The sequence below is a fragment of the Dermacentor andersoni genome, chromosome 1, assembly GCF_023375885.2.
Source record: "Dermacentor andersoni chromosome 1, qqDerAnde1_hic_scaffold, whole genome shotgun sequence".
In the NCBI taxonomy this organism is placed as follows: Eukaryota; Metazoa; Arthropoda; class Arachnida; order Ixodida; family Ixodidae; genus Dermacentor; species Dermacentor andersoni.
The window spans coordinates 72,442,311-72,564,340 of NC_092814.1; the positions used below are offsets into that span (position 1 = coordinate 72,442,311).

The window sequence follows — 122,030 nt, forward strand, 5'->3', positions numbered from 1 at the left end:
CCGTGTTGCCTGAAGACAGCGTGGCAACGGGCTTCGTCTATGTAACTCCACTTAAAGTGCGCACTGCAATACCATTCCTTTCGCCAAAAGTGACTATATAACTCTTAACAAATAACTTTTGATGGCAGAAGGAGCTTAAGCACTTACCAAGGATAACTCAAATGCATTGCCGAAAATAGAAGCAATCGTTCTGCTCCTAGGTCCGGTTTAATGGAATTGAACTTCGTCTGCGTCTCAGGCATACTACTTTTAAAGAGACGTGTCGGTGAAAATAGCAATATACGCATATGCGCCCGTGATGAGTCTTTCGAAATTATCAGCGACCTATGCAGGTTACGCATGGGTGCATAATCAAACAATCTCTGCAATAATTAATTTAACTTTTGATCAATCAATCAGTCATTTATTATAGTGCCCAGGAACAGCTACGGCGCCTTCGTACTGGTGCACTTAAAAAAGTAAGACAAAATGTACAGAGAAGAAAAATGTGGTAGACAAACCATTTGAAATAGGGAAACAGAAACAAATTATAGTCAATCAATCAATCAATCAATCAATCAATCAATCAAGCGACCGACCGACCGACCGACCGACCAACCGACCGACCGACCGACCGACCGACCGACCGACCGACCGACCGACCGACCGACCAAACAACCAAACAATGCATCAATTGTTTACCGTGCCCGAGAACCACCATGAGGTCTGAGTGCTGGCGCATGCATATATTAAAGAAAGAAAGAAAAGACAGCAGGGGAATATGAGTTAAAGAAGAAACCATGAATAAAAAGAGCAATCTTGAAGAGTGTACATACAGCAAGACGCAAGGCGAATACAAAAGAATAAGGATGGAGGAGAAGGGTAGTTGAACAATATGCGAAACTATGATACAACAACGCAAAGCTCAGAAAACAACAATGACGCGAGTTATTAAAAATATCGAGATCGTGAAAATAAGCGTTATACGCAGAAAGGTCTATGTTCTCTGGTGATCTTGCGTGAAATACGAAACATGTTACAGGTGAATAGTTTGGGGCAGGTGAGGATACCATGAAGGAGTTTGAAAAGAAACAGAAGGTCGGCGCGAATACGTCGGCATCGAAGTAAGGGCCATGACAATAATGCAGCAGTGCTAGAAGGTCCAGTATGCGTGTTTGCAAAAGCGACGATGATATATGCTTAGAGACTTTTTCTGGGCCCGATCTATAATGTCACTGTTATAGATTGGGTAGAGAAAATAATAATAATAATAATAATAATAATAATAATAATAATAATAACTGGGCCGCTTTTTGAGCCTATAAAATGCCAGCATTTCAGTTGTGTTTTTATTGTTCGTGACTTTACAACACCACACAGTTTCTAGATATCTACCCTGCACCTCTGGACGCGCCCAACTGCTATTAATCTTACCGTATTCTCATAATTTGGGATATTCTTAATTAAATGATTGTGTTTTCCGTAGGACAACCTCGTGAACGTGCAGCTTCAGCGTGACAAAATGCTGTTCATTGACACCACCGCATTTTCTCAAATCATACTAAGATATTGCGAAAGTAGTACAGGGGCTAAGTATACCAGCTTGCATGAAAGGTAGTCCGGCATGATATGTACAGAAGAGAAAGTCGCCTCGTTGCGCACCAAGTGCACGTACTCATTTAAGATTAGTAACATGCACGTGGACCAGACGGATCTTTTCTTGTAATTTTCAGACTCTTCGTGAATATTAAGTTCGCGCGAGTAATCATATGCGTACACATGCCAAGCAACCTTGCTAGCCACGTACGTTTTCCTGGTAAACGCAGAGCGTGAATACAGCGACGGGAGCTGGACGTTATGAAATAGGCGCTGACTGCCGACTGTAGTCTCCCACGTATAGTTGAGCACAAACTTACCTTATCCGTTCCGCAGAGTGAAAGAACCTCCCAACTTTCATCGGGCAGAGACCCAGCTATGTCGCAGCAAGAAAGCCTTCTTCTGCACTTCACCCACCATCTTCATGCCTGCAAACTCTCCCGAATTTTTCGCAATGTTTACGAATTTAGGCTACTTTAACGATTTTACAGATGTTGCGTGAAGTCTTACGAAAAACAAATTGTGTTCACGAAAAGGTTTCACTTGTCGGTCACCGAGCTTTTTATTACAAATATGATGATGCAACGACGCGAGGGTGTGCTTGCTTCGAGCAAGTTAATACGCACAAGTTCCTAAAGCATGCGAAATCGGCAACAGGAAATTGGGATGAAAAAAAAAACAACACTGCGATCTACAAACAGTGGGTTTCTTATCAAGTTCGATGCTGCTTAAGTGCCGCCTCTAAATATGAGTGATCGCTAAGGAAGTGCGTGTGTACCCCTGGGAAAGCGCGTGTTCAGCGCAAGCTTTAAAGAACAAACAAAAAAATCGTGCAACTACCCCCCTTCTCGATGTTCTGTCCGCGGGATTTTACGTATCTGAAAGTTGGTAGCTTGGCGGGTGTGCATCTTGCCCGGCTTTCTTAAACCACCACTGGAGGCATAAAAATGAATCCTGACACAGGATGGAAACACGACCAGTTTCTGTTGATTCGCGCAATATCTTTACGCACGCATTCGAAAAAGAAAAGCATCCTTCGAAATAATGAAATGTCTAATTTCCTTTCAAAATATTTCGTACACTATTCCTTTTTAATTTGTGCATTCATATCGGCGAAAAATGACGTTTTCTTCGTTTGATTTTGGGCGTATTTGAGCGTTACTATATTTTTTTAGCTTATTCTTCCGGCTTAACATGGCTAAAGCATATTTATCAAAGTACTATGCACATTTTATTGGACGCACTATTTTCTTTTTCAAAGAAAGAAAATATTCGCCGACACCCGGCGTGCTTGCTTAGTGGCTTTGGCGTTTCCCTGCTAAGTACGAGGTCGCGGGATCGACTCCCGGCCGCGGCGGCCGCATTTCGGTGGGCACGAAATGCACAGTCACCCGTGTACCGTGCAGTGGGTGCACGTCAAAGAACCCCAGGTAGTCAAAACTAATCCGGAGTCCCCCACTACTGCGTGCCTCAGAACCAGATCGTGGTTTTGACGCGTAAAAGCCCAGAATTTAATTAGTTTATTATTATTTTGAATGCATTAAGCTCAGCGGCCATTGTTCACATATTTTGTTTTTCTCGGATGGGCAAAAGGCCTTACGAATTATGTGATTAATGAGCTTAACTTTGTAGCCGGTATATCGAATGACCTCATAGTTTGGTTGTTCTACCCAAATCTGCACCAGAATTGGTGAAATGGAATCGAAACTTATCTCTCTCTGTGTAGATCTGTTTTTCTGTTCACTCAGGCCGAACACATTCCAGGAACCCTGCAAGGTGCTAGGCATGCAATGCTTTCAATCTTTCGAGCATACTTCAATTTTAGACCATATCATTTCTTTCTTTCTCTCTCTCTCTCTCTCTCTCTCTCTCTCTCTCTCTCTATATATATATATATATATATATATATATATATATATATATATATATATATATTAAGCACAGGGAACTGTGTTTAAAGAGGATCGGCGCAAGTTAAGGTTGACAACCAGGACCACGCCAGTTCTGCTACTCCTCATTGCAGGTGAAAAAAAAAAAAGAAAGGAAGGAAACTGGCAGTTAACGCACTTTCTCGTGTATTTTTACCTTCATCGCGCAGTCCTAGGCGATTGCTTAGGTTGGTTGATCGACTTACGGTACCCCAGAAGCGCTCTTGTGGCGTTCTAGCTTACGCCATATATATATATATATATATATATATATATATATATATATATATATATATATATATATATATATATATATATATACATATGTGTAGATGACGTCTGTGGTCTTGCGAGCCAAAATCCCAATCTATGCGCCGTGGTCGCGTAGTGGCTTCAACGCTGCTAAGCTCGAGTTCGCGGGACCGAATCCCGGCCGCCGCGGCCGCATTTCGACGGGGGCGAAATGCAGAAACACCCGTGCGCCGTGCATTTGGCGCACGTTAAAAGAACCCCAGATGGTCAAAATTAACTCGCAGTCCCACACTATGGCGTGCCTCGTAATAATATCGTGGTTTTGCCACGTAAAACCTAACAATCTTAACTTTTTTTTAAATTTCAAATCACGATCCGCTTATGAGGCGGGGAACTCCGGGTTAATTTTAAGCACCTGGTATTCTTTAATGCGCACTAAATATAGGAGCGTTTCTGCATTTCGCCGACATCAGAAATGCGGCCATCGCAGCCGGGATTCGATCCCGCGACCTCGAGCTCAGCAGTGCGAGACCAGAGCCGCCGGGCTACTGCTGCAGGGAAGCTCTTGTCACTCCCGTGTGTATACACACAGCCAGCGCTTCCTTAAAAACCAAGGAAGAAAATTACCGTGCAGTCTGGCGCAATTTATGTGCTTCCATCGGAGCCCCACTTCTATTTCTTTAAATATTAAGCTAAAAAATTCTGTCTACTGCCATTGCGCTTAGAAAATAGAAAACTTTTGTCTTTTCTTTTCAGCCGGTTTGCTTGTTTCTGTTAATTTGTTTCTGGGTCTACCATCAATTTTCTTCCAAAATCTGCAAGCTAACTTAGGTCAAAACAGCTGTATACATTTGATTCGCTGTGCACCTTTGTATTGGCGCACTGGAATTATACCACCAGGTGTTATTAAGATGCATATCAAGGGCGTAACTTCCGTGTTCACCAAGTTTAGTCTGTAGGAAGCATACATCCATATTTGTTCTTCTTCTTAGTTAAAAAGTTGTGCAAAACGGTTAACGCCGTTCGTGTCCGCCAAATAAAACTACGAAAGAGTGCTGGCCGTAGGGAATAACTTAATTTTGCGTATACACTCTGAAAAGGCGTAGATGCACGGATACCACTGGCACGTGGCAAAAGGGACTGACGCGCGACTATGGATACGGCCGAATGCGACTTTCTTCGAGGTAATTGCTGCATTGATCCACGTCATCCGTTAAAGGACATTTTCGCGAATTATACGGACGGGGGATGGAACTATCGAATAATCAATGCTTCCCCCCATTTGACAGAAAAGGAACAAAACTCAAGTTCACATTTTTATTTTTATTCAACGGCCCACACTCGAGAAGGCCAAAACATTTAAACAGTACCAAACGTGGGATACCTAGACTGAGCACCGCACCACTAGTCCATCCCGTAGCACAAAAGGAAATGAAAGGTACAGTACAGGTGAGAAAGGGGAAGAGCCCAGGATGGCAGATATCATTATAAGCGGTTAAAACAACCCGCCGAAACCGAATACCAGCTGTATTCACCCACCGCGAGTACACTACATTGTTTTATCAAGATGCACCAGTCAAGACCGATTAAAACATTCGCACGGATGGCCTTTACTCTTAAGCATGCATACGCCCAGCATATGTAGCTCTTAAATTGAAGCTCGGGGTGCAACGCCCCTAAACTTCACAGTGGGCTCTGAGGCATGCCGCAGTGGAGGGGTCGTTCAACGTGCACCCAAAGTACGATGTACGATTATTCCTGTTTTTTTTTTTTTTTTCGTCTTTTTTTCCCTCTTCGAAATGCGCTCCGCCAGCAATTGAAGCAGTGACCCCGTGCTCGGCATCAGAACAAGATAGCCACTGAGACACCGTGCCAAGTCATTTGTAGCTTTTTACAGCAGAAAAAAAAAGAAAAAAAGTCACAGTACCAAAAAGGAATAACTGCAGAAATAATAGTAATAATAGTAAACGCTAATAACTTTGAAGACCAAATACTGCCAATGAAAATAAGCGGTTCGCTAGAACTCTAAAAGCACGAAATATAGCGATTCGCACGGGTAATTGAAGCTTTTAATTTAAGTAAGTTAATTTAAGTGAGAAATCAAAATAATTTTAATGCAGTTATCGTTGACATTAAAATCGCAACGTTCTAAGCATCAAACTCATGATGTAATTCTTATAGACGTCAAACAACACGATGAAATCAAAGATGAACAACTTGCAGATTGTTTTGCAAAGGAAGCATCAAGAAGGGCGCACGTAGAATTGATTTACCAACATCGAGAAATTTCGTAGAGCGAGATTTATTGAAATAATTCACACACAAAAAAAAATGAATGATTACTGGGACATCCAAGGTAAGAAAAGTCATGGAGCCCTCACGCATCATACCTGAAAAAATGGTTGACAGGCATTTGCCACCTGTTTAAGTTTCTCACTGCCAAGAATTGGGGAATGTCGACAAGTGCTTCCAATGGCTTCCAAGTCATTGCGGGATTATCGGGAATGAACGGGCCGATCAAGCTGCCCACTCAGCCCATACTGAGGACCACCACGTACCAATAGAACTTTCTAGAACTGACGCAGCACGGAAGCTCCGCCTGTTTGCTCGCCACTGCACCACGTCGCAAAGGAATGAGCCACGTTTCAGGAATTCCCGACTATACTCCCTTGATCCCACATCAAGCCTTCGAGTCCCATCAAAGCTTCGCCGTGGAGACGCCATGCTTTTGTATCGATTGTGGATGGGCGTTGCTTTTACCGAAGCCTACGCGTTCGGCGTAGGGGTGGCCGACACCGCAACCTGTGACCACTGCGGCCATGAAGACTCGATTTGTTCTATTTTGTGGGACTGCCCGCACTGCAGTCCACAGAGGGAATCCCTTCGCCACGAATGCAGCCAGCTGGGCCACCGACCACTACCGGAAGAAGGAATCCTACACCATCGACAGGACCTAACGGCACAGAAGAAGGCCGTGCAAGCGCTACTGCGCGTCTTGCGATCTACCGGCCTTTGTGAACGTCTCTAACTGGAACGCCCTTCGTGTGTGTGTCTCTGTGTGTGCATTAAAAAAAATTAACCCTTCCTCTCTGTTCTCTTTCTAACCCCTACCTCACAACCCCGGTATATAGGGTAGCAAACCGAAGACTAATATCTGGTTAACCTCCTTGCCTTTCCACTTCATCTCTCTCTCTCTCTCTCTCTCAAGGAAAGAAGACGTACTTCTAACAGGAAAAGACCTCCAACCGCGAGGCTTGAACACCTACTAGAATCGTACCATCAGCGCAAAAGAGGTTGTTCGGCGACTCCACAAAGACCGTGAAGACGTCACACTTTTACACACACCAGAGAGATTTGAATAAAGGCATGCTTTCTTGGCTGTGTGGCGCGCGACGGTGTATGGTATCCTTCATTCAAATCTACACAAAACTTCTGATCACATTTCCGCAACATGTCGCATTTAACAACTTATTTTATACACCTTTTTACTATTTTCCGTCCTACGTACTTTCCAGATTCCTTTTTTCCCCTCTTCCAGATGTGCATTTGTGGCACGGCATGGGATGCCTTCACTCATTACCCCAACATGTCATGTGTCCCTTCATAGAAGCATAGAGCTTTTCACTTGCGCTGAAATTTATTTATTTATTTATTTATTTATTTATTTATTTATTTATTTATTTATTTATTTATTTATTTATTTATTTATTTATTTATTAACACATACCACTCGGTCGTTCAGCGGTAAGGAGGTATGAGAGAGTTTATCTAACAGATCAATGCAATATAATAATATATTTTACTGCCTCTAGCGAATTTGTGGGCTTGCTCGGCCTCGTGGTGCCTTTGTGTGTAATAATAACAAATACCAACACTGCCTGCGGTAGCGGCCCATCAAAGACTGTTGTGTGTTGTCAATTGTGCACATCTATCAAGGAAAAAGAAAGGAGTAACCGGCGTCGCCTGCTGGTGCCAACGTCTCTCTAAATGTAGCCAGATAATAAAGCAAGCACCCGAAGCAGCACGCGCATTTGTACAAGACAATAAATATAGTACGCTAGTGTTGCACAGGTGGGCTAATGCAAAGATTTTTTTTTTCTCGCTCGTACACGAACAGTAATACACAGCCTAATAAACAAGATGTAACAACGCAATAGTCCGGCTGTCGCCAGTTTATTCATTCGGTGGGGTCGAAGACTTCGCACGGTGTCAATAAACAAACAAACAAGCAAGCAAGCAAACAAAAAAAAAACAAAAAGAACGCTTCCTGACGCTCTCCCCCTTCCCACCCTTCCCTTTTCGACTGACTCATAAATCCGCCCTTGGTACACTCTTACCAGTTGTAAACGTGCCCGTTGAAGTATACAGTAGTGCCAATACACGTCAAACGTTGCTACATTGTCTGCACAGTGCCGTCACTTGTTGATAACTTTAGTATTCTTCATTGAATAGCCTCCGCGGTAGCCCAGTGGCTACAGCATTGCTCTTCTCAGTTCGAGGTCGCGGGTCCGATCCTGGACGCGGCGGCCACATTCCGATGGGGCGGAATACAATAACGCTCGTGTACCGTGCATTGGGCGCATGTTGAAGAACACCAGGTGGCCAAATTACTACGGAGTCCGTGATTACGGCGTGCTTCATAATCAGATCGTTCTTTTCAGACGTTCAAATCCAGGATCGGCCTGCGTGAAGAAGGGACCAGATTATATCGGGGAGCATCACAATACGCGGAACTGGGAGCGGGTGACTGATAAATCGAAGTGGGGGAAACACGACGAAAACGGCGACTCCGTGTAAAAAAAAAAAAAAAAAAGGAATATGCGACACAACTGATAGGAGAAAAGTGGGTCTTTGTTAATGCGCGATTCGCTCGATGCCAAAATGAGGGCAGTGTAATATTCCGCCAGCAAGATACAAGCCTTCATGTTTATAAAGCAGAAATGCATGGCGGTGATGCCCCATGTAATACTTCCGGAAGGCTACTTCTTTTTTATTCATTACTGTCTTCAATATGTATTTTCTCAACACTGCAACAGATGGTATATTCAAATGAAAACATAATTAATAATTCATCATTGTTCAGCTCTGCATGAGCGAAAGCATGGACGATGCTGGCTTGAAATTTCACGGCGCTTCTCAATCGGGCTGCATCTGTCAGCTACAGCGAATATTGAAGCGACGCGATAACGAATAGAGCTTCGTGTCACGGCGATGTAATTTTCACGTGTTCCGATTCCAAACACAGCTACATATTAAAGACATGCTGGTTTGCAGCTACTGCGAGCCGAATAGTCTGAAAAAGTTGATGCGTACTTTCCAAGTTGCATTGAAGAGTCTTGAGTTGGTTTTAATCTAATGTCATCTGTATACGAGAGCGTACGAGTTCTCATGTGCACATGTTAGGCGCAGTAGTGGAACGCGGAGGAGAAACAGCCCATGCACTCGTTTGAAATATGAGGCAGCAGTTTAATTAGTTTATATTATTCATGAACGTGTTTTAATACCTTCCTAGACCATGCCTTTCACTTTTCTTTCCTGATGAATTAAAATAGGAGTCATTGACTCTGCGGTTTTAGCTCGTTCAGTAAAAGCCAGCAATTTTTTTAGTATTGTTTATTTGTACATACTGCAGTCTATACAGACCAAGCAAATGAGCAGGTTCTTTTTTTTTTTTTGCTAATGGAGATGCGCCGTTGCCAAGGTAACACGTTGAAAAAAAAATACGAAAGAAAAGATAGAAAAAGAGAAAGAAAGTGACCTGCAAGAATGGCTGACTACCAGATTTCCATGACCTGTCTGCCTACATCATCACAGATGTTAAGTAGTCAAATTCCTACTGCTACTTCATTCATAAATCAAGTACATCCGGTACTGAGTACACGTTTTTTTCCCTGACCGTTGGTGTGCGACAGCAGAGCCCGTACTGCACTTTTATACAAACGTGGACGAAGAAAATTATGTATATTATAACTATGTAAACTGCAGCTACCAGTGACCGTGTTGCAAGAAAAAGCGGAGCTAGTGGTCGGTGCATTAGTAGGCCCATGAAGGTCTGTAGATATTCGAAAAGTCAGTCGGCATGACAAAAAAAAAAGATAGATAGATAGATAGATAGATAGATAGATAGATAGATAGATAGATAGATAGATAGATAGATAGATAGATAGATAGATAGATAGATAGATAGATAGATAGATAGATAGATAGATAGATAGATAGATAGATAGATAGATAGATAGATAGATAGATAGATAGATAGATAGATAGATAGATAGATAGATAGATAGATAGATAGATAGATAGATAGAACTAATAGTTATCTACGCAATTCGACTAAACGAGGTGCTCTTTGGGTGAAAGTTCTCGTTGATCATGGGCACAACAGCCTATTCGTCTATGCACTTCAAGACAGGCTTGGCTTGGATTATGGTGCAACTTTCGAGCAGGTTTGGCATGCAAGGGGCGCATAATGTACTGATAAATAATTCGAATAAAATAATCACATCAGTTATTCTGAACAGCAAGGCACGGCAGGGAGCGTTTCCTTTAGAACACGACATCGTTAAAGACATTCCAGTTCATATAAAATTATACGCTGATGATTCTGTGCTCTACTCAGAAATTAAAACCATAGCAGATCAAACAACACTGAACGAGGCCTTCCAAAAGATTAATGAATGGTGTGATGCTTGGCAGATGCCGATAAATTTTCAAAAAACCGTTTAGATGAGAAAAACCCGCAAGAAAAATCCCCTCATATTCCAATATTCTTTTGCTAACAATATCCTTTCCGAAGTTGCACAATACAAATATCTAGGATTATGGATTACGAACGACCTTGACTGGACTAAACACATTCATCAGGTTATAAGCAATGCTGACCGTAAACTTTTTTTTTTTTCTTAGGCGAGCGCTAAAATTCTCCACACCCAGAGTCCGGCTCTTAGCTTACAAATCGGTTGTCCTTCCAATGTTAGATTATGCGGCGATAATTTGTGATCCATTTACTAAAACGAACATTAATAAAATTGAAAAAGTACAAAAGAAAGCAGTTCGTTTTGTTTACAATAACTATGGACGCACATCAGTAAGTGATCTGTTAAATAGGGCTGGTTTGATACCTGTATCCGAAAGAAATCGCGTTTCCAGACTTAAGTTCTTATATCAATTAATCAAAGGTCATTTTAAGATTAATACTGACGGACTAATATCCTTCTCTTCAGGTTACACTACAAGACAACGTCATAATCTCACAATCACTCCTTTTCGTCAGCGTAATAACTGCTTTAAATATTCATTTTTTTCCAAGAACAGTAACGGAATGGAATCGACTTACTAACGATCAAGTAATACAGCAATCTCTGACGTCATTCATTAGAAGCCTCAGTGTCCATTAACATCTATCTTCTGTTGTATTCATTCCCTGCTGTCCATATAGTTACCAATTTCTTATTGTTATCAACTTTATGCCCCTTACATTTTGTATTACTGTATTAATCAATATTTCATATGTTCCTGAATAATTACGATATGCCATAAACCTCACAGTGCTGCTTTGTCTACTCCTATGTTACACTGTCATCATTGAACTTTGTTATCTCAACTGCTGATTCTTTTTGTTTGTTCGCTAATCATTTGCGGCCTTTCTTTCGGGCTTCCTTTGTAAATGTTTGACCAGTGCTTGTATCTATACGCCCATCCTGCGAAAATCCCTTCCTGGGATTGCAGTATCACTAAATAAATAAATAAATAAATAAACACAGGAACAGCGCCGGCCATTCAGAAAATTATATTGCCTGTGCACCAGTATTACATCGTGGGTATTCCTGGGCGCATAACCGAAGGGCTGGATTGATTAATTAATTTTTATTGATTCTCACGACTTCTTCGTGTTTTTCTCCGTTTTTCTTTTGTGAATTCAACTTGGATTTTGTTGGTTGTAAACTGTTCCTTATTATAAATGTCGTTTTTTTATTTCATGTCCTATACATCTTTCCTGCATTTGTATTTGTATATAAATGTTTTTTTTTACTAGGGCGCCAGCATTCAGACCTTAGGTTGTTCCTGGGCACGTTAACTAAACAATTTATTATTATTATTATTATTATTATTATTATTATTATTATTATTATTGTTATGATCATCATCATCATCATCATCATTACTTCCTCATATGCTTCCCCTTATTTGAATGTACCTCGGTGGTGTGGAATGGCACAACCGATTCAAATAGCATACTAAGTGAGCGCGTACAGAAAAAGTTCATGATTATATGTAAACACAGATTTCTCACCTTGCGCACCAACAGCTTGGCTCGAACAATATTCCTGCACTTCCGTCCCTTAGCTGCAGGCATAGTCGTGCCAACGTCCTCTTTTTATAGAAACTCATTCATGGAAATATTGCATATTCGGATCTGCTGGTTTCTGTTTCCCAGCGGGTTCTGCAGAAGGCTACCAGGGAGCATAGACCCTCCTGCGTTCCTGCCTCCTTCTGCAGACACTCGTTTTTCCACAGAATTCAGAGTTTATGCAACTGTCATTTTCTCCATGTTGATGGCTTTCGAAACGTGTTTTCTTCTTTCTGTTCCGACCTTCGCTCTTTCTCATGAGCCTTTTTTCGAGCTTCACTCCTGTCCTGTCTCCTCATAGTTTCTCTCTCCTTCCGTACATGTTCTCCGTATCCCACTTGTGTTGTAGCTGTATAGTTGCTCATTGTGTAGCTGCATGTTTAACCAGTTCTTTTTCGTTCTTATTTTTCGTCACATTTTTTTTATGACATGACTTGAAGTTATTTTACATTTCTACTCTTTTTTTTCTCTCTCTATGCACCAGCACCCAGATCTCAGTGTTCTTCCTTGGCGCGAAATGTGATTGATTGATTGATTGATTGATTGATTGATTGATTGATTGATTGATTGATTGATTGATTGATTGATTGATTGATTGATTGATTGATTGATTGATTGTATCCCGTTAAGCAGCAGAAAGGCTCAACCACTGAGCCATAGCGGCGGGCCTGTTGCACACTCATCTTGTCTTTCCTCACCCGCCGTGGTTGCTCAGTGGCTATGGTGTTGGGCTGCTGAGCACAAGGTCGCGGGATCGAATCCCGGCCACGGCGGCCGCATTTCGATGGGGCGAAATCGGAAAACACCCGTGAACTTAGATTTAGGTGCACGTTAAAGAACCCCAGGTAGTCGAAATTTCTGGAGTCCTCCACTACGGCGTGCCTCATAATCAGAAAGTGGTTTTGGCACTAAAACCCATAATTTAATTTTTTTTTCTTTCCTTCTTGAGGCAGCCAGCAACTTATGTTTGCAGCGAGGTTAAGCCGATTTTCGTCGGAGAGAATAAATAAATAAATGTAGGCCTTCAACGCCGCCATTGTCCCTATGAGCGTCCAGGAAAAAAGAGAGAGAGGGAGAAGGAAAAAGGAAAAGAAAGATCACTTGTGGTAGGGAATGCTTACAGAAACCTTACGTATTCTTTATACAAAGTGGGGGGGGGGGCGGGGGGGGCGGGGGGGGAGTACAGCAGGATGTGGGGTTCGTCCCTTGTTGCATGAAGTTTTGATGGAATAAAATCTGATCGAACATCAGACGTCGGAAGAAACAGCGTTTCTTAAGGTAACGAGGGAGTCGCCGCTTTTCCTCCACTGTTGACAAAAGAAGCTTCGAGCCCGTCGCTAAGCACGCGTCGCACGAACCTTCAGCGCCGCAGTGTACAACGTCCAGGACATAATAACTTCGGTAGCTGCCAACTTGGGCGAGGTAACAAGGGAGTCCGTTGCACATTGCTCCTCTGCTTATTCTTTTATTCTGCGTGCAAGATTTCTGCGGAGAAAACCAGAGGTGGCATGACGAAACCACTTTTTCCCGGGATAGGTATGTTTTAATTCTTCCGAACACGTACTGCTAGCAGAGACAGTGTATCGCACAGGTAGAGCTGCGCGGGTTTTCCTTCAGGCACCTAACTCATAACGGCTATTGCACGATTGCATCATAGAAGGCTCTCTGCTGTGAGTTCTGTAGGGGGGCAAAATGACGAGAGCTCTATTATTAAAGTGAAGCTTTCTTCGTGAATCCTCCCTGCCCTTGCTGGCCGCGGCTGCTACTGTCTTTCCGAGTAGCTTAAACACGCAAAATAAACGTGTCCAGTTGGCGGGATCCAACGTCAGCCCCTCCGCACGACAGCCCGATGCTCCAGCCATTAGACCACATTCGCACTTTTTTTTTCCTTAACGCACGGGAAACCGTACGAACAAGCACTTAATATTCAGACAGACAAACACATGTGTCTCATAAAATCATCCACTCCGGCCGGCTGCTCTTACGCCCACATGTATACACCCTACGCGCAGACGATGCGGTTTCACGGGAAAATGACCTCGTAGACCTAGGAGTCTCCGCCATGTCGGTCTCACATCCTATACTTCGCCAAATGCGGTGTAGTTCCAACAAGAATTACGAATCGCCCGCACATTTCTCTCGTGTCAACGCCAACCAGCTCTTTGATACGACTGGCACGGGCCTCTCGTCGGCGAAAACCGTACGCTAGTTTCCGTAAGGTCCAAGAAGCAGGAGTGAAAACGGGCGGACAATATGGCGCTGCCTTTCGCTTCGCACTTCTGACTGCGTACACTTCTCCTCTCACTGTTCTTCCCTCGACAAGCATCGCATTCGTCCTCGTGACATCAGAGCGTCAACATCCATAGCAGTTTGCATTCGCACGGACCGCTGTAAGCATTTTGTGTATAGATCGGCAATCGTTGCCGATAAAGATTGCATGGTATTATAGATTATCTATAGGCTGACAAGAAAGACACTTGTACGCATCGCATTTAGTTTCATTGCAGTTAATTACTCGCTTCACACAGACTCTAACACGTGCGTTTTTGGAGAACGAGATCGGAAGCTTACATGCACCTTAAGTGCGAGAGCTGTGAATTAACCATTGGCCTCTAGAAACGTGTTTGTCAGTCAATCAATGCCACTTCAGGCATTCGTTTAAGTACTGCAGTTAACAGCTCGAAATTGGCATAGCTGTACCCATCTGTCCTTTCCCTGACGTGATCGTCGTGAGGCCAAGTCCTCATCTACAGAAACGCTCATTAAATGACGAAGGACATGAAGACATTGCCCCCGGCCGCTGGGAATCGAACTGGCACACCTCGAACCAATTTGCAGCTGGGAGCTGCACTTGCTAACCACTAAGCTATCGTGTGACGTTCGAGCTCAGCAATGTGTGCGGGATTTAGGTGGCCACGTTCAGACTCTGAGAGTGGTGGCATCTGTGCGTGCGTTGCGGAGACCACATCAGGCAATAATGTAGCAGAAAAAGAACCTCCCCCCCCCCCCCCCCCCGCCCGTTATGCGCACTGCAACTCAGCTGTTCTTGAGAAGATGGTGACGTCAGCGTTGAGAGCCTGCTGCTGTCACGGTTCATCTTTTTTCTTGCAACACTCTTTAACGTCTATTTAATTACTGATTACTGCAAACTAAAATAAAAACTTCATCCCCTATTTATGCTATAATAAGCGAAATATTATGCATCAATCGTAGTACAGTGCAGCCGTAAATGTCATGAGCTAGAAAGGGCCAATTCTTTTCGCCCGTTCGTCACGCTTTGGTTAAGGCCCCATGGCACAATGCTACATAAAAAAAAGAAGATCGAGCTACCATAAGAAAAAATGACATGCCAACCAATAATCGCGTGTTTTGAAGCCGTGCATTCAACCACCGTTCTAAGTATTTCAATTTCTGCGGTTTTACGTGCTAAAACCACGATTTCATTATGAGGCACGCCGTAGTGAGGGACTTCGGATGAATTTTGGCCACCAGAGACTCTTTAATGCGGCCCCAATGCACGGGACACGGACGTTTTCGCGTTTCGCCCCAATTCGCCGCCGTTTTCCCATCCACTTTCTTGGGTATTTATGTTTTACTGCTTTCTACCACTTTCATTTCCATTAAATCATCATTTCTTTAATTCATGTAGTAAGCGCAAGCAAATTCCCCTATGTTGTCTTTGGTGTCCTTTTTGTTGGCTTCTTATTACATGATAAATAAAAATAAATTATATATATTGTGAGACGAGGTTTAGGCAGCCAGTCTCTTCTTTATTCTCTCGAGTGAGAGCCCCACCACCAGGCCCCAAAACGGTGATGTTGAGTATGTACAGGTGAGAATATGAAGCGTATGAATAATGCTCACAATATATATATATATATATATATATATATATATATATATATATATATATATATATATATATATTGCACGGAAACATGCACGTGCACTGATGCGCATTGTTCCGTCACTCCGCACACCATCGTTTTGCGCTGCAGTGGTGCCTATACGAGAATCCCCAGTTCTCCAAGCAACGGCGTAAAAACACAAAACAAGAAAATGTGCCAGGAGTAAAGGCGAATTGAGAAATGACCCCATCGCGGGGGGCTCGCTATCTGGGTCGTGCATTCGATGCCCTTCTAGCTCACCCCGTGGAATGCAGAAAGCGCTCGTCGCGTCTACTGCTGCATGCACTCTACATGCGGCTTCAAATTGCTCAACTATGCTCCAAGCGGCCACAAACTGAAACAAGCGCCTTTTCAATAAATGTGTGTTTTTTTTTTTTTTTTCTCAGATAAAAGTCGCCGCACCGAGAATGTACCAGGAAATAGGTTTTGGGCGCCTAACTGCGTACGATGCTCGAGGGTACCGTATTTAGGTGACGGAAAACCGGTTCTGGGAGCTGATGTAGACCGTTTAAATATTGAGTGTTGCGCAGAGAAAAACGATTCGCAGGGAAACAGGGGTGTCGACTGTCATGTTTGAGGGGTTCGCGGATTTCAGACTCCACTTTCATTTCCTTACAAGAGCGTATCTCGAAACGAACAAGTATTCTTTTTTTCTTTTTTTCATAAGTCACAAAATTAAACGGAAATCTAATATAAGCCTAATATGCGAGCAGACTCCTACGTTTGGGCCCAGGCTGAATGGTTTCGACAAGAGGGTATTCAAATAGACGTGTGTTTGCTATAGTTCGATCACCGCGCGGCACAGCGCTTTTTCTTTGGGACTCAGCTCAGTTCATCGATCCCACAGAAACAGTGATCGACGTCACTTGCGTCATCGTGGGAATTTTGAGTATCGAAGGTGACGGCGCGCCGCGCGGTAGTAGGGCGGCCACTCCACCCAACTCCTGCCCTTAATTCACGAGTGTGCCTGTTCTTGGAAAGCTTCCTTTATATCAGTCAATGATTTAGAACAAATGTGCGTGCGCCCGTCCTACGAAGTAAGATGAGGCAGGCGCCCAACCGAGGCACCGGCAAAAAAGGCGCAACCCGTGCAACGAGGTCAAGCAGCGGGATAGGGGAAGAAGCCCCGACGGTCCCCTGAACTCCGGAGACGCCGGTTGCAGGAGCTCGCGCCGGCCACAGTCGAAGCCCCAAAGTCGGCGCTGACGGACTGCGCGCCGAGGGGATGCCCTGCTGCTGCCAGGTGAGAGCGGCGCGCCGCCGAAGGGGGGCCACGTGAGCGGCGAGCGCCCATTGGCTGCCGCCGAGCGTGACGTCGTGCGACGTCGCGGTACGGCGGCGGACTGTTCGCCGGCCGACTCGGCCGCGCGCCGTCAGTTTGACGCGAGAGCCAGAGGTGGAGGTGATACAGGCACCGGCGTCGTCGGCTTCGCGAACTTCCCAAAACTGCCCGTCCGATGTGAGTGTCAGTGGGCGCACAGCGGGCTCCTCGATTCGGCGCTGGGGAGTAGCACGCACAGCATGCGCGGCCAGCCGGATTGTGACACCCTGTCCACTGATCTGCTGCCGACCACGCATCTGCTGGGATGTTTTGCCGCTAACGCCACATGCTTATACACAAGTGAGTAGCCGCTATCTTGCATCCTCTCTCCATGTGTGTTCCACTTCCCTGGTGTCTTTCTTTCTTTAATTTTCTTTTATTTTTTATTTTGCAGTCTTGCGCGCGTTTTCAATGTTTCCACCCTTCTCTGACTAACCGAGACAAAGGGACAAGAAAAATGTGTGCCTTTGCTTCGGAAAGTCTTACGTGCAGACGACACGCCTTTCCTCGGCTCGCGATCGTTTGAAATTGAAAGCGTTACTCTGCGGAGGAGAGGGAAAGGACTACGGAAAATAAGATATCTGTTTACCGTCAAGTGATTGCACCTGTCCCTGACGCATTTTGTTGCGATTGAAACCGCTCGGTGACACGGACGGGACAGTGAACTTTTCTCGCCTTCCCCGGTGTACGGCTGTCGCGGGTCGGCAGAATGATTTGTGCTCGTTTTCGTCTGTCGCTCCCTCCTCCCTCACACCCCCTTCTTTTTTTTTTTTTTTTCTTTTGCACTATACGGATGTCGCCGTGGTGCGCTGTATGCATGTCTGAATTTAATTCTGGGTTTTTATGTGCCAAAACCACGATTTGATTATGAGGGACACCGTAGTGGGGAACTCCGGTCAAAATTTGACCGCCAGGGAATCTTTAACGTACCCCCAATGTACGGGACACGCGCGTTTTCGCATTTCGCCCCCATCGAAATGCGGCTGCCACAGCCGGGATTTGATCCCGCCACCGCGGCGGGCGTATGTATGTCTGTGTGGTGCACAATGCATAAAAATAAAAGCAGACTTTAGTGCTCGCCTTTAGTGCATATTAATGAAAAGTTTGGGAATGGGCCCCTTCTCGATTTACTTATTTTCTTATTTTTCTTACTTTTTTTTTGCGCGATTCTGGCGGTGCCCCGAAATACTGTTTTTGAAAGCTAATTTATATTTATGTGAAGCACAGCAGCGCGACGCCGTCTGTAATCAATGGCCGCTAAAAGCTTGCTCCTTAAAATTTTATTTTCATACCCGTAGCGCCATGAGCAAATACAATTTCTGTAAAAATGGTCCTTCCTGCATTCTCACCCGCTTAAGTGTACTGGTACTAGTTTACTCTCGCACTATTTCTTCACACACACACACACACTATGTGGCACGTGCGTTATGTTCACGCCAACCTTATTGGTTCGTGCTAATATTGACAAGAGCGTCTACTGTGCGCAAAGGCGCCTCTTCCCAGTGTGTGTGTTCAGGAACGTTCCTCTCCATATACGGAACATTGGAGCCCAATGCCGTACGCTGTCACGGCTCGTCGCACAAATCAAACTTGTCTCTCGCCTCGCATGCGTATACGCCGGCTGCGAGTGCCTTCCGTGCGACGGTCGGGCTTGCTGCCAGATTTCAATTGGAAGATTACGTGGAGGCCTCTTCCGCAGCTGCCGGCTCGAATGGGACGGCAGCCTGCAGCCGTTGCTCTCTTGTGTGGCGATGCATTCCTCGACGGCTGCGTGCTTGCGCCACTTCTTTTTTTTTCTCGCGCGAACAGACTGGTAACCAGGCAAGACGTCAAGCTAAGGAATGCGAAGTTTCCATCGCGAACGCTTTGCAAGGCCGCACGTGAAAGGGTGTTGCCCACCAGGGACCGCGCAGTGAGACTTAATTTCCGCATGGGCGACATACCTACATGCGCTATGTTTGTTAGCTGCGAAAAGACACGCGCACTCTTCTCGAACGGAAAGAGGCACGTTGAGGGCGTGGAGCTCCGGGGAGAGGGGAGCGCAAGGCGCGTGTCCAACGTGCAAACAGTGGGCACCATTGTTTTGCTGTTCCCCTGAGCGTTCGGAGAAAAACTCGTTGGGTCCAAGGAAAAGCCGCTTCCCTACAACGATGCTGCTTGCGGGGCAAAGCCACTTCGGTGGCTCGCACCTGTACGGAGCCGCGCTTTGGGCTATCCTCGGGAGCTGTTGCCCTCTTGCTTTTCCTCTTCTTGCGGCCGTTATTGTTGTTATCGTTGCGCAGTGTGACGGCGGTCGCAGTGGGCCGCAATTCGGCGTCTATTTACATCAGCGTGCAGGTATTTACGGTTTCCGGGCGCTATTCTCGCATTCCACGCTAATCTTGCGCGTGCACGATAAGGCACCTCGGGTGAGGGGGGGGGGGAGGTGGTGGAGGACGTGCTCGCGGCTCACACGTTGGGCGTTCCAATCAACACGGTTTCGCAGAACACGCGGGAACAAATCACGACCGCTGGCAGTGCGGGCGAGAAATAACTGGGGCCCCCGCGCTGGTAGACTGTGCGGGCCGTGATGCCATCATTAGCTGCGACGAGAGTTGAGCATAAAAACGAGGTGCGGCGCCTGGCAGCCGCGGGATGCTGAGCCGAGAAGGCTCAGAGAGCTGAGTTATGGACGGGGCCAACACAGCAGCTGCTACAGCGGGCCGGGGGAAAAAATCCCGACGCATGTATTAGGATGGATGTGACATGCTTGCAGATTGTCTAGCGGGCTGCGCGGCCCAAATGCTGCTTGTCACGCCGGATCGGCCGCTTAAACTAATGGGCCGCCCTTCCTGAAACAAATGGGACGCGCTTTTCTTTTTTTTTTTATTTGTTTATTTTGCGTCTTTCCGGCCGCGAACCGTAAGGCCACGCGTGGAGCTCCCATTGATGCGCCCACCGGCGCGGATCCCTCGTAAAACGTCGAGTCGGCCCGGAGCCCCCTTTGAAGTCGCGACCATCGACGGCTTCTCTCCGGGCTTTACTGCGGCGACCAACAAGCAAGCGCGTCGCGAAGTGAGTCCTGCGTGCGCTCCTAACGGATACATTTCAATCACTGATCCCCTACTCTGGCACTGCGCTCATTGTGCCGACGTCGCACCGATGCTGATAAGCATCGGGCTCGTTCCAACACTATGTCACCCAGTTCGTCCTTATCGCGAGGGGCGCAAGGAGGCCCGCTCTGCAGCCTGTCTCGGTCTGGTGCGCTTCTTCCCTCCCGCTGACAGGTTGGCTTTAAACGCGTTGCGGCCGCTTATCGCGCTGCGCATTCAAATAAAGTCAGCTTTATTTCTTTCAATACTACCGAAATACATACTTGGACCGATATTCTACATGCTCGTGGCCGCCCCGACACGAACTGCATACACAGGTCAGGTTGAGGGTAGAATGCTGAACCAAACGGAGGAGTGCGCGTATTCCCTGCTAGTACAAACCTTGGCAATGGAGAGAGAACATTACACATAACCACTGGCACCAACTCATGCACTGTTTGTGTTATTTAGATAAAATACCTTGAAGTACTTGCGCTTTTGCTTAGTTGTTGTAAGACGTGCTTGAACGCAGTCGACGCCGGCAGGGGGCAAGCGCTTATGGCTTACTATCCTCCCTGCCTTTACTCCGTTTCACGTGCTCCACATCGGCACCTTCTCGACTTCCGGGCCCCACATAGGTTCGAAGGCTTTCTGTGTACATGACTGCGAATCTGCTCTATTCTGGTCTTCGGCGCTATCGGAAACAGTATCCCACAATTCGCTCGCGGCAGCTTCTGACGTGTTATCGAACCCGTGTGCCCTGCGTGAGTTAAGCGTCCCCTTCCTCGACCAAGCTTAGTTCCTTCGGCATAGCGTCGCAGCACACTTATTGCAGAAATAGAGAAAACATGCTAAATACTCAAGATGCTCAATAGTAAGCCTGGCAAATAAATTCCCAACACGTGTACGTTTCTTAATGGGCTGCGGTGGTCTCTTCTGCAGAGTCGTAAAAAGTATTGTGCACTACAAGGCTAAATTTGCGTAGATAAAAGGCCGAGCTGCATCGATAACAGCGAATAGTGAGAGTTCGGAGCAGCGAACTGGTTTGATTACATTTTGTCTGACCGATTTCTTTAGGGGGGGGAAAGAAAGGGGAGGGGGGCAGCGCAAACATTTCAAGATAATGCGCGAAATGTTGCAGTCGACAGCGCTAGCTTTATTCTTCCCATCCGGTGAAACAGCAATAAGATTGAAATTTTAGGGCGCCGTTGATGGGTTATTGTTATATATCTCGTGCACAAGGAACGAAATTGCAGTGATTATCGTTAAAAAGAAATTGGTGCGTCGCCGTAAGGCTTAACTAAAAGCTTGCGCAAGACAGTCAGTTAACAACAAGAAATGAAACGGAGGGTTTGACGAAAATCCGTCTGTACGAGGATGATCATGGTAAAGAAAGCAGACGCTAACATGGTGAAGAAGGCTCACGTGTGGTAGCCGATACGTCTCGTTCGTTTTCTTTGAAAGTTCTATTTTGTTGTTAGTATCCGCTTTTCCTTACCAGCACCAGCTAATAGAAAAGCGAATTCTTTAGATTTAGCATGAGTCATCCGGGAAAATTCTGCATGAGGCGAATTTTAAGATAATTTCTACGCTCTGTACCGGTCCACAGTGAAGCAAGTGCTACGTTCGGACCTACTCTACATGTAGATTGATCCTGCGCACTGATATCTACGATACGCTTGCTAAAGTAGGGATCAGTGTTCCTGCGCCACTACAAGTTCCTGCCAGGCAGGAATTTCCTGCCCGTCATTGTGGATAATAACGGCAGATGGCGATCACAAACTTCAGCCTCTGAAATAACCTCGCAGTTCACTTAATTTGCATAACGGTGACTTCTTGCGCGATCATCTTGCGCTAAGGTTGTAGAACCCCGCGTGCACGGAAGCTGCACGCCACAAGGTCTTCGGGCACCTGGGCCGCGCTGCTCCTGGGAACCCCTTTTATATTGTGGAGCGTTAAACTGTTGGCCAAGGGCGTCGCCTGAGCTCGGCGCCACGGCCACCAAGCTCGTGCACATCGCCATGAGCGCGTATAGCCTTCCCCGTATGCAACCTCTGGGAAGCGCTCTCACGGGAGCTGCTGCCGAAGCACAGGTTTAGTTCGAAGGTTCCTTTAGCTTGGGCAAACAGCCGTGCGCGTCCCGACTTTGCGGGGAACTCGGCTCGACCCCGGCGACCCTGTGGGAGACCCAGCGGTTCGCGCCCCCCGGTTCCCCGGCCGTCGTCACTGGGTCACGCTTGGGTGCCGCACCCGCGTGCGGCCGTCGTGGGCCGGGGCTTCTCGTATGACGTACTGCTCGATTTTTTTTTTGTCTCACCCGTCCGAAGAACAAACCGCTTTCTTAGCCGAACCATCCGGCTGTGCGCAGTATACATTTCCAAAGCCTACGATGTCAGCCGAACGATGTGGCTGATCACCTGTCTGCAGCTAATTTTGGTCTTTGGTTGATGAGCTATACCATCTCAAAAGTCGATGACCTATACCATCCCGGCCATTTGACGTGGCCATTTTCCTACTGCTGCACACGTCGACGAGAAAGTTTTGAGGCGTCTCAATAGCTCCTCACACGCATGTACAAGCGTTTCGCTGCTTGGAGTTTTTCTTCTCCAGACCATTGTCGGCAGTTTAGAAGCTGGGCGAGTTGGTGCATGACTATGTTATGAAACGTTGCACGAACAATAAGACCAACACAGGAAAAAAGCGAAGCAGACGGAAAGATCGCTCTTTCCGTCTACTTCGTTCTTTTTCTTGTGTTGGTATTTTTGTTTGTGGAACTCTTCCTAACATAGACATTATCGGCACGGTGCCGATTTTAAAAAGTCACTGCAAAATAATTCGGCCCGCCGCAAATCTATGCACTCCTGCTTTTGTTTCTTGAATAAGGCTAATCGTAATCGCTGTTTAAGTGCTCGCCACGCCTTGCGGGTGATCCTCTCGATTGCACAGTCTTGGTGCGCCAAAGTTTCGTGATCGGAGTTCAATACGCAAGACGCAAGTGGTTGGAAATTGGTTGGTTGGTTGGAAATAGGCACCGCAATAAAGAATATATATATATATATATATATATATATATATATATATATATGTATGTATATATATATATATGTATATAATGCCCTGAAAAACTCTTGGTTGCTAGCACCGGCAAGCAAATTGTCTGGCTCATACTGCTCGAAGGGAAGGCTGAAAACGTGGTCACATGCCACGACACCTCGGGACATTTGTGACATAGCAAGGCGCAGGTCGGAAAGGAAGAGGGAAAGACAGGGAAGTTAGCCATGGAGGAAACAATGTCACACGATAGTGTCAGCGCACATTCAATCGCTCTATGTGTCAATGGCCATCAACTTTGCGAGCGTCCTATACTCTCGAGCCAACTGCGATTCCGCGGAAACCCGAGCTTTTCACGGCATGAGCGCCAAGAAACATATGAAATCAAATGGGACCCAGCGGGCACCTCCCGCGCCCTTGCGTATATGTGAGGCGAACGGCTGTTTAGGAGCAGTCGTATGTATACCGTATTTGATACATAACCTTTTTTTCTCGCGTGCTGGCTTGGCGGACGTTGTGTAAATATCCGCTGTGTACGCGTTACAGCGTTATACGCGGTCGTAACTGCTGTCCGGAAGAGCTCACCTCCTCTGCGGGTTCGGCCGACGCTGTAGGCCTCGCGCTGTTTGCACAATATTCAAAAAAAGAGCCTAGGCAAGGAAGAACAGAAAAGCCGTTGCGTGACAGGAGGCGCTTTGGCGCGCGACCCCTCGCGCGTGCGCAAACGTGGCGTGCATCGGTCGCGTTGACTCCAAGCGCGAGACCACTTTCACCGCATTTCCTCAGGCGCAAGTGCAACACCGATGCCACCATTGGGTGACCCAGTTATGAAAGCCCGTGCCGATGCCGTCTTTTGTTGCCGTTGTTGTTCTTGTTGTCTTTGCCTTTTCGTCACGCGTACATTGCACCGTGCATGGTGTCAGGCGCCGCCTTCGCGGCTAAATTTGTGCAGGACCACTCTCGCAGATCCGTGTTTGCTCGTTTAAGAGAATTGGCCTGCAGGGCGAGTACGGGTTGGTGCGGCCTGTTGCACGCGTTCGCCACGCGGCTCCCCCCCCCCCCCCCCCCCCCCCCCCGCAGAAGGTCCTTGGAAGTCGCTCTCGCGAAGCGGCGCCGCTGCTCCGACGTCTGCTGAGAAATTACTATTTCGAGACTCAGTAGCGTGCTGTAAACAAAGACAGCAGAACAGGCGAGTTGGTAGGACAGTTTTATGTCGTACCAACTCACCCGACACGGTTCTCATATACCGTATTTACTCGATTCTAAGCACCCCCTTTTTTTCACGATCGCGATGCCCAAAGTGAGGGGGGGTGCTTAGATTCGAAAAATCTACAGTTACCCTCCCCTCCCTCTTTTTGCTGCGACATCACGACGAGACGGGTGCGAGAAATAAGATTTTATTTTGCAAACATTTAAAAGAAAAATTGGTGCAGAGTGTGAACCCACCGCTTGTGTCGGATGCTCAGTCACTATCACTGCCACTCGAGTTCGTCGCACCGCTCGAACCGCCGCTCTCGGTATCCCACAGGAGGTCGTCTTCCGTTCCGTCGAAGTGGTTTGTGATCGAGCACTTCTTAAATGATTTGACCACAACGTCAACTTGGACCCGCTTCCAAGCGTCCGAAATCCACTTTGCGATGGTTGATGGGTACGCTTTCTGCAGCTTTCGCCGTACAGCCGTACAGTCCGGCTGTACGGCGTACTCGCGCCGCGGCCGCCGTGCCACCTCGGGACTCCGACGGCTCCGGCTCGATGACAGACTGAGCAAGCGCGCTTGGCGCCCTTGGCTACGCGCTCTTCCTAACAAATAGGGGGGTGCTTAGATTCGCATGCAAACTTTTTTCCCAATTTTCTCGTGAAAATAGAGGGGTGGAGGGGGGGGGGGGGGTGCTTAGAATCGCGAAACTACGGTATATGTGTACATCTGTTGCGTGCGTGCGTGTGTGTTCAGACCTGTGTTAAATTCTATTTTCTTCGATTGGGAGGGGGATAAAAAAAAAGGGGGGGGCTTATGATTACTGGCGAAAGTGAAGGCCGAAAGCTCCATTTCTCAGACTTCCATTCTCAAATTTCCATTTTTCAAATTACGAAGAAAACGTGAGCGCCGGTACGTCAGTGTACCGTCACGGATTTCAATGCATTTTCTTGCATGTTGGCCGTTTTGGCACAGTGCTCGTAGCCTGATTTTTTAAGCATTTTGTTTCTTTTGAACGCAATCTAGTCCTTTACCTATAAACATTGCACCAAGAAACACATCACATGGTACCTATACACAACTTAGTAGAACCGCGTAGACACTGTCAAAATCCATGACATCACGGCATGCTTCCGCTGGAAGCTCATGTGGGGTGACGTCGCCGCCCATCTTTAGTTTTGGCATATTTGCGAACCGTACTTCACTTGTAAGGTTGGCAAGACATACGCTGCTATCGCGCTAAGAGTGACTATTTGCTAGTGCAGAAGCGTAGTTTACTATTACAGCTTAATTATCATTCATTTTTGAGCGTTCTTTTTTTTAAACGCGGACAAAAATAGCTTTTCGTGTCATCCAAAATTAAAACGGGTATAAAAAATAGCCTATTTTCTTCTCCGCAAGACGTGCGAGAACGCTCGTGAACTGCTGTGTACCCGCCGCGGTAGCTGAACTAGTGGCTATGGCGTTGCGCTGTGGAGTACCAAGGTCGTGGGCTCGATCCCGGCCGCGGCGGCCGCATTTCGATGGGAACGGAATGCAAAAACGCTCGTGTACCGTGCATTGGGCGAAATTTGAAGAACTCCGGCTGGTCAGAAGGTAAACCGGAGTCCCCCACCACGGCGTGTCTTATAAGTAGATCGTTGATTTGGCTCGTAATACCCTAGAACTTAGCTAATTTAACCGCTGTACACTAACTCGAGCAGCGTGGGGCCCTGAAGTGCCGTCTTTCAAATGGATCGGGAGAGTGGGCTGAAAATAATGTTGTTGTTTATTCTCAGAATGGTAATAGCTATCAAAACACCATTTCTCAGATGGTGTGTGCTGTTGTCTTACGTCAATGTATCTGCCGGGGAAAACTGAATGCTCTTGAACACACCCAAACGAGAGTGACAATGGACCATTTTTAAATAAAATAAACAACGTGCATTTCGATCGGGAGAACTGCATGTACAGATGCAGTCGCCGTTGTGTTCGTCTCGCTGACGTATGTCCATACAGGGCACGCACAGCTCGAAGTTCAGTTTCCTGTATCGGCTACGCAGCACGACGAAGTGCATTCAACGCGCCGAAGGTGTAAGCGTGAAACTCTTGCCGACGATTTTGTACCGGCGATGTCATTTCACGGGACATCTGAGGTTCAATGGCGAAGGGGAGCGAACGACTTCGCGTTGCTTCGGTGAGCTTGGCAGTACCCCGCTGTAAGAACTTAATCTTGAGGCCTCGGCCCAGCCGGCTCTCCAGCTGTTCTGGGACGTAAACTACCCCAATCTGAAAAAAAAAAAGGAAATAAGGGAAGTGAAGAGTGTAGGCTCAAACAGAAAAGACATGCAAGAGTGGAGAAAGTTCTTTCGAAGGAGAACAACGGAAACATTTGCTTTATAAACAGACTAGTGCGTGTATCATAAGAAGGAAAATGTCAAGGCGTTTATGTATAAGACCACGTGATAACCGTTGTCCCGCGCGCGACACACAGACTCGCAAATTCTCTATGTGTGTCTATTTCGTCGTTGGTAGACGCTCGCTCGTGTCGCGAATGCAACGGTCAACTCGGTAGCACGAGCCAGGCATGCAGCGCTATCGTATAACTAACCTAATTTGTCCTCGCTTCTCATCCCTTCACCCTCTCTCGGTGCACTAACAGGCAAATGCCTGGTAAGTGGGTTTTATGAAAACTGACTCTTGTCGTTCTGTTCAGACCAGCGGAAATGCTAATCTTTTACCTTCGCAGTCACATTTCCTTTAAACATTTCCGTTCTGTCTCTCCTACAGATCTGTAATCTATACAGATTATCTACTTTAGGTGTGTGTGTGTTTTCGTAAATCTTGATAAATCCTGTGGTGTCTATTATAGGAGTCAATTGATAAATGCTATAGCACAAGTTTCTTTCTCTCTTTGTGATGTTTATATATGTTTACATAATTAATAATAAATCTTGCTTTTTGAGGAAGCGAGCGCGACTAGTTTTGCTGTTGTTGACGACGACTTGCGCCCTCGCCGACAACCGTACTTCACTTGTAAGGTTGGCAAGACATACGCTGCTGTCGCACATTCTTTGCTGACAGAACCGTCCGTGTAAGCATGAACAAAGCAGTAATAATTGTGAGAGGGTTGACAGAAGGCCAATTGATTCGGTTGATATAAGAGTTGAAAGGAGGCTATCAGAGGACGATGTCGAAATATCGCTTTTCCTTTGAAGACCTCCGATAGATATTTCTATTTTCGATACCGGTAGAAGACGCGAACAGTAACAGAGGTCTGACTGCCAAAAAGCCTATCTTGTGAGCCATGATCTGTTGTACTCTTGTAGCATGGTGTGTATCTGTGCACCCGGACGGTTCTCATTCAGAGAAAGAAGTGGGTGGTCAAAATGAAGAGATGTCGGCACGTTTCCAGACTGCGAAGTATGACAAAATGTGGCTCCCGTGATTGTGCCAAATTTTTCCAAGTTCTGACGTCTATTCTTATCTTGTAACATTGTTTTTAAAAGTTGCTCTTATGTGAAAAGGAGTAGCCGTCAACATCATAAAGTGATCGAATCTCTTTATTTTCATTGCGATTAAGAAAGGCGACAAGGACCTATTTTTAATCCCCTGAGAGCCTTTTTGTTTTGTGTGCATCGTTTGATAACCGAAAAGGTGCTAAAAATAATTTCAGTTGGTTATTTACACTGAGAATGAGTTGACTGTACAAACAGGCGCCGATGCCGCATCGCGGAGCAGGATGTAATACAGCCCACGCTTTCGCATCATCCTTTCCCGCCGATTTTTTTTGCTCACGTTGGTCCATCGAAAGGTTCAGCACCTCCTTGGCTCGGCGCCCGCCTGTAGGAATGACGACGAGCTGCTCGTCTCGGCGGCCGTAGCCCCTGACCCCGGGTGGCGCCCGCGAGCCCAGCTGGCAGCCGGCGGCCGCCGTTCACGTGCCGGCATGCGTTCGGCACATTGACGCGCGCCGGCCTTGGCGAGCCGCCGCCGCGCGCTCTGGAGTGTCCCGTTCTGCGAAAAACGCCTGTAAACACTCCAGCGTGGCGCTGGTGCGGCCCACTCTGCCACCGGCGACCCTGTCCTCCCTCACGCGGCCAGGGGCCGTGCGAGTGCGGCGCCGCGCTCGGGGGAAAGTGCGTTTCTTCGACTATTTTAATATCTCCCGCTGTGCGCTACCTGGAACCCCCTCCGCACCTTGGCAGCCGAGTGTGAACCAGGAAAGCCCGAGGCTGCCCTCCGACCGACGGAGCCGTAGGGGCAGCGAGGCGGGCTTCCTCCTGTAACGGAAGGCAGCGGAGGCGAGATGCCGCCGCTCTTTATCATTAAGCTAGGCTCGCGGTGGCAAGCAAGGTGTGGCCTCCCGAATTGGAAAAGTGCGCTGAATGTGCGGGGGTACCATTTGCGCTCACGTATGACGCCCCTCGGCAAACATTACGCTTTTTACTCCCATTCATCCTATCGAGAAGCTAGCGAAAGACGCTCGTGTAACAGCGCGATGAGAGTGCGTAGTACGAGTCCAATTATACACGTCTGCGCGAGCAATTCTTTTATTGCTCCCTGTTCGTGTGCGATCTGAATGCCGGGGTGGTTTTTTGGCGCGGTTTCCTGTTTGTTATTTGACGGCAGCGCAATATTGGCGCGTCATCGCAGCTGCCAGAAAACTCTTCTTGCCGAGCTGCTATGGCTTCGGGGGTTAAAACGTCGTCCGATTGGCTTGCCCACGCGCGAGAAGCCTTGTTGCTGTTCATTCATGACGGTTATCGGCACACACGTACATCTGATTGAGCCCAAGGTAGAGCGGAAATCCTTTTGTTGTTCAATCTATTCATTCTGTGTACGCTACGACCTTCGAATCCTTTTCTGATACGCTGATGATTTCCAATCATTGTGCGCGCCCTTTCGACAGAATACATACTATTGACGATGACCGTTGCAACTACGCACCTTTGAGATAAGCCTGTCAGAGACAAACTGTTCCGCCATGCGCGGCGTCCACCGTGTATGACCAGCGATAGCGTACAGGCATCGCAGATAACCCGCGGTCATGGCTCCGGATGCGCCCTGTCACTTTTTGACGGCTCGCAGTCCTCGACCTCGGGAAGTCGTCCGAGGTCTCACCTCATCTGCTGGCATGCGAGCACTCGGCGTTTGGTGGTGGGTTATTTTGCCAAATATTCGAAAATTGCAGTTCTTATGCGATGCAGAAAGCCATTCTGCAGATACGTTCCAGTTCTATACGCGAGCCCATTATTGGGCAGCAGCAGAATGTGGCCCCGTTCAAAACACATCTTGTTCTCCTTTCTATATATCCCTTCCTTTCATTTGCCGCGAAAGCGTTTTGTGGCCACGCCTCCGAGCGCTGCCCAAGAGATGTCTGTAGGGGAACTGACGTCACCAGTCGCACTCATGTCAATGACATGACAATTCAAACTTCCATGCGGATTACTTAGAGGCGTCGCGAATGGCCGCGAGCCGCTCCTGTGTTTACCTAGTTTGGTTCAAAAGCCAAATAGTCCTGCCTTTCTTTGCCCTTTCATTTATTTGCACCAGTCGTGGCAGCATCCCCTCTCCCGGTGGAGTGTGTGCGCACGCCATTCACAAATAAGCGCCGCCCCCGGAGACAGTGGGCGCGACCATCTGCTGGCGTGTTGTTGTCATTCACAATTGCAGTTCGAGCGCCTATCTGCGTTGCGCGTGCCTGCCGGTTTCCTCCTGGCAAAGCCGCATGTGCGAGACGCAGCGTCATGTGCAACGGGTTGGCTGTCACGATAAGGGTCCGGCCCGGTGCGCGGCCTCGGTACGAAGCGACGGGGGTCTGGCCACTGTCTGGCCAGGTCGCGCCGCAGCTTGGCAGCCCATCTGGGCCGGTTGCTGCGCCCCTTTTAGCCGCCGAAGGTGGGAACAAGCGGCGCGGCGAGAGATCCGCTTTCGCCGTAACGAGATCTCCCGAGTCTCTCCCGACGAACCTTTGGTGCCGAGGGCGAACGCGAAAAAGAGATGCTTGATGAGGCGCCGTGCCGATTGCGCCACAGAACGATGGGGGGAGGCGTGCTCTCCGGGGCCCGAATGGAATGTAGCGGAAGAAGGAGGCCGCCGTGTTCCTCTACGTTGGCGTCCCGTGATGGGGCTTCGCTTTTCCCGGCCACCGGCGCATGCGTCCAGCGCCGCCAAAAGGGCAACGCTCCTCGCAGCAACTGCCGCGGCTCGCGTTCCCTGCATCGGCCCGCGGCGCTGTCACACTCGCCGCTGCTTTCGCGTTGGTAAACCCCCTGGCTGCGCTGCCGCTATCGTGCCTGTCGACGTGTCACCATCCGTGCTCGCTCACGGACTCGTGTTATTCGAGATGATCACCGACGTTCCTACTCTCGTCTCACGGCGGCTAAAACAAAGGCTGCTCATTCGGCGTGTTACGGTGGTGCGTTGCTTCGGTGTGCGGTCGTTTCCTCCGCAGTGGGTCATCCTGCGTCTAGATTTAATTTATGAATCTCTTTTATCAACTCCAGTGCCTATGTTCAACTCTTATATGGCAACCAAATGCAGAAACACTTCCATCTTATTATAAATAACATTTTCTGTTCATCAGCCAGCGGATTCACGTAAAGAATTTCGCTTGCGTCATTTACGTGGGTTGTCATGTCTTCGTGTTCTTGCTTGCATTGTGTTGCGTTAAATTTCGTAGCCTCATTATTTGTTTATTGCTAATCCCTTGCTTGTGATTTTTTTTCTATCACTCTCTGGTCAAAGATATCGTTTGAAACCTAACTTACTTTCATCACCTTTATAGGTATTTCTTTCTTTCTTCGCTCTCGTCAGTACGCCTTCTTTCATTTAGCCTCCGCGAGACAAGCGAACGAGCAAGCAAGCAGACGTGACAAGCAGACGTGGCAGCGGATGCAGCCTCTTGTCGTCGCGCTGGTGTCTTGGGGAAACGGGAGTGACGTTATTTTTTCGGTGATGGCGTCTCGGATGAAGCCCTTGCGAATCGCGCTCGTTGTGGACGTTCGTGGCTGCTCGCCGTTCCCGGTCGAATCCCTTTTACGGGCACGTGGCAGGTACTTTTCAATCCGGAGGGACGGCTGGTGCGCCCGAGCACCGATGACTGTAATTAGGCGCAACCGGCGTGGCGTACTAAGGCGCGTGGCGCGCCGACCACGTGTTGCGGGAAAGGAAAAAAAGGGCGCGCTCGCGGCACGAGCGGGGGATGGACGCCGGCGCGCGCGCGGGAAGGCGTGGCCGCCGGCCGAGGGCGCCTCGCTCGGACGCGCGCCTGCCTGCGAGTAATGGGTGCCCAATGCGACGTCACGTCTTGGGGGACGCCTACAGGCGCATGATTCAAAGAGAGCCATCCAGGAATTCCCGTTCTCGTTCATTTATTTGCTGTTACGCCTACTTCCCCCGGCGCCCTGGCTGTGCGCTTTGTTTTTCAGGCACGCAGCTAAGTTCACGCTAAAGTAGAATATTGTCTTTCTTTTTTTTTTCACTCTCTCTCCCTCTCTCACCGAGCCTCTCTGCAAGTCTTGGGCCTCCCTGAAATGTTCGTTGCACGCCGGCCATGCTGTGCTTGCACACCGGCAGTTTATTAGAGGGCCGGGGAAAACGCTGTCGGGCGTGAACCTCTTCGGTGCGTTTCAGCGTTGGCCGTGGAGTAGCTTGCAGCTCCCGTGTGTCTAGCCGCGCTCAGCACGCGGCTCGCCCATTCAATGTCTTGACTTCTCCCAATTTCCGCCACTAGGAAATGCCGATGCGCCGTCGGAGGTGGCTTGCGCGTCGCCCGCCTCGCGTCTCTCCGCTTTTGCTGATCTCTTTGCTTTCCATTAGCGAGGTTGAATTGCCTTCGTTGAAGGCGGCGTTCAGCTACGAGAAACCCGCACACGGCGGCGTGTCCTCCCGACGGGCGGCAGACGTCGTGTGCCACGCGGATGGGCTCTCCCCTGGAGCCGCACAAGCCGTGTTTGAGGGGAGGGTCACTGCACTCTGGCGTACACCTTGCGCCTCTCGGGGTTCCCTGAAGCGTGCATGCGAAGAGTCGTTAATAAGGCACAAGCCAGAGCCCTAATCCCGACTCAAATGGCCGCCTCCCCTCCCCCCGCGGGGGACGAGGATGGTGGGGGGGAGGGGGGCAAGGTGAACCCCTCCGCGATCCGCTTATTCACCGCGAGCGGGGGCCCTTTATGGCCCTAAATGCACTTCCGAGCGCCTTTGAGCCCATGGTCTGGGCCGGCGAAGAAATAGAATCATTAGTGGACATGTCTCCCGCTGCGCCTGCTCCCCGCACGGCCGTCCTTTTTCTCCTCCCGCGGTGAGGTGGTCCCCCGGGCGGGTCCGACAAAAACCCACTCTACACGCCGGAGGCTGCTACAAAGTGCGCCCGTCTTGCGGTGATCCTTTAATTTTGTTCGGCCTGACCGCTTGCCTTTCGCCCCGCCATGAAAGAGTTCTCCCGACCAGGGGACCTTGTCTGGTGGGGGTAGAGGGGACAGGGAACATGCGCACAGGGAATTTCCCATAGCGCATGCCTTCGCTCTAATCCGCGCTTTCCCAGGCACGGCCTCCTCCTTGTCGGAGGAAGGTGACAATGGCTCCACCGTCACGTTGCTCGTCCGTGGGCTAAGACGTGTTCCTCCCCGTTGTGCAAGCTGTGCCAACGTCTCAAGTGAGCCGCTGTTATTTCTGCCTCTGTATACGTACGCCTTACAATGACTTTCGCAATACAGGGAAGGGACGTTCAGACGAAGGCGTTAGCCGGATTGACGAAAATAATTCAGTTTATTTAGCAAAGAATGAAAGTAAGCAGACAAAAAAGTAAATAAAATGAAATGGGGGTGGGGCAGGGCGGAGTCTGATTCGTTATTTAAGTTTTCTCTACTATTTCGTACATGCTTTTCTTTTTCTCGTTACCTGTAGCCTTGTGACGTTTGACTACACTGGAAGTTATGGCGGCGTAGCTTGATGTTTGCGTGCTATCATGAGAGGAGTTTATGTGCACGTAATGAGAAGGAGACGAGAAAAGTGCATAACTTGGCTCTCAGCCAATGTCGGCAGTCATGCGGAAAGAAAAAGCAAACGAAGCTGGAAAAAAAAAAGGTCGACACACAGCAAACTTGTTTCTGGTTCATCGTTTATCTAATCGCTTTTTTTTTTTTTTTTTGCGCCGTTGGTTCCGGTTCTTTAACTTCTCGCATACGCGAAAATTCCACTTAGGGAGGGATGCACTCGGCTTCATTTTCGAGGCGCCTGCCTACAGCAAGCCGATCGTGCCATGCACAATGTATGCATTAAGTACTTTTCTTTCCACTGATAAGAATCGTCAACACGCGTATATTTATCTCGTGTTTCGTTAAAGGTTGCAGTAACGACACTCCGAACATCTGGGCGGCATCGTGATTCATAGCGACGAACGTGTTGGCGATGGCCGGCAAGGAATTTGGCGGAAGCCCTTGCTGTTACGTGATTTATTAGTCGGCATTCTCAGTGCTTGCGGTGTTATCCCGACGACCGAACAGCAGCTACAAGAGGCGCCAGCGTGGCCCTGCGACGCCATGTGCAAGGTGCATGTCGAAGCGGTCGCGAGCAGCGCGTTTGTTCTGCTCGCAGACAGCAAACACCGATCCCCAGAAGGCCCCACGAGTCGTTGCCGCGGTCCGTAACAACGGATTACGCGCTCCACGCCGGAGGGGGGAGAACCTTGGAGACACAGCGAAGGGGTACACATGGCAGCCGCGGACGCCACTGCGACGTTAGGGGAGAGTTGTTGCGCGAGACGGACGCGATTGCAGAGTCAACAGCGGCGCGCTATTGTTTGCTCGTGTGCATTTCTCGACAAGGCCGTTGTCTTGTTCGTTTGCGCGCGCCGGTCCCATTTGGCGCACACGCCGTGTCATGGGGAGCCCAATGCCTGCGGCCGCCGCCTGGATGGATCCTAGCAGGGCGTGTGTCCGAGCGGTGGGGCCACGCAGCGGCCGTCGGCTGGTAGTGCTCGCCGTTCCGACAGACACACCGGCGGCGTGCCGGGCCTCGGAGCACAGCCGGCAAGAGTCTCCCGAAAGGTACCCGCGGTAACCTCCCGAGGCAGTTCCCGCGGCGGCCGCCGCTCAAACAAGCGGCGGCAAGCGAAGCGTTTGCCGATGGCTGCCGCTGGGACGTGGCGGCACGGGCGGGTGGGCTCTCGACCTGCTCCTGGAATGCTTCCGCAGAAAAGGGCGCGATCTCCTCCCCCGCGGGCCCCCGGGCGCGCGAACAGCTCCCCTTCTCGTATGTGTGTGTCGCCGCCTTTCTTTGCGCCCGGCCGCCGCGCTGCTCGTCTACTACCTGGCCTCCGGCGGTGTCCATTCATTACGGCCGCGGTCCTGCTGCCGCAGCTGCCACCTCCCTGGCGTCGCGCCGTGTTCCTGGAAAGTCGTGGAGTCATGCACGCGCTCGCCATCACCACTTGTCGACAGTGTGCTTCAGCGCCGTCAGGCCTGCTGCCTTGTTAGCCGATCGAAACAAAAATAAAAGGAGCTCGACGGGCACTTCGCTGGAGAAGCTACAGCTGGCAAACTTAGAATCTACTGCTGCGAGTTTGGCTCCTGTGTTCGTGTGCGCCCACGGCTGTTTTTCGCTCGTGCGTGTCACCGAGTGGTTGTTCTATTGTACGTGGCCTCGCCTTCTGCATTTAGCCGTTCTTTAGTTTGTTTTTTAATTATATGTTCGGCGTGCATATCAGGAAATCTTTTTCACCTTCTTACCCTGAAGTCATCGGTGAACTATGAGAGCCCTGGCGATCCGTGCCGTTCCATTCACTACATTGGTGCGCCCTTTCTTGCGTGTTATTTTTTCTTCTATCTCATGTTATACTCAATGTTCGACCACTGGAGCCAACCAGACCGATACCACAGGCGTCTGCATGCACAAGTATGTCCCCAAAATGAAATTCTGTATGCATCCCCAGCTGAAAGCGAAACAAACAAGCAAGATGCACCAGATTCCCTTACGTGTCGCGTTCACCAAGTCAGCATTGTCATGTGCCTGAGACACTTGCGCACGTGTTCTGAGTTTGTCGCGCGCACGCGCGACAATCCCAGAAGCTGGTTTCTTCGAATGAGCCCGTCAATAGCCAACCACTATCAGAAGACTATAAGAAGCCAACTGTGCATCCGCGAATGTACACAATCCTTTCTCTTCACAATCACCGCTCACTGCTCCTTTCCTTCCACACACACACACGCAGACAGATAGTCCTCAGAAGGTCGGTCCACCGGCCGAGAGACAGTTGGGCAAATAAACCGAAGATAACCGCGAATTTGTTCTACGCATCCTTCTAAATACGGCATTGAAAAATTGAGTCACTCCCTGTCTCTCTCTCTATATATATATATATATAGTGTGCGTGTGAAGCATATTATATTTAGTATAATAAATTATTTCAGCGACAATTGTCTCATTATTAAACACTATGAGATTCGAGACAGAATAATAGTGTCTCCAGGACATATGACTCGCAACAAGGGCGGAGGAAATAAAACTCGTTGTCGGATCTACTTTTTCGTTATCAAACTTAGGCGGCCTATGCCATTTGTACGTTTGCAGACCCGCCGTGGTTGCTTATAGTGGCTATGGTGTTGGGCTGCTGAGCTTGAAGTCGCGGGATCGAATCCCTGCCTAGGCGGCCGCATTTCGATATGTGCGATATCCGAAAACACCCGTGTACTTAGATTTAGGTGCACGTTAAAGAAACCGAGGCAATCAAAATTTATCCGGATTCCCCCCCACTACGGCGTGCCTCATAATCAGATCGTGGTTTTGGCACATAAAACCGGATAATGTAATTTTTTTTAAATTCGATTGTACATTTGCAGCTAATGCGAGCTCATAACAAATGGGCGCTTAAAACAAAATTCCTTATTTAAAGCACGCTGTCACAAAGAGTTCCAAGTGATATTCAGCGCGAAATCGAAAGTGGCGCGTCAGGGCCGCCATCTTGCAGTGATATGCCTTCCGTTCAATTCCAACTATTATCGTCCTTTGTTCGCTGCCGGCTGATCGCGTGGATAACGCGGGCGGAGCGTCCCGCTGACCACTGACGAAGCGCGGAAGGAAATGGCATCGGGAAAAGCATCGCTACAATATCGCGGCCCAGGAGTGCCGTCTAACCACGCCTTAAATTACGTCACGTGGCGATAAGACGGCACATGTGACATCCCGTATACTGTGCCGGCCGGAGCACCAAGCTTACACATTATATACGCAAGGCCCGCACTTGGTTTGTGCCTGTCGCTTGAAGAAAGGAAGCGAATTGGAGCTGGTCAACAGCGGATTCACGTGGAATGTGTATCACTGAGGGCCAATTTTTTCTGCCATCAACAGCTATTGTCGCCGCAAGGTTTTCTTGCTTTTGTTTCGTGGCACGGCTGTTGCCATGCGAGGACGTAATTTTAAGGCGTGGTCACGCGCGCTCCTGACGCGCTCGGTTTCATGCTGAAAACGAGTTGGAACTCTTCGTGCCAGCATCCTTTAAACAGGTTTTTTTTTTTATTATTCGTTTTAGAAGGCGATTTGTCATGAGCTCGCCAGCAGCTGCAAATGTTCAACTGGTATTGGAGGCCTGAAATTTATGTTTCAAAAGTTAATTAGCAAATGTCCATTAATTAGGCGGCTGAATCATTCGACAGGGGTTTTTATTTCGTCCGGCCTTGTTGCGAAACTCGTCCTGCAAAAAGTATTGCGTCTCGAATTCTTTATGTTTAGAAAATTACAGACACCCGGTACGCCGTAAATAATGTGAAAATCTTATATTGACACGGGATGGGCAAGTGGTGATGGATTATACCTACTGTCATTTCGTTCTTTTCGTTGTGCAGGCCGAAAAGATCAATGCTGCTTTTCTGTTTGTCTGGTATCTGCCGCGCGAAGCTGCTTGGCCTATGAGTGTCCAGGAGAAGGCATCGATTGTGCGAAATTCCGCTATTATCCCATTATCAATTTGTACTGCAAGTATTTCGAACTTGCGTTTGTCGTGAATGGCGTTAGGAGATATGAGTTTACGTTATCAGCTGGAGGGGTTGCGCTGAGCTGCTCTTCAGAAGCGTCTCTTCGTGCAACCTTCAGGCCTCGCACCTACATATATAGCAAGTTCTTTTTTTTTCTTTTGCGAAGCAACTCAGAAGCTTCTCTTCCCGCTAACCTCCATTCCTTCCCCATGTCAATTCTCTCTCTTTCTCTTTGAAAAGACTACTTTTTTTAATGACCTGTGGCAGATAGAAAGCACAATACTAGCCCTTCAGCTCGATTGCCCAAAGAGGCCGACCTTACTTGCACGAGAAATCGAAATCCACGCATGATTCACGAATTAACAAATTTTTGTATACTTAATTCTTGTAACTAATTATTTAGCTGCAAATATTGTGATTTACGAATTGTAGCCGGTGAGATAGAAGGGCATGATTTTCAGGTGCCAGCCGTCGGCTAAGCAGTGACGACTGCCCCAAAGCAGACGAAGAAAACGACGACGAAGACATTTATTTATTTATTTATTTATTTATTTATTTATTTATTTATTTATTTATTTATTTATTTATTGAGCGAAGAAAAGTTTGCTTTCTTGCCTAGTCGACTATTAGCCATACGATAAGAGCATCAATTGCCAATCGGATCGCGCGCACGAGATTTTTCATTCGCAGTCGTTGCAACTTCTCCGAATCTTTCTTTTCTTCTTTTTGTTAGTCATCGCCGATGGCACACGAGGAATTGCCGCAGAAAGTTGTGCAGTTTTGAGATTCTCGACATCGTCAAGCAACGATCCATAGGAGGTGGCAAAGCGGGCTTTGCGAGTTTGCGGCTCGTTCGCTGTGCGCTTCCCCGCGGCGCACGGACAAGGTTGGCGCGGACCCGCGCGTGTGGCGCAAGCACGGGCCTCGCGTTGCGCGCGGGAAGAACCGCGCGGTGGGCGAGGTGCGCGTGCCGGGAGCGCTCATTCATGCCTTTCCAACTGGACTCGACCCTAGGTGCGAAAATGTGCCGGGGCCCCGCGCTTCTTGGAAGCGCACTGCTGCCCCATCTGGCTGCACGGAGAGGCCGCCGCCACTCGCTCTCGGCCGTGCGCTCCCTTAACGCGCTTCAATTCGCACCTTTCCGCTCCTGTTTTTCAGTCGGTGTCATTTTCTTTTCCCCGTGCCCGCAAAATGAGTAGGCTGCGTATAATACTGCAGATCAGTTCAGCCACCTCTACTTAGAGTTCCCCGTAAACGGCTCTGGTCGCCGATAAGCCCGCCAGGCAGCACAATTACTGATACGGCCATTTGTCTACGGGTAGGGGGGGGGGGGGGTGTTGCCGAGAGGTGTTTTCCTTCTAGCGTAGGCGCCTTCCTTCGAGAGAGGCAGTGGCGTTGGCTTTGCTGCAGCCGTTCGCGGCAGGCCTTCCCCACAACCTCGCTTCGCGCACGCCGCCACCTCCAGGGGCCCACTCGCTTTCCAGAGGAAGCGCCAGCCCTCGTTCGAGTAACGCGATAGGTCTCTCTTGCATTTACTTCTTTCTTTCTCCCCTCAAAATTGTCTAGCAGCTTTAATAGGGCATGACGCGGCGGCGATAATTTTGCTGTCGTCACACTTCGGGCTCGCCGGAGGGCAAGGCGGGAACTCTGCACCTGCCGCAATATCGCTGTATACGCGCGCCTGAGTGATATATATATATATATATATATATATATATATATATATATATATATATATATATATATATATATATATACAACAGCACAACATCAACAGGAGCCGTCACGACTGAGGAGGAATGTTCACCGGCAGTGCGTGCACGTGCGAAGCTGTTCAAGTTTGATTACTGCGCGCGCGTTCCCTCGTTCAAAGCGCGCCGATCACATTACTGTGCTTGAACGCGTATACACGGAGGAATGACAGCTTGTATACGTTTCCGCGGTATAAGGGCGAGACTGCCGGCCTATAATTGAAGCCTGGAATTTCTGTGCATTGTCATCGGTCTACAGCATGCCGAAAGGTAAAACTTAACTGCAGTAATAAAAGGGACGCATTACATTTTGGTACAGTCACGCCTGACCAGTTGCTTCAATTATTATGCTTCTATCAGGTACGTTCCACGCTTCTTATGCGGTCGTGAGTGTTACCTGGTCTGTCTTTATTTTTTTCCCAGCTCACCCTATCGGATTCGTTCGGTTGCACTTTCTGAGGGTTAAAAAGTCTTCCTCGAGAGCATCTTCTCGGGTCGAACTCGTTACCTCTTGCCACTAGGGTCAAGCTGCGTTGCCGTTTCTTTGCCGCTGCATTCTCATCACTTGTCCTTTCTGTCCTCTCGGTCATGCACCTCAGCTCGAACCTCCGTGGCTTTTCCATTTATTTATTTATTTATTTATTTATTTTACTGCAAGCAGCAGTTTGCAGCTGGGAATAAGCCGATGGTGTTACTTCAGTCGTCACTCTCTGGTTCAGCACCATACATCCGACCACTGCGCCACATAACTATATTTGTGGAATGCCAGTTTACGCTACAATACGCTATTGTAAATTTTGAAAAATTATTAATCTCGAAAGTAGTAGTAGTCACCATTTCCACTGTATCGTCTTCCCAGCGTCATAAAAAAGAGATTAGGAAATGCAAAACACCTATGAATAGATTTTATTTAGTCGCGAACTTTTTACATCTTATGTAAATTATTCGCCTTTTCTTTCTTTTTTGACAGCTATAAACAGTTACAATGCGCCCAGCGGGATTTTTCCTTTCTTCCGCCTCTGTGTGATCAAATAAATGACCACCTAGTACTTAACTATTATTATGTTAGTATACTTGAGGAGTGTAAACAGGGTGCGGCTACGGCATGCTATAACACGTGCCGAGAACGCGCCGAATCAAATTAAATCAGAAAAGGAGGAAACCCTTTCTCGCTTTATCTATTTCCGGGACAGGATTTTTGTTATATGTGTGCGTGTGTATATAATGTATGATTTGTGAGTTCTCTCCTCTCGCAAATAATACCGGTACTAGCGCCGTGCAGGCTTGCTCCGCTCGCATTGCCTCTTACGTTTGAGTCAGGTCGCTTCCTAGTCCAATCGCACGTGGACGTCGTTCCGACCTTCACTGTCGCTTAAGGACGTGCGCGACAGGCATCTCTTTTACGACGTCACCAAGCATGCGGGACATCTTTCCAAAGCTTGTCTTTTATACGTTTACAGCGAGTATTAACGATGTATGTTCATGTGACATTTCCCGCGCTATTTTTCTAACACAAGAAAAGCTTCAACAAAACTATTCATGATAGCACCTTCTCTGTAACGGTTTTTTCAATTGCTCATTATTCTGCCTTTCCGTTCAATTTTGTTTTCGACAGATGAGAGGAATGAGTATGTATGCATTGTGCACTCGCTGTTAATAGCCTTAATTCCCAAGCGCCGTAATGTTAGCGCCTTGCTCTCTGTTTCGTTTTATGGTGCAACACGTAAAGGAGACACTGCATGCAGGCAAAGGCAGGATGTCAGGGGGTTATTTAGGCTGCCGCGTTTCTTTTTTCGAGATGACTGTGTGGCTTCGGCGCACACACCTGGCCGAGACACTCAACAAGAGGGCCTCCTTCGTTCGGTTTCGCACTGTTTACAGCCGCGTGGCCCCTTTAGTGATGTCACTTCTGGATAAGAATGACCCAAGAGTGACTCGAAGCGCGAGCGAATTTCGGAGAAAAGCAAAGATGGGGGCAGGAAGGAAAACTTGGAGCACTATCGCTGGTAGGCGATGACCACACACGCCGTCGGACGGTGCTCTACTCCTTCGATGGCTCATTAAACGGGACAGTCTTCGCTCTGCGAGGCCGGGGGCGCCAGGTTTATATTCTTCCGTCGCTTCCAGGATATACCTTCCGAACTTTGCCAGCTACCGTTTTACCAGGCGCGGTTTTTCTTTTTCTCTCTGGTCCTCCTGCGGCGCGGCCTCTTCGGGCGCTTTTAACTGCGGCGCCGCCGCACTCAAAAGAAGCGCGCTATCTGGCGCTGTGACCGGACCATCTCAATAAAGCGCGGCTTCCCCGCGGCGCTCGTTACTCGCGGGAGGCCTTCGCTGGAGGGCCGCCTGCTTTGGGGACGCCCGCGGAAGGCCTTTCCCCCCATGCACTCCCTCGCCGCGCGCAAAGTGGCCACGCGCGCTCGTGTTCATGAGCGGATGAAACAGGTTCATCTGTGCAGGATGCTGCGTGCAGGAGACGCCGCATCCTCGAGAACAAGAAGCCACGCCGAACTTGTTTCCGCGCATGTGCTCGCCGTCCGAGAACCGTTGTTTTCGTTTCGCGACACGCGCTCCCGGCTAGAGTCCGCCGCGTCCGCTGACGATTCGTTTCAAGGATTCCGTCACCGCGAAAGCGATCTGTTACCGTTGCGCGCGGGCTAGTTGAAACGCGGCGCCGGTCCGGCGTCGCTGTTCGCCCCGGCGCCATCGCAGAACGAGCGCGCAGTCCTCAGGTGAGCGCGACGACGCCGGATGCCGTCGGAGAAAGAGCGGCCGCACCGCAGCGGCGGTGGGTGGCGAAGACGAGCGTGGGAGGGAGGGTCGAGAAGCCCCGAGGACAGCGGGCAAGGGCGCATTGTCGCAGTCGGAAGAAAAGCCCGCTCTTCCGAAATGGTGGCGGGGGGAGTGAAGCGACAGCCAAGTGTTTGCCAGAATAGGAACAATGTCGGCGACTGGTGTGCAGCGCCGCCCCGAGCCGTGTAACGAGGCGCGGCAGACGAGGAGGCAGCCTCGGGGACCCCGGCTCAGGAACCTGCCTCGAGCCGGCATGCCTATAAATTCCTGCGGCGGACACTTCAAGGACAGGTGCGGGAGAGGCCGGGCGAGGGCGTACTACGGGCCAATAAAGATGTCTTGGGCCTCCTTTTTGCCGTCTTTATGCCCCAGCGCAGAATGCCAGGCCGAGAACCTCGAGGAACCGCGTCCGTGAAACGAGTTTCTTCCCCGGACGACGGCCAGACTCTGGGGCGACGGGAGCAGCTCCGAACCGGAAGCCCAGGCTCCGCGGACCGGCGGCGGTCGCGCCGCTCTCTGATCTGGTGCCGCGCTCGGACCGCAACCCAGCGTTTCGGCCAAGAGATCAGAGCCATATTTTTGCTTCTTCGCTGTCTTTGTTTGCTCCGTTGGCTTTTTTCGCCTTACAGGTGAAGGCTCGGGCAAATGAGGTTACTTTCTCTCGGCGGGACGCATCCGTGGTTAATACCGAAATGTGTGAGAGGCCACCAAGAGGAACGTAGACGACAGAGCAGCGCAACCGTTTTCCCCGTTAAACAAGTAGGCTGCAGAGAGAACTTCATGTCTATCGGGGTACTTGCGCAACCGTCAGAAAGGGCGCTGAGTACGAAACGAACATGCCATTATAACTTCTTTTGCGTGCTCCTGCCGTCTGCGTGGAAGAGTTGCCGCACAGCGGATCAGCATAAGAGCTACGCCGACCTTCCGACAGCGTCGAAGGCAATAAACATATGCGAACCAAGCGCTTCGCTTTCTACGAGTCCATGCTCGGGGCGTTCCGGGCATCTTCTCTGCTCGGCTCTTCTTCATCGTGTTCGCTTGTAGACACGTGCCGGAGGTGAACGTCTATTGATTTGTCAATCAAGGCGGCTGAGATTATCCCCCCCCCCTCTTCCTTTTCTTTTTTTTTATTTCGTTCTCCGGTCTGGGTCTAGCATTCGTCAGAAGCAGCAGGGGCGTTGACGGAGCGCGACTGCTCCAGATGTGTATAATGTCCTCATCACGCCCCGCGGATGGCGCCCGCAGGGGGCGAAATTTCGTCGAGTTCCGTGAATGTATAATGCATGTGACCCAAGAGAGAGAGAGAGAGAGAGAGAGAGAGAAAAGAAAGTAACACACCGAGGAGGAGGCGTTCCAGCACGTGTGTGACGAACGGCTGTGTGTGTGTGTGAGCGCGCGCGCCTCCGAAACGTCTGCGTTCGAGCGTGCCGATTATACTTCCAAATCAGGCGCACTAAGCGATGGTTTTGCTGGAGGCCCCCACCGATCAGTGCTAAAAGGACTTCATGTTCCTGTCTAGACCGACAAGCGATCGGGTGTGCGCAACAACGAGCGGCTGCCACCAATCCCTGCCCGAAAGTCATTTTCGCAACTGTTTCTCCGCTGCCACCGCGTATGCAAGGAGGAGGAGAGAAAAAAAAGTACATCGTGTTTCCTCTCCCGAATTCCCGTTACGCGAGCACGCTTTTATGGACGCGGGGTTGCCGAGACGTCCGGCACCGCATACTAAGTGCGGTACACTTTCACCTGCCAGATGGAGCGCGCCCTCCCACCTGACTCGGCGCCCTGCCGCTTCTCTTCTTCGCCCCCGATGTTGGAGAGCCTGGCGGCGCGGCCTGTGAGTGTGTGTGCACTCGGCCACGGTTGCGGTGACTTGCTGGCACGCGTCCGAGGCTGAGCTTTGCACGTCGGCGCAGGTATTGTAAATCTCGCTGACGCCCCGCACTGATATCTGCTCTTTCGAGGTATATAATTCAAATCGAACGAAAGCTGTAGGGCGCGAACTGATACTGTACAAATAGCAGCACCGCGAGACTATATATTCTATATGCGCGTGTCAGTTGGGTGTGGTGTGGTTCCTCTGTGCAAGGGATGGCTGGAAAGGGAGGTATTTCCGGAGGGTGCAGGGCGCAAAATGGATTCTGGCAATTTGCACAGGCACGCTGGTTAAACTAAACCACAGTTACGACCTTTCGCAGTTACGCGTTGTTAGACGAAAATTATGACCATAATTAAAGCGCCAAATGCATATGTAGACACAGAGTGTCTCCTTGTAACTGAGCGTATGCACTGTGCCTCGAGGCAGCTTCAGCTCGCAAGGGTAGCGTGGAAAAATGCAGTGAGCAGCAACCGCTTAGTAACGTCCTTGCGGTTTTCGCATGGATAATTTGCGGGAACTCGTGTAGGCCGCGCAAATTATTCAACGTGCAGTGTCTTGCTGGTCACTAATGTACTATTCTAAAGCGATGGATACCGACTAGTGAAATAAGTAAACAGAAGCCACAAGGCATCGCGTTTTCGGCGACATTATCTTTAATTTTTTTACTATAATGAACAACAGCATTGTACAGCTGCGTATTTCCCATCCCCTTTGAACTACAGTATAGTGTGTATAGCATGTGTTATACTATGCACATGTTTTTTTGCAATTTTACCGCGTGCTTCAGCATTTCTTGTTCGTCGGACTCAACCGCTCCAAGATTGTCGAAGTCTTAAAGGTCTGTGAAGATCTGCGGCTGCCCCTAAAGAGCGCCTTGCATGCAGTTTGTAGTGGTGTTCTCATATGAAACATAGGCACTCGGCAGCTGGGAGATCGTCGCGGTGGCTCGCGGAAATGGAGGCGCGCGGCGATCGAACTTTGGCGCGTTCCCGGGACTGTCCTTCCCTGGGCCAGGACAGCGCCGGAGCGGCTGCCGAGCTCGCGTGCTGCCGGGGTCGCGCCGTTCCACCGCTCTTCGATAAGGCAGCCGGCGCTTATCTCGGTCTACTTTCAACACTGCAAACGCCGATTGTCCGCGGCAGTCTCCAAGGGGCTCCCCGTAGCCAATCAATCGGTGCCTCACGCGCCCGGTGCATCGTAGCGCTGCCGCAAAAACAGATTAACGCGGCCCAAGTGGTGGTGTGGAAAGAGGCGTTGACGCAAATGCTTCTTGAAAATTCGCGCAGCCATCAGTTTCGACCCTGACGTCGTGTCACTGCTATGCGCGCGTGGGAGGCGCCGAGCGACAACGCGCACCTCGGCCGCAGTGGGCCGCCTTTCACACGGGGACGCGATGCGCGCGAGGGACCGCGCTTTGCACGCGGGGACCGACAGCCGACGCAAGTCACGCTGCCGTCGGAGCCACTCGGTGCGCCACGTGCAAAGGAAGGCCGCTCGGCGGCATCGCTTTTGTCGCGCTGTTGGAGCCTCTCTCCCTCGCGCTGTGCATGGACGAGTGAGGCTGCGCTGCTGCTGAACAGGCCGGCCGTCGAGAACGCTTTCGTGCACCCATATTGGCCAAAGCAAACTGTCAACTCGTTCAGCGGCGTCGGAAAGCAAATAAGCGAGAAAAAGTGTAGCCTAGACGCGTGGCGTCAACTTTCCGGCCGGTGGCGACACGGGCGGCGTTCTTCGCCGTCTTCGGTCGCCTTTCGTATCGCACCTACCCACGCGGTGATCGGCCGCGGTTCTTTGGGCGACGCGGTCATTGCATCATAATGGTCCGCATTCAACGAGTTTCAATGAATGCGGGTGCCGGAGGGAATGCTACAGCAGCTCTTTCATAATGCAAAGTAGAAAACCAAGTGCAGCAACAGGGTACAAGTTACCGCATGTAGAGTGCCTCTTGTTTGTTTTCTTTCTCCCTCCTTCCCCCCTGTCTCTTCTTTACATTAGCGTCGTCCCCCCCTGAAATACGTCTATGCCTCGCTGCCCATTTGAACTTGACTCGGCAGTCAACTGCAAAAAAATGCTAATGGCGCCCTGCTCTCCACGCAACTGAACTCAAAAAGCAATCGCACGCGTCTTATCTGCATTTGTGATTTTTTATGTCTTTCTGTCGACGATCACGTTTTCCAATCAGTGTTTCTTGGGTGCAAGTCGTACCCCCTGTGAAGCGCGTGAAGTACCGGTGACCTCGGTGAGCAAGTATAATCATCACGAATAAATAGCAGGTTCTATGGAAACCTCTACGTCCTTAGTGTCAAGAAAAGGCTTGATGCCAACTCCGATGCCACCTGTTCAAATACTCGTAAAACGCAGAAGTACTTTTATGCGACAACCCCGGACCAACATGAATAAATGATGTTGCATTTGAGAGGAAGATAAATTCTAATGACTTAGCAAGCAGAATTTTCATTGAAAGCCTGGATATTGTTTACGAAATATTCCCAAAATTGGTAAGCTAAAGAAAAAAAAAACTTGAAGTTTACAAATTCGTAACTCTGTACCAAAACACATATCGCAGTTCTGTAAAATGCATCCGTTAGAACCCTTAAAGGGCACAAATTGGATATATGAATTTGCACAGTACGGGAAATTGTTACAATGTTTATGAGGGTGCCTGCACTAATGTGCAGTCCTACTCGCACATAAGTGGTATACATCAGACAGGTGTATAATATATCAAGTGTGTCGACTTTAGATGTATGATTCGGTGCAGTTTATAAAATTCTTATATCGTCTTTCATTGCTAAGTCACAGAGGTAAGCTTTACAGTTCTTTCACCGAGATTTTACATTTCTGAACGTCTTTATAAAAAAAAAACGTTGACAAATAAAACCTTGCTCATCAATTTCGGTGCAGTAGTTGCCGGGAAAAAACGATTTCCCCGTTCCCTTGTACTTAGAGGGGAGCACCGGAGCTAAACCTTCATTTAACGAGTGCGGAGAGAGAGAGAGAGAAGAATACAGGAAGGCAGGGAGTGCAGTTTCATTTACACTAATACCCGAAAAAGCTATGACATTTGAATGAAGGTAACAGCCAGCTTCTTACCAGTCCTGAAACATACCACTTACAAATCTTTTTATGGCAGTGCACTTTCAATGAGCGTTGATTTTCACCGAAGTGGGGGGGGGGGGGGGGGGGGGGGGGGCGTTTGCAAAGTCTTTCAAGGCAGTTTTCCTTTTGAAATGAGACCAAATTATAATGAGACTACAAGTTGACGCCAAATTATTTCAGGTTGTGCTGTATAGCAAAGGAAGCAACAGTAAATTTACAGTAATAAACAGTGCTGGTTGCACTCGGACAATATACATTGCGAACCTTAACAAAAAAGGTTGACAGTCACGTTAGCATAAGCTAAAGAGGATGAAGGCCAGAAAGCCTGCGCCCCCACGACACATTCATTACATTATTTAAAATTTTCATTCGAATGCGTTGTTATTTCCCATTACTTGTTGTCGTGGGTTCGAGCGCCTTAACTTCGCCATAATTAACGCCAAAGGTCGTAGGTTCGGCTCCCATTAGAAGTCCTGGGTTCGACTCTGGACCCTCACGATATCATTTGGAATCCAACTTGGAGGTATGGCCGGTTCGCCCATGTCTCCAAGTGGGTTCGACTCTCACCAAAGGTCTTGGGTTCGAGTGCCTTAATTAACTATATCTTAATTAAGTGTACCTTAATTAACACCACAGGTCGTGCTGACGCTTCTCCGTCTTCGCCTCGGCTTCAGGCTTTCTTATAATAATATTGATGGCTAATTCGTTCTAATTAACACCAAATGTGTGTTCGACTCTCACCAAAGGTTGAAGGTTCGACTCCCTATGAATTTTGGTTCCATAACGCCGGACATCAGATTTTTCCAACCATGAGCCTAAGGCTTTCGCCTTAATAAGTCATGATATTTGCACGACTGATGATCGCTTGATTAGATGCGCAGGCAACTGGCTCGATGACGTCGAAAGGCTCGCTGCGGCTGACTCATTTGATGCGACATGGGGACATTTAGAGGAACACGAAGACTAAGCGTAAGCTTTTAAAGATAACTCTGGAAGTACTTCAGCTTTATTCCCATGAATTTGCATATATATGCATAACTCGGTTGCGTCTGCCGGAGATTAAATTCTTGAGAAATCAGAGTGAAAATTCTGAACACATCCAATTAGTCACCACCCGCAGCTCCTCTTTTTTTTATATATATATATCTGCGCATAGCGTCCGCCCATCCGCGCTAAGCTTTGCTAGGTTCACAGCAGTCGGCCGCATGATTTATCTCCGAGCGTGCAGTTATAGTTCATCGCCGATGTCCCTTTAATTCGTGTTTTGCCTTAGCACTTCTTCCTTGGTTGCGCCTTCTGCACCACCTAGCTACTTCTTGCTGCCCGGCACATGTTCTGCGCCGTGGTCGATCCTCAGGTGGTGGCCAGTGCGCGCGCCATCCTCGGTCGGGGAGGAGACGCTATAATCCGCGGCGGCGACATCTTGTTCGCGTATTCGCAGCCGGCTGGCATTCGCTCGGCGACAAGGGGGATTCGGTGTTGTCGGCCGCTCCGCGCACATGTCTCCTGTCGCGCGCGACGCTTGACAGGCGAGGCATGCCCTTCGCTAATGGGTGCCGAGTATCGCAGCGCCGGGCGCGCCGAGCCCACACAGCGAGCAGAGGCGCTCCTCTTGCGGAACGCTTCCGCACAGTGGCCTAGTGCGCGCAAGCGAAAGCGTTAGTGGTAGTTGTATAGCGGCGGCGGCTGGCAGGCACTATACACAGGCTATGTACTAAGCGGTCGCCCGTTGTGAAAGCTTGCACGACTCTCTTGGTCGCCCCTGGGATTCCCTCACGGAAAGGCTCCCGCGGCCTTAACCCGTCGCCATATCTGAGGTTGCTCGTTGCGCTGGCGAAGCTGGCCTTTGACCTGCGCCGCCACACCGAGATCATGCAGCCAGTCTCGCTCGCGGCGCCAATGCTCCTTCTTTATTATTATTTTTTTTTTTCCGGCGTAGGCACGAGCTACTTTCTATGCGCGACTGGGATGCATCATCGCGCGCCGCTCACTGGTGTGTGTGTGTGTGTGTATGTGTGTGCGTGGTACCGCGCCCAAGAAACAGCGACTGCGGACCTCGTTTTTCTTCCCGCGCACCCCCGCTCGGTTGGGCGCTTCCCGGGAGAGTGATGCGACCGCGCTTATCGCCGTCGCCTCTTCGTTTTCTCTCATTCACCGCCCCTCCTACCGCTACTTCCGGAGTTCATTGTTTTATGTCTCAATAATTTTGTTTCCCCCTCTTCGAGGCTTACGTAAGCAGTGGTCCGCCGCTCCTGGTGCGTCAGATGTGCGCGCCGAAAGAGTCACACCGAAACCCGCCGAATAATCTCCCCGTCAGATTGGTGGCGGCGGCCGCTCCGCCGGCGTCGATGACGTAAACCGTCTGAAGACTGGCCCGCGCGCTCTCGAAATGGGTGGGTGGAGCTGGCGTCGCCGGCCGTGGGGCCCTGCGGCGCGCTGCTCGTCCATCGGCGCGCTGGTGTGCGTGGTGCCCGATAAGAGAGGGAACCCTGGCCCGCGCTGGGAACAGCCGCCAGGTTGTCGCCATCCAACCGCAAACGCACGGTCCGGTTGTCGTCGGTCGCCCTTCGTAAACCAGCTGCGCGCACACTTGCTCCGCCAAGAAGTGGCGCCTCGTCCCGCCTCGTGTCGGTGCAAGTGCTGCCGCGTTCCCTCAATAACCGCTGCTCCGGCTGGCTTCGCCACGTGATGCCACTCGTGAGGCACCAGCCGAAGGTGCTCGTCCCACTCGATACCGCGAAGGCCTTGCTAAGTGGAACCGCGATGTGTTTTCCCGCTTATGACCGCGGCGTCCTCGGTGTCTCAGAAAGCCAGTATGCGGCCCTGAGAAACCCCACAGTAACGAGCACAGGCACTGCAGACCATCTTTGCAATACTGGATTAATTTTATAACACTTAGTCCCATAGAACAATGAGTGGTCCCGCCTGTAAACTCGCATGTGGCGGCTTCTTTTTTTATTTTTTGTTTCTTCATTCTCGCCAAGAATTATTTGTTTTCATGCACAATACCTACACACGAGGCACGAGCACACACAAACGAATACACTTGCACGACGCTGCTGAGAATAACGCGTCATGTGAAAACACGTCGCGCCAGTAAATGTTGCAGAGGACTGCAATTTTTATTACCCTTGCACAATACTGTCGACTAGGCACCGCAAAGAGACGTTACGCACAATTAATTCGCACCTTACAAGTTATTATATACTGTTGTAATGCTTATAAGATGTTATGCCGTTGAAAAATGGCTGCAGAGTAGAATTATTCCTACTCTTGTTATTCTCTCAGATATCGCAAATTACTGAGCACATTCTTCTGTTCCCACCACTCAGCACGCATACATAAGTTTCCGCTTACCACAGATAAATGGAAAGTGATAAATATGTATACCTGCGACTGTGAGTCTGCCTTTCATATGTACACTAAACATGAGCAGTATAAAAGTTCAGACTGGTAGAGCATTCTCGTTTCTTTGGCGGGAAAATATTTATTATTAGCGGAGAAAACGGAGTCAAAATATTAATTCGCCTTCGCCTATGACATCATTGGTATGTCATTACCTTCGCAGCGTATGTTCGCTTATTTCGGCCGTCTTCCTACATGAAAAGCCCCCAAAACATAAGGCGGCTGGTTTGAGTCATCGCGCATTTTAGAATGAAGAAATGCTTTTGTTCGTTCCATGGAGTTACAAGATTGACTCCAGACAAAGAGCTACGAGAAAGCAGCTTGCGGACACCTGAAGAAAGCAATTAATGTACCCCTTTATTGACAAAATATTAACTACTCCTGAGCGAACGTTGTCGAAATTTATGACGTCATGACATGCTGTCGCGGGAACTTCAAGGCGGCGTCACCACCAGTATATGTCGTTTTTTTTTGTTTTTTGTTTTTTCATACCGTGAAGAGAGGTTTGCAAAGTTTCCAACCCCTAATGGTTTGGTGTTTTATAAGCGCAGTCTGCCAATTTAATTTGACATCTCCCTTTAATGTGTGTTTGAGCCCGTTTTACGTGGAGCAATTGCGCTTGGGGTGCTCTTTGCTGAAGTTCTTCTTGAGCCTTTCCCATGTAATATGCTAAGATGTCGCCCATTTCCTGCACGTAGCAATCAATTAAGCGGATTTACGAGCCAAAACCATGATCTGATTATATATAAGGCGCACCGTAGTGGGGCACTCCGGATTATTTTAAGCACCCGGGGTTCTTTAACGTTCACCTAAACCTAAATACACGAGTGTTTTCTTGCATTTCGTCCCCATCGAAATGCGGCCGCCAGCATCAGGATCGAACCCGCGACCTCGATATCAGCAGCGCAACGCCATAGTCATTGCGCTGCCGCGGTGGGTCCTGCATGTAGCCGAGTGTTCTTAATATGGCCTGGCAGACAAAGTAGCTCCGATCAAACAGAGTATGCTAAATCAGGCTGTTTCTGGCGGTCTTGATCACCCGCAATGGTCCACAAAATGTATTATTGGAAGTCCCAATATCTTTTCCAACTAGAGCACAGTCTCCGGGTCGCATGTCCGGTATGCCGCTGGTCGCATCTTGAAAGTTTTTGTTCGTGCATTTTTATATGCCCCTAGCCGGTTCGTATTTAGTCTCGGTAACCTTCAGGTTGTCAAGAACATCCATTTCGCTATCCGCTGTGAGTATCAGTACAATTCCTCAAGCCAGCAAATAGAGGACTGCATCGCCTAGGCCTTTTTGTACAGGAACGGTTATGTTATTCCTTACAGAAGCTTGGAGACAGCATTGCCAACCACCTGGAAAGTCCGGAAATATTTTCTGTGTATACTGCTTCCTGTCTTGTATGGTACGTTCGACAAGGCCATTAGCAGCCGGGTGATATGGCTAACAAAACTTGATTGTTATTTCATGATCTCCCGCCAACTTTGAAAGCCTTGTGCTGCGGAAAACAGGCGCATCATTAAACACTAATGGCTTTCTGCCTGTCTAAAACGTTCAGCTTTCAGAAGAGCAATGACGCTGGCCGCTACCATCCTTCTTTATTCATATGTATAGCCAGCAGGAAAGCTTGTGTTTTTCTGACGCCTTCCTCTTCCTTCTTTGAGCTCCGTGGCGAAGTCCGAAATAAACGAATTCAAACGGAATCCTTGAACGTTCTAGGATTATCATGGCGTCTGTGGACTGCTTGAACTTACCCTCGTTCGTCTGGCACAGATGGCACTTGCGCATATAGGTTCTGGTAGCATCTTTCATCCCTGGCTATGGGAATTTCTTTTACAGCTTGTACGTACGTCAGAGACCGTCATGTCCACATGATTCTTGAGTGTCCAGATGTAAATTCTTCAGAGCCATTGTGGGTGAGATATCGGTGAGAAAGCAACCGGGGCGACGGGAAATTACTAAGTCAGAATGTTGAAGATGGCCTGACCATTTAGCAGTGCCCCCTACTAGTTGGGCCATGCCCAGATGAGTCAGTGTATCTGAAAAATAAAAGTGCAACATTTCGCCTTGTAGTTAGGTAGCTTTTAAGAGAGGCGGCACTTTCTTCTCGGTTGTAGAGTAGCTGATTTCAGCAGGCTTTATTAAGGCGAAAGCTTCAGATGGCTCATGGGCAAAAAAATCTGATGTCCTGCGTCATGGCGCCAAAATCCATAGGGAGTCGAACCCTCGTCCTTTAGTGGGAATTGAACCCACGACCTTTCGTGTTAAACTAGGGAGAATTAGGCCATCAATTTCTTTATAAGAAAGCATGAAGCCAAGGCGAAGAAGAAGCATTAATTAATGCAAATTTAATTAAAGCAACTGAATTAAGTTTGAGTTAATTAAAGCACTCAAACCCACGACCTTTGGTGGGTTTGAACCCACTTGGAGATATGGGCGAACCGGCCATATCTCCAAGTTGGATTGCAATTGACATCGTGAAGGTGGAGAGTCGAACCCACGACCTTTGGTGGGAGAAAACAAGTAATAGGAAGTAACAGCGCATTCGAATGAAAAATGTCAAGTAATTAATGAATGTCTCGTGAGCGCGCAGGCTTTCGTCTTCATCCTCTTTAGCGTACGCTAAGGTGACTATAAATTTTTGTGTTAGCTGTTGTACCTGACTATGTGATGCTTCTGATGATTCTACGAGGACGATTTCTGGTAGACAACATTACTAACCTCATAATATGACGCGTGAGTGTTCAGCACAAACGGAAGGTCTGGTAGACCCGCCGCGGTAGTTTAGTGGCTCTGGCGTTGCGCTGCCAAGCACGAGGTCGCGGGTTCGATCCCGGCCGCAAAGGCAGCGTTTCGATCTGGGTGAAATACAAAAAACGCTCGTGTACTTAGATTTAGGTGCACATTAAAGGAGCCGTGGTAGTCAAAAATTAATCCGGGGTGCCCCACTATATATACGGCGTGCCTCAATAGCAGATCGGGGTTTTTGTCACGTAGCACCCCAGAGTTTAATTAATTTTAGAAGTCTTATATTTGCATGATTAGTACCGAATATATCATTCTCGCAAGTTTCACAGTAAGCACTTTCGTACTCGTGTAAATTCTAGTGGAATTGCGTGTACTTCTGCGCCAAAACATGTGAGCAGTGAATTTGCCCCACGCTACCTGGCGCGCTTTTATTTTACTTGGTGCTTAGATTTGTACACAGGACGTCATTACTACACAAACGTGTTCCGTGTTTGAGCTTCCGAATGTCCGCTTCTCGTTCTCGCGTTTACGCAAGAGAACTTGCTCCTCAACAGGGAACGTGTTGAGAGAAAGAACGCCTTTGGGCGGATGGCTCCCGTTCGCTCGACACCGGCCGGTGCAGTGCGGTCTTCCAGGAGCGCAGCCGCCTGTATTGCGCGAAGATATTCTTGGCACGGGTGCATGTGTTTGGGGAAAACAGTCGATAAGATAGAACATGCACTTGAAAAGAAACTTCGTGCTTGGGAGGCCTATACCTACTGCCCCGCAGATGCACTGCCTCACGAGCCCCTTACCTACACCCGCCTCAGTCGCCAAGCGCGACGAGTTTTCGCATAAAGAAGCGTTTGTTCCCGACGAGGGACTACGTTTGCCGCTTTATCCTTATGTTTTGCCTTCGGAGCACTTTGTAAGCATGACACGCAGCGCGCAGTTAATTTGCGTCTTCGGCGCTTCTCTGTTCGCATGACAAACACCTTGTTAGATACAGGTTTAAACGGGTTCTAACGTGTGTGTGAAAGTCGGGCACAGTGTCGCGTTCTTCCCTCAACATTATTATTTTTTGTTGTTGTTGTCCCAAGTGAGCACGCAGGCACGTTGTGCCTTTTCCAGCGGTGAGCTTCTTTCTGTGTGGTTCGCGCGCTTTTTTAACACGTGACAACCGCAACGACGACAAGATGATGATGATGATGATGATGATCGATGCCGCGAGGAGAGTTTCGATGGGGCGACGGACTCGCTCGCTGTCTGTAGTGCGAAAGAAATGTTCATTACCGTGCATTACGTCACAGTTATGCGCAATCACTGCGGCTCTCTCCTCGGAAAGTTTGATCGAAATATCGAATCATAAGGACGTTGTGATGGAGCGCGACAAGTACTTCGCTCATGTTTTGTGACATTTTGTACTGACATTAGGCTTCGCATTTTCAGGCAGTCGTATAACTATATACGCGCGTCGATGAACTAAGCATGTTGAACTTCCTCGGTGCTGAAAGCACTATACGCCTTATACCCGCACACCGATGTCACGTGACGCGCTTGCTTTCGCCATTGATTCCGACCTTTCCGTTCGCTCACCGACCGCGCCGCGCTGCAAAACATTACAGCACTCGTCGGGACAAGCGATGGCGCATACACTGGCGCCGACGGTCAGGCGACGAAAACCTTTCTTCGTATGATGGCGCACATTTTGTACGCATCGCGTTCACTGCGTTCGGCGCGCCTTCGGGCGGGTGCGCTGCCGGTGAACTTGGCGTCGCACAACGTGCGAATGAAGGCCGTCGGAGCTTTGCAGCTGCGAGGCAAATAACAGCTCGCTGTGCAAAGTCCGCAGCTTGTATCTGCGTGCGATAGCGCAACGCGGAGCTTGTAACCTTCTCCGCTGTCGGTGAGGGTGCGCTGTTGGGGAGAGACATTCCCTTGCGTAACCACTTTTTGGAGAAGCCGAGCTGCGGCTTCTTTTTCTTCTTGTCTTTTGAGTTGCTCATCTATCGGCAAAATCATTTATGTACTGATCGGAACGCAACCACGTGAACTGCGTGTGACGCCCGTGCGTTGGCGATAAGAAGGCGCCAACCAGTGGCCGCGTGTTGCCCAGCCGCATTTATTGAGCAAAAGTAGTGAGAGAACACTATTTAATGAGGGGAGAGGCATCCCAAAACAACTCCGGGGCCACGATAGAGGCCGCAGTGGAGCGATGAACTTTCAGCACTTGAGGTTCCAACATGTGTACTCAAAACTCGGCATACTCGAGGGCTTTTGCATTCTACCCCCACCGGAATGCGGACGTCATGGCCGGAAATGAAGCCGGCGACCTCTTGCAAGCGATACGCTGCCGTATAGCGAAAATTAGTTAGCACTAAATCGCCAAGGCTGTTGAAAAGTAAAAATTTTAGTTCATACTGTATCTCTACATTCCCGTTGTACTCGGTGGTACGGGACGGGATATTTATATTAGTGACTGAACGATATCCCCGGTGGAGCAAGAGGAAGGATGCACACAAAGGCAGGGAGATTAACCAGAGGTGCTTCTGGTTGTCGATTCGCCACACGGGTGTAGGGACACAGGGTTAGAAATGAAGAGAGAGAGTGGGGAGCACAGACGAAGTAAGACGGCGTGCACCATCCAGCAGGCAGCGTTCCCGAAGTCTGTTTATGTAGGCCTGTAAACCTTGGAAACTTGAGCATTGCAGACATTATGCTATCGTCTTCTGCGCGAAGTTGCTTTAGGAGCATTGGCCTGGAGCTTTGTTCTCACAGGGATATAGAAATAATATTGATTCCGATGCACTTGTTTTAAGCATTCATATTGTGTTGACGTTAACGTGAACGCGAATGGTTCGATGGTTATTTTTTTAATGCGCTTGCGTTCAGCTCCTCTGTATACGAGTTTGACATCTCTACTGTCCACTGAGCCTTTATCAACTCGTAGCCCTTTTAAAAAATTTTGGTTGTCAGCTGTGTTTATATTGATTTTTTTACTTTTTGCGTGTAGTATTTCCGCGCAGCTCCATTCAGGACCCCTGCAAGCTTCCGGGGCCGAGGAGCCAGCCCCGAGGCAAACAGCAAACGGCGTGTCCACCGCCGAGCGCATGCTTGTCCAGGCTCGCGCTGGTGGGCCTATCTTGCGCTCCTCTCTCTCGCCTCGTGATGTCTGGCGTCGCGGGAAAGTAGATCGTCCTTATCGCCACATTCCTTAGCATTCCAATCTCGACTCGAAGAATGAGAAGGGCTTCTCCGGACAAAAAAAGAAAACCTTGCCTGCCTCGCCGTCGAGATTTGCCAATTGCGGCGAACAATGAGAGGAGCGCGACGCCATTAGGAATTGCGCTTGTGTGCGACCGGCTTGCTGCGATTGCCTCGACCGAGCCACTTTCGCGCGGTGACAACATTCCGGAAGAAACAGCCGGGTGGGCGAGGGGGTGTTGCAATGGGGGGCAAGGGCCGGGTTATAAATAGCGCGCTAAGCTGACCGGCGCGATTGTTTGCGGACAGGGGTGGGCAGATGCAATTACGCCCGCTAAGAAGAGAATTAGTCGCGCCGATCGATCCTTCGGTCCTAAATTGGATCTACTCTGCTGACGGCTTCCGCGGCGTGTGATGGAAGAGTCAACCGTTCCTCTCCCCGCGGGAGCCACGAAGGGATTGCGTGCTGGCTTCGCCTTCCTCGGCGCGGTCACGTTGTGCAACGGCTGCGCTCTGTGGGAAAGCCCGTTTGCGCTTCATCACGGCGACGGTTCCCGAGCCCTTGCTGTTACTGAGCCTGCGCGCTTCCTCCAGACGTGCCGTCGGCAACTTTTTGCCCGGGAGAAGCCGGAATCCCTGCGAGACTGTTCGCTCGCTTGGTGAAGTAACGAGGCAAGCGCTCAAGCTATGGCGGAAATCGCAGCGGCCTATTCAACTAGGCCCGCGGTGTCGCGAGCTTGCGTGTGAAACTTCAGGGCAAGCTATTCCGCAACACGAATAATCGGCTTCTGAATTAAATTCACGTGTATTACGCGCCAAAATCGCGATATAATTATGAGACAAGCCGTAGTTTAGGACTCCGGATGATATTTAACCACTTCGTATTCCTAACGTGCACCCGATGCACGGTACACGAGCGTTTTAAATACAAGGTCTTCTCTGACGACTTCACACGGGTTCAGCGTATGCGTGGGATCTGGGTACCTGGCCTCTTGGGCAGAAAACTGCCCTTTCGCACATCCAGAGAGTCGTAGCGAGTTGCAAAAGGTATGAAAATATAGGTACCAACAAAACAAAAAGCTATAATTAGTAGCAGAGTATGTAAAATGAACGATATGAACGTAAATAGAACCAACATAGTAAACAATTAATCATATTGAACCATAGACTGCACTATCTCCTGGATGGGTCCACCTGGCCCCCTCGCTTTAAAAAAAAAAAAAAAAAAAAAAAAAAAAAAACCCAACATTTTAGTCAAAGTCGACACGAATAGAGACAGTGTCGACGTACATCCGCGTTGGAAGAAAAAAACGGATGGTAAAATTTGATGGCACGAATAAATTAACTGAGGGTCCAGAAAAAAATGTATGGTTTGAGTAAGGAAGGAAGAAAATTACGCAGAAATATCATGCACCACATTTATTGCTCCGAATTGCCGTACATATAAATACGTCGACCTTGTCTTCTTTCGTGTCGACTTTGGTTGAAACGTACGCCTCTCATTTTGGCACTTCGATCCCATCGGAATGCCCCCGGGATCGAACCCGCGACCTCGTACTCAGCAGCGCAGCGCCGAAGCCGCTGAGCCACCGCTGCGGGTGTGTAAGCGATTGTTCAAAAGAAAGTGTACGCGGAAGCTGGTCGACCTATATAATATATCTCTCTCCGCAGAAGTCTCGCATTGCCTCCTTTAACTTCCGGAGAAGCGTGACCTGTTGTCCGCGCTGCATTTCTGGCACAGTTCGAAGTTTTGCCACAGTTCCCGTGGCCACTTCTAAAGAGGGCGTCGGTCAAGCAAGAACGACCGTTCATTGTCACAAAACCATGGCTTTTCTGCAGTGCTTTGCCTGCATCGCAACCTCCTTGTCGAAAACATTATCGTGAATAGCGGCAATATTTTCGCTGGTCGATAGTTCTAAGCGTGCGACAATCCCACCTGACTACGAGGCTCTTAGTTTGGTTATCATGTGTGTCAAGGAAATGCAGTGTACAGTGGCGATAAACGGGTGCAGTTTTCAAGAAAACATTAGGGGCACATGGACAGGATGTGTTGATAAGAGAATACATGTACGCTGTTTTTTGTTCGCATGCAAGTCGCGTGCAAAGTTTCGGTGAGAGCCTTTGTTCTTCCATAACTTGAATTTGTGCATGTCGCCAAAACCGGACGGTGGCGGTCGTTCCAAGCATTTCGTGTGTGTACCTCTGTTTTTATGGTCGCCTTTGACTGCCTCTCGCGCTGCATTAAGTAGGAGCGCTCTACCTTCACTCTGCGGTGTTTCGGTGTTTTATGTTTTCTATGTGAAAGCACGGTCGTACTTGGAAGTATGCAAATTCCGTCCGCATGTTGTTGTTGTTGTTGTTTTTGTTGTTGTTGTTGTTGTCGTCGTCGTCGTCGTCGTCGTCGTCGTCTTCTGTTATGTGAACTTCTTAACGAAAGAAAAACTGCGGCACCTTGTGCTCTGCTTTCTAGTTTATATACGTGACATACTCTGAACCTCCAGTTTAGGCTGCAACGTAGTGCGTTGCACTACATTACCTAATGATAGTTATAATAGTTCGCGCTGTACTTCAAAAGATGAGCGGTGTTGCTCCGTCTCAGTCAATGTTGCTTTCCTGTTTTTTTTCTTTTCCTTCACTCTGCCCGTATTTCTCGATTCATGTCTGGTGATGACGTCACAAGGCAAGCGCCATCGCCACCAGCCGCTTGTCGTAACCTCTCCAAAGATGAGGCGTAGCCAAATGGGGAGTGGTACGCCTGCGGCTTTTGCGCGTAATTACCCGCCACGCTTGCGTACTATGGTGCATTGGTAATTGTCGATTCGCATGCAAAGCTGTCTAAGCGAATGTGGTATTCCAAAGCGAAAGCACAATGGTCCGAAAGCATCAGAGAGCTGCGTTCGCATTTGAATGACGCGCCGGTTTTCACCTTGGCTGCGCAGCGCCCTTCCGTATGCACTTCAAAGAACACGGACGAGAGATGAGGTTTGGACAAATATTCTGCCTCCATCAGCGATTCCGGCAACGTGAATAGCATCCGTCAAGGTATATAGCACCCGCTGTAGTTTTTCATTTATTCCTTACTTTTTTGCTCTTTCCATTTTTCTATGCAAACAAATTTCGCTGGCTCATGTCAGGGGGAATTATGTTTCGCGCCATTCAATCTCGCATTTGCACTTCATGCGGCCTGTGCCGTTTCGCCTCGTGTTTAGTTTAGCAAACTGGGAGAGTGGTTTCGGGACACACCTTGACTGATTTTCCTTTTTCTACGATTTTCTTTTTTTTGCCTCTATACAAATATACCTACGCATACATTGACCAAAAAGTGAAGGCAAACTAAGGCCGCGTACTTCTCGCGAAACAAGTCGAATTCCTTATTTTTGCTTTGAAACCTTTTCGTTATTTTTTTCGACCATTTTTGTGAAGAGACGCTGCACCAGCATCTCTTCGAGTGAATGCGGCAGCGCACGGCTTCGCCGAGCTCTCACCGAAGCGCTTAATGCGTTTTTTTTTTCTTTGCGCTTTTCAGCTGGCACTTTCTCTTAATTTTGTTCCGCCTCCCCTAAGCGGCTGTGCAGCATGCCAGAAGTTAATTTCCTCTCTACTGTCTTTTCATTTTTTTTTGTCCATTATGTCTGCCACAAGGCAGCGTTTTGCGGGGAATGTGTTTTCAAGCGAGCCAGCGCACGGAGGCGGTCACCACGATACGGCTCAAAGAAAATCGGCGCAGCAGCGCTTGACCGTACCGCGCTCTCTCGCGTGCAAATGATGCCGCGGGCAATTGGCGAACGCACTTGATTATACGCGTTCTTTACTCGTACTGAGTGTGACGCAATATTGGCAATGCGGAAATGGAACATGCGAGCTGTGTTCTGTGTCTGTTCGGGCAATTTATCACGGGTAAGGAAGCGAGAAGCCATAACGTTTACTGATCCGGACAGCGTGTTTGGCATTCACGGCGCGTAGTGCCAACTCCCTGCGATTTCCATTCCCACACCCTTTTTATCCGTGTATCCGCACGTATCGTTCGCTGTTGCGAAAAACTGCCCATGTTTTGACTGCTCTGTGGTTACAATGTTGTTGATCTTTTCTTTCTTCTTTTTCAGGTTCGTGGTACCGATCACTTTAACGCTGCTCGTCAGTCTTGTAATGGTAAGCGTAACCTATGTTGCTTGACTCCTGTGCTGTTGCCTTTCCTTCTGTTCGTTCACTTCTTTTTCTCTTTTATTTCTTCCGCTGCACCGGTGAGGTGTGGCGTTATCGGCGAGTGCTAATCAGCATTTGGCATTGCGGCCGAGGAAGGCTGTGTGTTGCCGCCATAAAGCTAAGCAGGTCGCTGCCTGCAATTAATTTCATGCCCTGCGCAATCTCTGCGCAGATGCATGGAAGAAAATAGCGCCTACATTACAATACATTGCGCTCGAACTCGAAAAGCGGGCGCTCAGCGAGTGCGATGCGAGACGTTTGCTGAGGGGAAAATAGTGATGTCCAGTTAGCGGGTATAAAAACTGGGGCTTGCAGACGGAAAGGGCGAGGGAGGGAGGAGAGGGGGGGCACCGCCATTGCGTACACGTCGTTTCTCCCACCAAAAGGCATGCGCAACCCGGAAAGTTCGATGCAATCACTGTGGGTAAAGTTACCGCTTTTTATAAGTCGTACTTGCTTCACATACAGCGCTGCTGGCGGTGGTAGTATGCCTAACGGCTCTATAAAAGAAATGATGGAACACGAGCCCGCATGTGCCGCTTCATGCCATGGTGACTCCCGCGTGTGCAGCGCTCTTGGCGGGCAGTGCACCAATTTAAAATTGCATTTCAACTTGGTCAGTGAGGAAGGGGGGGGGGGGGGGGGGGGGATGTCGAGCACGTCATGACCTGCACTCAATACAAATACATACATAAGACTTGCTCGAAAATTTCGAGGAGGATAGATTTTCACCCGCATGCCCTCCTCTACAGCAGGCCTTATTGGGGTCGACGCCGCTTCGAGTTTGTGATCAACAAAAGCACATTCGTTTTGTGAGTCAACACGATCGAGCGCACATGCAATACCTAGAAACATTGAAATGTGCATAATGGAGGAGGAGGAAGCAGGAATAGACGGAAAGACAGGGAGGTTAGCCAGTTCTCAGACCGGCTGGCTACCCTGTGCTGGGGAATGGGGGTAAGGGGAATAAAGGATAATAGAAAAGAGATATTACAAAAAAAAGGAAAGAAGAGTAAAAAAGAAAGGGGAAAAGGGAAGGAGAATACGGCACTACTTAAAGTCTGTCTCTAAGGCCAGTTCTCCGCAAGAAATGCAACAGAGCTTTCGAAGCTTTCTGTGCTGAGGGTTGTCTCGGCCAGTGTCCCAGGACTCTTTCTTCCGACAATGGGCGTTTGTCAAGACTGTCTAACACTCTTGAAAGTTCTTTCCTGGGTGCACTGAAGCGGGGACACTCACAGAGAAGGTGGGCGATTGTTTCCTCACAGCTATAGTTATTGCATGTAGGGCCGTTGGCCATTCCGATCCGAAATGAGTAAGCATTCGTAAAGGCCACGCCAAGCCAAAAGCGCCAAAGAAACGTCTCCTCATCTCTAGATAGTCCTGACGGAAGACGTAGACGTAGATGCGGGTCCAAGCTGTGGAGACGAGCGTTTATAAATTCCGTCGAGTGTAAGTTCCTGTGCAAGTGTAAGTTCACGTGAAACTATGTTGTGTTTTTTTTTCTCTATTGCGTGATGATGAAGAAGTTTTATGTCAGCGGCTAATTGTTCAGTCGGTCCATGACGAAAAAGCGACATAATGCACTGGAGAGCGGCCTTGGAGTCAGAGAAGGTTGACCATGTCTGTGACGGTTCTTCAATTACGAATTATAGAGCAGCACGGAGGTCGGCTAGTTCTGCAGCCGTCGACGATGGAAAATGCGATGTCTTGAATTTTATGGGGACGGACTTCGCGGGAATAACCACTGCTCCTGCTGAGCGTGCAGAAGAAACTGAACCATCCGTTTAAATGTGAAGGCGTCCGCTGTGTTTCTCATGTAGGAGCAGTATAGTGTGGCTTGTTGTAGGGCTAAAAATGACGATAGTGCATAGTGGAGTGTACCACTACGACTGAACGGTCACGAAACACTGAGTGTCATGACTCTCATTCGCCGAGTTGATGGGGTATTGACGTAGCAGCGACACCGGCTGGGCAACTTGACGCTACACAGCTCCAACAGCTCCAGGTCAACGATGCTCCTGAGGGACGTGCTGTGTGTTCCGTCCTCATTCGTTGCACTCGTCATTTTTCTTCTCCCCAGTCATATTCATCCAGCACCGAGCAGACGCATTCTGGGTGGCGTTTTCGGGTCCGTAACCGCTTAATTTACTTGCCCTGGCGCCAGTGCTGCAGACCGTGTTGCTGGACCGCCAGCCCACGATACGTGGTGCCGAAATCTTCGAATCCCCCCCCCCCTCCCCTCCTCGTTCAGCGGTCAGGTAGCCCATGGCAGGTTCGTGGCCTGATGAGCAGGGGCACATCACTTTGGGCGGACGGAAAGAAGCGGTAATTGGTCCGTCGTAAAAGGGGCACAGGCTCGCCGCTTCATACTTCCGAGTGCGGCGCTTCAACGGCGACCTGGGCCTCCCGCGGTGAGCGCCGATGATGCAAAAAACCCGGAAAGGAGCCGGGGATTTCCCCGGCCGGTGTCAGAGATTTTGTCGGCCCGCATGCCTGCCTTTTCCATGCATACTCTGGCTTGTCTGTCGACCTTTTGCGAGCTGCTTGAGATTACAAAGACTGAGACCAGGTCAAACTGAAAAACTCAGAAACAACAATTGCCAGCCCAGATTTTATAGAGGAGTGATTGTAAACACAGTACCTCAGCATTACCCGGTCACCGAGCACAGCTGTCAGCGAGACATCATTGAATAATAATTTACGAGGTGTAATCCAAAGTTTAACGTCAACCTGTCTGACCGGAAAGAGGCGCGTTGTAGAAGAAAGCAGAAGCGCGCACCCAAAAAGCACCGTAAAAGATTTAATGACGTTACGGCTACCACAAAGGAGCCTTGCTCACATTAAAGCCAATAGAACCATGTAAAAGACGCAGCGTGTTGTAAGTGCGTGCTTCAGTACACGAGGCAGTGGATACATCGCCCTGAATGTGCGGCTTTTGTCAGACGCGGGCGTGGTGTTAGTCACTTTTCTTTAGTTGGGACACGCGAAACGGCATTAAATCTTTTATCGCTTTTGGTCGGGGCTCGCGCCTGTTTTCTCCAGCAACAATCCACGAGGTATGTACGTCGATCCACTATTGATGTCGCCTGCTTTCTTGCTTTTCATTGCTGCTAATTCCACATTACAGTTCGCTCATGGCATGTATAGTTTATGACACGTATACACCTAAACGGTCGTACAGCCGCCGTCGCAGTTATAGGGTACAGGCAGCCCTGTACCCTATAGCCGGCCACGATTCTGAGGATGATACGATTGTGTGTGACATCACGAGTGCGCGTTCAGGCTTGTAGTCAGTGCGCTGAGGTTCTATTGAACGTACTTTGACGGAGGGAGACGCCTTAATGTTAACAATTCGCTTGCCGGCGCCCGATGTTTTGAACTACCAGTTCTTGCATTAGTCTGACTGCAGTCCCTTTTACTCGCTGGTAATTGAAACAACGTGCGCCCGGTATAGCATTGTTGTCATAATTTATGTCACAATGGCAGTGATATCAATTGCACGTGGTGACACGTCGGTTAGCGGTAAGAAATACTACAAAAAAGAAAGTCAAGGTGCTGTGCAGATTTGGTCACTGTCCAGGCAAGCGAGAAAAAAGAAAAGCTAACAAACCAATCAGTAATACATAATGCATATTGAAAATCTTTCTGCTCTGTAAAGGCGTGACGCTTCTAATTCAATAGGTCACTTTGCAGGTCGAGAAGGCTACTACTATAACTACACACTCATATTTTACACCATGACTGAAGGCTTGCTCTGTAGTTTTACAGTGAACTCGCCTTTCTTGTCTTGCAAACCGTTGTTCTGCGCATTTTCAGAGACTGAGGCTTCTCCGCTTCGCATGTTGGGGCACAGTGCACGAAAACTCTGCAGAAGCGTGACACGAGGTGCGCGACTGCAAGTATCACCAGCGCCGCGCGCACGTCGGGCTGTCGCGCGGGCAAGATGGACGGCCGCAAGTCTGTCCGTCGTTGGCCAGAGTTCAAGGCGCGCGCGCGGTCCTCCCGAAGGCGCTTCACCTGGCACGGCGGCCGCTCTTTGTCAGCGACGCGGAGAGCAGCCCTCGCGGTCCCTCGTCGTCGCACTGTTGTTTCGACGGAAAGCGCGAAAGTTGAGCCTACGAGGTATTCCGCCTCGGCAATAAATCACTTGACGGCGCCGCTCATTGTGGACGGGTTAAACCCATAGTCGTCGCTAGCGGGGCTGTTGTGGCGGGACCCCAGCGCCCCCAAGGCCGCGGCCGCGGCAAAGAGACGCAGCCTCTGGCGCTTTCGGCGAGCCATCAGCCCTTTTCCCAAGTCCATCGGTGGTGCGTGCGTGAAGGGCCTGCCGCTTCACCTGAGAAGGCGCTGAGCTGTTTTTTTGAAAGCTCCGAAAATGCCCGGCCTTCGGACCTTACGGCCATGGACGGCCCTGGTTTGTGCTGCCAGCCCGAGGAAATGTCAAGGTGCGCGACCGCAGAAGGCCGCTAGCGCGTAATGCCTGTGGTGCCTTCTACCGCTGCGGCCGCATGGAGAAACTTCCAATTAACGAGCTAGAGCACTTCGCTCAGGTGCTGGTTCAGCTGTTGAAGCTTTCTCGCAGGACAAACAGCCTTCGAACGCCTACGGATTCCTATTGTGCACGGGGTGCTGCTCCGTTGGTGGCTCTTTGTCTGGCTCCCCGTCTGCGTATGTTTCACTTCAGCGCCCCTTCTATGGTCGTACTCACTGTGTTCGATAATTGACCGATTGTGGTTCCCACTAGTGCATTTAATGTGCGGCTTTTGCAGTCAGGGTCGTGAAATAATGTAAACAATTCTGTTCGGCCAGCATCAGACATGCTCAGTCAGCAGCAGCTGCGTCTTTTTTGAGGCACTGGAATAAGGTTTTAAACCGATCTGCACGTCGTTCGACACATTCTGGTTTCAAAGGTAGCAAATCACGGCTCAATGAACTTTGATTTATTACTACCCTTTTTATAGGCTTCGCGTTTTGCATCGACGTAGGTCGTGACGTCGCATTTACTTGTTAGTCTAGCCTGAACGCTGGTACTTCACAGCGACGCACTCTCGTTGCATATATATAACAGCATACTTACGCTTTAGCGTTAAATGTGTCATATTTCTTTTTACGTGTGCTAAGCTCATAGAACCGCAAGTAGCGCAGATATGTAAACCTCGTCATTGCAAAACTCGAGCAATTAGAGATAGATTGCTTCGTTGTCACCATTAGGCTGCGTGCGTGTACAAATTTCACCATTAGGCTGCGTGCGTGTACAAATTACGGATTTAAGACCTTTTTCTTCCTTTCTTTTTTTGTTATATAACTTGTTTTGTTATATCCTGATTTTAAAACCTTGTCGCTGTGGTCTTCTTAAGACACCGCTCTTTTCAGCATTGCATGTTATATCTGAGCCACAGAGGAAACGTAGAGCAAGTATGTTCTATACTTCCCCGAAGCACGTGAGCCAGTAAATACGCTTCTCTCTCTTCTCCTTCTCTTTTAGGAGCCGCGGTGAAGTTCATTCCGCGTTCACTGTCAACAAACCTTTCGGGACGTGGTTCCGCTAAGTGGGTCAAAAGCAAAGTTCAGAAAAAAAGAAATGCAGAAAGGCAGCCGAGACTACTCTCCGATGATGGCGCTGTTTTCTTTCCGAGGAGCGCCCGCTGAAGGCAACCGCAAGAGGAACGCCGTCCACTCGGCATTGACGGCTTCACGGTCAGACGCCGGCGGCTTTCGACGCCGTTTTGCAAGTGGCTTCGTCGCACGCCAAGTGGCTGCCATCTATGGAGGAGGGGCGGGGAGAATAAACGGCCATCAGAGAAGGCTCACTTTGCAGCGCATCCTTTGCCTTTATTTCTCTCGCTCTCTCTCACCTTGTGCGAAGTAATTGGATTGTGCACACACTTCGGGGCAGCCAACTCGGAACGTTGACATTTATTTGAGCAGTATGTCGCTCGCGTCAGGACTCCAAGAGATAATATGCTTTTACCGTTCTGAAGAATAAGCGTTCATACGTTTATGAATGTGCCAATCTCTTGAATCTGTCGACTAGCGCCTGAGCGGCAAAGCACAGATCGGCACGAACATTTTCGACGCTGTATCATTTACGTAAGGCAGCGGGCTGATGCTTTTCTGCCCGTCTGTACTCCGCACGGTCTAAAGAGAAATACGGGGCTATTACAGTTACGGGACCCTTCGCTTAAAATCACAACTGCGATGAGTGCGTTTGAAGTCCTCGGCTCTGCACCTCATTCCTGCCTTCATCCGCGTCTAATCCGGAGCTAATAGCCCAAGAAACGGTCGTGTCTGTCACTGCTACTCTGGCCGGTCGCACGCCTCCCCGGCACGAGGCGCTGGCGTCCGTTCACCGCGCTTATAGTTCGCCGTCGCCGCATTTTCGTTGACGGTAACGAGTACTTAGTCGGAGCCGGCGACCGCGAACCTACGTCAACGCCGGCTGGCAACGTCTTGACGGCGCCGGCGCCTATATGCTCGGCACCAGTCGCAACACGGACTTTGGCCGGGCCGTGCAATGCATCCAGCAACAGCACACTGCGGAAGGTGTGCGAGAGCGAAGGGCGCGGCGGACGGGGGAAGGGCAGAGGGGTCCGTGCGCACGCGTTGGCGTAGATGTTCGCGCCTACTGACGCGTGCTGTCCGGGCAACCTGCGGCGCCGACGGCGAGCGCGCGCAGGACGGCCGCCTTCTCCGGTCGTTTGCCCCGCCGCGCCAGCCGTGTGTGTGAGCACGTGTTCGGCTGTTCTTTGCTTTACTTGTTTCTTTCAAAGAATTTCTCACAAGTGGAGGAGACGTGGCAGTCGTTGGCCTTTACGTGTTAACTGCAAAGAAAAAAAAGACGGATGCAGCGTCACCGTGAGCGTGTTTATTTCTGAAATTTTAAGAACGCTGGCCATACTCTTTTTCTATATACAATGTATCCGCTTGGCTGCTGCGAAGGACAAATAATAATGCCGCAGCTCGTTTCGCTAATCATTTACAACGCTAATATTCATCGCAGTACAAACGAACAAACAAGCAAACGGAAATAAATTCAACAGCAACAGATTTTTCACCTTCAGTGATTGATGTAAGCATAACTCGGGAAAGTTTCTCTCTCGTTATGTTTGGTATTTTCATAATGCGGAGACAAAGCGTGCAGTGTTGTTTCCAAGACGATGTCACATTATGTGGTAAATTAACCGGTGCCAGCAGTTCCTTCTGTTTGTCACTTCACGCCCTGCCTCCCGTGCTGTTTCTCTGCTCTTCAAGTCGCGAACCCCCACATAGCCCAAATACTCGCTCTTCTACCTTTTGTTGTCATCCTTCGAAACGCACCTCTTTACGGTCGCAAAGGGTGGCTGCACGAAGCCTTGGATTTTGCTCGCTCGCTCTCGGTGACACTATCGTCGCAGCGATAAAATACGCTCGCTGCTTTCGTTGACGCGCGATAGTGTTCTGGAGCGAAAAGTTATGTCGCAGTTTTTCAGCCTGTTGGTTCGCGCTTCATATCAAGTTTCAGCGACAAAAACGATACACTCTTTACATTCTGCCGGACGAAATCCGAGCGCCTCTCATATGCTGTGACAGGTAAGAGATAGAGAAATAAAAATGAGTGCGCTTAATTACTGATGTTTACCATGCACAAAAAGAGAGAAAAGGAGTACGAAATACGGAGCCGTGTGTGTGTGATGGAGAAAGAGAGAGAGGGGAGGGAGGCCTCCAGTACGGCGTCTACTTCCTGGCGATGGTCGTTCTCGCACCTTTTTATTTCACTGTCGCAATGTTATTAGAAACCTGTCGCTGTAAACTACTACATCTCAACATTTCAGCTCCGAAAAGGTAATTATGGCTAACCTCTTTAGCTTATCTGGAAGGTTACATGTAAGCTTTCTGCAGCGTGCGCTTTCTCTTTCTTTATTTACCTTTTCATTTTCTTTTCTTTCTTTTTTTTTCTGAGTCTCGGCCACACCTTCTGGAGCATCCATGACCTCCCCCGTCCGTAAAAGAATGGAAAAGAAATGCTGCATTAGCATCCCTTGCAAGGCCTTAGCGCTGGAGAAGTGACTCTGCCACGCTCGGTGACGACATCGCTGCTACCTACCTTTCCAACATTATAGCTGCCGTGCCAGTAAAAAGCTCGTGTCACCAAACTCCTATATAGCAGTATCATCGATCGCCTTCTGCTCTCTCTTTGAGTCGGGACTGCGCGTGTAAACAAGCTGTCGTGCGCTAACTTATTTAATTGATGGATGAGTCGTTAGTCCGCTTCTTGAAGACTTCGCGAAACCTGCCCGAGTGAGAGGCTCCTTGCAGCAAACTGCGTGCGAGACACCCGTAGAACGATGTTTCCACGCCTGCACGGTCGCCTTTCCATCTCCCGTCGCTGTGTCTGGCTCTTTATTTTTTTTCTTCGTATTCTCTCGCGTGTTCTTTCTTTTCCTTTCGCGAAGTATGATGGATGGGCTTCTGCGGAACACCGTCGCAGTAACACGTGTGTTCGGCTGATGATAGCGCGCATTTGACGTAATTGCTCCGGCGTTTGCTGCAGGTCACCGACGCTTTCAATTTTGTTTCTCTACCCCCGAGAATCACCAGGTCATCCCCTTGCTCTTGACTGTCTTGTCGATCTAAAAGCGAGGCGGTATAGGAGCTCAAAACTGGCTATTGATTGATTGACGGTCTTTAACGTCCTATCCTAGCACAGGGGGGGATATGGAGTACTGGAGGGCTCCGGATTATACTTATGACCACCCGGGGTCCCTTAATGTGCACCGAAAGTGCGGTACACGAGCACCCCAATGAGAGTGCGTAGAACGCCATCCGTTGAAGCCGACGTGGTCGATACGCGCGGGCGCGCAGCGAGTCAGCGTCAACGCGAACATATATACACGAAGCGTATCCTGACGGGAAAGAGTGTTTTAAGAACAGTACTACATGTTGAACAGTTAAATACTTCGAAAGAAGTATTTAAGTACTTTTACGAACACGCCAGACCACACACTGAAACCGTCGGTCGGTGTCCGCCGACTGCGGTAACACGTGAAAACACCACACCATTCTTTCTCAAAATGTCTTATGTTGAATTCCAATGGTAGATCGCGAGCGCTCGGCCGGATCACGAACGGAGCGCGTCGCTCCGACTGAGATCGCTCTCATGTGCGCACACCATATCCGCGAAGGGAATGCGTGCGCTCCCGCGGGGGCACTTAGTACACGAAAATCAAGTGAGAGGGCGCTAAGATAGAGAGAGAAACAAGCGCTTGGAAGCGCAACCCACCACCCCGTTTCACTGTCCGTGTCAGAAGAATCATCACTCGACTTGGAAATTGTACTGTCTGAGCGGAGCTGTCTAGGAGCGCGAACAAAATCGCACGGCGCGAAGCGGCGTCCACGTTTCCCATGTCGTCCATAGCTGCCCGCGACCGGAAACAGGCGACCGTGACAGGAAGCAGAGGCGGGTGAAGGAAATACGTCACGAGGACTTCCGGTCAAATCTGCCGATTTCGGCGGAGCAAATATTTTTGCTCCACGGAGCAATCCGGGATCAGCGGCTGGTCCCAATCTGCCATTGGAACACACAGCTCACGCTCCCACTCTGCCATTGGAATAGGATTGCTCCATACAGAGCAGAAAAACTTGATCTGGATCTGCCATTGGAATTCAACATTAGGCATTTTTCGCCCTTAATTAGACCACCTAAGGAAACCACGAGTGCCTCCAAGGACAAGGGCCCGGAACATTATTCGAGACACTCGAGCGACGCACTATAGCGATGTGCGCGCTTTTCAAGGTGTCGCGGGGCCCGCAGGTTACGAGCGACTTTCTCCCGCTTTCCTTTGTGTACAGACATCGTCCGATATCGGAGGTGCGGACAAAACAACTCGGCTCTCAACACGATTCTGCGATAGCGCTGTGCTATGCGAGTTATCGATTGTGTGCCTCAGTTTTGATTCAAGCCGCGAAAAAAATTATTGGCTAGTATATGATCTGTTCAGGTAATACACTGGAAGGGGCGTAACAGTGCGGTCCTCTACGAGCTATTCTTCAAAAAAATATCTATAACATAAAAAAAGGGTGGTCTAGATTGCAGTGCTGGCAGGTAAGTATATGGCATGGTATTCGGAGGACCGACAGCCGTATGGTGAGTTCCGTTCGCCTTGGTTCCGCTCGTAAGCCCATGACAAGTTGCTTGACGGCATTGGTAGCAAGCGGATAGGTCGCCGCTTAATTCGCTTGTACTGATTGCGCGATTGAGCGACGGTGCTATCAGCGGAGCCACAGTGAGCGATGCACTTGACGCCCGTCTGATCTTCTAGGTCAAGAGTCTCAACCACGCGGTCCGCAGGCGGCCCCGCGGGACTTTAGCTGCAGGCTCTAGCCTTTCACGCAATTTCACGGTCACCACTTGTCCCGCTAGCAAACAAGGACGCGAAGGATGTTGGAAAAGAAGCGCTGAGCGTCCGCCCGACCTTCCTTGTCTTCGTTTCGCAGCGAACAGCCACGCGTCGGCAGTGACGCAAAAAAGTGCCGCGCCGTCAACCCACGCCTTTCTTTACTTATCAGTTTGAGAATGCCGTGTCCAAACTGTGCACGGCAAGTGATGCGTGCATCGAGCGTTTGGTAAGTGCAGGTGCCTGCTATGTCGCATGTATTTGATTTACGATGTTCGTGCATTTGGTCAGAATCAAATTTATTTTCTATATCCCGTCATTACACATAGATACATCCAGAAGGAGGTGCCAGAGTCGTAGACTGAATTGGGACTTCCATCGCGAATTGGGACGCTAGCAAGTTGCAAGGCGCTAGTTGCCTACTTTTGATTGCCTCGCTAGCTTCATTCGCTTACTAAGATCCGGTGTCAAGATATTTACAAGGAAGATTTGGAAATGTCTGTCTGTCTGTCTGTCTGTTTGTTTGTTTGTTTGTTTGTTTGTTTGTTTGTTTAATGATTGACATGGTTTAAGATCCCAAGGCAGCACTGGGACCACGAGGGACGCTGTAGTGACGCTGTAGTGGAGGGCTTTAGATTAATTTCCTTAGACTTCTTTGGAGTCGCTGCGCTCGGGAATCGAACTCCACGGCCTAATGCTATGCAGTTTAACTCCACAGCCACTGAATGACGCTGGTGACTGTCAATTATATGTTTTGTGTTGTACGGGATACAGCGCAAAAGAAAAAAAAAAGATCAGAGAAATAAAAAAACGCAGAGTTCTCTTTTATAAGGCTTATCATGGATCTACTTGGCAGGGCCTTCCAATCACCTTTGGGCACACCGCCATTTTCGCTTCATTTAGACGTCACTTAAATTAATGAAAACCAGTGGAATCCTTCTTAAAGTAGTTTGGTTTCCTATTCGAACCGACTCCTATATTAGAAATTTATGAAAAGGAGGCTCATATTCGAAATACTGTGTCCTTGCGCTCTCCCTGTCTCCGTTATTATCTTTCCACCGCCCTACCCCCCCCCCCCCCCCCCCCCCCCCGCAGTGTAGGATAGCAAACCATATTTTCTGTTCTGTTTAGCCTCCCCATATTTCTAATTTCTCTTGTTCTCATTATCCAGTCCAGTTTGTTCTCCATTCTCCTCGTTGTGTCTACATTTAGAACCATTGTTGAAGCCGCCTTGCTTCCCTTTAGTAGCAGAAGTAGCATTTGCCAGTTCTGTCCAGGAAGAGGTGTTGTCATGGTTCCAGCTATAATGCGAGTGAAGCACGCCTATGCGCTTGCAGCATTTCCCCTACAGGGTTATCTCCAGACTCGCTTGTCCGTCAACGACAGCGTGCAGCCGGAGCCTTTGCGTCTCGATAGCTCCATCACGCGTCTTTAGTGATTCCTTACATCGTCGAGGCCACGGAGCTCAGGACATGTGCGTTTTTGAAGTGTTGTAAAGGAACAACGCAGGCACGCATCTGCTGGAATCTAGCAGTGTGATTTTCTTTGCAGTGGCCCGACCTATGCAACACACAAAGAGGTCCGACCGTGATTTCCCGCTCCGCTAGACATTTGCGCCAACACCTATGCCGGCCATAACCAACATCGGAAAAGCGAACACGTTTCCCCCCCCTTATTTACACGTTCTGACACGCGCAAAAGAAGCAAATGAAGCCGAGCTCGGCTTTTTTGGCGTCGTTTCCAGTCAGGGCGTTGTGGCTGGCTCCCTTCCCTTGGCGTTGGTGACGCCAGAACCGTCTGTTTTGTTTGTTTCCCCCTATTTATCGGCCGTTCAACTGAGAAGGGCACGCTGTCGACGAACGCCCGTAGCACACAGAGAGCGTATGCTCGCTGGCGGAGCGTAGGTCGTCACAGGCGGGACGACCGGGTCGCCATCCATAAAATTACAATTTGGTGAGGGAAAAAAAAACAAAAAGAGCCCGCGCTGCGTACAGCGGAACCGAGCTATGTGTGTGTGTGGGCGCTATTAACCAGGCTCTGCGAGCGGCGAGCGAGTGAAAAGGCAGCGAAACGGGGGCAAACCTAGAGCGGCCCGGCCGTGCGGATAACGCGGAGCGGGGGCCGCGTGCTCCGGGCCGGCGCGCTTGTTCCGCCGCAGACAATGTGGCGCCCGCCGTATCGAAGCCGCGCGCTGCCGGCACGGATAACTACGCGCCGCGGCGTCCGTGCGACGGCTGCCGCGGCGGCTGCACTAACCACCCTTACGTAAGACTCTCCACCGCCCTGGCGGCAGTGCCCTTTACGGCAGGCCGCCCCGACGGGCGGCGAGGCAAGTGCATCCACTCGGGCAGATCATAAAAAAGCGAGTTATGGCTTTTTCACCTGCCCCCGCTGTCGTCCTCCTCCTTTTCCTCCTCTTCCAAGTGGGAGACGTGCCGCGGTGCACTTTCTTTTTCTCAAGTAATCCATCTTTCAAAAAACTTCTTTCCCGGTCGACTTCATCTTCGGCTGCGCGAAGGGGGCAGAGCGGCACTTGCTGCTAACGCTTGGATTTTCTTGCTTTCTCCGGCACGCCGATATTGGCTTCTTTCTTTCTTTTCGCCATCACACTCGGACACGTCCTTGACAAACCTCACAGTATGTATTTTTCCTGCCTCCTTTGTGCATCATCTACAACGTCTATCTATAATTGTCATTCCTCGCTTTATCGCATACGCGGAATCTTCTGTCTCTCTCCTTCATTTTCTATTTTCTTCGTGCGCTGTGACGGGCAGGACGTCACCGCTGGTATGCCTTCCTGCGGACGACGCGCTTTCCCGCAGCACACGCCGTCGTTTGCCAAGGTTGTTTCCGCCATCGGGAGGAGGAGAAGCGAGGGCTGTATAAACATTGCGGAGCTCAATCCGGGGGAGCATTTAATGTCAGCGGGGTTTTTAAAACCGCCGCGAACATAATCAGCGCGATAAGCGCCAAATTAGCGCCTCTCTTTATGGCCAACAGCGAAGTCGTGTCTCTGCCGCCGCTCGCCTTTAGCCGGCGCTGTGAACGGAATGTGAATGAGCGCAGCTACCGCGTCGCCTGAGGTTTTTCACCGTCGCCGTGCCACGCACACTGCGCGCTGCCGGCGGAATCCGCGAGCGATCGCCGCGCCAAGAATGCGTGCGCGCGCGCGCCGTGGGGCGAGCGGCGTGTCGCTCGCGCCTGCGATCGCGGCATACGCGCGAGAGAGCCGACACCAGCCGAACTCGACACTGCCGCATCCTTGGCGCAAGGTCGCCCGTCGCGTCCTTGGAGGGTCCTTCGCGTGGAAGAAAGCACGGCTGCCATAACAGTGTCCGGTGTCTCGCGCTGACTCGCACGCCGCCGCAGGTAATTGTCCCCCGACTGCGCCAGGTGCGTCCCCGGGCGCGAACGTGACTCTGGGGTCGCCGCTTCCAGTCGTATCTCCAGTCTGCGCTCCGACTCGTCGCCGCCATGTCCAGACAGACGTCGCGAGGTGTCCGGTTGACAGTCACGGCCGGAGGGGAACGGCGATGAAACGGGCGAAATCGCCTTTTCATTAATTTTTCTTTGGCGCGATATCCCGGGGCCGCACCTGATCCCTTCGTACCACCAATGGGGGTTGTATTGCCGACCGATTCAACGATCGTTAGCTTTGCCCTGATTTTCGTAACACCGAACGAGAATGTGAGCCCAGTAAACTACGCAGGAGGCGACGTGGGAACGGGTGTACCGCCTTTGGCATTCACGAGCTGCGGTTACTGAAAGGGCACGAACGAACGAAAGGTGAACATTCTAGAGGTATGATTGTCGTAAAATTCGGTCGACGGAAAGAGAGTGATAGGTGGGCAGTGCATCATTACTGATAGCGATGTTACATACACTAATCTTCTGGTTATGGTTGCTTACAGGTAAACTACCACAAAAACTGAAGCTGTCATTTTTCGCTTCTAGGACAAACAAGCACCTTTCCATGGTAACGTTTACTTAAGGGCTAAACGATATACGGCTAATCAATGTGTCAAAGTATACTCGGTGTTCATGAATGGGATGACAATCTGACTAACATGTTAATGAAACTAAGCCGTATATAACTGGACAAATGGGTTACAGAAAGACTGAGACGAACTGTTCGACTGTGGGTGAGCATGATACGCCTCAGCCCGGAGCCAAGGCACCGAACTAAGGATGTGGTCTAAGGCTTTTTGTCTCGCCTACTGTTGATGAAATTGAGCCGTATAACTGTCTTCTTTAATTTTTATTAAAATGAAAGTAAAAGAAAAATATATAGTCACCTTATAATTGTCACGGCTACTCCTTTTCGCATAGCAGAAATAACGTGTTCTAAACCGCAACCGGTACTTCATTATTAAGTGAAATGAATATTATAAGAGTGCAATACTCTCTTCTCATTTTACACTGCGGTTATTTCGTTTGGGGAACAGTGAGCGAAACGTATTCCTCAAGACATTAAACATTCAAAAGAAGATACTGCGACAATGCAACCACGTTTGCTATCCACCAGCTTGCCCTTTAAGAAATTTGATATACTGAAAATGAACTATTTATATCTCGACAGGTTGTGAGTACAGTATTTGTTGCCGACGGTCAGCAATTCCGCAGTTGTCAACATGGTAAACATTCGTCTAAACGAACTAGTGTGCGAAACAAGGAGAGCTGACACATGGGTAATTCTGTATTATGGCATTAATTATGCTATGCAATTGCTCACAATATCCGTTTATAAACGGATATTCAACACACATAAATCTGTGCTGAATGAATACAATGCTGTAGGAATTGATACGTCGAAAATAAATATTAGTGATGCAACATTTAGCGACTGTAATAATACTTCTTTTCTTTAAGCATGGACGTTTGAGCCTTGCGATGTAACTTGTTTGACATGTTTCATTTTTGTCGTACCGGTCGTGTTGTTGCATTTTCCGCTACTGTCAGCGTAAATGGGAATGAAAGACACCTCATCGGATCATCAAACAGCTTTTTCCTCTGCCTCCTTTCGCATCGTACTGTGACAAACGACAAAGAACCGGAAGAATAAGCCGAGTCTAACGCCCCCATCTTCGCCTACAGCTGTTTATTGACTACATGTATGCCTGCATGCATGTGCGGATGCTTCGCTGCTCTGCCGCAAAAACTATGGACATTTTATCTCAAAGCATGCGCAACGATTATCTAGCGCCACTCAATCCACGGTATCCAATGGAACGGAGTTGGAAGCTCGTCGAGTCAGCCCGCGTTTTGCATATGACGTATGAGCAAAAGTAAGCTGTTCAATACGCCTACGATGCGTGATCTAAAAGTTTCCGGACTCAAAGTGCGCTGTCTCGGCGGAGAGTAAAACACTGCTCTGCCACTACAGGGCGCCCATATGGTACGTGTAATGACTTCATCTAGAGGTTGTTGTTGGCAAGGATAGCTGTATTTTATTTTCCCGAACAAGTAATGCTCTTTTCAGCCTGGTGTGTTTCGCACTTTTGCGCCAGAAATCCTCCAGACCTTCTTTTTTCTTTCTTTCTTTAGTGCACTATATCCCAGGCAGCACACCAGCATTGGTCCAACCATGGCCCAATGCTGGCAGAAATTGGTACCAATGTTGGACCAATGTTGGCATATTGGCAAAGTGCAACCCAATCCAATGTTGGCCCAGCGTTAAAGCCAAGATTGGACCAATGTTATGCCAATGCAGCAGCCATTGTGCTGCCAGCGTAGGACCAGCGTTAAAGCCAAGATTGGACCAATGTTATGCCAATGCAGCAGCCATCGTAGGACCAGCGTTAAAGCCAAGATTGGACCAATGTTATGCCAATGCAGCAGCCATCGTGCTGCCAGCGTAGGACCAGTGTTGAGCCATATCGTTGCCATTATTAATGCCAGCTTTGAGCCAATGCCCTTTGCATGACGAATATTCTAGATATGCTGGCTTTAGAGCACGCACACATTCTTACCGTAAACATTTTGCTAGCGGCATTTTTTGTAGCAATTGTCCCCTTACCGTCTTCCTCAATAGTAGCTAGGAAAGCTCGACAAAAAGATGTCAAGAAGCAGAAGTCATATATGCTTGCAAATAATAATAAAAGAATACTGAAATTGACGTTTATGACAATTTATTTGCGAATAAATTTTCACAAACAGGCATTTTCCGTGGACCTAGATGGGTGACGCTCGGTTATCTTCAAACAGTTTATTTACAGGCACTGCCCTCAGGATAGGAATTGGGCAAGGTGCCGAGGACGGTGGGCTGGCCAGGGGTTTCAGGGCAGGGAGCTGACGTCGGTAGGCAGGTTGGTCAGTGCTTGGATTTCGGCGGGCTGATCAGGCCCCACGAGGACCACGATAACGCCGTGGTTTCGTTGATATTGCTACCCTATCCCATAGCGACTTCACCATTACTTGGAGGAAATGCTTGTACTGTAAAATAAAAAGAAACATTATCAGAGATGTTGGTATGACAAATGTATGTGGCAGCGTTTTCATTTGAAAAATCGCCATACTGCAACAATATTATAAGTCTGATCAGAGAGTTCGAAGGGGTGAATCAAGAAACTTTCTTGCAAGAGATTTGTCAGGTAACACTTCTTAATATTTCGACATATATGGCATATCTTGTACAAGGTGCAACGTAATATTTAGAACAGACATAAAATGCACAGGATCCGTCCGCCTTGTTCACAGCCCACACCTAGTCAGCGTAGCACTTTATAATTGAAAAATTGCAGCAAAACCTGCTACAGCACAAAAAGCTTAGTTTCAGACTGTGTAGACACAATGCGATCTTCGTGCGAAATTTTTTATGTGGAAACCGAGAAGTTCCGTCAGGAAACACTAGTAAAAGAGGCATTTATTATACGAAAAGAAAGAAATACTGTCGGCTGGAAATGATGCTTGACCTAGAACAGTGAGAAGAAGCGTGGTTCCTCGGTATCACTAGCAGGATCAGGCCGCGCGCGTGGCTTGATAAAATCATAGTCCTGGAATTTGGGTGAAATTCACAGAGATTTACACGTGGTTCTACTCCGGGCACTATTCAAAGGCTGCAAATAAAAAGAGCTATGTAATTACAGGCACTCTACATTAGCCAGGCCTGTTTCAGTAATATATATACCGCGTGATATTGCTTGGGTGATATTGCTCCTTATAAAACTTATAACATGCGCAAAACAAATGCACTCACCATTGTAAGATCCATGCGATGTGTATCCGAGTTCATCCCACATCGAAGACGGTGGCCACGAGCGCCGACTTTTTTTCTGGTTGTTGTTTCGCCTATATTAATTCTAACACTCACGAAAATTCGTGGCCACTTTGCTGTGTATTTCAAGATGCAGGCTTCTCAGTAGGAATGACGACCGCAAGCGAGCATTTTTCACGATAGGAGTGCGCTGACAAACACGGACAAGACGGCAAGCACTGAGGCGGTGTTGCACCCAGTCGGCGTGCTAGCGATGCATAGAAGGAAAGAGTGAAAGGAAAGGGTGAATGAAGAAAACGGTGTAAACGCCACTTTCCCCCACTGGACCTAGCCCGACCGCGTTCCTTCGGCGGCAGCGACGGAGGGAGACAAGGAGGACAATAGTGACTCCACTGCTTTTCCCCGTATTCCGTGAGCAGCCAATTCGACACAGCAGCTTATAGCTGCCTGAGTGCTTGGCTCATAGCTTTGAACAGGCTCACGTGGGTGTGTGGAGGAGAGGCGAGTGGGGGCTTAAGGACGAAAAGTTAGGCGGAAAAAAAAAATCCGGAATGCGCCGTGCCAACTACAGGCAAAGACAAAAGGAAAAGCCAAAACGTGCAATAATTTTTTTTTTTCTGTCAGGGGCATTCATACAAGGAGCTTACTAAACATGCACAAAAAAACAAATATATTGGAATAGGAGCATGATGATTATGTCACCGCAACATGCCATGCATGCTAAACAAACAAGCAAAAGTTTCACTAATACATATGCGCTCCATCTCGATGCAATATAAAACGGTTCCATCAACTCTGTGGCACTGTAATGATCGATTCCCCTCGAAATCCTGATCATCCAAAGCCGCGGAGCGCACATGCAAAATATACAATGCGCAGACAAATTCGCAATACCGTTGCTTCTTATGGAAAGCTCATGTTCCCATGCACGATCAATAAAGCAGCGGCTAATTTTATGCGACTTCCCCTGCTTGCTACGTGGTGCACTGGCTTTTCTCTTTAGGGGGCGCATTTCGCTGAACGCGAAGTACAAAAATGGCGGTGTACCATGCATGGAGTTGACACGGGAGAGCATATTTCTGGTTCCTGCGCAGTGTGCCTGTGATCAGTGCATTAGTTTTCAAAACACGTTGTTCAATATCAGCAAGTCGTAGAGCACTAAAAACCGACAATGGGAAAATTGGCTTATTACGGGCCAATGTCCTCCAATGAAAGCCAACTATTAACCCATATTGGCAAATCCGTTCGAAAGTCGGTCCAATAATTCCCGCCTTGTTGAACGGCAGTGCCAATATTGTTTACTCACTGTGTAATGTGGGCCAACATTGGATCTCTATCAGAATGGCACAGCCAATATTGTTTACTGACTGTGTATTGTGGGCCAACGTTGGATCTCTATCAGAATGGCACAGCCAATATTCGCGCTACGCTGTTAACCTTAGGCCATCACTGGGCCAGGATTCAGAATGGCACTGCCAATATTGGAACCACGCTGTTAATCTTGGGCCGTCATTGGGCCAGGAAGTGCCAATATGTTTCCAACGTTGGCCCGACCTGACGTGCCGCCTGGGATATACGGCCAGGTTCGTTTAGCTTGCCATTACTGTTCGTTAAACCTAAGGCCTCGAGCAGAATACATGCGTCATGGGTTACTTCTGGACAGACGCTGCGACATGCTAACAAAACGTGCTCAATGAATTCCCTGCTACCTCTGCACACTGCGCATGAACACTCGTCATTAACAATTTTTTTCGTTTATAACGCCTCAGGCAGCTTGATTTGCTTTTCCCTTTTGATTTCATTATTTGCGCCTGATGCAGTTACATAGGGCTTGCTCTCCTTCGCACCTCTGCAGTATTGTTTCCGCATCTCCTATTAGCTTTTTTTAACCGCCGTTGTCCACGTCGCCCACTCATCCATACTACCCATGCAGTTTAGTCCATGTACATTGAATGCCCTCTGGAACCGAAGCAATGTACCATTAACAGCAGGACAGTATGATTCCGGGAATATTTGGATCACCCCTCTTTTAGACAAGATACCTCAAGCACACACAAATGGTGACGGTGGCCCAACTCTTGCACAATTACTCGGCAGTGGCTTAATCGCTTTAATACTTTCATTCTTGTGTAATATTTTCATGGATTACACTCCTAAAAAATCTGCTCAGGTCAACTTCTATGATTCCTTCGTCCATCAGGCACACAGAACGGAAGCAACAGTTCATATCAAATTCTGTTGCTGCTTGTCCAGGGCAATGCGTCACCGTTTCTATATAAAAAAAAAAGATCCCCGTTGATAAATGAAAAGTTATACACAAAACACATGCAGCAGCCACTGCCATCGCGCTACTGCTGAATTCTGAGTGCTACTCAAAGTGTTGTCGCGCCGAAAGACGATAGAATATTTTACGGCGTGTCCGCTCGTTTTTCCCCTTTGTGCGCACTGCTACCACGCGCGGATCGTCGCCGGCCCGCGGCTTGAGCACCGCGAACTGTAACACGCATATCTCTGAAAAATGATACACCCTTCTTCGCCAAAACATACGAAACCACAGTGCGCATGACCTCAGCTGACTCTGAAACATCTTGCCGGCCGTCTGTTGCATCCACACTGCTCTGGAGTAGTGGAGAGGAAGCGGAACTTTCGTCTTGAGATTGAAGAGCTCAGGCCAGGAATTCAATGAGCGCGACACGACACGGCCAGAACTCAGAAAGATTCACGCTCCCAGTGGGTTTGTCTCCTTCGACAAGGGCTGTATACCTCACCTGGTTAATCGCCACCTCGTTATTATAACAGCGACAGTAGAGCAACCAGTGCACCAACGCCTTCTTGTTATTCTATGACTTGTCGCGTGTTCTCCGGCATCGTCGTCCCCGATTTTCATGGTCCCATCAATGAGGCATTTCGTCTTCATTTACTCTTTTCACCCGCGTAAATCTTCGTGACCTTCTTTGTCAAGGTAATGCTCGTTTCCCTTGATTTACCTGGCCTCAAGACACATCTTCCCGCTTCAACCTTTCCGTTTCTTAGATAAATAGTATAGTTACGAACTACATACTGGGATTCTTTAACAGTCAACAAGTAAATGTTTCTTTTTTTCCTTGAATAAACCATCCCTCTAGTCACGAAGCCGAGCTCTGAATGGTTGTTCACCGTTTGTGCCTTGGCGTCAGCAACGTAAAGTAGAAGGCCTGACGTATGGTTGCTACAGGTGGTTCTTACTGAATCGCTTCTTAAGCATGGCCCACTGACGAATGTATAGTGAAATTCACTCGAGATTGATGCGTGGGGGAAGGCAGAGAACAAGATTAGATAGCTCAGTACACGGTCGAATATATAGTCAACACTGTGAAATTCATGCACTGCAGTGCCAGCTATTCGCATGCACAGAAACACTCAGTGGCACAGTGATACCCGCACGCTTGAAGATAAACTTCGAAGAAAGAAACCGCGTAGGACACAGCTGACTGGCGAATTGTTTTCGCCAAGCGGTTTGCAGCGTGGGCGAGGCGCGATAGGTGTTGTGCCCTCTACTCCCGGTCGTTCTTCGCTTCGGAACTGCAGCCGCTGCACGGCCGTATAACAATAGCTCGTTGCGCCGCGTACAACGCGAGGGCGACGTGCTGCCTGTCAGCTGGCTTTTATGACCAGGGAGGGTAGCTTTATTGTACGAGCAGTGGCCGAGGGGACTGCGATAGCTCGGACGTAGAAAGTTGTCGGCATGCGTTATCACCGCGGGGCGACTATATGTATGTGCTTTGCTCTGTGTATGTGTCTGCTCGCATGCGCGCGACGCCCAACACCGGTGTACGGCTTGTCATTGCCGAGCTGGCGACGCGTACGATCTACTGCCGCACTACTCCAGGGGCCGCCAGTGTCTGCCACGCGGTATATTCGCGCGCCTGTGCGATGACAAGCAGGACGCGCGACTAACGGAGTCGCCGAAAAGAGGTCTCATTAGCTGGCTCCTTCTTTCTTCTTGCGACAGCAAGCGACGTCAGCGCATTGCAAGGACATACGAACACCTCGAATGTCACACACTGTTTCCAAATGAACGTGCCAAGACTTAAGCAAGAGAAAAAACAAAGAGGTGGGGGGGTTGGGGGGCGTAAACGAGTGAGAACAGTGTTATCAGTGAGTCGCACATGAGGAATACGAAAAGCAGAGGTTGCAGGGATTTTTTTATTAACCAGTGTAAATCTCCCCGAAGCTCTGTTATGCGCGAGAAGTTCAGGAGCGCTGAGAGACTCGATGTTTAGTCAAGAAACTCGCACATCAAGTCAAAGACTGCAGAGCATTTCTAACAAATTACGTTGGCTTTTGTATGGTGTAGGTGCAGTTCTGTTAATGTTATGCGCGTTTGACCAATGTGCTATGCGCGTTTCACCCTGTGCAAAAAAAGCAAATTGAATGGCGTCTTGCCAAAACACGCGTGTGAAGGAATTGGTTGAAATGCGCTAGCAAAAACAATATTGTAGAATGGAGGAGACTATATAAGTTTAATTACACTTCGAACGAAAACTTACATAGAGTAGAATTGACCGATGAAAAGAAAAAAAAAAAGGAAAAGTGTAATTGCAGTCTATTCTGGCGTTACACAAACACAATTAAACCAACGCCAACGTCTGAGCACCCCATGTATTATTCATTTTTTTTTTACATGGAACACTTTCATGCGTAAATTTTGTTGCTCATGCTAGAGCATACTAGAGAGCAACTTCCGCAATCATCATCATCACCATCAGCCCGGTTACGCCCACTGCAGGGCAAAGGCCTCTCCCATACTTCTCCAACTACCCCGGTCATGTACTAATTGTCGCCATGTCGTCCCTGCAAACTTCTTGATCTCATCCGCCCACCCAACTTTCTGCCGCCCCCTGCTACGCTTAATCCAGTCCGTAACCCTTAATGACCATCGATTATCTTCCCTCTTCATTACATGCCCTGCCCATGCCCATTTCTTTTTCTTAATTTCAACTAAGATGTCATTAACTCGCGTTTGTTCCCTCACCCAATCTGCTCTTTTCTTATCCCTTAACGTTACACCCATCATTCTTCTTTCCATAGCTCGTTGCGTCGTTTTCAATTTAAGCAAAACCCTTTTCGTAAGCCTCCAGGTTTCTGCCCCGTAGGTGAGTACTGGTAAGACGCAGCTGTTATACACTTTCCTCTTGAGGGATAGTGGCAACCTGCTGTTCATGATCTGAGAATGCCTGCCAAACGCACCCCAGCCCATTCTTATTATTCTGATTATTTCAGTCTCATGATCCGTATCCGCGGTCACTACCTGCCATAAGTAAATGTATTCCCTTACCACTTCCAGTGCCTCGCTACCTATCGTAAACAGCTGTTCTCTTCCGAGACTGTTAAACATTACTTTAGTTTTCTGCAGATTAATTTTTAGACCCACCCTTCTTTGCTTTGCTTTGCCTCTCCAGGTGAGTGAGCATGCATTGCAGTTGGTTCGCTGAGTTACTAAGCAAAGCAATATCATCAGCGAATTGCAAGTTACTAAGGTATTCTCCGTTAACTTTTATCCCCAATTCTTCCCAATCTAAGTCTCTGAATACCTCCTGTAAACACACTGTGAACAGCATTGGAGAGATCGTATCTCCCTGTCTGACGCCTTTCTTTATTGGGGTTTTGTTGCTTTCTTTATGGAGGACTATGGTGGCTGTGGAGCCGCTATAGATGTCTTTCAGTATTTTTACATACGGCTCGTCTACAGCCTGATTCCGTAATGCCTCCATGACTGCTTAGGTTTCAACTGAATCAAACGCTTTCTCGTAATCAATGAAAGCTGTATATAAGGGTTGGTTATATTCCGCACATTTCTCTATCACCTGATTGATAGTGTGAATATGGTCTATTGTTGAGTAGCCTTTACGGAATCCTGCCCGGTCTTTTTGTTGACAGAAGTCTAAGGTGTTCCTGATTCTATTTGCGATTACCTTAGTAAATACTTTGTAGACAACGGACAGCAAGCTGATCGGTCTATAATTTTTCAAGTCTTTGGCGTCCCCTTTCTTATGGATTAGGATTATGTTAGCGTTCTTCCAAGATTCCGGTACGCTCGAAGTCATGAGGCATTGCGTATAGAGGGTGGCCAGGTTTTCTAGAACAATCTGCCCACCATCCTTCAACAAATCTGCTGTTACCTGATCCTCCCTAGCTGCCTTCCCCCTTTGCATAGCTCCCAAGGCTTTCTTTACTTCTTCCGGCGTTACTTGTGGGATCTCAAATTCCTCTAAACTATTCTCTCTTTCATTATCGTCGTGGGTGCCATTTCCGCAATAATATGTCTCATATTTATATATTAGCGCAGGGATTAGAGCGAACCGACCTCTTGAATTTGAAGCTAACTCTCAACATTTCATTCGCCAGTCGCGCTCGCGCTGTAAGTACTTGCACCGTGTTGCCTATTCATTGGCGTTGGCTCTTCTGATGATGAACTGCGCCTACCGCTTCTCTTTTCGCTGCGTGTCTCCTGAGCTCCACCGAGTTGACGTTTCGCCCCCGCTTAGCACTTCGCGTCGCCAAATAGTACGCATGCTTGGTGCAAGATGGCGCTACAGCCTTTGTCGTTCTACGTTGCGTTCTTCGCAAGCATGACTTCAAGTCGTTATCTCCGAGGGGGCCATTTCGAGTGTTTGCCGAGCAATAACCACCGCGTGTCTCCCAGTTTCCATGCTGCCGTGCAGGACGATGCCCAGGAAAGGCTGCGTGACATCATCAGCATGCGTGAAAACCTTATCTTTGCGCAGAACTGCTGAGGCTCTTTCGGCTCGTAGTAGTAGTAGAAGCGCGCGTAGTAAGCGTATAGTAAAGAGAGACCGGTGAGGTAACGTCGTAGTGAATTGCAAGAAACATTCGTCCTAAGACGGAGGATGTAGAGTGGTTCGCAATGGTGCGCTTGGTAGGTGCGCTGATTTGTTAATTAATAATCGCACTGGCGATTATCGCGCAAATCTCACTAATTGACATTTTAATTGGTGATTATATGAGACATGTTGTAATTACGGAATTGAAGTCGCTCACTACTCGAAGCATAACCTTTTGCTAAAAGCTTTGCCTTACACCAGTTTCGAGAAATGCGCACACAATCGTTACCGTAGTGAATTTTTCCGCATTGCTGCGGTGCATAGCTAGTCAGTCGTTTCGCTGCAGATTTTGAGTGCTTATTTCCCGAAATTGGTGCAAGGCAGAGTTTCTAGAAAAAGGTGGTGCTTTGAGCATGGAGCAGCTTCAATTTTGCAATTAATTAATTACGGGTTTTTACATACCAAAAACACGATCTGATTATGAGGCACGCCGTAGTGAGGGACTGCGGAATAATGTGGACCACCCGGGGCACCACGTGCATTTTAAATCTAAGCACACGGGTGTTTTCGCATTTCTCGTCCATCAAAATGCAGCAGCCGTGGCCGGGACTTCATCCCGCGACTTCCTGCTTAGCAGCCCAACAAATTTTGTAATTACAACATGCCCCATATAGTCACTATAATGAAAATAACATTTAGCGAAATCTGTTCATTAATAATCGTATCGGCGAGTACCACGGAAATTCTGACGTCTGCCTCGGCTTTGAAGCCTGGTCATCAAAATATATTTTTCTTTTGTCTCGAATCTCCCTTTGTTAATAATCAGCGACAGTCGTTGCACCAGCCGCGGTGCCTCAGTGGCTATGGCGTGGCGCTGCTGGAATGCGAAAAACGCTCGTGTACCGTGCATTCTTCAGGTGGTCAACATTAATCCGGAATACTCCACTACGGCGCGCCTCAAGCTCAGATCGCAGTTTTGACACGTAAAACAAAAATTTATGCAGTACTCGCCGCAATACGCGGTATAGAATAGATTTTTCCAACAGAAATAGAATCAATTACCTATCGTCGAGCTATAATCAAGCCCAAATCCGAGACGGAACCAAAAAAATAAGAGAGAGAGAGAGAGAGAGAGAGAGAGAGAGAGAGAGAGAGAGAGAGAGAGAGAGAGGGGGGGGGGGAGGGAGGGGGGGCACGTTCAGCATATGTAAGATCGCGCCCGGTAGGGATCACACGGTGCAGGAACAAGTTTTTTTTTCGCTGGCATGTTTTAGTAAGCTCTTCATTTCTCGCTGCTCATTCTTTTTTTTTAATAAACTTGTTCGTGCATAGACTGGCATAAAGTAGACTTCACAACAAGGTCTTATCAGCTTTTTTCTGGCTGCTTTAACATATAGTTCGCAACTTTTTCAGGGATTATGTATCGATGATCGTTCTGGACGGATAACTGTATCTAAATGTTTGGCCGATATAGTAAACCGCAGATAAAGAGAAAAAGAGGGAGGGCTGTCGTGCGTGCGCGTGTGCGTGTCAGAAATGTGTACACCAACGATGTTGTAGTCTGTTCATGTGTAATCATAACTTGTTTGTCGCCCAGTCAACCTGCTGAAGATATTATTGCGTCATTCGTTTCATGCCACCATTCCGCCGTTTCATACCGCTGCATATATTTTTCAGTGCGCATGGTATATTGCGCTGCATGGTGTATTCAAATACCTGGTGTGCCGAAAAGGGCGCTATCGGTGAATGCCTTTGAGCTGTGGCAGGTGCGCAGAACTCCAGCAAACAAATACCCGTGCAGGGCTTCTCAAATCGTGGCTGTCCACAAGTTGTGGAACCGGAGTGTCTTTCCAACAGCGTCGGAAGTGGAGCAAGTCTCCACCATCTCATCTGGCAGTTACCTTACGGGACGCACGGACAGAACGATGGGGGTGGTCAAGTAACCAATGACCCCTTTTGTCGTCATCCGTTCCAACCATGACGACCCCCAGTGTCTCTCCAGTCTATAGTCGCCGTGAATGGTAATTGTCTTAAGTGACATGATGATGTACCCCTCCTGGCTTACCTCCCGAGAAAATGAGCAGAGCCAGAGAGCAAAGTCCCGTCTCTTCAGAGAGAACCCCCGGCTGGAGTGGCGGCCAGTGGCAGAGCGACGCGAGAAGTGGAAGGCGGGAGGACCCTGGAGTGGATTCTAGCCAAAAAGAAGCGCGCGTTCGCCGAAGCACGTCTGAGGGCCCGTGCTGTGTACACAGGCGTCTTGTGCTCAAGCGGCACCGCTGCTGCTGTGGAGGGCGGCGAGTGGGGAATCCGGAGGGGGGGCCCCCGGCATGGCTTCGCCGTATTTCACCGCACAGAGGCGCCTCCTTCGGATCTCGCTGCGAGCCTCGGGTCAGAACGAGATGCCACCAGCGAAGACGTGCGCCCCCTCTTTCTGCGGTTGGCCACCTTGCGTCTTCGCTCCGGGCCTTTCTTTCTTTTTCGGCAGCAGCACCATTATTATGATTACCGGCGCGGACCGTTCTTTTGAAGCGAACCGCGGTGATACACGTCGCGAGTTCATCAGCCCTATAAACCCATAGAGATAAGCGCGCTGTTTACCTCGCGTGGATTGGGTTCTCGGACGTGTAAGCCGTGCGCTACGCTGGAGGCACAAACACAGCTGCCCGTGTGCCGCCGGCGGAGGACTCCTTCCTTATCGGGGACGGCTGTCAACCACCGAAAACCTCCTTACGCAACCGCCGCCTCCGAAAGCGCGCTGTACAGGAAGAGCGCGCGTTCGCGCGCGCCGAGAAAAGGCCTCGACCTCGCGCGCTGGCTGCCCTGCCTCGGTGGGAATGTCGGCCTGGCGAAGAAGGTGCAGCGAGTGAAGCGGCGCTGGAAAAAGCGCGCGCCAGCGCCACTTTCCCCGGCTCGCGCCAGCAAGAGCGACGATGCTGTGGCGCAATATTAATTGAAACGTCTGGCGCGGCGCGGTTCAAAGAGGTCGTCGTGCACCTTCCGATAAAACGTCGGGAGCAGAGGTTAATAACGGAACAAAAGCCGGAACGGCGCAAGTCCCGCCCCCTCTCCCGGGGAAAGGAGCAAATAATAAAGAGCGAAGTGCGAACAAGTGGAAAAAAAAATCATTAGAGGCGCAGCAAAGCGCGCCCTCTTCTCCTCGACATGCTGGTGCAGAGTTTTACGAAGCCCTCAGCGACGAAGGCGCCATCAGCGCCAAATGATCAAGAAAAATAAAAACGAGGAGTTAGTTCAAAGAGGGCTCCGTCTACCAGCAGTGAATGTCGGAAAAGTTGCGCCATAGCGTGCCGCGGACAGCGTGAAGAGAGGAACATTTCTGACCGTGGCCTTCCGGCTTCAGGCACACATTCAAGCCGAACAGCTGTCAGGGGCGCTTCTAAAACACGCGCGCATGGTTCGTGGGTCGTCTTTATCCACTCTCCCTCATATAGAGCGAACGAAGCTTCGCTCGTATGTCGTCCACCCCTTTCCGATTTCCTTATTTCCCGCAAGTAGCGAAATTCGATAACATTAGAGGGAAGGAAATAAAGATAAGGGCCCGGCGCTAGCGGCAGGCGAATTGCAAATTCCTCAACCTCGCGCTGTTGCCCAGAAGTAATTCACTCCCAAATCAACAGCCCGTTCATTCGGACTTGATTTTCACGCCGAAGAACGCCTTTGAAAACATTCCGCATAAGGGCATCGTTTGCCTTGCGCCACGATCTGAAATCAGAGACTCCGTTACCCGCACCTTGGCAACAAAGTAACAAACAGCAAGCGGCTAATGAAGCGGCCGCTGTCGCACCGCGTATCTGTGCGCTCTCTGGAGTAGGCAAAACAAGAGAGATTATCTGGGAGCCAGGCGCGAACGGAAATGGCCCTCGACTTGCCCCGTGAGGAGTGCCGCTATGGTAACAAGCGGCGAGAATACACGGCTGACAAGTGTGCGCCCGCGGTGTACATTGGCGTCATCTTCCGTGACGGTGCCTTCTCTGGATAGCCACTCGCTGTAATTTTACCTTTCAGAGAGTCTCAGATCGCTTGGACGATGGCGATGCCCGCGATCAATCGAGAGGTTTTATTGTGGAAATACGACAGTTCCGCATTCGAGCCAGAAAGAGTACAAACAGACCGGAAGACTGAAGAGCGTCGAGTTCCCGTGGAACACTTGATTGACACATGCAGAGCCTGTGTCGTAACGCGCACGAACACATTGTGACGTAACAGACACGAGAAACCAAGGCAAAATGTTTCACTCTGTCGCGAATATGTGTATATTTTGCGGGTAGTTATATTTCTTTTTTCTCTATCTCTGTCATTTATGTAACCTTTTATCTCCCCACTTCCTATTCTCCTCTCCTGACCACCGTTTATGTGGTAGTTGATACGCTGGGCAGTATACGGCGAACAGGAATTTCCTTATTTCCTATATTCAGGAAAAAAAATGGCTGTGGCGTAGCTAAGGTTAAGCCCAGGATGCGAAGCATACTAGCCTTTATTTTAGTTGTTGAACCACTGTTTAGCCTGGTGAACTGCTGTTGCTTGGCTATATTTGGTTCGGCTAGACGAAGAAACAACTCATGCGTTACTCTGCTTCGCCTTCAAGAGTGGAACGCGACAGCGTTCCCGTCGACCCGCCAAGGGGTGTGAGACAATGGGCTACGGCGCAGCGACTACGCGCCCCGCATTGGACGCGGTGAGCGTCGAGCAACGCAGCGTTCGGCGCGGCAACGAAATGTGCGCCTGGGCAAGCGACGCACGCCTGAGCCTTAGAAACAGCTCGTTTCTAAGGCAACACCGCATTCACTAGAGGCGCTTTTGTACCGCTTTGAAGCATCGTACTCGTGGCTCAGTGGTAGCGTCTCCGTCTCACACTCCGGAGACCCTGGTTCGATTTCCATTCAGCCCATCTTGCAAGAGTTGAGCCAAAGCCACCTAGAAACAAGCGCAGCTGCTTATATACCGCCGCGACGCCGCGAGCGACGGCGCGAGTTGGAGCCCCGTTTCTCCTCTGTCGTGACGTCACGGTGTCACGTGGTATTGAAGGCGACACCGCCGCGCCTGAGGAGCTGGGTTGAGCTCTAGTAATATGCTTCGCATAAAAATAGACAACAACTTACTGCTTATGGCTAATAGCAACAGCGTACTTTTTTTATTCGCCATGAACGAATACCAACCCTTACTAAAGCGAAGCTTTCTTTGCCTTCAATAAATGTTTTGTACTACTACTACTACTGCCGTCATGTAGCGCAGAAGGGCTTGTGTTGCTTTCTGGGCTGATGAGGTAGTAAGTAAGGCCCGCAATACCTTAGCGTAGGAAATAGACCGTTCGTCCTGAAGACTGCATTCTGAAATCCTCGCGGGCCCTTTTTGGGATTCGCTCTCACCTGACGCTATTCTTGTTATATGCCTACTATAGGTTTCCCTGGATCTGCTACGTCTGCTTATCATTTTTTTTTCTTTAAATGAAACTCTTCGTTTCAGCTTCTAGGAGGGGTTGCGCATTTTGTCGTAAAACAGAACTCAAAGCAAACGCAAAAAAGACAAAAAAAAAAAAACCAGTCGTGCCAGACAAATAGCGCCATTGCGGAACGGAGAAAAAGTTCCTGACCGGGCTTTGCACCCAAGCTCTTTGTATTGTGCAACACATTGAGCGAAGTGTTTGCGTTCACTTCCTTTTTCCTTGTGCACCGGTGGTTTGCCGGAATTTTTGCCAGCGCACGCGTTTCCCCTGATGTCTTAAGTACTCGCAGCGTTCCGCATCGAATCGGTAATTCTGCAGTAAAGAGTAAGGAGTCGGGTTTCTGGAACCCTCAGTGGTTGCTCCAGCGGCGGCGTTGCATATGTGTGCCCGCAAAAAATAGCTGATCAGGCCTGTAGAAGTGGTCGTTTCGCATTTAATAATACCTACGGGCTTCGAAAGCCACTCAGAGGCTTATGTGTTTTACTTCGGGCGGCAAGAAAACAAAAAATGAGATGTCCAGCTTGCCGCGACGAGGAAAGCAGGGCAATCACCTGAGGTTCCTGGAATGTGTACTGAAAATTCATGGGGCGCGCTATAGGTCACTCTGCTGCGTGCTGTGAATCCATTCGCGTCAAGTACCATTCCGCGGGACGTTCACATTGCTGAATTAGATTATCTGTGTCCTCTCTGCGATGGCGATTCTCTATAGACTCAAGATGAATTCATTTGTTCGAAACCAAAGGCAATGATTTGGCTTATGCGTGGCAACCGTTTTGTGTCTGTCTAATGCACCGGTTTCGAGACAGCTGCAGAGATCCGTGGGAGAGTGCGTGGTCTATATTATACTTGGGCGCCGAACCTTTCTCGGGAGAGAGGATACACAGTGACACCGCTACACGAGCGCATATTGGTTGGCCTATAGCCGACACACTTTCGTCGGTGCATTTCGAGTGACTTGCACCCCATACAGGAGCTTTCGACACCTTCGACTTCGTCCTGTGAATGGGTTCCTCGCGGCCGAAGCGCGGCGCGACCGACCGAGCCGGCGCGTCTCTTTTTTCGGGCGCTCCGATCTGGAGCCCCGTGGTGGCGGCTCGTCACGGGGCGGGTCCGTACACGGCACAGTTAATCAACCTTTTCGTGGCCGCGGGTCGCCTTCGGCCGGCCGCTGTCAGCCGCGGAATCTTGCCCGGGGGCCAATCGGCTGCAGCCTCCCCGCGCATGCTTTGGCGAAAGCGGCCGAACGCCGTCCATCAGGAGCGCTCCGGATGGCCGCCGTCTGCGGCGCGGGAAAATTCGGGGGCGTCGAAAACAGGCGCCGTGATTGATTCCGGACTCGACCTGTCTTCTGCCGAATCCCCGCTCATGACGTGACGTGACGAGCTGACAAATTCGGCCGACATTTCGCGCAGAAAGCACCGCGAATCCCGCGGCCTGACGCATCCGCCGGACTTGCACCGCGCACGACGTGCACACCACCCGCGCGACCGCCCGAGGCGTCGACCGTGCACTGTTGGCGTTACGCCTTCTCGCTCGGCGGCCCAGACTCCTATCGCTCTCGCTCGGCACGAAGAGGCTGCTGCAAAGAGGGGTGGCAACATTGGCGCCAATTTGAGCCATCGCGATGAGCTGTTTGATAGGCCTGCGCGACGCAGCGGCGACCTTGGTGCACGGGGGCTCAGGCCGCAAAGAAAAACAAAGGAAAACTTGGCAAAAAGTTATTTTGTCATAAAATCTCGAACTTGTCACGTGCGCCTAAGCACAAGTACTACTGTAAGGCGCACACAATATCGGTATGACCTGTTCTTGTTGCTAAACTGGCGTCCGATAAACTCGGTTCTACTGAATTCCAGAGCGTTCTCAACAATAATTGTAGCTCTTTATGATCTACTTTTACGTAATATTCGCGAACTTGTAGTATTCACCATTCTTCCTGAACTTATCTGCCCTCTGCTTCTATCATATTAAACTGTGGAGAAAGAAATAATGAATAGATTCTTTTTTCGGCGTTGGGCGCTTTACTGTAGCTGGAGAAAGACAAAAGAAAATGCAGGGTGGTTGACGAGAGAATGTCTTCTGTTGGGTGACCTGCACTGGGGAAAGGAAAAACGTCTCTGGAGAAAGTACAACATGTAACGGCCTACAAGCAACGCCCTCGTGAGCAAATCGTGCTCCTTCCACGATCGTCGTCGTCATGGTCTTCACTTTCGAGGTCGAAGTGCTGACAGGAGCCGGCTTCTTCGTTGGTATACCGGGTGTTTCAGCGAAGACTAAGCGATTCCTAAATCAGTGCAGTAAAAACGAACGGGCCATTATTAGATATATATATATATATATATTGGGGGGGGGTGATACATTATTTGCACAGGAGGGCTTAGAGTATACTTGAGTAATGAAATATAAATTACTAAGTGAGTTCTTGTTATTCACATCAGGGCACGTGCTGCAATTGCGGAATCCAAGCCGGTCATTGTCCAAGGCAGGTCCACGTACATGTCCCTATAGACTAGCACCACTTTCGAGATATATCCATGCACAAACTCGTGGCAATGTGCACTGGCGCTTCACAGATTATTTTCACAGAAATTCTTAAGCACTACGAAATAAAACCATGCAGGCGGGAACACCAATGCATCTCGTTGGAGATATTGGGGACGTATGCGTTGAAACTGGTGGTAATCTGGGGGGGTAATCGCTGTATGCGGTTATACGTCGAACACCGAATGGATTCGATTCCACTATTGCAACATGCCCCTTATGGCAATTAATTGAAAAGTTTATTAGGGTATCTAGTTAATCATAGATGTTATCGGTGATTATCTGATATCCAATTTCTGATGTCCACCGGAACGAAAAGCGAGTCGTGGAAGAAAAAACAGAAACGTATTTACCTCTATATAAGCGGCGCCATTTTTAAGGATTGCGCAAAGTTCACTGAAATACCTGCTATAATAGCTCTCTCCCTCTCTCTCTCTCTCTCTCTCTCTCGCTGTCTCTCTCTCTCTTTGTTTTTTTCTCTTCTGTATTATGTTACAATTTCGTTTCGTAACAAAGTCTACGTACAGTGGTATTCTGTTGGGGCTTTGTACGCATATTTTTCTTTGAATTTTTCGGTGTCGCAACACTCTCTGTCATTTGAGCCCGAGTTCGTGTGATTTGTGTGCTGTGTATACAGCCTGCGTGCCTAATTACAGGAGCAGAATCCTTCGTCAGGCTATTCACTGTAAATGAACTTACACCCTTATTCATTTTTAAGTGTCTAAATTATTTTACAGTGTATAGGCCCTTTACGCTCTGCTTCTGTTCTGTATACAGACAGAACAATAAATTCATTCATGTAATGTGCCTCAGTCACTGTGCATGCCTTTCGCTTTCAATATCTGTGCCCTTGTTCGCCCCCGTAGATTTTCCAACGAAATTAACTAAAGGGAAATCTGGCTCTACTATCTATGGGAGTTGCAAGCATAATGGTTCAGTCATCATGGGAGTGATGGTACACGGATTCCACCTAAACTTCGTCCTTCTGGCTTCAGACGACTTTGTGACTCTGTGATTGGTCATATTCAATGAAATATTGCGTTATAAATGCAACAATTCGCGACGTTCCTGCACGTGTGCGCAGTCTTACTTCCTTACGCGTTATGGTAAAAAAAAAAAAAAAAAAAAGGCTGCTCGCAAATTTCGGCCAGTTACGGCAGGTAAATCGTAATGAGCAACGTCACAAGCACGTCCGAAGTCACAAGCGCGAAGATTAGACAAAGGCATGCGCTAACCGCCATTCCCATGGTGGCTGAACGATCGCAGTGCCGGAGTTTCCTCTAGTAATTTTAGTGCAAAACTTTGGCTCGCCCTTTTTTGTGTGTGTGTGCGCCGCGTTGCTGCCTGCGCGCGTCACGCGGCCGCTTTCCTCCGTTTCAGGTGAAGTGCCAGGGTTTCAACTTCAAGAACAAACACGGAAATCTAGGCAGTGACGTCCAAGGCGGCCGCTCCATCCAGATCGAGCTTGTTCTCTACAACCGGTGCAGCCGCGGCAATATCCAGCTCGAGGGCAAGAAAGTGACCGCCGCCCCGGGAAATTCTTCCAGTAAGTTTGACGGCCGTCACACGATGCTGTAGAGTTCTTACGGAGGCCGTCGACGAGCGTGTTGCTTGTTCGCGCTTGTCGACCCTCTCCGGTTCCGGGAAACTATCTGAGTAAACGCATTCGTGCGATTTCTAACGTTGTTTTCACGTGAATTCATTAGTTAAATAGAATCTACAGTCACCGCGACTCGCCGTCTTGTGTCATAGTCTATGTTGGCGTTCGCACTCCGAAAGAAGAGAAAAAAAGCTTTAGGAGCTCGTGTTTTCTTTGCCGCGAGTGCCATGGTGGAAACATATTATGATTAGAGACTCGTAGCTCCAAGCTTAGACTTGGCGTGCGTATCCACAGAAGAGCGTTGCGTAGGTCTTGTATATGTGGATATATCTTGGATATGTGGTCACCGCTAAAGTATAAGAGTACAGTGTAGTTAGCCTGACTTCGAAACTGCACTGACACCGGGCGCTGTATAGCCGTCTCGGTCGATCACTTTCGGGGGGGGGGGGGGAATATATATTTAAGTGCGCTTGAATTTACTGAGCCAGCGGAAGTGGTCGCAATGAAACAAATGACACAGCTCCCACCAGCGTTAATTTCACGTCGCATACATATCAACTGCTCAAGTTCAATGACAGCATGCTTGTCACCAAGGCCCATTCTCATAGGTCGCGAAACTTCGAACTCCAACTGTCAGCGACATCAACAAGAGCGTTGCGATTGAAGTGGGACTTGCCTTATTGTGATATGTGAACTGTGGATGTATGCGTTGTTCTTTATACCATAAAGGACAAATGTATTACAGCTGTGCAAGCTTAAAAACTCGAGCTAGCACATTTTCGTAAATTTCTTTTTTGAATGTTTGCATATTCTTTCTACTGCGCTGTTTAGTCGATGGCGCGTATGGCGTTCTTACGCAATGCTAATTAGATCTGAAAAAAAAAAAAAAAACGCCCACGCTCGTGACATCTGTTTCTTAAATGGGCTTTCAGAAGCACATGCTATCGCGGCCCTTTAGGGAATTTTCGTCACTTGAATCAGATCAATGGAAATACGTATGTTTGAGCTAACAGCGACTGCTTTTGCGCTTTCCAACGTCATCCCTCTCCACGTGAACGTTGTCATCGGATGACTTTGATTTAATATGCAAAGTAAATAGTGGTCTAGATTGTGACGTCCGTTAAGATGGTGTATTGCTTGAGCTTTAAAGGTGACGGCTTGCGTTTAATCGGCGGGAAATTCTGAGCTCGTTGACCCTCGGTCAGGGTATAGATAGCCAATAGCGACAGAAAATCGAACAAGCCCATGGCTTAGCGGCCTGAGGGCCAATAGGCTCATGCTCGTGTCCGATTTACTGGAGATGCACATTTTTTTTTTTTTAAGTAGGAACATGCATATGTGTCAGCGCGTTTGCCTGCAGATATATCTGGGGGTTTGTCGTCTGTCGTTATGCATATTCGCGCGCGCGTATGTGCGCATGTAAGATGTGCAATATATTATTATATTAATAGTTAGCGCCAAGCAGCACGAAAACGTGTTTCTCTTGGTTTTCTTTTTATTCCGTGTGTAACGTTACACTAGGTTTGTTCCATCAAAAGTGTCCCTCCCTAACAAAGATGGCGCCAGCCTCCATAAATCGCCATGTTTCAAATACGTCGGCTTCCATGGAAACTTCGCTGCGATGGGCCATATACGTTGCCTGTCGCACTGAACAACGTACCTGCAGATTTTAGGCTTCCTTACCTCTGTTGAAAGGGGGCGCTGGGGTGGAGCAATTGCCGGCAATTCCAGCGAGGCTAGATCCGCCTGCAGCCAACGTCCTCCTCCTTTTCATCCAGAGAGAGAGAGAGAGAGAAGAAGGAAAAGCAGGGAAGTTAATCAAGGTCTCGCCCGGTTGGCTACCCTACACGTAGGGAAGGGAAAAGAAAGATAAGAAGGAAGAATGTGCATCTACGATTGCTTGCGCAGTCGCAGATGGACGTTCACTCACGTATAAGTTCACTCACGATGAATGTTCGCTCACAGGCGCTCATCTAGTCCGGTTGTCTTCAAAAAGCCAATTAGGGCTTTGGTGGCCTTGTACACACTAGAGGTCTTCGGCCAGGGTCCCAGGATCTCAGCTTCCGAAAATGGTCTATCGTCTAAGCGGCCAAGACTCATAATCTTGTTGAGAGTTGTAGGTTGGAAAATGGCACAGACTGTGTCCTATGGTCTCACCCCGTCCGCAAGAGTTGCTCGCGGCGCTGTTGACCATTTCGGTGAGGACTGAATAAGTGTTTGTGAATGCGACTCATAACCATAGGTGGCACTCTAAAGTTGCTTCACGACGGGAGAATTCGGGTGGCATGCGACTTCATGACGTCCTACTTGATCCAGTGAGGAGTTGCGTCAGACATTAGGCCAAGCAAAAGGGAAAGTACTCCCAAAGTGATCGGTCGAGAATACGGTCCCAAGCGACGCTTACTCCGTGTTCCACTTAATCACATCTGAATCGAAGCTGGATTTTCCTTTCGCCGATCCAGTAGGTGGGCTTTCTGCTGACTGGCTAAGCGGTTTGCGCACACTCAATTGCTCCCACGCTTAGCAGCTGAGCGTAGTCCGAGTATAGTAGTGCAATTCAGAGCGAGCTTTCGCATTAACTCAGCTGGAACACACTATTGTTGGCATGACTGACACAACGGTCGTCATTTGCTTTCGTAAGATGAGGACCAGTGCGGAGCCCTCTACATAAGAGCGCTACGGCCCATTCGAGGCGCAGGGATAGTGACTGGCGTCGCTTACCTTAACGGCCAACTGCAACGAAATTTCAGTTTGGCTAAAATGATTATAAATGGATAGTGTATACTATTTATGCATTGTCCAATTTTCTTTTTAAAAGCCTTTAATCAAGCATCGACGTTGGCACCTGGTGGTTAGCGGATATGACACACATCCCAGAACGTGGCCTCCGAGATTTTCAGCGTGCCACGTGGGCCGCTTGATCTCGGAGGTTGCGCCCAGGAGCTGCGCTGCTTCTCAACGGTCCGGGTTTTGCGACATTTCCGGCGATCGGTAACGGCGGCGTCTTTTTCATCAGTTTCCGCATCGAAAATGTCTAAATTCGCGAGCTTTCCGCGACGCGCCCACTCGTATTTCAAACGTGGAGAGAGAAGTCATAGAGGAAAGGCAGGGAGGTTAGCGTAGAGTTTCGCAGGGAGGCTCTTCTGTATCTCCACTATATGAACCTGGGCTTCTTACGCGGTTCCAAAATTTCGTCGCAGTTCGCCTTTAACCGCTCGCCGTTTTGGCTAAGGTGTCTTGCCATGCTGTCGCCATGCGTCCCCCAAGGGCAGGGCAAGATTACGCTGCGGCGCCGGTTCACGCGTGCCGGCAGGTGTGCCCATTCAGATAACACGTGTGCGCGGACAACATAAACTTTCCATTCAGCCTAATCAAGTGTGTTACCGTGATCTGCATGGTGGCTATCTGCACGGAGGTTTGCACGGGCAGAACTAGATAAGGGATCAACAGTCGTCGTTTTACTAGCTGCGGAAGTTCGCCGGGGGTGCCAGAAAATGAAAAAAAAAGAAATAGAGAGAGAGATAGGGAGAAAGAGAGAAGCTGGTTGGGGGCGATAAGACTCATTTGGACGTCATGATATATATTGTTTGTCTTTCCGTCTGGCCCTTTATCCTTCGCTCTGAAATATGGGACAGATTCGTCGGAACATCTAAACGGACGGCGAAGGCGATCGCGTAGTGTATAAAGGGCGTTCGATACCACGATACCAGCGCGTACTTCAGCGTTATATATGCGCGCCGATTGTTGTCAAGCTGCGTGATTTCTTCTCCATTTTTTTTTCTTTTTCTTTTTTTTTTTGGTAGAAACGCAGTCTGCATTTGCGACCTGATTAGAATGACACTCATGCGGGACAATATTATTGTCTGCGTAGCCTGCGCAAAAACAAAAACACCGGTAATCGGATTCTCGATCACCGACTTCTTTCTGCACCCATTTCAACTGTAGGAGCTTGAAATCCACAATGACAGTAAACATATCCGAGCCTTTCGAGTTGGAATTGTGCAGTTGCACATAAGCAAGCTGTTGAGACAACACTCGAAATTTTGTAGTGGACCTAGAGAGCTTCCCATAGAACCAGTAGAATTCGCTCACTTATAAGTATGCTCACTTTGGTTGCACCGGGTAGCCGTGTATGATCCAGTTAACCTCACCAGCATTCACTCACCTCGTGAAGATCCCTGGTACAACATACACGTAGTGTACACATTACCGTAGTGAAGACGGCAATACGTAAAGAATGTCGTGCCCTGGACGAGGTGGCGGACATGACACAGGACAGCGCCTGGTCCTGTGTGTATTTCTTCTATGTGCGTTGCCATCATCTTACGCTGCCGTCATATACGAATAATTCGGGTTCAGGCATTTCTTTATTCCTTGTTCTCTTTTTATTTTATTTGGGAGAACACTTGGGGATGGGCATTTCGCGCACGCATTGCGTTGTATGGTAACATGTTGAGCAGTCCTCTAAACAGCTTTCAAGAAAAGCTGCGATGAATTTCGAGTATTTGTTGAAGAGTCATCAGGAAGGGCAGCTTTTCGGAACAAAGAAACGCTTTTTCAGCGTTCGGGAAGCCCACCTCCAGTTTTTTATTTCCCAATCCACGAGGCTAAATGTGAACGGATCCTTGAAAACGTGCGTTTATGATGAATAGTCGAACTCGCTCATCGCAGCAGTAAGCAAGCAGCGTCGCTTTACTTGCCTTGTGGCTTAACGTTCTTTTTCAGTGTACGACGCATGCTTTGCCCGTACGCGGCATCGGCGCCGGGGTGGGACGCTGCGGGTGCATGCACCTGGGCGCTTGTCCGCTGTCGAGCCGGGCCGACAGGTGTGAGGAATGGCAGCACAGGCTCGAGCGGGTGCGAGATACGCTCTGAGATATCTCCTCCATCTCTTACGTCTCACAAGCAACAAGTGGTGCTCGATATAAAAACTGTATTGACAGCACGTAATGATACGATTGTTGTCGTGGGTCAAGGTGACGTCGCGCAATCGGCGCTGATACCGTGATCCGAAGTCTTTGTGCTCGTTCACGTGGCGACAGTTTCGTAAAGATAACGTGGATAGGGACGCAGTGTTCGGGGTAACGTCGTCTTAGTGCACCCTTGAAGCTCACGAGCACGCCGCGGGCTGCAACACGATTTTGTGAGCGCTCGGTATAGCAATTGCAGGAATTGGCAGAGCGCGTTCTGCTGCTTTACGAAGCGTTTACCCAGAGGCTTCCTTAGTACATGCATTTACGGGACAGTCGCGGGAGAGCTGAGAAAAAGTATATATACATATATATATATATATATATATATATATATAGAGAGAGAGAGAGAGAGAGAGAGGGGGTGTAAAATAGACAGCGTAAGATTGCGTTGGTTTGCTTTTCAGCTGTGTGACCTTGGCAGAGCACAAGCGAAGGCCTAAGACCAATCTTGAATGCCCGCTGTCACAGCCCTGCTGCGACATGTATCCCGAGCAATTCTTGTTCATTTCTTGGACAAAAGAAGGTAAAACGAATCGTGACTGATGGGCCCGACGTCAAGCTGGCCAGAGACGCGAGATCGCGTTCTCGCGTTGGTGGCGGACAAGCGTCGCCGAAAGGCAAGGTGGGGTAAAGAAGCCGCCAGGAGAGCCGCGGTTGAGGTGATTGGGGAGTACAGTCACGGGCTGTTTGAAAACGCCAGGGGGACTGCCCTAGCATCCAGCGAGTCATACCGTATATACATTCAGCCTAGTATGTGGCCTGGTTTTTTCAGGCGATAGAGAATTACGTCTAACTCGGTCGTTGCTTGGCTGCTCGATGCTGAGCACGCACTTCTGCGTCGAAACGTCGCCGTCGGTGTCTATCGAGATATTAATTAGCAGTGGGCTGTTCTGTCGACAGCGTTCATGCCGCCGCATCGCGCGTCGGACCGCGCCTCTCAAAGTCGCGTGATTTCTGTTGCGCCGTGCCGCGGAGCGTTTGAGAATGCCTAAATGTGGAGGACCGCCGGGTTTCTGCTCACGGTGCCAAAAACTTCTTTCGAAATATCTCGCATTCCTCGGGCGTCTATCGTGCTTGCAGTAGCAAACAAAATTGGCCCACACTCGAGGCGAACGCCTTCACAACATCCTGTGAGCCAGAGCAAAAGGGGAAAAAAATGTGCTCTGAAAAAACGTACAGATTAAATTTGTTTTCACGCGTTCCTAGGAACACCAAATAGTTTGCTCATATACAGATGCAGTTTGTGGGAAGCGCAGCTACTTCAAAACAGGAAGTTGCGCCGAAGAAGCCATACTTCTTCTTTTTCATATTTAGTGATTTACGCGCTCAGAAATGAACATCGGAATGAACAAAGAAACAGAAGTTTTCTTAAGATTGCCACCTTTGAAAAGACATTTGTTTGTCTGTCTGGTTCTTTTGTCTTTAAAGAGCAAACAGAAGTTATCCTAAAATGTTTGTTTGTTTTTCTGCTCTTAAAAACAAACAAGAGAAAAACATTGAGAGAAGTATGTGTTTGTATGCGTGGAAGCTTTAGCCCATGTTTAAATGATTATTTTACAGCGAAGCTCTTAGCCTACAGTTGGTAGAGATTTTCCGGGTCCGCGTGCGCAGTGCTCACACAAAAATGTGGGCCAATCCCGGAGACATTGCGAAGAAGCGGGAAGCGCACAGTGCACTGCCTCTCCAAGAGGCATCGCATGACGTCATCAGGTGACATCATCACTTGATGAAGGCGTCATCGCGAGACGTCACGTTTGACGTGATGGCGTCATCAGATTGCGTCATCAGGCGATATCGTCACGTGACAATGCCGTTATTCTCGTATCTCCGAATTTCGTTATTCTCGTACCGTTATTCTCGTATCTCCAATCGGGAGCTACCATGTTTGAAGCTTATGTCTAAGTCGTACTCTACGAATTCGCTGACGCAATTTACTTTGAAAAATTGAATTGGTTCAATCGGGCACGTGCGCTTGGCGGGAGGGTCTTGAGGAATGAGCTTGTACGCTGCACTTCCACACACGTACGTGCACGGGTGACGTACGTCGCTTGTGGTGCTTTTCAAACGTCGACAACAGCTTCGCTGTACATCCACTTTCACTGGGTGGAATGGAGCCGAATATTTTTTTTTCGCTGCACCATTTGTGGAAATGAATGTAGGCGTGCGTCCTATGCTTAACTAGCTAGTTTAAATGTGTACTCACGGTTTTACTACATACATGCGGACTGTAGTAAAATTGTCCAACTGTATGTACTGAATAAGCCGAAGGTGAGCAAAAATATGTAAGCCATAACGACTGTACCAAACAGCAAAGCACGGCTGTACTGCAATACATGCCTGTGATGCGGCGTAGTAAACTGATCGGAGAAATAATTGCTGGAGGTGTTTTGTATGGAGCTGCTGCAGTTATTATCCATGAGGAGCACTGTTATACACGACCACACCGTCCACCGTCACTTGCATCGGTGCAGCAAGCTGTTTTGCTGCGTCTTCCTAGTAAGGTTTCACTTCATGGCTGCAATTCGAGGTATGGTAAACACTAGCAAAAGGCAGCTCTCAAAAAATGTCGCGCACATTTCAGTTCACGTACAAACTGGTAAGATGCGCTCGAGCGCCGTATATGAAGGGCGGTTGGCGCACAAAAATTAACGTACATATAACAGCTTCTGAATTTCTCGAAGGCAGGAGTCGGAGGCACTGCTTCTCTCCTTCCAGCGCGAGCTATGATGTGATGTGGTGTGGCGAGATTGTTGTGGTCAGATTCGAGGCGCGCCACTCGGTGCACCTGCGTGTCGTACGCAGTCGGCTCTGCTGCCGTGTTGGTCGGCTGTGAGCGTTGCACCTTTCGTCAGTGCCGGTCCGGCTGGCAGCAGAATAAACTAAGCTGGGCGTATGCACGGGAGACCGTTCTCGTCACGGCTGAAAAACAGCTATTTTGTGGTGAGCGAGCACGCGATCTTTGCTTCGCTTTCGCGCAGTCGCTGTGGTAACTTTCCGCACGAGACGCCGTCTGCTGCTGATGCAGGCGTGTGCGCGGATCAGGCGCGAGCTGTCGTTGCGACACCGCACACAGACGGCACGGGGGGTCGTGGCAAAAAAGCTCACGCGCCCGCTCGCTGACACCCGATTCGGTTACGCAGCCAGGCGTACGAGTGCGCCGAGTCAAAGGTGCTCTCGTGTGCGTGGAGGGCTTGCGATTCGCACGTGCCGCGCAGGAAGTTTGGCAGACGCGTGCCACTCGTGTTCCGAACGCGAGCCTTGCTCAAGAGTACCGCCGCCCGGGATTTAAAAATAATAAAAAAATAAAGCCGTAAAAGAACGCCTCTCCAGTCCCTCATTGTGTTCGCCAAACGGGAAAAGGCTTAGTATGATGTTGTGGCATAGTGCGCAGTCTGTCGAGGTCGCGCTGACCTTGTGCGCAGTTTAAAGCGAGCGCATTGCCCCACCAAGTGCTGCTACACGAAATTGGCGCTGAGGAGTGCGTCTGGGCAACAACTGCACACGCGTACATTACGGACACAGCCGCCGTGCCTCTCTATAGCACCACTCTGAAGATTTTGCCAGCTTCCAGACGAGTTTTCCCCTATACCGAGGCCCTGCCCCTAACTCGGCGTCAAGATTTTAACCTCGGGCATTGGTTTTCGCCACACGATGAGGAGCTTGCGCGCGTGTACCGCGAAAGAATGCGCTGAATTTGTGGCGGCAGAAAATTAGTTTGCGCCTTCCTTCCGAGGTTTCTTATTGAAACATTGAGCACATATATTGTGCGTGAAAATGACAAGAAGGCGACAAGCGCTGCACGAATGCATATCAACTGCTCCAGCTGCAAATGTTATCGCTCACGCGCAAAATGAACGAGCGCGCTGTAAACATATCTGGCATGTACTTTAGGGCCTATCTGTCAAATATATTCGCGGCCGCTGCATGCCTCGCGCTGCGTGCCGCCCTTGACCTGTTCGCTGCGACCGCCCTGTCCAAGGCAAGGCCCCTCGCGCTTGCATGCCGGTGTTCGTATCGCTCGATGTGGGAGACAGGAGCCTGTCAGGCTGCGGAATCAGGCATAGCGGCATCGTTCTGCAACGCTCCTTTTATTTTTCGCGAAGCGAACCGTCATGGCAGGCGCCATGTTTGGCCTTCGTCCTTGTCCGCCTATACATATATATATATATATATATATATATATATATATATATATATATATATATATATATATACTTTTTTTCTGTCGCGTGCACCAGAAACTGCCAGACAAGTATATACAGAAGCCGGCAACGCGGGCGTGAATAATCGTTCCTTCCCGGTGCTTTATCAACGTCTTTACGACCTGTTTGAATTCGCCCTCTCTTAAAAACCTATCATCTCAATCAAGCTTGTCAGCGGCGAAGAACGCCAGGCGGCGCTCGTTGTGCACGCTCCGACTCAGCGGAGGTGTCGGCTGTGCGTGGAAAAAGAGAGAAAGCGCTAAAGACGATATTGAGACGGCACGTGTTCTATATGTGCTCGGTCTTCGACAATAGCCCGCCTATTAACGCGGAATTCCTAATCTCTCGCGCATCTTTTGTTACGTCCGTATATGCCCTGCAGAAAGTCGTACCCACGGGCCGCTTTACGTGCACAGAGAGAGAGAGAGAGAGACGAGAGATGGATGCACTTGAACTTGTACGCCGCGACTCTGACCTACAAATTGCCTTTCTGTTTTTGAATGCGGGGAAAAGAAGAAAAAAATATATCGTTTCGGCGGCAAAACCATACTATGTGGGTAGCCGCTGCGAGTTGTTTATTGGTGCGATATCTGGCCCGCAGTGATAACTCGGTATTTCCAGCCTCGTTCGCGTTGCTCGTTGCGCGTTAGTCTTGAGCCAACGTCGGGCCACACACACACACATATGTATATATGCCGCTGAAGCTCATGCTGGCTTCTTCCTCCTGACGAGATACGTCGGGCTTGCAACATTTACAGAAGGTTACGTGGAAAAGGTCGAGACCGCTGCGACGGGGCCAGCGGGCGCTTGCAATCACGCAGGCCCCGTTGCACACGGAGCACATAACTCTGCCTTGCCGCTGAGGAACTTAGCTAACTGTGGCAGCCCGCCAGGGCGCGCGGTTCACCATGATCCTCGCGGGGCTGTTAAACGAGATTAGCGCTGTATTACTGCCGTCAGCATATCTTCCGTGCTTCCACGAGCTCGCTGCAGTCGTAATGGCGTTTGGCTGCGGGCATCTCCCCTTCAGCGGTTTTATATAGCAGCTATACCCGTGTTCTCGTTCGGCTGCTTTGCGTGTGGTTGCTAGACAGAGGTACAAGCTGCCGCATTTACTTGGGGTCCTCTGCACCGACTCGAGGACCTGAATCCCACCGTCGGCCGCAAGGGTGTCCCGGTGCCATCGCACGGCACGTCGCTGAAATGTTACTACACGAGCGTTTCTTGTATTATGCCCTCATCGCTATGCGGCCGCCGCGGTCAAGCGCCGCGCTCGCGACCTCGTGCGCGCTGCAGCAGAACGCCACAGCCGCCGAGCCACCGGATAACTTGCGTGTCTGGATTAACTGTGTGTGCGTATTCATGTGCATATGTATGTGACTGTGTATGCGTGCACATATGAGCTTGTGTGGCGTGGCTATACGTTTTCTCTCCCTCTTTCTTATGTGTCTCTGTATGCGTTAGCACCCATTCAGATATTTGTAATCGTTCGGCAGTCGTTCCCAATGCGAACGGCGCTTATACGATCAAATACAGCTTATGAGCTAATCTTGCCCATCTGAATGGGAGTCCTTCTTCGGCACTGACTGAGCGGGCAGTGACGCTTGCTTTGGGATGTGTGGCGTTTGAGCTGAGATCTCATTACTGCCGATGCTCTAACTTTGGTGGCGCTGACGTCACACGCAGTATCTAAACAGATAACGACAGCATTAGTTACGATGCATGAAATAAACAAAAAATATTAGTGTTTTCTTTTTTAGTATCAGATTTAAACAACAGTGAGAGTTTTCGTTATTCCCATTCATGGTAGAGATGATTTACTGACAGGGAACGCGGAGAGGTCGGCCGGGAGACCATATTTCTGTCTACACCACAGGGCCGTATGCGGAAGCGAAGGGACAGGGAAAGAAAGAGAGCGAAATGAGGTTATTGCAATTTTACAATGAGTGCTAGTGATACGTCCAGTGCGCGTCAACGATATTGTACACAGTCCATATACAGCTGAACCATCATATATTCATACAAGCACATGACATGATCGCAAGCTATGTGCAGCGTTTGTACGTCGCAGATGTGCAGCGAGTACTGCATTGCCATAAATTTTTGCGGAATGTCGCTCCTAAAAGCATGCACTACGAAATTGCACGCTTACTTATTTGAAACGGAGACGTGCTTTACTGGAGAGAAGTCAGTGCAAGCAACGGCGCAGTATAGGCCGCAAGAGCAGACGCATGTAATGGGCTCAGAACCGAGCACATCTCTAGGCAGCTGCCCCATACTCAGAAAAAAAAAAAAAAAAAAAACGGCCGTGTCTGCTTTCTCACCGACGCTGACAAAAACAGAGCCGAAGATAATATGGAGCGTGAAGGCCCAACTTGACGAAAACAAGCCTCAATGCACGCGTGCGGGCTAGCTGTTTGCCTTTCGTCGGGCTTGTTTGCGAAGCGCGCCAGGCTCCATCCATGGGATTTCCTCGTTACACCAGCCTATACGTCCGCTCTTTCACCTCGTGTTCTTGCGGCGAGGCGACCGGGGCCGCTCAAGCACTGGAAATCGTTCGAGCGATTGCGTAAAGAACAAACAGCGCTGAAATAGCGCCTATAAGTTAACGCGTGACGAGCGCGTGCAGTTTCTCTGGGCTGAAAGCACTTCCCAAGCTGCAGTCTGCAGCCAGCTTTGCATGATGGATAGGAGTTTGTTTGGTTTGCTGAACCGGACTTAATCAACCCCGTGCTTTTCTAGCATGTATGGCGTCAATAATAATGTTTCATGTATGCGCGCATAATGGAGCTCCCGGAATCCTAATGGAAGATGGCGTGCTACCGCGCGGCGTCCATATGCATGTGTAGACCGGCGCATCCTCGCCGGCACCCAATTTGCATGTTGCCGCGGCATGCGAGCGTCGCAACAACCGTCGCGAAGCGTAGACATTGCGACAAAGTCGCGCTGTAAGCCGCCATCTCTGCATCACACCGCGCTTCGGCGCAGCCGACGGCGATTAGGAATTCTCGCGGGCACGTGGGTATATTTTACGGGCGCGGAGCCAGAGCTCCTGTGGGCCCTCTCGGAATCAAAGCGGCAGCCGGTTTGTAATTGCCCGCTGCAGAATTGCGGCGTCCGTCCAACGTCTGCTGTCCCTTCTCTCGTGCAGGCAAACTGGTGCTGTCGTCGGTCGGCATGGGTTCCAAGCTCACCATTCATTCCAACGGCACCTTCCTATGTTTCAACAAGGGCGGCAGGCTCGTCAACAAGGTAAGACCTGTCACTCGGGGCTCTATTAAGACATCTCGCCGAGCCCGCCCCCTTCATTAGGGCTCATTAAGGCGCCGCTATTAGGCTAAATACTTGGCCTAGGTCAACCCTGCTGGCCGGCCCCCAAGGCACTCGAGCGCTGGGCGCCACTTACGCCGTAACAAACGACGTCGGCTTCGTCACCGCGGCCTCCCTGTGGGGGAAAAAAAAAGGAAGAGAAAGAAATGCGTAGATTTACTGCCGCATCTTTTCCCGTATCCCATGGCGCGGAGGCAGCGCGTTTCCGCCGGCAGAAATGCCAGACTCATGGGGGCGCCATCGTGAGCTCATTGTTGGAAAACGAACGGCCGGAGGAGAGGGCAGCAGGCGGCAATTTGCGAAATCGAAGGGGACGACGTCTTCGTTAAGGCCACCGCGCGAGTGCGTGCGCGCGCGCCGAACGAGTTTCACGGTAGCTACCTGTAATGGCTGCGCAGTGCCCGCAGATTTCCTCGGCGGCACTGTCCCTGTGGCCGCTTTGTGCTTGCGCGCGCCTAGTTCCGGTGGTGTGCAGGGGAGCGGCGGGCACGTGGGCTTCTTGGAAAGTGGGCCGTTACTCTTGCGTGTCACTTCGCCACTCATGGGTGGTGCGTTCCCAGTGCCGTCCCTCCGGGTGGACAGGCACCATCGCGAGAGCATCCCCTCGTTTTGCTGACAGCCGCGCGTACGCAACTCAGTCTCTGCTTGAACGTGCTTCATTCAAGCAGTATTTGAGGTGCAATATATTATCCGCAGGCAGTATTTGACACACAGGAACGAGATGAGGCAGGAATATGCAAAAGAGCAGGTGACATAGCTCAGGACAATCGGACGGACCGCTTCCGTTTGCGCTCGTTTATCCGCATAGTTTCCAACTAAAATTGCTAGAGGGAACTGCCATGGTAATGATGGACTCTACATGTGTTTGTTTGATATTCGCTCTATTTACTACGCTTTATCTGCCCTTATTTGCCAAAATTTCGAAGCAGTATATATTTTACTTAATGTAGAAGACAGTAAGATTCTGCGCACATGCATAAACACCTGCGAATTGTGGCATTTATAACGCAATATGTTGTTCAAAATGATCAGTTCGGAAATTCATAAAGCCGTTCGATGTCAGAAGGACGGCGTTCAGGCAAATCCATGCATTTCCCATGATTCCCATGCTGGGCTGAACGTATCGATTGCAGCTCTTGTAGACACTAGCGCCAAGAAAGCTTCCTCTATAGTAATTTTTGTAGGAAACTCAATGCTTATCCGCACACCGCTCCATCTGGTGTTTACTATCTAAGTTACATTCCACGCGGATATATCGCTACGTTTTGAACGATGAACTACAAGCCAGACAAGCGGCATATCGGGAGGCTTGTGTCTAGATCCGACGACTTGTTGCTATACCCGTTGAGGAGTAAAACAACCAACTTAATTTTCAAAATACTGTATAAGCGTGCTCGGGAGGTCGACAGACGGAATTCTCCAGTTTTTATTGTTATTACTATTAAGAGGCCACACTCCATCTCTCTCTCTCTCTCTCTCGTGAAAATTCGTTGCTGCATGATGGAGCAAGCCGTTGAATCTGGTAACAGCGGTCCGAGATGTTGCTGCTGCAATGCTTTCTCAAGTTCCAGCTGTATTCGCCATGGCTTCTGAGGGAAAGCTCGAACGCTTTAGGTACGCACTTGTCTGGTACCTACCACACTTAGAACGTTAAACGCAAATAAAGCTTGATACAGATTTCGAAATCCAGCGATTATTGCAACCACACATGTTCTTTTATCAAGAAAGACTGAGTGCATTGGAAAGAAATCATCGGCAAACACGCTTGTCCACCGCCGCGCTGACGCTAAAGCCGCATGCGACTTTCTCTTGGCCACAATATAGCGACGTTAGCGAGGAACATAATGAGAGCACAGATGGCAGGACTGGACGAGGGAACGTTGTTTCAAGGAAGCTAGCACAACGTAGAAGTAATTGGAGAATCATGTGGCCTAAAAGAGGAGTGGGCCAAGTTCGGAGAAAAGCACACTTGGGGCATATAGGACAAGCCGCAGAGGCGCGAACCCTGTCGACCTGCCTTTTTCTATAGCCCAGCTTTTTTTTTTTGTGCTGTTCTTAAGAGCGGAATTAACAAAACGCCCTATCGTCACCTTGCTGGCTTTAGGAGCACCTATAGTCGTGAAAAAATTTATTGGCTGTTCACGTATCCCCGATCTCATTTTTTTTATTCCCCTCGCTTATATAGTATACGCATTTTTATGTTGCGCCACGAACGTGATCCCCGTGCGAAGATTCTTGTTTTTCACTGAGCGCTCGACTTTCAAACGCCACGTAGAAAAAAAGAAAAGAAAACGTGCTCTTCCATTTCTTTTTCTTCCACCTCCTCCTCCTCCTTCCACCTCGTCCTCCTCCCGGCGTGTTTCGACAACATTTCATTCTCCTCGCCAGTATAACCTGCGCTCTCTGCACTTTTTGCATCTCTCTTGGCGCCGCCCTTCTCCTTCGGAGGCCCTCCGGGAACCCAGCGAGTTCCGTGCCGCAGATTGCGTTTGGTTGGCTGCTTATTTGGCGCCGCCGCTAGTACCGCGCGATATCGGCCGACAGCCAAGCAAACACAAGCTCCGCCAGCTGAGAAACCACCGCCCGATCCGTGGCGTCGCTCCCGGCGGGGCCGCGGCTTCACTGTGGTTAGCCGCGCGCGCCTCACGCCGCAGTCGGGTGACGTGCGCGCTCCGGCCGAAAAGATAAATGCGGCGCTATTTGAGGCAGTTTCGCGCTTCGCATCCGCGTTTTCTCCGCCGCTGCTCACGCATGTCCGCCGCGATGAGAATCGTCCCTCTTTGCCGATATTTTCCCCGCTACCCTGGTTCTTGCTCTTCTGTTTTCTTTACTTTCTTTTCGGTCCTGATGCCAGGGTGCCTCCTGTGATCGCCAGCTTCTCTCCCTCTCTTCTCTCTTTTTATTCGCCCTGCGGTCGTTTCTCCTACGCCACACACCTATAGCAACGCCACCGCTGATATCCTTTGCCAAACTTCCGAAGCATTACTACCACTAGCCTTTTTCTTCCCCCCACCCCACCCCCTTCACGCTCCTTTTCACCCGATAATGCCGGTGACGGTATGCGAATAGAGAAAACGTGCGGGTAGCGAGGAGAATGAAGTCCAATTACTCGCACTTGGATGAGCGCCGAATTCACATAACTTGTTCTCTTTGAGTTGTGCCACGACCCCCATTTGGGTCCCTTTTGAAAGAGAAAGTGCATCGATTTCCTAACCCGGGTTGTGCGCACACGTGCAGCATCCCCACAGGCGTCGCCAGCAACGTTTCCTTGGCATAGCATCAAGAATACGCCTGTTAGTGGAAGAAGTTGTACTGCAAGACCCATCGCATTATAACTTGTTCCGGATTCAGGCACATCATATTTACTTGCATTATATTCGGGTACTAAACAAAGCCTTTAGGGTTTGAAGTGTTCTTTGGAAACATGCGACCAAAAACAAATCTTATTATCGTATTATAACACGCATGATATATACTGTGGCTTAGACCACGAGTGATTAACTATAACAGAATACATTTAAGGAGACAAAAGGTGCCCAATGGCTTCCCTAATTTGTGCATTGTCGTCGCCGCTGGGCTGACGCCTTCCTCAGTCAGTCAGTTAGCTTGTTGCCCCATGGCAATATTTTTACAGCGAAGCTGTACGTGGCTAGGATTTCGGGATTTCTTCGTGGCGCAACGTCGACAGAAAACTATCATCATCCATGGCTCATACCCCCATATGCAATGGCTCATACCCCCGTAAGGCAGAGGCTACAGATAGAGAGATAACTTAAGTGAAAGAAGGCAGAGAGGTCGGCCTGAGCTAAGGTGCTCTAGCCTGCTACTCAGAGGCTACAAGCACTCAACAAAGTGAAGCGAACGGTGCATGCATTCTGTGGAATCACGCATGCAACATACAGAACAAGGTACATTTCAATGAAGAACAAGCTCGAAACAAGCATCTCATCCACATAACTGATGATAAGGCGCTCCTGCGCATGCATGCAGTGCAAAGCACGTAGCGCTTCCCGCATACGATTACCGGTTAGGATTACTGCTACGCAAGCTGGCAGCGGCGACGGCAGTTTGACGGTATCATACGAAGCAGGGAGCGACGTAACTACACTTTCGTACGTAGAAGAAGAACCCGCCTGGCAGCTGATTTGTTTTGTGACAGTGCTATAGGGGGAGGCCACGTATAGTGAGGACTCCTGTGGAGCAGCGTGCATACGAGGCGCGGCGAATTTTTCTTCTTTCTGGTCCACTCTTCGTAGGTGCACGAAGTAGCGCTGCAGGCCGAGTCGCAGGCCGTCGGAATGTTCTAGGCTAATAATTAGGCAAAGTGCATGTGAATGTCGCCACCTGAATAATTTCCACCTACGTCGCAATGGGTACTCGTTCTAGCCGTCGTTTACAGCTTCGCTGTCCAACCACCTTCACAGCGTGGATTGGAGACCATTTTTGTAACTTTGCGGCCCAGGAATTGCCCGTCGTGTTATACTGGCCTCAATATCATATGCGAGAATTTACTGTATTCTATTCTCGAAAGAAAGAATAAAACAGTTCAATACCTTTCTTTAATCAAGCCACGTAAGCGTAACGGCTAGCACGTTTCAGGAGAACTTCCATTTGGACAGTGCCATATTAGCATGCCTGCACTACGCTTCCCGCTCACGTGACAACAAGCATACCCACCCGAATCTCTCGCGCCAATCGCTGAACGGGAAGAAAAAAAAAAGTATGTTGTGAGGCGCAGGACCGACCGACAGTGCTTGAATGAATCGTTGGTAAGCGTTTCGCACACCGTGCGGCGTGACACCACTTTTGGCGGCTGCATGCTGACGCGTGTCTTTTTCTCCTTTCCGCAGAGGCGGCGCAGCCGGCGCAAGAGCCTGTGCGAGTTCCGCGAGATCATGCGGGACAACTACTCCACCTTCCAGTCGGTGTACAACGACAACTGGTACATCGGCTTCAACAGCACGGGCAAGCCGATGCGGGGCCGCAAGGTGCGCCCGCGCAGGTGGTTCCCGTTCATGTTCCTCAAGCGCCGATGCAAGGACGGCCCGCTGTCGCCTTTCGACAAGGTGCCGCAGGACGAGTGGCTCAAGTTGCTCAACGAGACGAGAACCGACAAGAGCTGACGCCGGCAGGCCGCGCCACGGTTTCCCTTCTGGTCCACGCCGCTCTCTCCGGCCTGAACTCGGACAAACCATCATCGACCTGTATATACGCATCCCTCCTTCAGTGTCCAACGATCCTTTCGTGCTGAGTCCGACTCTCTTTTTTTTTTTTGCTAGCATTTTTTTCTTTTTATTATTATTATTAATATTATTATTATTATTACGGCGCTGATGAATTAAGCGCGCGCTGTGTCCGCTGCGTGCCGTGCAACGCAGCTGCACGAATCCCGTGGATGTCACTCGCCTCTGAGCGAGCGGCTCTCCGCTCTCCCTCGGCCTAGTTGATGTGGCCCACCACGTTGTTACAAGTAGGAACGTTGTGCGCAAACGAGGAACGAGTGGCATCGTCTTCTCATGTCCCGATCAACTCCCGTGTTGTGTGCGTGCTCGCACGACGAGGTTTGCGCCGGGCCCCCTCTGAGCGATTTCAGACGAGAGCGATTTCACTCTCGCGCTCGTCGTCCCAGTCACGCCTGCGCATACCCGAGCTGCGCGCATACTAATGCTGCGTATGGCGGGAAAGTGAACTTCCACCAGGTGCTGCGGTCGCTACGGCGCTGACACTTCGCATGTCGCTTCCTCACCAAAGAGAGCGAACATGTCGCAGCACTTGCGTAGAGCCCGTTCTCTATACTGTATACGGCGAATACGGAGCGAAGAAATGAAAGCAAAAAAAAAATTTCGCCCGAGGCTCGCGAGTTCCAGGGACGGCCAAACAACTTCGTGCGAGCGAAAGCCCCCCCCTCGCTATTTAGTGCAAGGTATACGCGTACTCTTCTTTTATTTATAATTTTAGTGAAGGGTGTTCTGCACAAAGAAAGAGAATGGCACCTTTTTGGCGTGTCCTATTCTGTGGTGTTGAAGTTGTCGCTACACACGGCACCAATCATACGTTGTCAAGAGCACAATTTCGATGCACACATGTCTCCTCTCGGCCTTTGTCGGCTCGTCACGAGCCTCTTGTTTCGCTCTCGTGGGGTTCACATTTTGTCGTGCGTGAACGATTTAGGTCCGCGCTTGGAACGAGAGTCGTTCTACGATTTCCAGAATTGGCCACTGAGTAACAATTAGTGCACTGGACGACTGTGATTGGGACATGCAAACTCGCAATGTTTTCGAGCGAGGTGTGCGTGCACGTAGTTATACATAAGGACGTCTATCGCCTGGCCCATCGGTAGGTTTCTCGCTTCCTTGTTTCGCCTTCGTTGGGGCCTTAGTTCTGCTTGGTGCAGCTCACGACCAAATTTTTGTTCCACATTTTTTTTTTTTCCGCAACGGGTTTTCCAGGGTTGCCGCGTGCGCGCTGGTGTCAATCATTCCCTTCACCTCAGGTGCTTTTCAGAATACTAATGAATTGTATATATGTACACATACGCAGTATTTATTTCGAGTACATTGTAAAAAGAAAATGTATGTGAAGGAAGAGACATACTGCCGCAGCAGTTTGCTGGCTTTTCTTTAGGTTGTCGTTGTTGTGTTTGACCACGTTGCATTTTTTTTTCTCTCTTATTAGCGTTGTTGTTTCATTGTATGCCGCTCTTTATTTCTTCGCATTCTTGAACATTTTCTTTTAATCAAATCAAAGCCATATGTGAACATTTTTGTGGCCATACGCGTCTCTGACATTCTTTTGCCATTCCTATATACGTAACCAAACTCGAGTTTGGTTCATTCATACGAAGATTGTGTTAGACTTGTTCTTATTGATGTTGCTCTAATCACTGTAGCAAAATTCATCTTCAGACTTTGTTGCTTGCTATGAATAACATTTTTTACACTACACATCACATTTCGTATCCGAGTTTGTTTCAACAGTGCACGCAACCAACGGAAGGAAAAAAATATGTAGAACAAGCGGACAATGCTTCTACCATTGAATAATTAATCGTTATTTTACTTGTTTACGAAAAAAAAACGTTGTTCTGCATTTAATATGCAGCTTTTAATTGGCTTTGTATTAAGCTTTTTGTATTCAGTACGACAACTGCGGCTCGTTCATTGCTTTTCTTTTGCGCTCCGAGCTCAATTCTGTCAATTTTTTTTTTTTTGTTTTACCGTTTCGCTCTGGCTTGCTGCCTCCGATTTTAGCTCGAACGCCATCGTCACTTCTTGTCATTACTCATCGTCTTCTCTCCTCCGTGGGTTTCTCGCAGACGGGGCGTCAATAATAACGCGGATCGTCGCTGCTGCATTGAAACATGCTCTTTAAAACGCCGCACTTCGCGGTATCACAGGATCGCCAACACAACGCATCGCTTGCAGCTTTCCATACGAGGAGCCGGCCTTGCAGTTGCAAGCGCGGCACTGTGTGTACTCAACGTATCAAAGTGCCATCATGTCACTGTACGCCATCCACTTCAACCGCATCGCGCTCATAACTCTCTGAGCTGGGCTCGTTACTGTAAGAACTGCCGGGCACCTCCTGTTCGTCCCTTACGCGGGTCCAAACGCAAAAGGAACACATTTTTCTCGTCGTCTTTCTTGGGCGCTAGAAAGTTATGATGGCGGCTATTCATTTGATCGCCGCAGAATTTTGTCCAGATGGTTTCAATTTATACACACAGAATGCTCTTGCGCCGGTAGCTTGCTTATACTGACGGAGCCAGTGCATATGCTCGTAAATTTGCTGCCGACCTTTTCTTTTTCTTTCTTTCTTTACAACCGTTTTCTTGATTATGCTTTGCTATGCACTTCTTTTTTCAACTGCATTTTAAGGTAAGGCCTCTTAGATAACGGCAAGCCTCCTCGCTCTGACAGTGACGTCAACTGGGATGGCCCCGTCGCTCCCATTGACGACCTCTGTTTCATATAGTCTGCGTAGCCTATCGAAATGTATGGGCTGTCGGCCCAACCACGTGACGTCACGGCTCAAAGTGCGTATGCCTTCTGCTATTCAAGATGTGCTGCCCTCCAGACCATCCCAAGCTGTGATGAGCAAAGCAAGCACCGCACCTGCGCCGTCTAACCAGAGCAGGATTCGTAAAAACTGAAAGCCCAGATCGCAGTTTTCTACTCGCCCGTACGTGCACCGTTTGCTGCGGGACTTAATTACCCGTGATGCGCGAAATATATTTTTTTTCCCCTCTGAACATATCATCTACTGTTGACACGTCGCTACCCGAAAACGTGTTCGCGCAAAACATCAGATGACGGTAAATCAACGCCATCGTCAAGCTTCCACAGCTGGGAGGAACCCCCCCCCCACCTCCCCAAACAAATATACAACCGCCGTTGCACTTGTCTGTGCCATCCACATTCCAACACGCCCCTGACTGCTTTCGTGAAAGCGCCATCGCACATTAATTACTTTTACTGTGTCAGTGCGCCTCTTTAAACTGCGGCCGATGATGAACACGTCGACGCTGTGCTGGTCTCTTATCTAGCCGTGCCACACGTGTCCCGTTTCACAGCTGCCGTGTTCCCACTAGTTCCGCTGTACACCGCCGATCCGCATATGCCTACCGTGTCGTTCCACTATCTTCGCGCAGCATCGGTGGTGGTGGTAACAGCTTTATTGAGATTCTGCTCGGTTATCTGGCATGCCCGAGTCCTAGGATGGCCCCTCACGAGGAGCGACCCTTTCGGCCCAGGCAACGAGGGCTTTTTGTACATTTTCATCCGGCGTTCTGAGCAGCTCCTCCCACGTCTGTTGTGAGGGAGCTGGCAGGAGCGACCTGGGAGGGGGTAAGCCCTCGCACCCCCAAAGAATGTGATTTTGGGTAGCCAATGTTCGGGAGGTGTGCCCCTCAGACTCGGATCCCATGGATGAGGCACCGACGACATACCACGAGATAACAAACTACTACAAGCAAAAAAAGGCGAATCTACCCGCCTCCAAACGCAAGCCTCACGCGAGCGCAAGCCTCAATCCGGCGTCGAATCCAAACTAAGTCGTTCCCCAGCCCACATTGGCTGGCCATAATTACCAACGGGCAATTGAACCCAATATGTCAAAACTGCACAAATCAAACATTGGCAGCATCGGAGCTTTAAGTCTTTCATCGGTAACTACCTTAAGGCCGAAGCAAATTCGCTCTCCACCTTTATGGTTGCTTGCAGCCTTGTTTGTCGAAAGTATTTTGAAAGCTAAACGTTACACAGGTGGGCGCCGCGTGGAGCTTTCACCCGCTACCCGAGAGGCGCTGCGCACGGACTCTATTTGCCTATTTTGTTATCCTGTGGACGCCCGAGTGTTAAAAAAACGTATATACTTTTAAGTACGTGTAGGGATACTGCACTGGTTCGTGATATCGCCATTCCACAGTCATTAATCATTTCAGGAAGCTGCCTAAATTACGACTTCGCGCGCGTGTAATGTCTGCTGGTGAGCGTTGCCTTCGTAAGCTCCGACGTGACCGCCTAGCACAGTGCTCTTCACCGGGAGCCAGACATGACTTCGTGTATTGGACGCGTACCTTCCTTCTTTTTTTTTTTCCTCTTGCCTCTTTCTCCCTGATATGTTAATGTGCGCCGTTCTCCTTATTATCAAACAAGCCAAGCGATTTACTTACATGTCCAGGGTCTAAAATTGCTTCGCGCACTTGAGTTATCCGACACTGCTCGATTTATTTGTATCTTCTCTTCCTCGCAATTTTAGTGCTGCGTCGGTTCCCTTCATTCGCGAAAGGACCTCGACTCCACGTTGACGTCAACTTAATAAATCTTTTTTTTTTTTTTTTTAAAGAATAAAGTAAATATGAACAACGGCCTCGAGGAGCAGTATAGCACTTGTTTCCTTTTCTTTCCTTTCTTTTTTTCACTAACTCTCGCTCCTCTCGCTATTAGCTCCTTCGAGCGCATTAGGTCGGCGCGACTCGGCAGCCGGCAGTCTGCGGTTTATTTAAGCAGACTTCTCGAGTTTGCCGTATCGGGCGCTTCACGTGAATCTAAAAAAAAAGAAAACGAAATGAATGCGGTCGTTATTTAAAAGCTTGTAGTTTTCAATTCTGGTTTTACTTGCGCAGTTTCCTCGTTATTCTTTTTTTTTTCTTCTTTCGAAGGGGGGGGGGGGGATGGGGGGTTTAATTTAGGCGCATAACCTTCTGGGGCAGTGCAAACTTCAACTTCTTCGCTGTTTGGATGCAGAATTTAACTCTCCCTAAAGTTTTTTATCTTTCGAAACATATAACGCTTGTTTCGTAGTTCTTCCTCTCTCTCTCTCTCTCTTCTTTTTTTCGTATTTCATTTTGAGCTGTCAGTGGAAATAGTAGACAGACTGCACAGCTGTAGAACAGAAAGTAGATTAAGGATTTGTTTTTGTTTTTTTGTTCTTCTTTCTTTCTTTTTTTTTTTTACGAAGCTTGGCCATTTTGTTGGCGCCTTGTCCCTTCATGTAACCCTCCTTTAGAGTATTAGGAAACACATGGGCGCGACTGAATAACTGCTCTTTTATTTTTTATTTTATTTTTTTTTATGTCGCCGTGCCCTATATTAACTACCCCCAATGGCTGTCGCCTGTACTCTTGGAATAAAGCCATTATGACGTTAAGACATTATCGCTCACATCTGTCATTTTCGCTAGCTGGTTACACCTGGGTGCACGAATACATTCGAGAAACAGCGTGATGAAGCGCCTTTCGAGCTCTGGACGCCTTAAATGTTTTTTAACCTTTCTCTCGTGTTCAACGGCTTTGTCATAATATAAGCGTCGGGGTGAATAGTGGAATCCGTGCTCTGTTATACGCTTCATGAATTTCGAGTGCCCAACAAATTTCGCACTGCCCGTAAACTTCACCCCAGCGTTGGCATCATTTCAAATCGATTATGGCGCGCATGCACTTCGGCTCTTGCAGGTTGCTCCGGAGCGTTCCACCTGTGCCCACCGTCTTTCTTTCCCGTTCTCTTTCTCAGTTTCTTTCACGGGCTCAAATAAGGAAGTACCGCATTGGTTGGAAGTTCGGCATCCACCGCTACATCCGTCAGTTCACTGCCATATTTCCGCGGCACACGGCTGCGTGCGCTGCAACGCCGGCGACGAATGGTGGTTGTGCGGCTCCGGATGTGGTAGTAGCACGTAGAAACAGTCGCGATCTGTAGCAGACAGGGGGCATGGGTGCTGCAGCCGCAAGCGCTCACGAGTCTGGGTGTATAAAACGCGCTGACCGAAGCGAAACGGAGATGTCAGTGGAAACACAGTCACTGCTCTTTCCAACACATCGTTGTTTGGATCCGCGGAAGCTGCCATTTCGAAAACGATCGAGCCATTGATACGGTTTGTTTACCCTCCACCCCTGCTACGCCCATAAGCGCTGAGTGAAGTCGTCTGTACGACCATGTTCCTGATTGCGTAACACCGTGTTGTGCCGCTCTACTAGTTAGAAAGCTTCCCTATTAACAACCACCGATGACGGCACCCCCGAGTGCCCTCCATTTGAATCGTGTGCGTGGAGAGCGCAGAACCCGCATCATTTCGTGTGCGTGATCAATATCTTAGGCGGAACGCATCATGCCGCGCCTCCGAACCCGCCTCGTGTGTGCGCGAGCAGTAGAAGCTTCTATGGTCACGAAGGATAATTGATTACATCCGCGGCGTCGAACACGCAAGGCGGCCGTAAATATAAAGAGGGAAAGAAAACCTGATTGAAAGAAAGCTGACGTGCTTGCACGTATGACTGGGTGTGTTTTTAACTGGAAAGCTACTATACCCTGTCTTTTCCTTTCTTCTTTTTTACCTGCAATGTTTCGCTTCCCACCGAAAGTGAACAAATGGCAACCGATTCTTACTTTCCCGAACCTTTTAACTCAGGTTCACCTGAAGTGGCATTTTTACCAAAAGGACGAGTGTACGCGCTTATGTGGCCATTCATACCTCTAGACCAGTGAAGTGTGCTTTTGAAGTTGTCTGTTGAACTGTATGAGTGGCAGCACTATCGTAGATGAACAAAAAAATCATATAGCGCTGCGGTTTGCCAATGCCGAGCGCGGAGGTATTTTGTGTTCCACCTTGTATGAAGTTCCTATGTTGAAAACGTGCCATATAAGAGAGATATGTCTGTGGCAGATGAGTCTCAATGTAAGACTGCATATTAATGTATGTGCTGTTGTATGTCTGAATGTGTTCGGAAATAAATCTGTGCATCTGCCCACACTGTCTCATCTCACTTGTGTGTTCGTATAACTCAAAGGGCTCGCCCCATCGGGCTGATCGGGCCCGTCACCCCGTTCTCAAGACCGCGTATTCGAAGCTTCGATATACGAGACGCCTAAAAATTATTGGCCGCAACTAAATTGCCCCTGTAAATTGAGATGCCATCATCATCATCAGCAGCAGCAGCCTATTTTTATGTCCACTGCATAACGGAGGCCTCTCCCTGCGATCTCCAATAACCCCCGTCTTGCGTTAGCTGATTTCAACTTGCGCATGGAAATTTCCTAATTTCATCACCCCACCTAGTTTTCTGCCGTCCTGGACTGTGCTTTCGTTCCTTTGGCACCCATTCGTTAGCTCTAATGGTCCACCGGTTATCTACACTACGCGTTGCATGGCCTGCTCAGCTCAATTTTTTTCTCTTAAATGTCAACTAGAATATCGGCTATCTCCGTTTGCTCTCTGATCCACACCGCTCTCTTCGTGTCTGTTAACATTACACCTAACATTTTTCGTTCCATCGCTCTTTGCGCGGTCCTTAACTTTTCTCGAGCTTCTTTGTTAACCTCCAAATTTCTGCTCCATATCTTAGCAATGATTGTGCACTTTTCTTTTCCACGACAGGGGTAAGCTCCCAGTCAGGATTTGGCAATGCCTGCCGTATGCACTCCAACCCAACACTGTTGTGCCGCATCAGAACCCATACCCCGGCTTGCTTATTCAAGACTGGACGATGCGCTACCCCATTCTGTGCGTTCTGTGGCGATATCGGTGACATCGAACATTTCATTTGGCTATGCCGGCAGTTCGACACAGAAAAAAAAGCGATAGTTGACAGCCTGTTGAAAGAATGGTCTTTCGCACAGGACCTTTGAAGACGTCGTTTTTCTTGGAGGGCCCGCGGCAATCGGAAAGAGAGTACAACGACTTCTGATTGCCTTCATGTGACACACGGGGCTCTTCGACACCTGGTCACACACATAGTGACACTCATAGGAGTCTCAGGCGGAACAATTGCCAGCTATGTATGCCAAGCTAACCCCGCCTGCTGCAACGCCACCACCACCACCTCCACCACCATCAAACTCATTTTTATTCGTTTGTAAACTTCCCTCTCATGATCAGGGTCCCCAATGAGTTAATAACCTAGATAAACGTACTCCTGTACATATTCTAGAGGCTTAGTGGCGATCCTGAATTCTTGTTCTCTTGCCAGGCTATTGAATATTACCTTCCGCATATTAATCTTCAACCTGACTCTTACACTTTCTCAGTTAAATTCCTCAATCATTTGTCCCCAGTGTTGCTGAACAGGACAATGTCATGATCAGCAAACCGAAGGTTGCTGAGATTTTCGCCGTAGATCCTCGCTCTTAAGCCTTCCTCGTTTAATAGCGTGAATACTTCTAAGCATGCAGTGAATGGCATTACAGAGATTGCTTTTGGGAACTTAAGCTCACTCCTGCTAGCCTCCCAACACACTCTTCTGGGGAGATTGTGTCTTCTCGCATGACCCCTTCCTTGACAAGTAACTTTCTACTTTCCTTGTGGAGAACCAAGGTAGCTGTGGAATCTTTGTAGATATTTTCCAGGAGAACCAAGGTAGCTGTGGAATCTTTGTAGATATTTCCCAAGATGTTCACGCATGTCTTCTGTAATCCTTGATTACGCAATGCCTCTATGACGGCTCGTATCTCTATTGAATCAAATTCGGCATATATATGTGTGCAGTCATGATATGTCCGGTGCAGTAATAGGAGCGTCGGTTGCTTATAGCCGGCGATGGATGATTGGCCTTCTTTGTAATTCCTGGAATAGTGAAATTCACTTGACGCTCTCGCAGGCACCACAGGGGAGATGAAGGCTTGGACACCGGTGTATAAGAGGACGGTATGCACTCTTGATGAGCGCTAATCACTCTTGAAAAGATCGCTTGAGGTCTCTCGACTGATAGGGGGGCTAAGTGATGCTCGGGGAACTTTGACAGATGGCGAATGTGCGCTCTGAGAGATTCGACAGCTACATGTCTGGATCATATGGTCTCTCGCGATGGCAATTGTTGCTGCTGCTGAGGTGCACCGAGGCAGCCCTAAACACTTGAGTAGGGCTTGACCTTGTATGCTCTCTAAAGCGCGAATGTTCGCCTTGCATGTATTTGACAAAACTGGTAGACTATAACATAGGAGTCCGAGAAACATTACCCTATACAGCCGCAACATAGAATGGACTGGTGTACCCCAGTTTTTCCGCGCAGAAAAATTTGAGGACCTGAGCAATGGCAACTAACTTCTTCAGATAGACGCAGTGAGGGTAGCACGAGAGGCTGCGGTCAATGATGACACCCAGAAAGTGGCGCGTCTTAACATAGGACACAGCATGACCATTAATTGAAACGGGATACAATGACATTTGTTTACGCGTAAAGCCAACCAATGCACACTTTTCGGTAGACACACTGAGGCCTTGTTCTCGGAGATAAGACGCCGTCATGGTTGCGGCCCGATGAAGCCTAGCCCGTACCTGAGGGCGAGTCACCGCAGAGGCCCAGATGCAAATGTCGTCGGCGTATATTGAGACATGAATTGTCTGCGGTAAGTACTC

The 122,030-nt window shown here is 49.2% G+C and overlaps 1 protein-coding gene across 3 annotated transcripts; it reads left to right on the forward strand.

Moving 5' to 3' along the window:
• Positions 1-16,120: 16,120 nt before the first annotated feature.
• On the forward strand, positions 16,121-119,429 carry LOC126544996 (fibroblast growth factor 17-like). 3 transcript variants are annotated; one of them, XM_055061609.2, is made up of 6 exons: positions 16,121-17,634; positions 59,403-59,505; positions 60,567-60,612; positions 94,456-94,621; positions 107,002-107,102; positions 112,031-119,429. In XM_055061609.2, the coding sequence occupies exons 3-6, from the start codon at positions 60,610-60,612 to the stop codon at positions 112,301-112,303; spliced, it is 543 nt and encodes a 180-aa protein (XP_054917584.1). In that variant the 5' UTR covers positions 16,121-17,634; positions 59,403-59,505; positions 60,567-60,609; the 3' UTR covers positions 112,304-119,429. The 3 variants fall into 3 exon arrangements, 2 of the variants coding, with proteins under 2 accessions (XP_054917584.1, XP_054917583.1); XM_055061608.2 differs by lacking the exon at positions 59,403-59,505; XR_008608584.2 differs by lacking the exons at positions 59,403-59,505; positions 94,456-94,621; positions 107,002-107,102; positions 112,031-119,429 and adding an exon at positions 66,152-66,477 and having other exon boundaries at positions 16,123-17,634.
• The last annotated feature ends 2,601 nt before the right edge of the window (positions 119,430-122,030 follow it).

What these genes read in the sequence shown, in the direction of transcription:
- LOC126544996 (XM_055061608.2), top strand. An exon ending in TGCTCGTCAGTCTTGTAATG is followed by an intron (nt 60,613 to 94,455) that starts GTAAGCGTAACC and finishes CCTCCGTTTCAG; the next exon opens with GTGAAGTGCCAGGGTTTCAA. An exon ending in GCGGCAGGCTCGTCAACAAG is followed by an intron (nt 107,103 to 112,030) that starts GTAAGACCTGTC and finishes TCCTTTCCGCAG; the next exon opens with AGGCGGCGCAGCCGGCGCAA.